General features: G+C 34.0%; 11 protein-coding genes across 14 annotated transcripts; 3 read left to right on the top strand and 8 right to left on the bottom strand.

The window, feature by feature from the left end:
- Nucleotides 1–4028: 4028 nt before the first annotated feature.
- Nucleotides 4029–11324, bottom strand: LOC18035354 (protein argonaute 5). Its single transcript, XM_006424329.2, has 22 exons — nucleotides 10838–11324; nucleotides 10425–10642; nucleotides 10188–10337; nucleotides 9848–9981; nucleotides 9630–9733; nucleotides 8095–8198; nucleotides 7623–7758; nucleotides 7420–7536; nucleotides 7192–7302; nucleotides 7031–7102; nucleotides 6649–6771; nucleotides 6395–6545; nucleotides 6193–6314; nucleotides 5784–5921; nucleotides 5569–5711; nucleotides 5429–5491; nucleotides 5293–5356; nucleotides 5033–5168; nucleotides 4829–4902; nucleotides 4595–4689; nucleotides 4460–4491; nucleotides 4029–4345 (listed from the first exon to the last, which is right to left on the bottom strand). The coding sequence occupies exons 1-22, from the start codon at nucleotides 11294–11296 to the stop codon at nucleotides 4170–4172; spliced, it is 2922 nt and encodes a 973-aa protein (XP_006424392.1). The 5' UTR covers nucleotides 11297–11324; the 3' UTR covers nucleotides 4029–4169.
- Nucleotides 11325–12482: 1158 nt separating this feature from the next.
- On the bottom strand, nucleotides 12483–19280 carry LOC18034644 (protein argonaute 5). Its single transcript, XM_024178827.1, has 22 exons — nucleotides 18692–19280; nucleotides 18267–18484; nucleotides 18029–18175; nucleotides 17688–17821; nucleotides 17470–17573; nucleotides 16817–16920; nucleotides 16295–16430; nucleotides 16087–16203; nucleotides 15851–15961; nucleotides 15692–15763; nucleotides 15184–15306; nucleotides 14929–15079; nucleotides 14727–14848; nucleotides 14306–14443; nucleotides 14092–14234; nucleotides 13957–14019; nucleotides 13821–13884; nucleotides 13561–13696; nucleotides 13357–13430; nucleotides 13128–13222; nucleotides 12993–13024; nucleotides 12483–12875 (listed from the first exon to the last, which is right to left on the bottom strand). Exons 1-22 carry the CDS (start codon nucleotides 19094–19096, stop codon nucleotides 12700–12702), a joined length of 2865 nt encoding a protein of 954 aa, XP_024034595.1. The 5' UTR covers nucleotides 19097–19280; the 3' UTR covers nucleotides 12483–12699.
- A 6377-nt stretch (nucleotides 19281–25657) lies between these two features.
- LOC18034817 (serine/threonine-protein kinase SRPK) lies at nucleotides 25658–29187 on the top strand. The gene is made up of 4 exons (XM_006424326.2): nucleotides 25658–25858; nucleotides 26460–27443; nucleotides 28262–28309; nucleotides 28427–29187. Exons 1-4 carry the CDS (start codon nucleotides 25658–25660, stop codon nucleotides 28844–28846), a joined length of 1653 nt encoding a protein of 550 aa, XP_006424389.1. The 3' UTR covers nucleotides 28847–29187.
- Nucleotides 29188–29703: 516 nt separating this feature from the next.
- On the bottom strand, nucleotides 29704–33710 carry LOC18034466 (SRSF protein kinase 2). 3 transcript variants are annotated; one of them, XR_002904241.1, is made up of 5 exons: nucleotides 33167–33710; nucleotides 31984–32949; nucleotides 31161–31208; nucleotides 30315–31004; nucleotides 29704–29969 (listed from the first exon to the last, which is right to left on the bottom strand). XR_002904241.1 is itself a non-coding variant. In XM_006424324.2 (5 exons), the coding sequence occupies exons 1-4, from the start codon at nucleotides 33365–33367 to the stop codon at nucleotides 30585–30587; spliced, it is 1635 nt and encodes a 544-aa protein (XP_006424387.1). In that variant the 5' UTR covers nucleotides 33368–33710; the 3' UTR covers nucleotides 29996–30515; nucleotides 30549–30584. The 3 variants fall into 3 exon arrangements, 2 of the variants coding, with proteins under 2 accessions (XP_006424387.1, XP_006424386.1); XM_006424324.2 differs by lacking the exon at nucleotides 29704–29969 and having other exon boundaries at nucleotides 29996–30515; nucleotides 30549–31004; XM_006424323.2 differs by lacking the exon at nucleotides 29704–29969 and having other exon boundaries at nucleotides 30194–31004.
- A 420-nt stretch (nucleotides 33711–34130) lies between these two features.
- On the bottom strand, nucleotides 34131–42394 carry LOC18034352 (magnesium transporter MRS2-11, chloroplastic). 2 transcript variants are annotated; one of them, XM_006424321.2, is made up of 14 exons: nucleotides 41889–42394; nucleotides 41002–41074; nucleotides 40713–40783; nucleotides 40254–40339; nucleotides 40047–40137; nucleotides 39618–39686; nucleotides 38438–38518; nucleotides 38186–38351; nucleotides 38029–38074; nucleotides 36274–36354; nucleotides 35691–35773; nucleotides 34955–34998; nucleotides 34724–34842; nucleotides 34131–34634 (listed from the first exon to the last, which is right to left on the bottom strand). In XM_006424321.2, the coding sequence occupies exons 1-13, from the start codon at nucleotides 42222–42224 to the stop codon at nucleotides 34747–34749; spliced, it is 1323 nt and encodes a 440-aa protein (XP_006424384.1). In that variant the 5' UTR covers nucleotides 42225–42394; the 3' UTR covers nucleotides 34131–34634; nucleotides 34724–34746. The 2 variants fall into 2 exon arrangements, with proteins under 2 accessions (XP_006424384.1, XP_024035445.1); XM_024179677.1 differs by lacking the exons at nucleotides 34131–34634; nucleotides 34724–34842 and having other exon boundaries at nucleotides 34955–35025.
- A 17004-nt stretch (nucleotides 42395–59398) lies between these two features.
- On the top strand, nucleotides 59399–66679 carry LOC18035368 (protein saal1). The gene is made up of 11 exons (XM_006424318.2): nucleotides 59399–59574; nucleotides 59962–60339; nucleotides 60883–60948; nucleotides 61093–61232; nucleotides 61884–62010; nucleotides 62768–62919; nucleotides 63735–63870; nucleotides 64346–64430; nucleotides 64544–64806; nucleotides 65041–65177; nucleotides 65949–66679. The coding sequence occupies exons 1-11, from the start codon at nucleotides 59476–59478 to the stop codon at nucleotides 65977–65979; spliced, it is 1614 nt and encodes a 537-aa protein (XP_006424381.1). The 5' UTR covers nucleotides 59399–59475; the 3' UTR covers nucleotides 65980–66679.
- A 1-nt stretch (nucleotide 66680) lies between these two features.
- On the bottom strand, nucleotides 66681–68354 carry LOC18035034. The gene is made up of 4 exons (XM_024179173.1): nucleotides 68018–68354; nucleotides 67846–67906; nucleotides 67058–67167; nucleotides 66681–66805 (listed from the first exon to the last, which is right to left on the bottom strand). The coding sequence occupies exons 1-4, from the start codon at nucleotides 68248–68250 to the stop codon at nucleotides 66694–66696; spliced, it is 516 nt and encodes a 171-aa protein (XP_024034941.1). The 5' UTR covers nucleotides 68251–68354; the 3' UTR covers nucleotides 66681–66693.
- An 822-nt stretch (nucleotides 68355–69176) lies between these two features.
- LOC112096241 (GDSL esterase/lipase At5g22810) lies at nucleotides 69177–70636 on the bottom strand. The gene is made up of 5 exons (XM_024179529.1): nucleotides 70396–70636; nucleotides 70175–70305; nucleotides 69848–70081; nucleotides 69469–69724; nucleotides 69177–69370 (listed from the first exon to the last, which is right to left on the bottom strand). Exons 1-5 carry the CDS (start codon nucleotides 70634–70636, stop codon nucleotides 69177–69179), a joined length of 1056 nt encoding a protein of 351 aa, XP_024035297.1.
- A 1554-nt stretch (nucleotides 70637–72190) lies between these two features.
- LOC18034985 (putative phospholipid:diacylglycerol acyltransferase 2) lies at nucleotides 72191–76514 on the bottom strand. The gene is made up of 6 exons (XM_024179213.1): nucleotides 76017–76514; nucleotides 75427–75649; nucleotides 74644–74927; nucleotides 73995–74325; nucleotides 72973–73238; nucleotides 72191–72882 (listed from the first exon to the last, which is right to left on the bottom strand). Exons 1-6 carry the CDS (start codon nucleotides 76493–76495, stop codon nucleotides 72399–72401), a joined length of 2067 nt encoding a protein of 688 aa, XP_024034981.1. The 5' UTR covers nucleotides 76496–76514; the 3' UTR covers nucleotides 72191–72398.
- An 8310-nt stretch (nucleotides 76515–84824) lies between these two features.
- LOC18034487 lies at nucleotides 84825–94621 on the top strand. Its single transcript, XM_024179907.1, has 13 exons — nucleotides 84825–85605; nucleotides 85704–85868; nucleotides 85979–86157; nucleotides 86479–86689; nucleotides 86776–87013; nucleotides 87336–87423; nucleotides 87582–87888; nucleotides 91655–92698; nucleotides 93099–93262; nucleotides 93384–93594; nucleotides 93698–93935; nucleotides 94057–94207; nucleotides 94307–94621. Exons 1-13 carry the CDS (start codon nucleotides 84825–84827, stop codon nucleotides 94619–94621), a joined length of 4092 nt encoding a protein of 1363 aa, XP_024035675.1.
- Nucleotides 94622–108205: 13584 nt separating this feature from the next.
- On the bottom strand, nucleotides 108206–110401 carry LOC18034195. Its single transcript, XM_024179906.1, has one exon. It carries the CDS (start codon nucleotides 110399–110401, stop codon nucleotides 108206–108208), a length of 2196 nt encoding a protein of 731 aa, XP_024035674.1.
- Between the last annotated feature and the right edge of the window lie 443 nt (nucleotides 110402–110844).

Below are 110844 nucleotides of genomic sequence, written 5' to 3'. Positions count from 1 at the left end.
TAAATATGTTATATATTTAGTCCATTTATTAGTTTGTTATGCGTTATGGACTTGAAAGTGGTGCTCAAGTCATGACTTAATTGATTGACACAATTGTCTATCTCATAACTTTAAATTTTAAAAAATATCATATTTTTTAAGTCACCGGCTTTAACTTTTTAAATAGTTGAGTTTGATTTATTTGATCAACTAGATTTCTTACTATATATGATAAGTTTTTTATATTTGCCTCAAATATTTATATTAATTTAAGTTATTACTTGAAAATAACAAACAACAATCTATAGTTCAAACTTCAAATTTTTAATTAAGTTGACAATGAAGTTATTATAGGATGTAATTTTATAAAACTACAAATGAGTCGAGAAAAGTCGTAATTATGTTGAAAATCAGTAATTCAATGAAATTCAATAATTTGACACCTATCATTTTTTGTTGAAAGTTTTTTTGCAATTGTATCATACTAAGCCTCTCCTAGATAAAATTTTTGGGTTCTTCCCTATCAATGTGTCTGCATATATGTATATAAATCCTAACATTTATATTATTAGTTAACTAAAAAAATTAAACTAAGTAAATATTGAATCAATATGATAAATATAATATAATAATATTTACAGATACTTCATCATGTACTTATTATACAACTATTTTTAAATACGAAAAGAATTATCCCACATTATCTCTAAGGTCCTCATGGGATGAAATTTTCCCTCATAAAAGTATGGGTCCAAGATTAAATAGCGTGGTCTCAAGATACACAATCCTCACTTGTCTTTGTGGCACAAAACGATAGGCCGGACTAATTTTAAAAAGAATAGTCTAATCCTCCAACTTTATACGACTGCTTAACGTGCGCCTATATTCTTTTAAACTATCAAACATGGCAATTGTTTCATTGTTTATGATAATTCTAATAGTAAATTTTAATTTTACAGTACTGTAGAAGGACCAGACAATGGACGTAATTCGTTTGTTTCTCCAATCGTAAAGAAGCCAATAGAGCCATAAGCACTTTGAATGGCATCCTGTTTCATCAAAGGCCACTGTACGTGGCCATTGCTTAAACAAAGCAAGAAAGAAGTTCGTACCTCCAAATGATGTATGCAAAGCAAGGGCCAGGAGTTGCTAGCACCAATTTTCTTGTGTATCCAACTCTTTATCAACGTGCATTACAAGTGTATCAAGCACCAAACTTCAGACATGGTGGCATGATTCCTAATGGGTTTGTTCCATCTCTTCCTCCTCTTCCTCTGGAATGGTAATGTATAATCAAGTGTAGGCTATGTTTGGAATTGTTCACTTTTCGATGAATGATCTAGAGTTTTTTTTTTTAAAAGGGGGGGGGGGGGGGGGGGGGAAGCTCAAATACAATTTTTTACCCCTTTTACCACCTCCAAGAATCGAATCCGGGTTTTGGTAAAAGTTACAGTTGTACTGCAACTAACCCGACCACGCCCTTGGGGGCCGATGAATGATTTAGAGTTACAGTCTCCTAATTCTGTAAGGCAAAATGGAGAGGGAGGATGAATGGGCAAGCTAATTTTCCAATGCCATTTATGCTATCAAATCTACAGAGGCCTTTTTACAATTATCCAAGCTATCAGTAGTTTTTTTAAAAAAATTTCTGCTTGATACTAAATGAATTGTATTCCATTAGCTTTTTGAAACAAAATGCTTCTTAATAACTGTTTAATTCATATGACCAATATTGTAGAGGGCTGGGCAAACTGCTGCCAACAACCTGACAAATGGGAGTCAAAGAGCTACTGCTTCCAATGATAATCTTATTTCTGCGAAAGGTCAACGTCAATTTATTCCAGATAGAATGATAATCGTCAGTTGACCTTTCAATTTATCTCCAGTCGTTCAGAAGATGAGGATAGATAAAAACTGCACTGATGAATTCTTTTTGTCTTTTTAACAGTAAAAGGAAATAAATTGATGTTTCATATTTTCGAGGTAAATAGTAAATTGTCATTCTAGTAAATTGAAATTTAACTTTCTGCAAATGTACTTGTAATTTTCAGCTTTGGTTTAGTACTATTTACATGTAACTTTTGGGCAGTGTGATCTTTCACCAAAGATTACTTAGATGCTTTTGGAAATGGATCACTCCGAGCTGCTTGTGTTGTTGGATATAAAAGATAAAGGAATAATGAAAAGCTTCAACTTTATTGAATGGTTTTTCATCATTATGTCTACACGAGGGAAGAAAATTACAAAAGGAAAGCTTGACTATAGACAAGCTATATTCCAAGAACTATTTACATAATAATGATCAATATACAAATTGAAAATTAATAAGTCAAAACCAATAATTATGGAGACCATAATGAAATATATTGGCGATAATCATAGAGACTATAAAGCGGAAGAATCAAAGAAAGTAATTCAGAAGCCACCGTCCAGAGGAATAAAGAGCAATTGAAGGGAAAAAAAGGAAGCATACAATTGAGGCAAAATTTAAGCATCTTAATTGAAACAACTGCATGTACCCAGCTGCGTACATGCACCATTCACCTAGTCAAACAATTGAGGCAAATTTTAATTTCCTTTCTGACACCCATTTTTTAATTATAATTTATTATCTTAATTCATTAAATCTCAAAAATCACAAACAAAAAAAATCCTTGATTAATTAATTCTTCTTTCCCTACCGTAACAATTGTCAAAGCTTTTTCTTTTTCATTCTCTCTCTCTAGACTTTTATCTTTTTCTTACTTTTCATTATAATATTATCATTTGTTGGGATCAGGCTACGGTACCACAGTGGTACCGTGCCACATCCTTTGTCTTTTGTGACTCCAATGATGTAAATTTTCATATAACCTCCTTTTACTCATTTTTATTTAAATTTTAATTTACAAATATTAAGTTAATATATATTGCATCCACATGGACATTTTAGTTAGCACCTTATACTATTTATTATTTACAAATTCTTATTATATATTACACTTATATCACAATACCCCCTCTGTGAACCGAAATGCCTATGCCGAATCCACAAACCCGACCCGGATACTATTTCCATTTCCGGCCACTTCACCGGCCAAGGTTGGTACCGATCGGAAGATCGTGCGATGCCGGTCATCTCCATGCCAATCTTGTCGCCGAAAAGCGTTCGGAAAGCTGCCGATTGAAGCCGTGAAAAGCCGCGGAACCGCCGCTTCAATTCGCCGCGATTTCTCTGGTTTCCGGTGACGCTATCACTTGAGTTTTGCTCCCCACGATTCCCTCTGTATTTTCCGACCAATCACAGCCACCGGGGGAGCCAATTTGCCGTTGATCGGTCATTGACGGATTCACGGCTTTGGGAGCTCGATCCGGCGCCATCACCATGCGTGAGAGGTCACCACCACCACCGTTGGACTCAGCTCGGCCAAAAGTGTCTAACTCGAGTTTCCCGTCGCCGTCAGTTGAAATCCGGTCACCGTTGGTCGGCATGGGTATTTCGGTAATGTTCACATGGATGCAGTTGAAATTAATTTAATATTTATAAAGTAAAGTTTAAATAAAAAAGAGTGAAAGGGGTTATATGATAATTTGCCACAAAAGACAAAAGGAAGTGGCACAGTACCACTGTGGTACTGCAGGCTGATCCCATTTGTTGCCCATTAGTATCATTCAAAATTTGTTCTGTCCGAGATCAGACAAAGAAAATTCTAACACACTTAGGATGGTGTAAAAACTCTTTTGTTTTTTTTTGGATGATTAACATTGTCTCTTTCAACTTGCTTCAAATTACAATAGAGCTGAATTTATTAATTTTTGAGTAATTATAAAATATAATATTTACTTCATATATCATAATAAATTTTGGTTAAAGGAAAGAGATGGAGAGAGAGAGAAAATAAGACCAAATATATAATTGATCAAATTATATTTTCAGAATAAAAATGTTAATTTAAAAAAAAAAGGTGCAGTGAGAAAATCAGTGGATCCAAATTAAAAAATAACCCGACCTGCAGCAAAGTAAGAGCATAAACAAAAAACCTTTCTTTCGAAATACATATGGAGTTCGTTTTGCATTTAAATTTACAAGGCATTAACTGGGAGAATATGCAGCTTATAGTTTTAAGCCAAGGGTGATTAGTTTCTACCCTTGATGCCTAATTTGAAACTATGGAAACCATGACTAAAACAGGAGAGGCTGGAGACTGCTTTCAGCAGTAAAACATTACATCTTTCACATTATCCTTGATGACGGGAAGAGGCCGGATAGCCAAATTCCTATCTGCCGTGCTCCTACTCCCACCTGTGGATCCACCGGCAGATGTTTCATCCTCAATATAATAGCGAGCCCGAAAAGCTGCTAAATGTGCATAATATGCAGGAGGAACTGCCATATGAAAACAGCCAATACAAAGAAAAAAAGTCAATGCTTGCCAGAACGATAAATAATTCATTGATTGAAAATGCTTTTAGCAAAACAACAGAAGTACAAGGATCAGACCTATGGAAACTGATCGAGTACACCTTGCGTACCTGAAAATGGCAATGAGTCAAAACTTACAAAATAACCATACGAAAGATAAATTCCTCAGAACTGCAATATTAGATCCAGTTATAGAGAAGGTAAACATATTACGTGTAACACAAGTTATTTGTTAACACTTGAAAGTCATCTGCGGAAAAACGGTTCTCATCATACAACACATGGTAGTGAGTTGGGCGACTGGTTCCCTGGAATGAACGCCTTAATCAGTCCAACACTTTTAAAAGCAGGGAAAAAAAAAAAGGAAGAATAAGTGTACATTGTTCAATGAGAGTAAGTCTGGATAGATAATAAAATTTGGATTGAAAAAGCAAACTTATTTTTAACCTGAATTCCTGCATGGCTGTTGAGGTAAAAATCGAATTCCGTAGGGTGACAAATATGAGTATCAAAAACAGTTCCTAACACAGGGACATCCCAAAAATATTCATCAAAGACAAGGTTAAGCAACAACATGGTTCCCAGCCATTATGCATACTCAAAAGAAGCAAATAGAAAATAAAGATTAATAATACAAAGATAACTTGGAACCTGGTAAAATATTTCCACTCCTATCTGTCAGATCGCGTCTGTTGTGATCAGCAGGAAAAAGGCGAGTATGATGCCTTTTCTGTACCACAACAAACGTAACTGGTGGCGCATATCCCTCCTCAAGTGAGGCACAGGCCTGGAAATAAGTCAATTTAGCATGTTGCAACAAAAGTCTTCAACAAGAAATTAACTGAAACTAGGTATTGAAAATCTCTAGAACACAAGAAAATTGTATCAACTTCAGGACTCATCAGCATTACCAGTCGGATAGCATTCATTTCATGGAGCAAAACCTGACTGAACTGCCCTTCACTAACACCATCTCTGGCACATAAATGAAACAACATCAGTAACGTTCTACAAAACACGCAGTTTAACATTGAAAACAGCCATTACCGGTAGAAAATAATACTCTCAGGTTTACGGTTGGTTGATCTATTGAAGGCAATTAACAGTTCCCTGAAAAAGACAAACAGAAGAAGCATAAGTTTCTCTTAATAATAAGGCACCTGATATGTACTTCCATGTCTACTAACCTGATCATCCCTCCATGAACTAAACCCCTCTGAGGATCTTGAATAGATTTATAGAGATCTTGGATAATTTCCTCATGGCGTGCCTGAGCAGAGACAAGTCCCCTGTACTTGGTTACTTCCGGCCAATCCATTGAGGCTACCACCTGTCTCAGTCAATTCAATCTTTTAACAGAGTGAATTACTAGAAAGCAGAAACAAAATATGAGTGTACATACGGCCGCTATTGAAGGACTAGAGTCTTCCCCTCGTTGTGGATGGGTGACATCCGCACCAAATATAATTGTGGGTCTATCAGTCACAAGAGGAATTCTTTTCTGAACAGCATCAACGAGCACAGTGTTTCGTCCCCCAACCTGATAAAATTACAAATAGCAAACTGAGTCTCCGGTACCAAGGAAACAAACCTATCAATTTTAACAAGAAATTTTGGCACTCTGAGACCAAAAAAATTCTTGAACATCAAAATTTAATTGTTTGAAAAAAAAAATTACAGTAATTCCAGCAAACCAAGATGGAAATTAAATTGCAAAAAAGTCTCCTGCATGTTTTCCCACTAACCCTTGTACTTATTCTTACCATATTAACCATAATAATGAAAGGCAAAAAAAAGGGGGTAAACCAAACCTTCACATTGATTTTAAGAGCCACATTTTCGAAATACTGCATACTGAGCTTTGATGCCTGCTTAGGCTGACAGCATTGTGAAACAATCCCAAGTTCCGTTTCACAAACTCGCTTAATTCTCCCTGCAAGCAGAAAGCCGATAATGCTGAACAAAACCAAAGCTGATATAAAAATTGAATCATGGATTAAATTTATCACTCACCATATGATCCCTTGTCATCAGGTAAAATAATTATCAACAGTTGAAGCTGTTTCCCTTGCTGTGTAGTCCGATTATGAACATCTACAAGGGCCTTCTCAATTTGATTTGGGTTGGATGAACTTATGGGAATGACAGGCCGCGGGTTAAATACCTGGCATGATAAACACAGACCCCCCAAAAGAAAAAAGTCGGTTCAGAGAGGCCATTAACCTGAATTGCTAACATGAATCGCAAAATAAATAACGTTACCATACCATTCCCTTGCTATTACACACGTCTACCAACCCCTGACAAAACTGGAATGGCACGTCCGGATCCAAATCCGTGGAGAAGTTCACACAAGTCCAAACTTCCACCCTTCCACCATTGAACATTTTCTGTAAAACCAAAATTACACAAAATAATTCAGTGTGAATAATTGCAGCATGCTAAAATGGGGGAAAAAACTCAAAAATTATGGCTGCAAAAGAAATGCAGAACAACCACATTGCATCAAATGCAGCAAATCAACGTCCAATCCATCCTACCTGTCAGTCAGTACACATCCCTCAACCAATTTAAAGCCGTAACTGCTTCTCTATGCTCTTCCTAAGTACCAATCACCACTACAGAATAAAATAATAATCAGTAATTCACCTTGTTAATCATGTTCCACTGCCCAAAACCAGGATTTACGCTTGCTTCTCTGCCAGATTCATGATATTTAAGCTGCAGCATTACAGGAAGTAAAGTTAGCCATAAGGAGATTGGAAATACCATAATGCTCTTACAGATAAACGAAAATGACATATAATTACCATTGGAGCAGGTAGGATTCGAGCATCAACCAATGTGAGAACATCAGCCACTTGAATTCCAAACTCTCTGTTCACAAGAGTATCATCATTGTAAGCATTTGCCCTAGTCATCTGCAGAAGAATGTCAACCAGAATCAGAAACTCTCTTTGTTCACAAGCAGATGAATCCTAGATTAATCATCCAAATAAGATCCACCACAGACGTAAGAAATTACAACAATCCTATACCATCCTTATATTTTCTTCACGCTCCCGAGGACGCTGACAAGTTGCTCTTAAAAGAGCAGTTACTTGTCTTTCATTGAATCTTTTAGTATATCTCTGTCCCGCGACAATCCTAGAAAGCTGTAAAAGAAAATATTCTATAACTAGGTCTTAAATAAATTATTTCCCAGACACAAAAAATCAAAGTAATCTTTTGATCATAGAACCTCCATTGGCAAATAAATAGGCCTCGCTTCACTTCCAGCTAGAACGGCAGGCAATGACGTGAATTGAAGCGCAATGTTAGATTTTTCAAGAAAATATTGAATCACCGACATCCTTGTCCCATTGTCATCGATAAACCTAGCAAAAAATCAAAGGGAAGATAAGACATGAATGCATACTATAACATATCAGATTTGAGAAATTGATTTGAGTCACATCCGCCAAAAAGTTTTAACACCAGGTAAGTTCATCAATCATACATAAAATACAACATAAAACAAATTTAACCATATCTGGATTTCAGAAATCGTAAAGTATTCATCGTAAGTGGCATGGGGGTATCAGAATCAGTTAACATAAAGAAATCTAGTAATATAAACACAACCAAACCACCAAGTTACATTATCACACTGTGTCATCACAATTGGACAAATTTTTTATACTTGTATATCCGTTAATCAGACACACGCATACATTAGTTGGCTCATCGGTTGACTGGATATTCCAGTGATCTTGTAACTTCTGTTATACTCCACATGCGTGAGCACTACCTTTATTCCCTTCAATGCCTCCTCCACCTAGAAGTCAAGAATTAAACAAATATATGAATAACATTGAGCATGCGTCTCTATCCCATTCCCAACAATAATCTCGAAAATAATTAAAGGGCAGTTGTCAATCAGCAGCCAGAATGGATCGAAACTAAAAATTTTACAGATAGTTCAAAAGATTGCTAAAATATGTAACAGAATTAGGGGTGGGCAAAAAAACCGTGGTCTTAAAAACACCGAACCGAACCGGCGGTTTTTTCTAATTCGGATCGGTTTTTATTTTAAAAAAAACCGAAATATATCATTTGCAAAAAAAACCGAAATGTCAGTTCGGTATTCGGTTCATTCAGCTGAACCAAAAAACCGAATTAATTTTAGATTTTATTCAAATCGACATGTGTTAAATTTTTTTTTATAGATCCAAATATTGAGTTGGAAAATGCCTAAAGTTGATGTTGATATTGATGAAGATGGGAGAATGTTGTTGGCGTTTGTTTCTAAATTTTCTTTTTATTTTGTGTTGTAAGTTGTAATTGTTGTTATTTTTATTTGTCTTTACAACATTATGATTATGTTTATGTAGATGGAGTATTGGAGTTTGGTTATGTATTTTGAAATTTTAATATTTCATATTTTGTGAGTACCTTATTAGTAGTTAGTAAGATATTAGTGATAAAATGTGTTTTGAATACTTTGTATTTATTGTTAATATTTGTAATGAAATTAGGATGAATTAATTGTTGAAAAAAATGATTACATTCATGAGGCCCAATAGGCTAAAAATTTGAAAATTTAAAATAGGCTCAGAACCGAAAAAACCGAACCGATCCGAAAAGATCCGTTTGAGTTCGGTTCTTATTCGGTTCTTTTTATAAAATAACCGATTTAAATCGGTTCTACTTAATTTTGATCCGAATCGAACCGTGCCCACCCCTAAACAGAATGATAATAAGTTGATTAAGATAACTGCACAATTGCAGATGAATGCGTGAAAAAAATTTTAAAACCGCCATTTAAAGATCGCATTTCGTTATCATCAGAATTATAGGCCAAATTATATATCAGTTTCCTAAATTGATCATCAAACCCTGTCATCAACATTCTATTCCCCTTAGACATGGGAGCTCAATCTATTTTTATTTGAATGCCCAAGAACAACAGACACTACTCAATAGCCTCCAGCTCAGCCATAAATTAAGAAAGTACCCTAACCAAATTTACAAGAAATTTCAAATTTTGAACTACTAATTACTTTCAATAAATTATACTCAACATCCAAAACATTACCGAACTGTTTGCCTAACAAATCTGTGATCATTTTTTGAAAATGCTCTTATCACAAATATATTAGGGGGCTGCAGCCCTCAATTAAAACTTATAACCGCCCAATAGATAGCTCATTAAATTGATACTAAATTAATTATAACCAAGACATAACCAAAGAAGACTAGACAATACCTTCAGACGCACTTCATCAGAAAGAGGATGTGATAAGTCTCTGCAATACTTCTGAACAAACTCAGTAACTAGAATTGGCTCATAAAAGGAACAGGCTGAAACATCTGCAACAGCAAGAGCAAATATTCATATAGCAGTGCTGCACCTAAAACAAAATCAAGCTTGCATAATATAGAAGATAAGCAGCATCAAATTATATAAAATATAATGAGAAATACCAATATTAAGAGATAGCCCCATCTGGGTTGGGCGAAGACTCTGAAAATATCCACGCCAATATTCAACGCCATCACCAAGCTGACCCATTGGTCCAAGATCAGTAGAGAAAAATGACCTCCCCACAACAGTATGCCTGATGCAGAAGTTCATCATTTCATTAATTAACTATTCTAAAACCCAAATTGTTCAAGACACAAAATAGACAATAATAAAATTGTTACTCAGAAATCAAATGTTAAATTAGTTGCATGAACAAGCAAATGCTGGCATGGGCAGGGAACATCCTATATCATACACACCAAAAAGTGAAACTTTATTAACACAGTTAAGGTTAAATACTTCTCTGATGGAGCTGCTCTGAGAACAACATCAAGCACTTGTATAACTTCGTACGGTGCTTCAAAATGCCTACGGAGTAAGAACTGCTGTAGAGTGTAAAGATCAGGCTTCGACGCCAATCTGATAACCACCCTAAACTGACGCTCCCTTCTGCACAAGAAATCACTCAACACATTAAATCAAGAAAACTCACAATCAACATATTCAAGAAACACACGTGTTAAAAGCAAGAGATACCTCGGCCTGGTAGATGAGCTGGGACGAGGATCACTATCAGGTAACGTGATAATGAATTCCTTCGATTCAAAAGGCAGCGGCCCTGCCGTGTAAATGCTCTTCATACCATCATAGGCAGGCATTCGTTCACCCAAGTGAGTCAGCCGATATAAATTAATCAGCTGAGAAATAATTTGTCTGTTGATCTTTTTTGACGTCACCTCTGGAGTAATTGAAACCTTAAAAAATAAATAAATAAATAAGCAAAACAATAAACATACTTTTAAAATATCTACAAAACCCCGACACCTTCGATGTCGACGCTCACGAATGGTGAATCTTAAATAAAATCAAAATTGACGAGAAAATAAAAAAAATAAAAATAGTCAAAACGTTTTCAAAAATAACAAAACTAAAATTAAAAGTGGACTTACATCATAGTGATGAATGTCTCTCTCGGCAAGTTGCACCATGAAGTGATTTGCTCTGACAACACATTTTCTGCCAACAGTTCCCAATCCCGGCCTCACCGGAAGTCTCATTGCCTGCGACGACGAAGGCGGAAGAGTAGCCGCCGCTGGTGCCGCCAATGTCAGTTTCTGCTCAGTTTCGTCGACAAGAGTAGAAACTGAAGACGAAGAAGGAGCAGATGCAGAAACAGACGGAGATGAAGGAGCCTGCGCTGTCGAAGTCGAAGCTGCGTGTGATGAGGAAGGGGCTGCACCGGAACCAGAATGCGATCCACCACCAGTACCGCCACGTTGACCTTGATGCCCTCGGCCCGGTGGTCCAGCGGCTTCGCCACCACCGCGCTGGAAAGACGGCGCCGGTGCCTGAGCCGGCTGGTCACTGCAAGAATCCGGCCTACGACCACCGCCGCCACGTCGGGACATTATCGAAAACAAAAATGTAAAATGAGAGAGAAAAAAATTTTGAGGAACCGAAGTGATGGATTACTTGAGGAGAAAGTAAGAGAGGGCGATTGCTTGAGGAGAAAGTAAGTGTCAGAGAGGAGGAGGGAGGAAAAGAGGGCGTGTATATAAATAATAAAAAGGGCAGGGCGGCTAGCTTTACCGCCCCTCTTGAACAGTAAAATGAAAAGTAGCTTACAGCATCTGTATATAAAAAGGGATCAAGATTTGAGAGGGAGAGTGGCCATTATTTTAGAGGGCCACTCTAAAATAAATGAATTGATACCAAATGAATTGTATTCCATTTGCTTTTTGAAACCAAATGAATTGTATTCCATTATTTTAGAGTGTACAAGATTATTTTTTTTTTCCTTTTTTTTCCTTTTCTACTTGATACCAAATGAATTGTATTCCATTTGCTTTTTGAAACAAAATGCTTCTTAATAACTGTTTACTTCATATGACCATTATTTTAGAGGGCCGGGCAAACTGCTGCCAACAACCTGACAAATGGGAGTCAAAGAGCTGCTGCTTCCAATGAATATTTGAGCAGCATGCTTGCTGCTGCTTCCCCTGATCAAAGGAAAAATATCCTTGGCTAAAGACTCTGCCCGCTGATGAAGAAACTCACGGTGATTAATCTTAATTCTGCGAAGGGTCAACTTCGATTTATCCCCCAGATAGAATGATAATTTTTAATTTACTTTCATTGTCGTTCAAAAGATGAGGATAGATGAATACTACATTAATGAATTCCTTTTGTCTTCTTAACCGTAAAAGGGAATAAATTGATGTTTCATATTTTTGAGGTAAATAGTAAATTGTCATTCTAATATACTGAAATTTAACCTTCTGCAAATGTACTTATAATTTTCACCTGCTTTGAGCTTTGGTTTAGTTCTATTTACATTTAACTGTTGGACAGTATGATCTCGCACTAAAGATTACTGAGATGCTTTTGGAAAGGGATCACTCCGAGCTGCTGGCGTTGCTGGATTCACCCGAGTCGTTGGCGGCAAAAGTGGACGAAGCAACGGAATTGCTTTAACTCTCAAAAAGCAAAGAAAGTAATTCAGAAGCCACCGTCCAGGAGGAATAAGGTGTAATTGAAGGAAAAAAAGGAAGCATACACAGTTCAATACCCTTATGGACAAAATATGTATGGAGTTGTTTTGCATTTAAATTGACAAGGCATTAACTGGGAGAACATGCGGCTTATATTTTTAAGCTGAGGATAAGTAGTTTCTACTCTAGATGTCGAATTTGAAACTACTCCCAAAATAACAGTACGGTCCAAAAATGCAAAACGCTGGTTCTCCGTCTACCAAAATACGTCAAGCCTTTATGAAAACCATGACATAAGAGATAAAGGCTGAAGACTACTTTCAGCAATAAAACATTACATCTTTCACATTATCCTTGATGACGGGAAGTGGCCGGATAGCCAAATTCCTCTCTGCCGTGCTCCTGTTCCCATCTGTGGATCCACCAGCAGATGTTTCATCCTCGATATAATAACGAGCCCGAAAAGCTGCTAAATATGCATAATATGCAGGAGGCACTGCCATATGAAATCAACCAATAAAAATTAAAAAAATAATCAATGCTTGCCAGAATAATAAATAATTCACTGATTGAAAATGTTTTTTGTAAAACAACGGAAGTACAAGTATCAGACCTACGGAAACTGATCGAGTACACCTTGCGTACCTGAAAATGGGCCATGAGTCAAAACTTACAGAATAACCATTCCAAAGATAATTCTTCAACAATGCAATATTAAATCCAGTTATAGAGAAGGTAAACATATTACGTGTAACACAAGTTATTTGTTAACACTTGCAGGCCATCTGCAGTAAAACGGTTCTCATCATACAATACATGGTAGCGAGTTGGTCGACTGGTTCCCTGGAATAAACACCTTAGTCAGTCCAACGCATTTAAAAATTATAGGTGGAAAAAAAAAAAGAAGTGTACAATGTTCATCGAGCGTAAGTCTAGATGGATAAAATTTGGATTGAAAGAGCAAACTTATTTTTTACCTGAATTGCTGCATGACTGTTGAGGTAAAAATCGAATTCTGTAGGATGACAAATTTCAGTATCAACAACGGTTCCTAACACAAGGACATCCCAAAAACAATCGTCAAACACAAGGTTAGGCAACGACATGGTTCCCAGCTGTTGTGAATACTCAAAAGAAGCAAATAGGATATAAAGATTAATAATACAAAGCAAACTTGGAACCTGGTAAAATATTTCCACTCCTATCTGTCAGATCGCATCTGTTGTTCTCAGCAGGAAAAAGGCGAGTACGACACCTTTTCTGTACCACAACAAACGTAACTGGTGGTGCATATCCCTCCTCAAGTGAGGCACAGGCCTGGAAATAAATCAATTTAGCATGTTGCAACAAAAGCTATCATAAAGGCATTAACTGAAGCTAGATATTGAAAATCTCTTGAACACAAGAAAATCATTTTAACTTCAGGAATCATCAGCATTACCTGTCGGATAGCATTCATTTCATGGAGCAAAACCTGACTGAACTGCCTTTCACCAACACCATCTCTGGCACATAAATGAAACAACATCAGTAACATTCTACAAAACAAACAGTTTAACATTGAAAACAGCAATTACCGGTAGAAAATAATCCTGTGAGGTTTAAAGTTGGTTGATCTTCTGAAGGCAATTAACAGTTCCCTGTAAAAGACAAACAGAAGCATAAGTTTCTCTTAATTAAGGCACCTGATATGTATTTCCATGTCTACTAACCTGATCATTCCTCCATGAACAAAACCCCTTTGAGGATCTTGAATAGATTTATAGAGATCTTGGATAATTTCCTCATGGTGTGCCTGAGCAGAGACAAGCCCTCTGTACTTGGCTACTTCTGGCCAATCCATTGAGGCCACCACCTGTCTCAGTCAATTCAATCTTTTAACAGAGTGAATTACTAAAAGCAGAAACAAAAGATGAGTGTACATACAGCCGCTATAGAAGGGCTAGAGTCTTCTCCTGGTTGTGGATGGGTGACATCTGCACCAAATATAATTGTAGGTCTATCAGTCACAAGAGGAATTCTTTTCTGAACAGCATCAACGAGCACAGTGTTTCGTCCCCCAACCTATAAAATTACAAATAGCAAACTGAGTCTCTGGTACTAAGGAAATAAACCTATCAATTTTAACAAGAAATTTTGGCACTCCCAAACTCTTAAAAAAAAAATCTTGAACATCAGAATTTGATTATTTGAAAAAAAAAAATTACAATAATTCGAGCAAATCAAGACTGAAATTAAATTGCCAAAAAAAAAAAAAATCATCTCCTACATGTTTTCCCACTAACCCTTGGATTTGTAAATATCAACCATGATAATGAACAGGCAAAAAAATGGGGGCAAACCAAACCTTCACATTGATTTTAAGAGCCACATTTTCAAAATACTGCATATTGAGCCTTGATGCCTGTCTAGGCTGACAGCATTGTGAAACAATCCCAAGTTCCGTTTCGCAAACTCTTTTAATTCTTCCTGTGAGCAGAAAGCTGATAATGTTGAACAAAACCAAAGCTGATATAGAAATTTAATCATGGATTAAATTTATCACTCACCATATGATCCGCTAACATCAGGTAAAATAATTATCAACAGCTGAAGCTGTTTCCCTTGCTGTGTAGTCCGATTGTGAACATCTACAAGTGCCTTCTCAATTTGATTTGGGTTGGACGAACTTATGGGAATGACAGGCCGCAGGTTAAATACCTGGCATGATAAACACAGACCCCCCCAAAAGAAAAAAGTAGGTTCAGAGAGGCCATTAACCTGAATTGCTAACATGAATTGCAAAATAAATAACATTACCATACCATTCCCTTGCTATTACACATGTCTACCAACCCCTGACAAAACTGGAATGCCACGTCCCGATTCAAACGGGTGGAGAAGTTCACACAAGTCCAAACTTCCACCCTCCCACCATTGAACATTTTCTATAATACCAAAATTACACAAAATAATTCAGTGTGGGTAAATAAAAGCTCCTCGTTCAGAAGGCAGAGTGGATTGAGCTGAACACCAAGCACATACAATCCAAATACCTAAATGAATATCAAATACAATGCTTTTCAAAGATGAAAAAGTATATAACTAAATAGAAATTACAGCATGCTAAAATGGAAAAAATAAAATAAAATAAAGGTTGCAAAAGAAACGCAGCACAACCACATTGCATCAAATGCGGCAATTCAACTTCCAACCCATCCTACCCATCAGTCAGTACACATCCCTCAACCAATTTAAACAAGTGGTAACTGCTTCCTTATGCTCTTCCTAAGCAGAAATCACCAACTATGGAAGAAAATAATAATCATTCACCTTGTTAATCATGTTCCATTGCCCAAAACCAGGATTCACGCTTGCTTCTCGGCCAGTTTCATGATATTTAAGCTGCAGCATTTTAGGAGGTAAAGTTAATCATAAGGAGATTGGAAGTACTATAATGCTCTTACAGAAGAAAAAAGGACACATAATTACCATTGGAGCAGGTAGGATTCGAGCATCAACCGATGTAAGATCATCAGCCACTTGAATTCCAAACTCTTTGTTCACAAGAGTATCTTCATTGTAAGCATTTGCCCTAGCCATCTGCAGAAGAATGTCAAACCCAGAAGCAAGAATCAGAAACTCTCTTTGTTCAGAAGAAGATAATTCCTAGATTAATCATCCAAAAAAATCCACCACAGACATAAGAAATTACAACGACACTCTACCATCCTTATATTTTCTTCACGCTCCCGAGGACGCTGACAAGTTGCTCTTAAAAGAGCAATTACTTGTCTTTCATTTAATCTTTTAGCATATCTCTGCCCTGCGACAATCCTAGAAAGCTGTAAACAAAAATATTCTATAAATAGGTCTTAAATAAATTATTTTCCAGACAAAAAAAAAAAAAAGAAAGTAATCTTTTGATCATAGAACCTCCATTGGCAAATAAATAGGCCTCGCTTCACTTCCAGCTACTAGGGCAGGCAATGACGTGAATTGAAGCGCAATATTATATCTTTCACGAAAATATTGAATCACCGACATCCTTGTCGCACTGTCATCAGTAAACCTAGCAAATACAATGAAAGGGAAGATATAACATGAATGCCTATTATAACATGGAGGGAGGGATACATCACTGTTACAGGCAATATCAAGTCACCATCGCAGAACATAGAAGCCAACTACTATCACATATCAGATTTGAGAAATTGTTTTGAGGCACATCTGCCAAAAATTTTGCCACCAAGTAAGTTCATCAATCATACAGAAAATACAACATAAGACATCATAAAGTATTCATCTAGAATGGTCAGGGGGACTCAAGAATCAGCTAACATAAACAAATCAAGTAACATAAACACAATCAAAACCACCATGTTAAATTATCACAGTGTCACCACAAATGGACAAATTTTTTATGCTTGTATGTCAGTTAATTACAAACACACATACATTAGTTGGCTCATTGGTTGACTGGATATGCCGGTGATCTTGTGACTATTGTTATACTCCCTATGCGTGAGCACGACCTTTATTCCCTTCAACGCCTTTTTCACCTAGAAGTCAGGAATTAAACAATCGCATTAATAACATTGAGCATGTGTCTCTACCCCATTACCAACAATAATTTTTTAAAATAATTAATGGGCAGTTGTCAATTAGCAGCCAAAATAGATCGAAACTAAAAATTTTACAGATAGTTCAAAAGATTGCTACAATATGTAACAGAATGATAATAAGTTGATTAATATAACTGCACAATTGCAAATGAATGCATGGAAAATTCTTAAAACCACCATTTCAAGGTCTCATTTCTTTGTCATCAGAATTATAGGCCAAATTATACACCAGTTCCCTACATTGATCATCAAACCACGTTCTATTTGCCTTAGACTTGGGAGCTCACTCAATACCCTCCAGCTCAGCCATAAATCAAGAAATTACCCTATCCAAAATTTGCAAGAAATTTCAAATTTTAAACTACTAATTACTGAACATCCAAAACATTACCGAAATGTTTGCCTAACAAATCTGTGATCATTCTTTGAAAAGGCTCTTATCACAAACACATAACCAAGACATAACCAAAGAAGACTAGACAATACCTTCAGACGCACTTCATCAGAAAGAGGATGTGATAAGTCTCTGCAATAATTCTGAACAAACTCAGTAACTAGAATTGGCTCATAAAAGGAGCTGGCTGAAACATCTGCAACAGCAAGAGCAAATATTTATATAGCAGTGCTGCACCTAAAACAAAATCAAGCTTGCATAATATAGAAGATAAGCAGCATCAAATTATATAAAATATAATGAGAAATACCAATATTAAGAGATAGCCCCATCTGGGTTGGGCGAAGACTCTGAAAATATCCACGCCAATATTCAACGCCATCACCAAGCTGACCCATTGGTCCAAGATCAGTAGAGAAAAATGACCTCCCCACAACTGTATGCCTGATGCAGAAGTTCATCATTTCATTAATTAACCATTCTAAAACCCAAATTGTTCAAGACACAGAATAGAAAATAATAAAATTGTCCCTCAGAAATCAAATATTAAATCAGTTGCATGAACAAGCAAATGCTCGCATGGGCAGGGAAAATCCTATATCATACATACCAAGAAGTGAAACTTTTATTAACACAGTTAAGGTTAAATACTTCTCTGATGGAGCTGCTCTGAGAACAACAGCAAGCACTTGTATAACTTCGTACGGAGCTTCAAAATGCCTACGGCGTAAGAACTGCTGTAGAGTGTAAAGATCAGGCTTCGAAGCCAATCTGATAACCACCCTAAACTGGCGCTCCCTTCTCAATGACAAATCACTCAACACATTAAATCAAGAAAATTCATAATCAACAATATTCAAGAAACACACATGTTAAAAGCACGAGATACCTCAGCCTGGTAGACGAGCTGGGACGAGGATCACTATCAGGTAAATTGATAATGAACTCCTTCGATTCAAAAGGCAGTGGCCCTGCAGTGTAAATGCTCTTCATACCATCATAGGCAGGTATTCGTTCACCCAAGTCAGTCAGCCGATATAAATTAATCAGCTGAGAAATAATTTGTCTGTTGATTTTTCTTGACGTCACCCAGGGAGTAATTGAAACCTTAAAAAATAAATAAATAAATAAATAAATAAGGAAAACCATAAACATATTTTTAAAATATCAACAAAACCCCGACACCTTCGAATTCAACGCTCACGAATGGTGAATCTTAAATAAAATCAAAACTGACAAAAAATGAAAAATAAAAAATAAAAACAGTCAAAACGTTTTCAAAAGTAATAAAATTAAAATTAAAAGTAGACTTACATCATAGTGATGAATGTCTCTCTCGGCAAGTTGCACCATAAAGTGATTTGCTCTGACAACACATTTTCTGCCTACAGTTCCAAATCCCGGCCTCACCGGAAACCCCACCGCCTGCGACGACGAAGGCGGAGGAGTAGCCGCCGCCAGTGCCGCCAATGTCAGTTTCTGCTCCGTTTCTTCGACAAGAGTAGAAACTGAAGAAGAAGAAGGGGCAGAAGCAGAAATAGACGGAGATGAAGGAGCCGGCGCCGTCGAAGTAGAAGCTGCGTGTGATGAGGACGGGGCTGCACCGGAGCCGTAATGCGATCCACGATCAGTACCGCGCTGGAATGGCGGCGCTGGTGCCTGAGTCGGCTGGTCATGGCGAGAATCCGGCCTACGACCACCGCCACCACTTCGAGACATTGTCGAAAACAAAAGGGTAAAATGAGAGAGAAAACTTTGAGGAACCAAAGTGATGGTCACACAAAAAAAGCGAGAGCGATGACTTGAGGAGAAACAGGGGACAAGGAGACAGGAGAGGAGAGGAGAGGAAGTGTAATGGAAATAGAAAAATGCTGAGCGGAGAGAAAGGTGAGAGAAAGATGGGAGAAATAATGAAGAAAAAGGAAGAAAGAAAGGGAACAAATTTCTTTCTTCTTTCTTTTTCTCTTTTTTTTTCTACACCAAACACTACCCGACTCTTTATTCTAATGACGTGTAAATGTAACTGCAAAAATAAATATCAGACGATTGGGGGACAGTGGATGTAATCACAGTGAAAGAACAGAGGGTGATTGGAATTTGGAACGAGTGAAAATTTCCAAGAGCGCAGGTTGAACCAGCAGCCTTTTATTCCCGGCTGACTCTAGCTTTGCGGGAATTCTACAGATGCGGCTTTTAAAAAACTTGATACGCGTCGAAATGTCCCGGCGAGTAACTCATTTCTCTCGCAGCTACTCCTCTAGTCCTCTGGGTCTGGGCGCCCATGACGACAAATCCAATCATTAGCTTTTGGGCGGCGCTTTTCCTAAAAATCGAGGTAATCGAGCTGAAGGCGCCCAAGCCATGTCGTTTTGCGGTCCACCTGTGGACCCCATTTACAGAAGATAAAGCCTTTAATTGATGGCTACCCCATTTGGTAGCTACCTTACAGAATCTGTAACTTAGCCAGCTCCTTAATTTGATAATCGAAAGTGTTTGCCACTTGCTCCCGCTGTACGGAAAAGAGCCAAAAAGAAGAAAGAAAAAATCTGATTCCTCGAACACAGCATGAGTGCATCCGTTTTTGTCTGGTCAGTATCCATTACTTTATATATTTTTAAGAAATTAAAAGACTTCAGTGGGGTCTACGAGGAGTGCGGAAGCAGGCCTTTTGCACGTAAGCGATAGAGAAGCGCTTCCTTTGAAATGGCAAATGACGCGAAAGCCAACACGAACCCTCTTCTTCAAGTGCACGTGTCCAGCGAAAAAGGGCTTCATCGGCATACAACATTAATAATTAATAAAGAAAAAAACTGGGCGGCACCGCAGAAAGCTTAGCGTCTATGGGAGGAGCGGTGGAATAGCACGTTGTAGATGATTCCAAGTATACTCATGATGTCATCATGCAAACAACTTCTGAACGAAGGGGCTTCCGCTTCGTGGTATTGACTATTCACCGTCAATGTTTTTGGTTTTTTATTGTTTCCTTGGTGGGGCCCGCAAGGACACCAAATCCTTTTGACTCAGGATTTTAAGGATAAATGGGTTAAATGTCTGGGACCACTTCCAAGAGTCTAGAAATGCTGCAGCGGATATGAGAACGTACTGTACTTAATGATCGGGGTCGGAGATTTTGAGAAAAACACACGGGATTGAACTAAAATTTAGTTCATGTCTGCGTAAACTTAAAATCCAGCACTCTCAAAATTCACTGTTTATAACACACGGTGTCATTTTTATATATTAATATCTCACCGAGCTAGAATTTTGGTTCCGCCATTATTTATGTTGTATAAACGGCTATATATATATATGAAGTAGAAGTTTAGTTGTGTTTAAGAGAATTATTTAAATTTGAGTAATGATAAGTATCTCAACATTTAAGTCTCAATTAAGTCTCAATTAATATAATATTCATTTATTGAATAATAGTTAAATAATTTTACTAACTATAAAATTTATCATCCAATAGATGAGAGATGCATAGTATTAGGACTCAAGTTGAGACTCAAATATTAGAATCTCTGTTCAAATTTCTATTAAAATTTATGATATATTCACCTCTTATAGTTTATGTTTTTTCACCAATAATAAAAATACTATTATATGAATTCACATATGATAAAAACAAAAAATAATATTTGATCACTAAGGGGACACCACTATGACAAAAACATCAGTATTTTAGTATGAACAGTGTCTTCATTTTGTGTACTACAATGGTACTATCGCATGAATAATAATATCAATTCTATTTTGATGTTATCTTCGTAGGATTTAAATATCAGTACTCAGTAAAAATTGAACAAAAAATTAGCAAAAATACTAAAGTAAACATGACTCTCTTGTTTTGCAAGAATTGGTCGGGTAATTTTCAAACAAATTTATTTAGCCAACAATTCAAATTTAAATCCCAAATAAGATATAAGTCAAAAATTTAATTTTAACTTTATCCACCCATATACCTCAAAGACCATATATCTCAAAGAAAAGAAAGAGCTCTCTCCATAATTTACGTAAAGAGTACATATTGACATTGTTAGTGATCAATCTCTTTTATAGATTAAAATGATATGGAAACACCCGGTCACCGTACATTCTAAATGACACAAAAAGTAAGCTAAGCATCTTCTTCCTTTTATACTTTCTTTTCCCCCATCTTTCCTTAACAATCTTTTCTTTATACTTTACCTTTCATTATTATGTAATATTTAATTATGCCAGGATCTTTAGTTTAAACTGTTAAATGATGAAATGTCAAATTGAGCTTTTTTTTTCTCCCGTCAATCGATAATTTGCATGTGGCATTAGGCTCTTTAAACGTCATGCTGTTATGTATGTCGCAGAGCGCGTTGATAGGACCTGTATCAAGCATTGTGAGGGCAGCGGTTCAAGCCCCCACAAAAGCATTTGTGGGGGCTAACGTGCTTATTTGTTTAATATTTCAAAAATTTCCTCTCCCTCGTGCAATACGAGTGGAGTATGGACATCCCTCTTCTGTAAGGGATTATTTGTCTACGCATGTACTTCACAGAATTCAATGTAATAATATAAGTCTCAATCATGTATTTCTGATTGTAAATATCAGTGTAATATATCTGCTATAATAGCAGTTGTAAATATCTGTGTAATGCAGTAATATGATGATTAATCAGTATTCAAAAAAAAAAAAAAAGGACCTGTATTTACTTAATTGCGTAGTTTAAAAGCAATTAGAGTTGGACTTGATGTGCAATTATCAATAAATCTTTAATTATTATCCCATACAAACTTACAAAGTAAGGTATGTAATTAATGCAACTAGTTCTTTTTCCTTTTTTATTTATTTGTATCAACTTCTTAATTTTTTATTTTATTTTTAAATAAATGCATAAAATTTCAATTAAGCCACGTAATAAGTGATTTAAAATTTGATCAACAAAGGCAAAAGCTAGTTTCGCTTATCTCTATCGCTCTATGTGAGTGCAAGTTTGTGAAGGTGTGAAAAAAGAAAAAGAGAACTACAACATCGAGGAACGCATAAAGAACCTGCTTCGCTTTATTCATTTTCACAATCGAAAGTGCGTCGTCATGCTTTACATTTTCGTAGGAATCTTACCAATGTTCTGGTCAAGACTTTATTTGTTTGTTTAAGGTGGAATGTTCATTCCAAAAAATATATAAATAATAATAAATAAAATAGTGGAAGCAAGGGAAAGAAAAAAAATTAATTTTATTAGTAATATTATGTATACATAATTCAAATATGTAATGTGTCTTAAATGATATGACATATGACTTGTTATTAACTAATAGATAGTGTAAGATATTGTTATATTGTACCATAAGCTTTGATTGATGGTACATCACTTGACTATAAATTATGTGATGTTTGTTAAGCAGCTAAGCGCTCATTTAGATATTATATTTTAGGTTAAGTATATGTTTAGCCGTTGTATTTAGATATTATAATATGTTATATTATTGTCCTTATTTTTGTCTTTGTTTGACAATAATACCTTCCAATAATTTTGGAGATATTAATATAAAAATATTAATTCATTATTTTTGTTTTTAATTATGTTACACCCCTTACTCTTACATTTTATTTGTTGCTCCAATAATACTTTTGTAATAACATATTAATGACGAGAAATATATTAGTTTATTGAATCAACCATAAAAGTAAAGTAATAATAATTTACAAATAAAATAAATGATATTATGTATTAATTGAAATATATTAAATTATCACAATACAATAATATTATTGTAACAATACAATAATAAGGTTTAAATATATATTAATTTATTGAAAAAACCATAGAAGTATAATCATAATAATAATTTACAAATAAAATATATAATGATAATAATAGAGTAATAATATAGCTACAAACTCTTGTACAAATTTTTGGTGTACAAACTGATACGGCATGATTTAATTGGTTACATTATATTTCTCTTGGTTCACATGATTTGTTTATATTATTTTGTATTTTTATTAAACCAATGAGTTAATGCCAAATTAGTTTGTAGGGTAAAAGCTCATTTAGTCCCTATATTTTAAGATTAGCATCCATTTAGTCCATGTATTTTTTAAAATACCTCAAAACATCTCTGCTGTTAAAGTATTGATACCCCTACCGTTACTTTTTATTTCTTTTAGCTTGCTTTTACAATATTATCCTTTTATAATAATTTTTTTGTTTGGAAATTACTAAAAATAAAATAATTAAATTACCAATTTAACCCTAAAAATAAAAATAATAAATTATATTAATTTTTAATTGTCAAAAATTGTATGCAAACTACCAAGTGTGCAAATGGTGCTTACAAAAAAATTAATTTTTTTAATTTTTTAGGGTTAAATTGGTAATTTAATTATTTTTTAATTAATGTCCAAATAAAAAATTATTATAAAAGGGTAATATTGTAAAAGTAAACCAAAAGAAATAAAAAGTAACGGTAGGGGTATCAATATTTTAACGGTAGGGATGTTTCGAGGCATTTTTAAAAATATAGGGACTAAATGGATACTAATTTTAAAATATAGGGACTAAATGAGCTTTTACCCTAAATAAGTATGTATAAGAGTTTGTAGCTGTATCATAACTCATAATAATAATGATAATAATATTATTATTTTACTTTTTAGGGTTAATCTGATAAATTGATATATATTTGTTTTCATTAAAGTATTATTACAAGCTTACTATTGTCAAAACAAATAAAATGATAAATAACAACAAAAATATTTCAAGGTATATTTTTAAATATAAAGATTAAACGAATACTTATCATCAAAATTCGACCGTCGCATCATAATTTTCTTTATTTCTTCGCCCTACTACTATTATTATTATTTTTCTTATTTCCTTTTTGGAAAGAAGAGCGACGACAATTCTTAATATCGAAGCATGTGAAGACTCGTATTCAAAAGACCTCTATTGGCACACATACTAATAGGTTGATAAGTTTGTTTTGAATGTTTGGAGATATTTTTTAAAGAATGAACGATAAATGGATAAAAGAATGTGATAGTATAGAAAAATAATCTCCTTCGAAGATGTTATCAAGAACTTCTCAAACAAAGAACAAAGCTGGCATATATCTTTGTAAAATTGATGATGGGCACCTAATTTACAATGTAATGTTTAGGAATAATGTTACATTTAAGTAGTTAATTTGTCTTGTAAATTACGCGAAAGTTGATGCACATCGCATTGTCAGAGGGTGTAAGATTCTCACATTAATGATAAAATTTAAACTCCACGTCAACTAAGGGTATGTTTGGGATTGAGGTGCTGTAACTTTTAAATTACAGTTATTGCGGGAAAAAAAACTATAATTATGAAACAAAAGGTAGTAATATGTAGTAAATATAAATTTTAAATAATAATTTTGACGAAATTATTAAAGATATAATAGATTTTCGATGATAGCTACAGTAATTAGTGTTTACCAAACACTTTCGTGCTGTAACTTTTAAGCTACAGCTGCCCAACCTCAATCTAAAACGCATCCTAATACTTATACAAATTGTTTTTCTTGTATCCTTAAGACCATAAGTATATTATTGATCTTCTCAGTAAAAGAAAAGAGAAAAAAGAAAGCACAGTTTTCATCAATCTCGTGACATCAATCGAAAATTTGCAATGGGCTGAAAGCCTGAGATCAGAGCATCCGCGATATATACAGTTGAGCCCACGAGCAGGGATATGGTTGTTTGGATTGACACACCTAATTCCGAATGCAATCAGTGAAAACTCTAACTACACACCACAACTTGCATTTGCCGGGGGTGCACTAACTCGGATTGAGTCTGAGTAGTAACTCAGTGAAAACTCAATGAAAGGATGGGCAATGACGACAGAGTGGCTGTCCTGTGGCTGGCTCCATCTCCAAATCATCACGCTGACTCGCATGATAGTTGATCCATTACAAATGGCCCCACTCATCCCGAGCAAAAAAACCATCCCGACCGCGCCTGTAAGCGCGCGAGATACACCCTTCAGCTGCCACTCGCCACGTGTACTCAATTATTTTTTGCTTGATTTACTTTAATTTCCCGGCAAAGACTTGAGATACACTCTCAATCAAAAACCCTAATTCCTCAATTTTCCTCCACTACCACCAACCCATCAACCACCCAAATCAACTTCCATCAAAGCTTGTCTAGTTCAAGATTTAATCCGAGTCGTCTTTAATTCTTTCGCTTTGTTAGAAATCTGAAGAAATAATTTGATCTTTATCTTGTTCTTGAAGAAGCCGCCAAAGAAACCATATTTTGTGTATAAACTAATGGCGGAGGATAAGAACGGGGATCCAAGTGAGTTGAGTGATTATACGTCAGAGGATGAGGGAACCGAGGATTACAGGAGAGGAGGTTACCATGCGGTGCGTATTGGTGATACTTTCAAGAATGGTCGATATGTTGTTCAGAGCAAGCTTGGCTGGGGCCATTTCTCTACTGTTTGGCTCACTTGGGACACTCAAACTTCTGTAAGTTTTTTTTTTTTAATGGGAAAGGTTTATTTTAGTTACTTTTAAGTTGAAGAAATTGGATGTGAGTTGATGGAGCATTTTGAGGTTCCATACATATGTATTATTGCTGTTACCCTTTTTTTTTTTCTTTTTTCTTTTAAACTTCTTGTGATTAGAAGGCAATGGGAGGTTGAGTTAAATTTCAGTTTAGTTGATTAGAAAGTCGAGGAAATGGCAAGAAATGAAAATAATATTAGGGATTTATTGGGTTAAAGATAGAATTTATTTGGTGTTGTATTAATTTGTTAAATTTAATCTCTCAAGAGTTCTTTGTTGTTTGGTTGTTAAGAAAAATTGAGAAAGGCAAGGGAGAAAGGAAGTTTCTTTCTTTGGTTGTTTATCATTCATCATGCTTATTAATTTAGAGGTATATGTCTGTGGGTATATAAATAAGTCTTTGCTACTTTAAGCTTGTTTGATTTGCTTTTTCTTGAAATTAACTTTGAAGGTGCTTTATATATGTGATTTTTTCAGTTTGGATGTTGAAAGTTATATTAGATCCTTCCATCAATTTAAACTGTTCGACTCATTAGCATCATGAGACATTCATTGTTTGCAGCATTATGTAGCTTTGAAAGTCCAGAAGAGTGCTCAGCACTATACTGAGGCAGCCATGGACGAGATAAAGATCCTCAAGCAGATTGCTGATGGAGACCCAGATGATAAAAAGTGTGTGGTGAAGCTTTTAGATCACTTTAAGCATTCAGGGCCCAATGGGCAGCACGTTTGTATGGTTTTTGAGTACTTGGGAGATAATCTTTTGACGCTTATTAAGTATACTGATTATCGAGGGGTTCCTTTACACATGGTCAAAGAAATTTGTTACTATATTTTAGTGGGTTTGGATTATTTGCATCGCGAGCTTTCAATTATTCACACTGATTTGAAGCCAGAGAATGTGTTGCTCTTGTCAAAAATTGATCCATCTAAAGATGCCCGCAAATCAGGTGTTCCCCTCATCCTTCCTACTAAAACGGATAAAGTTGTGACAGAATCTAGTGCTTCAAAAGACAATAAGAGTCTTTATGGGGATCTGACCAAGAACCAAAAAAAGAAGGTAAAAAAAAAGGCCAAGAAGGCTGCTCAGGGTTGTGCAGGGACTGAAGCATTTGATGAAAGTGAAGCAGACTCCAAACCATCTAGTCCTGATAATTTTAGTGTCGATACAATACCAAATGGGGTTTCTGTTGAAGAACGGCGGATTGATTCTGTGGTTAACAATGAATCATCCAGGGGTAATGAAGTAAAAAATACTAGCCAAGGAGTTAAGGGTCATAGAAGGCCAAGCCGTGGCACGAGGAAAAATCTTTTGGCTGCGGTTGATGTGCAGTGTAAATTGGTTGATTTTGGAAATGCTTGTTGGACACACAAACAATTTACAAATGACATTCAGACCAGGCAGTATAGATGTCCCGAGGTTCTTCTTGGATCTAAATACTCCACTTCAGCAGATCTATGGTCCTTTGCTTGCATATGCTTTGAGCTGGCGACAGGTGACGTTCTTTTTGATCCTCACAGTGGTGACAATTATGATAAGGATGAGGTTTGTCTAATACTGTCTGTGTCACATATTTTGATTTTTTTTTTAAATCAATTCATCTGAGGTGAATTTGTTATCTTCAATCAGTTAATTTTAACTCCTAATAGTGATTAAACATTTGTGACTTTTCATTTGTGCGAAATTTGGTGTATTTAACAAGAAATTGTTGAGATTTGTGATATTATTTTTACCTTAGTGATTGTTGGGATGGTCTCAGAGTGGCAGTTGGTTTCATCTGTAGTTCAGCTAAGGTATATCAAGCGTCCTATGGTCCAAAAAATGCATAACATGATTGTCAAGGGAATATCTATTTAAAACTTTTCTCCTCTCTTACCAAATATGTTTTTTCTGTTGCATATTTACTAGAGTAACTGGAACCGTGTGATGGGAAAAATCTATATCATGAGATGCCTGATTTTGTAATTTTCAAGAAATTTTCAGGAAGAATTTCAATTCCTATGAGTATGGGTTACTCTCAAAGCTTACTTCAAGTTGCTTACATCTTTGCCCTTGTCGAGCTTTATGATTTTTTTTTTTTTTTGGGCATTAGATATACCTTTGGATTTGTTAGTGGTCAATCTATTTCTATCAGTTTAATCAGTAGAGACAAGTGCATCTATTATTTCATGCATAACATTCTTTTTTGGTCAAATATTGAACAGCAATGATTAATCCTCATCTCATCTATAATTTCTGATGATGTTACATATTGTCAATGATTGATCGTGCATGGTTAGTAGTCAGCTAGCGCAATTAACTGCTTTGCAATTTGTTTTACTTTCTTCTTCCTTTACTGTCTTTGACTTTCTGGTTTTGTGCAGGATCACTTGGCACTGATGATGGAGCTTCTCGGGATGATGCCACGCAAGGTGAGATTTGTCCATGTGCTTGTCATGAGTAACAATTTGGAAAATATGTGCTTTTATACTATTTGGCATCTATATATTCATTTCTCCACAAGAATCTTAACAAAATGCTGTCTTCAGATTGCATTGGGTGGTCGCTATTCCCGTGATTTCTTCAACAGACATGGGGATTTGAGGCACATCCGTCGTCTACGTTTTTGGCCTATGAATAAGGTCCTTGTAGAGAAGTACGACTTTAACGAGCGAGATGCAAAGGACATGGCTGACTTCCTTGTTCCAATACTTGATTTCGTTCCTGAAAAGAGACCAACTGCAGCCCAATGTCTCAGTCATCCATGGATGAGTGCAGGACCTCAACTGCGTGAGCCTTCTATGGCTGCTGGTGAGCCACGGGAGACAGAAGGTAGTATACCTGAAAGAAAGAGGAGGGAGCAGGAGGAGAGGGAGGCTATGGAAGTGGGAGTGGGGAATATGGCCATTAATGGGGCTTCAAAGTTATCAAGCGACCAGGAAGCTGCTGCATTAAAGCTTCCCAAGTAGACATTCAGGTTGTGTTTCTCACAAGTTCCTCCAGTTGTCTTTATATTCTTCTCACATGATCTTTTGCCAAAATGTTGCTTGCAATATTTTTGCAAAATGCGAAGACTCATGTAATGCCATGGGATTGTGGTATTTTGAAATTGGCGAGTGGCAAAAGTTGAAGTTTGTTTCAAGTAACATGTACATGTCTCAAGCATAGTCTCAAACTATGTTGAACAGATTATTTTATTGTATTGTGTACAATCTAAAGAGTTTCTTTTGGGGGTTCCATGTATGAAACTTATTAATTAGGATTTATTTGGAACACAGTTTCACATTTGATTGGATTTATTTCTTGTTTATTTTTCTTTGGTTATAACAGAGCTGGTTTTTGCGGCATCATTCATCTTGCAAGTTAGGCAATTTAGCAAATATTTCTTAGTCGTTAGTCTTCAAAGCATTATCCTTTAGGAAGCATGTATACCTTAACGCTTCACTTATTAGGAATATTGATGGTTCGTTCTCAAACCCAAGAATCACAGGTGAATGTGACAATTCAAGTTAACTACACATGGTAGCTGAAAATATTACCACAGTTCACTACTACACTGCAATTAGTCTTTGTCTGCTAGGGCTAAATTTAGAGCATGGTCTGAAAAACCTAAATCATGAAGTAATTATTTACATCTTAACAGTGCTTACGAGTAAATTACCTGTCATTTCTTGAGCTTCAATAGCATTAATTTTTTATGCGAATTCGTCCATCAGGTCTGTGGCCATGCCTTCAAATGTGGTTTGCCTCATAAAAGGGGAGGCACCTCTCAATCTAGTGGGATAGCATGATTTTTTTCCCCCCCTCTTTTTTCGGAAAAAAAAACCATTGCATGTCTTAATATTTAAAGAACACTTTCTAAAACCATTGGTTCAAATCTAATAAAGTCTTGATGTGAAAAGAAATAAAATTAATTCAGCCCGACCAAAAAATTATTTCTGACTACAGCCCTGCAACCTTATATACTATTCCCAATGCGCATACCAAGATATTCATCATTTTGAAAAGTAGTAGTATGCTTCCAAAAATACATCAAGCTTTCAGAAAAAGGAACCTCCAGGATTTGAGCGCAAAACCAGCAGAGATGAACATCTGATTGAAGGGGAAAAAAAAAAAAAAAGAAAGAAAGAAAGAAAGAGCATCAAAGGCAACAGCGATAATGAGATTAACTACCTAGGTTGAAGGGACAAGAATACTGCGAACATTCAGTTACGGTAAGGAATGTCAAGAAAAAAATCCAATAGTATGTAAAAATGTATCTCATAATAAATCCTAATCTAAGTTTAATATATGAAAATCCCTCCAGAGGCAGCTTCTAACTTGTACAAAAAAATTATATTAAACTTGGTCTGCCGAACAATGCTAGAGGCTACAATTAAGAAATGTACAGTTACTTTGAGCAACCTTGAGTGGTATATTACCAGAAAAGGAGCTTACTTTGAGCAACTTTAGGTGGTACCTTATCAGAAAAGGTACTAACAGATTGCCACACCTCTACACCAACAACAAATGTTCTTAGATTGCAAGCCCACAGCATGTTGTATGAATCTTCATTGAATGTGAAAACCAACTTCCCTCCAAAAATTGCAAGCAAGAATTGGCAAAGAGTAAATGACAGGAGTTAAAGAACTGAAAAGCCTGTGATAAACAGGAGTTAAGGAACTGAAAAGCTTGTGATAAACACTCCACCTGAACAAGTGACTCTTCTTATTTTGGAGGTCTTAGAGTAGCAGCTGCATTGTCTCTAGAAGGCTTTGAAACCCCGTCAATTGCTATATTTCCCACTCGCACCTCCATCGCCTCCCTCTCATCCTTTTCTCTCCTATTTTTATCAGAAATACTCCCTCCTGTGTCCTGCGGCTGAGTAGCAGCCATAGAAGGCTCAAGCAGCCGAGGACCTACATTGATCCATGGATGAGTAAGACATTGGGCTGCTGTTGGTCTTTTTTCAGGGACAAAGTCAAGAATTGGAACAAGGAAGTCGGCCATGTCATTTGCATCTTTCTCACTGAAGTCGTACTTCTCTATAAGCACCTTATTGAGAGGCCAAAAACGCAGACGACGGATATGCCTTAAATCTCCATGTCTATTGAAGAAATCTCGGGAATAGCGACCACCGAAAGCAATCTGAGGAAAGTATTTGTTAAGAGACTTGATGGAGGGATGAATGTATGGGTTTTGTTGAAAGCAGTCAAAATGTTAAATATTGTTGCTATGAAAATAACAGTATAGGATCAAGTGTTGCCAAGTTATTACTCTCGACAAGCAGACGTACAATCTTACCTTGCGAGGCATCATCCCTAGAAGCTCCATCATCAGTGCCAAGTGATCCTGCAAGCAAAGACCAGGAAGTTAAAAAAGAGAAAAGGAAGAAGAAAGAAAACCAATAGCTAACATAGTTTATACCAATAGCTGTCTAAACTTTGTTTTTGCTGCTTGAACTGAAACAAATTAGATTAAACGATCAAAGTTGACTCAGAAATCCAAAGAAAAATCTATCCAAATAAAGAGCAAACAGTAGCAAAATCATAGTACTCTAATAAATAAAAGGTACTAAATTTACATCACAAAAGCAACCTGAATTAAACTCTGACAGTCTCTTGAACATTTCCCATGCAAGAATTTGATAATTTCTAGTCGACTGGGCTTGAAAGATTCATAGAAATTGGAAAATATCTTCCCACAATCCCTTTCCCAAAATTTCTTGTCAACTCCAGAAATAGCAATCTCATGGCATAGATTCTCTCCACTAAAATCGTTTCAGTCATTCTAATTAATTTTACATATGTGACACTAAATGGAATCACTGGGAGAGAGATGTAAGTTTTAAATTCCCTCAAATAATTCTGTTTCAGAATGAATCCTATCAACCATAGGACATATGATTAAACTTGGCCAAAATATAAATCAAAGCCCATATTTTAAGACAGCCAGGTCCAACAAATCAAGTAGAGCTATTTTGCAAAATCCAACAATATTAGATTAAATACCTTAAATTCTCACAAGAGAGAAAGTCACAAATGTTTAACTATTATCAGGTGTTATAATTAATTGACAAAAACAACAAAGCACCAGATACATGTGGCAAGAAATAATGAAGACAGACCTCATCCCTATCATAATTGTCACCACTGTGAGGATCAAAAAGAACATCGCCTGTGGCCAGCTCAAAGCATATGCAAGCAAAAGACCATAGATCAGCTGGAGTGGAGTATTTAGATCCGAGAAGAACCTCGGGACACCTATACTGCCGTGTCTGAATGTCGTTTGTAAATTGTTTGTATGTCCAACAAGCATTTCCGAAATCAACCAATTTGCACTTCAGATCAACTGCTGCCAAAAGCTCTTTTCTTCTGGAGTGGCTTGGCCTTTTACGATCTTTATTAATTCCTTCATTAGAAGTAGCTTCATTTTTTATCAAGGAACCATTCTGTTGGTCTTCAACAGAGTCCCCATTCGGTTCTGCATCAACACTGGTGTGATCGGGACTAGATGGTTTGGAGTCTGACTCATTTTCCTCACACGCTTCATTAGATGAACAACCCTGAGCTGCTTTCTTAGCTTTCTTTTTAATCTTCTTCTTTTGATTCTTGGTTAGATCCCCATGAAAACTCTTACTCTCTTTTGAAACACTGGGATCAAGCACAAGTTTATCTTTTTTGGTAGGAAGCATAGGAGGAGGCCCTGATTTGTGGGGATCTTTAGATGGATCAATCATTGACATGAGCAATACATTCTCTGGTTTCAAATCAGTGTGAATAATCGAAAGCTCACGATGCAAATAATCTAAACCCACCAAAATATGAAAACAAATTTCTTTGACCATGTGTAAAGGAACCCCACGATAATCTGCATACTTAATGAGCGTCAGAAGATTCTCTCCCAAGTACTCGAAAACCATACAAACATGCTGCCCATTCGGCCCTGAATGCTTAAAGTGATCTAAAAGCTTCACAACACGCTTTTTATCATCTGGGTCTCCCTCAGCTATCTGTTTGAGGATCTTTATCTCATCCAAAGCTGCCTCAGTGTAGTGCTGAGCACTCTTCTGGACTTTCAAAGCTACATAATGCTACAAACAATGAATTTCTCATAAATGTTAACGCATTGAACAGCATCAATTAATAGGAAGGGCCTAATTCAATTTTTGACATTGAAACTAAAAAATGACAAGCACCTTCAATAACAACAATAATATTAATTAGAATAAAAAAGCAAAATTTCTCATCAACAACCCCCCCCCCCCCCCCCCCCCCCCACCAAAAAGAAAAACGGAAGAAGAAACTTACAGAAGTTTGAGTATCCCAAGCGAGCCAAACGGTGGAGAAATGGCCCCAGCCAAGCTTGCTTTGAACTACATAGCGACCATTCTTGAAAGTATCACCCATACGCACTGCATGGTACCCTCCTCTCCTGTAATCCTCCGTTCCCTCATCCTCTGACGTGTAATCACTTACATCACTTCGATCTCCATTACTATCTTCCGCCATTACTCATATACCTAAATGAGAGTGTTTTTGCTTTCTTTTTTTTTGGTTGAATTATCAGATAAAGATTGAATTTTTATCGATTGCTTCAGCTGTTTTTGATTGAGTTTGAATTTTATTTTCTTCTAAATTCTCACGATATAGAAAAATTAAAGACTTTCGAGATTAATCTTTTTGGGCGGTTGATTGATTGGTGTACTAGTGGCGGAGGAATTAGGGTCCTTGAGAGAGGGGTGCTCGCCGGAAAAATTAATCAGCAGCGCAATTTATAAACATGTGGCGGCGAGTGGGAGCCAGCGGTGTATCTCACGTTCTCAGAAGCGCGTGAGACATTTTCGTTTTCAAAAGGCGGGCCGTGTTATCAAGTGACCACGGGAGTCAGTGAAATCAATTTTGGAGCCACTATTTGTGCTTGGTTGTACTCTCCTGTACTCGGTTCTTTTTAACTTAACATAAATCGAGTTGCCTCGTCGCACGTGGCCATCAGGAAAGTGGCTACTGGCTACAATGCAATTTATGAACTTATAATTTTTTTAATTACCAAATTTAAATCCTCTTTAGATTATGAGTTAATTTCGGATTTTTTTCGTAAAATAATTATCTTTAAACCAATTTCATTATTTTTAAAAATCTCAACTTATCTCTTATTATTGTTAAGAGGCAAAAAGATAAAATTTATCAATCCACTCCTATTTTTATTTCTCTTTTAAACAAAAATAAAAAATAACGTGAAAAAAAAAAAGTAATTCTAAGATAGCGAGAGAAGTGATCTGAAATTTACCCTTAAAATATGAACGAAATGATACTAAAGAAACAAACTCCTTATAAGTTATACACGAAGCAGATTGCTATGGCTTCAACATCGCATGCGGATTTGCATGTTTGGTTTCCAGTTTCTAACAACTGCTTAAAAAGTGAAAAAAAAAATGGGGGCTTAACAAGTGAAAAAAAAATGGGGGCAAAAATTATCCCTTAGCAACAATTTTGAAAGATGGCTAATACGCCCAAATCATCCGAACTTGTTGTGCATACACAATCATACAGAGGCGTCCAAAGTTGATGAATTTGTTGATGCAAAATTCAATAGCTGCCACTGCCGCAAGCCCGCAAGCTTATTCGAGCAATTGAAGAGCTACTTAATACATACACACAGCTCGCCAAAAACAATCGAATTGAATTCATGGCTTGAAACACTTTGTTACGGAACCTTGTAAATGTCACCCGGTTAGTTAGACGATAACATTTCTTCTATCACTAGTATGAGTATCACCTGAAAAATGAATGGGAGAATAGATACTGATGGATGATCATAATAGTTTTATGGGAAATTATTGTCCCAAAAGTTAAAAATGTCATTACCTAAACTTGAATAATGACCTCCATTACAGAATTTTCCTAGCCCTCAGATACCAATACGTGAGGAAAAATGCCATCACAGCCCCAACAATTATGCCGGCTGTTGTCAACCAAAAAGCAAACTGCAATCAAGTCAAACGAGAAGATGACGTGGTCAGATAATAATCATCTCAAAATAGCATATGAACAATATACTACAGAAGTATTAAGTAATTAACTCGTAAAAAAAAGTACCACGTGTTCTTCAAGATACGACTTCAAGTTCATGCCAAATATACCTGCGACCAGGGAGTTAAGTCATGACACTGGTTCAAGAATGATAGTAATCAGAACACAAGCATCAACTGATCAATAAGAACAATTTATTCCCAATTTTCGAACTACAGGTCTTGCATTATTCATAAAATTAAAACTCCAGGTCACTGTTTCCTTGGCCTTCAACTGAAGCTAAATTATAACATTATTAAACAGGAATATCTATTTTATTGTCATCATTCTGTTTGACTACCGGTCAATGAATGATTGATTGATTAGCAATGAGAGAAAGATAGCAAAATATTGTTTATAAAACATTCTGCTTGGTAGGATTTCAACGTAAAGTCCCTGATACCTGTTTATCATACAAGTGAGTTTCAGGCCCTTGTCATATCCAACTAATCCAAGAATACAGTATTCAGTTATTGAATTAAGCAACTTGCTTCAAAGTTACCAAGGTGGCTTACATCATCTTAACAGATGTCTATATACTATTAGTTCTATATGCTTGTTGCAGCTCCAACTCTGAAGTGCTATATTATGTAACACAACAATTTATGGGCTTTCACATTGATCAAAACGTATGGTGAGTTAAGACAGCCATATGAGGAGCAATATGTACAATATGGTGGCACACATAATAAATCATTATGCACCAATTAATTCACAGATTATAACACAGTTTGTAGCATACTTTCTTTAAAAAAGGACACACCTGCTATTAGGGCACCAACTGCAACACAAAAGGCCCCAACCTGGAGAAGTAATTCTACTCTGCTAACCTCAAGCCTCCGAGAGCTGATAATTAAAAGCAACCCAACCCCTCTTTATCAGTAAGAAGAAATGAGTACCACAAGAAGCGAGGGAAGATTTAATACTAGAAATAAACATGTTGAGCTATTGCCACAGAGCCCTGACTAGTGATGGGAACGCAAAGGCTTCTGTATAATATAGGCTTTTGTTTTTTATCATTCTATTTTGGTGGGTGATATGTTGCTAATCTCCAAAAGGCTCTAATGAAATGCAACACATGATTTTATAGAGCCTTCTATGTAATATATTTTCAAATTCCAGGAACTTTCTACCAGATTCCATTTTCAGTTAAAAAATTCAAAGCTAACAAGTAATCAGAGCATGCCCTTGGGTAGGAAAAGGGTGATGCTTTGTATTTCACAAATGCTGATGTCTGAGACAAACTTTCATACTAGTTGCATAAGGTTATTTTGACACCACATCCAAAACAGAAATCATAAAGCTAATAAAGCAAACAATTAAAGAAACTCAAACATCATCCAGACCTTAGATTTACAGCAATAGAATCTTCCATTTCTTTAGCAGAATCAAGAAGCCTTTCTGACTGTCCATGACAAGATTCACATCTGCAAATGACATAAAGTAGTGTAGTTAGTTTCTATATGAAAGGAAATATGATTCTCACCAGCATGTAATACAGTGTCACTGTTGTCATAAAAGTTATAAACATGACAAGCAAACTCAAAACACCAAGCAAGGTTCACCTATTCTGTTAAGCTGAATCAAATTATGAGTAAGAAATACTTTCTTGTTGAACTTGTAAATACCTAATTGGTAAACTGTTTATGTCTTAGAATGAACAACTTTAGAAAACAACAGCTAGTGACACTAGCAAAGTTTCATTGGGTATTAATAATTATTGGGTACTAACGTAGGCATACTTCTATCAAAAGTTGGAAACTATTTAGCTGTTGCAGTTATAAATATTCCCAAACTCCCATATTCTTTTCCGGGGCCGGGTTCCATCTCTGCAGAAAAGTTAGTATGAATGATTAGGACAAAATGACCAACATTTAAATGCTCCAACATGGATTCTTATTGTTCCAGCTTTTTATTCTGGCAGAAAAATTAAGTTGATTACTGGAGCTAAGAAGAGAGGACACAAAATAGAGTAAAACTTGCCATGATATAATTGTCTTTTGACAATTATTCATTCACTTTCTAAAATATAAAATTCTCCAGGATTCTTTTTGGACAAGATATTATTTGGTATCTTGCCTTCAGATGAGCCTTCTTTCTATACTTTCATAATATGATGAAAAGCTTCTCAAAATCCATGTGCCCATTGCTTTGAACATAACTATTTGGACATTCTGATTTCTGACTATTCAATTAAACACTTGACATGGTGCTACATAGGACATTGCTTACTTATACTTATTTCTAGGAAATGTAAATTCTAGCACTCAAAACTCTGAATTGGGAGACAGAGGCTTTTCAGTCACAAATGTCATCAACGCTCTTTCTTAACTTGTACAAGCCAATTTTCAGACGCACATGTAAAGTGTCCAATTTTCACTTATCACGAGTATTACATCGAACTAAAACTTTCTGTCATTCTTTGCAAAGCAGTTGGACATGGTTCATATGTCAACTCAACAAACAATGATTTGTGTATCCCACCGTCAACATTGTGTAGAATTTGGTATGGATACCTAAACTCTAGTAGGCACAGTGCCCAACATGTTAAGCTATTAAGAGGGATTTCTCCATGACCATGACAGCAGATAGTTGTCCTGCACATTTAGGATTTCTCTTTTGAGGATTACATAAAGTATTGAAAGAGATCTTTCATAAAGCATCACTGTTCTCCATAACTAGAAGAGATTTGTGAAGCACTAATCACCACAATTCTACATCTTGAATTCCTACTCAATAAATGTTATCATAAATGAAATATCACCATTTCATAAAATCCACAACAGTTGTTAACAATATCCACATAAATAAAACAAGGAAGCAATATATTTAGTAACTTTATCCCAGATGGTTAAATTTTAACAAGACAGTTGTTAAGCTTTACTAGTGGTCATAAAATAATCATCTTGCTGCAAATTGGTGCTATAGAACCCAAAAATGATCCAAATTACTTATCTCCTGATTTGATATCTATATAACAAACTGAGAAACAAGGTTGCAAAGTTATAGAAAAAAAAGGACAAATGTGCACACAAGAGAAGAAAATATAGAAAAACGAGGACAAATATGCTTTGCATGCAGAAGAAAACTAAGAAAACAACCTTTGAAGATAGTTTTCCAAAAGCATCTCGATTTCTTCCTCCTCTTCTGCAAATGTAATAGTTGGACGTATTAGAATCATATATCAATGAATTGTATATGCATTTACACAAGACCAGCTACAAATATCATGAACAAAGAAACCTTTGCAGAACATACCCTCAGCAATCTGCTTTTCCAAGGGAACAGAGCATTCCACATCATCGTTCCCTCTTCTCAGAGTGCAGTTCTTACCCATAATACAAATACGGCGTATTTCATGTGGATCCTCCAAAAGATCAAGAAGCATTTGCCGGAGAGCCCCTGCCCTTGAACTCAGTTCAACCTAAAATGAAAGCAATAGATAAAGACTGTATTTTTCAAAATGCAACTCAAGTCATTATTCAAGCTTCGGTACAAACAGTATCATACCAAGGTTTGCTTGCTTATACGAAGTTGCTCCAATATATCAGCGGTCAAACGGTTGGGCAACACCTCAAGTAGACCTTGAACCTGAAGCAAAAAGATACGAAAAATACAACAAATGGAAAAATAAGTTCGTAATTTCAGAAATTAGCATACACACTAAAGTAATAAACTGATGAACAATAGATATAAACCAGAAGAAATTATCAATTGGTTAGCATTTATCAAAATAGAAGTGAGAAATTTATTTGTACAACTACCAAATAATAGCAGAAAGAAGTGACAACAGAGCTAACATATCAGGACGGAAGCATATCAAGCTTATCTGAAATCAAATTTGAGGTGCAACAAGATAATCAAAATAATGTATAAATCTTCAGAGGGATAGAATTACCATTGTCAAATCAATCATCAAGTACCCTTTTAATATACAGTCTAATCTATTGTTTTGGAGATTAACAAGTTTCAATGAATTAGATTCACAATAACCATGAAATTCAAGCTTTTACAAATAGAGAAACATTTTTTTAACTCATCTAATTTGGTAGTCAACTTTGATTTTTCTTTCCTCCTCTTGGTGTCTTTCCAGATCTATGACATTTCTCCGGGGGGGAAAAAAAGGAAGGAGACTTTTCACCAAGATCAGTAACCAAAGGATGTGTTTCAACTGTTATCCACATAAACAAATTCATACATGAAGTGCCCTTAGTTTATTTATTTATTTTTGAGTTGTAGCCTAATGGCAATCCAGTAACCCATCCCTCCCCCCCCATCCATGTGAGTGAGGTTCAAACCCCAGACCTCTTGTTTCCACTCAAGAGATTTTAGCAACTGAACTAGGTGGCACCCACTGAAATGCCCTTAGTTAATTTACACTAAACATGCAAGATCTTTTGATGATTAGACGCCTTCTCCTTCAGAAGAAAAAATATTAATGCATAACTGGATCCATATATTTCCTATCACTGGTACATTAAAAATTCTTAAATGTAATTTCCACAAGTCAAAGAGATCTTCTAGGATACTAACTTGAGGCAGATATAGTGCAGTTAAAATGTCCAAGACATTGGAAATGACAGCTTCAGTTAAAGTTTTGCTTGTTTTGTAACAAGTCCTGATAAACCCAAAAGCAAAGCCACAAACAGGAGAAAAACAAAATAAATACTCACTATGCTCTCATACTCACACGAGGTTCTATATGCATTAGTCTCTGCTCCAGACGCTGGACTCGTGAAAGTAATGCTGCTTCAACAGCCTGAATCATCATGCCACAAGTTCAAAGTAAACAAAGGGAATGAAAATAAATGGCATAATACAAGTGCATAGCTTATGCTAGTGACATTGTTTAATTGCAAGTTCCACTTTTAATTGACATGTAAAAGCATTTCCCTTTCCTAAATCTTTTCAATCTATTCAACTCCTATGCTTTGGCTCCCATGATTGCTCTCTATTACAGGAAAAGTAGGTTTTAAGCATCAATTTTTATAGGACAATATCTATTCTAGTAGTCTCCATTAAGAGCTTGATGCTGTTGAAATAAGCCAACATTTGAAGAAAATATTAAGTTAGGCATGGAAACATTAAGTATAAACAGAGATCAAAGTGACAAACTAACCTCAATCATAAATGGCATACATGGACTACCATTCAAGTTTCTGGGATTCAATCGAGGCAACAGAGTGTCTATAAAAGCTTGTCCTCCTTTACTAAAAATGATCAATCAGGCACTAAGTTCAGTAATTTTCACACCAGAAATATATAAGAACTGAAATAGCACTACTAAACAATGAGATGTTTGTGCTGCGCAAGAAGATAAACTTACCGATTGTAGTCAAATATAAAGACACGCTCCTGCATTGTTATTGCTCTCAGTGAACCCAAATTTAGCAGAATGGCATGCTCACGGACCTATGATACAAGTCACGTAATAAATTGTAAACATACCACATACCACAAACAACTGAAGAATATTTTTTTAATATTAATGTTAATCGTGTCATTACAGTACAAAAATTCATGGGAAAAAAAATGAAGTAAGCAAGTTTAAAACCGAAAGGTACAACTAATGAAAAATGCTAAAGCCTTGTTACAGCATCCAATGTCCAATCTTTAGCTAACATTTAAAGTTAGTTGAAGCATTCAAAAAGGACGACACTTATTTTTGGTATTCTTCTCAAAAGGCATATCATGTCTAAATCCTAGTAATAAAACAAATAAAAGAAGGAAAAAAGTAACATAATATGAACTTCCCACAAATAACAAAGATAAGTTGATATAATACCAGCAAGGATGGCATGGAATTTGTCAAAAACAACGATGGATCAATGCTTCTGATATCTCTTGGACGAAGACCTGGCAATGGGAAAGATTCATAAGAAAAGGTCAGTTTAAAATAATATGTACCTGCATGCACAAACCAAACCCAAATACATCATTCTTGCAGGTAATGTGATTTTCATATAGATATATCCTCATTTAGTTTACATACATTAACATTTGCTTTAATGATTCCTTTAACAAACCAAGCGAAAAGGAACATTAACAAAGTTTTCGAGGAGCATTTTATTTACCACTTGACTTCAACAACTGACGTCTGTTTATCTTCCTAGTAGAAACCACCCCATTTGACTTCACTTCCACCACCTTTAAATAAGATAAAGAAAAATATGAAAAAAATGACGAAGAATCATGCATATAAATCAAAAAACCATTAATTGCTCAAGTGCAGATCAAAATCAAAGCAAATATAATAAATAGCTAGAGCAAAACAAAGACTCTCAACTAACTTTGTTAACAGTACGAGGATCATTCATACTTAGTACGTTACCTCTAATCTTATTTTTATTTTTCTATCTTTGTGATTGTGAGACAGTAGTTAATTGCCAAAAAGCCAAATTAACAACCTTATCTTAATTTCTCTTACACCTTTAGAATCAAAACAATTTCTGGAAAATGGAATTAAATTAATTATGACACATTGTCTCAGCAGAGAAAATAAGACTTCAAGTGCTTTCATACCTCTAATAGTACTTTCTGAACAATCACATGTCAAGCGCTTCCCCGATAAGCACTCCAACTGTTTTAAATCCTTTAAATAAGTCCTCTATGTTTAAGCCGAACACTACGATAGTGCATCTAAAAGTGCTTTTGGCGCGGACAAAAGCTTGCTCAAACAGGTGAAGGCACTAACTAATTAATTTTAACGGGTTTGGCCCATGTATATGTTTTTTTAACTAACTAGAAGTGCCGTTCGGACAAGCGTTTGATATGTACTAATAGTGCTTATAATGTAGGGGAACCAAAAAAAAAAAAAAAAGAGTGCTTTTCCAAGAAGCACTTGAAAAGTGCTTTCCAGAAAGTTTTTGCAAAGTGCTTTGCATGAAGCATAATTTACTAAACACACTATTAAAAGCGTCCTGAAAATTTTTCAGAATTAAAAAAAAAAAAAAAAAAAAACCTCATAAACCGGCTCTCGAATTCCAAGAGATAAAGAATCACTGGACGAGGAAGCAGTCCTCTGCGGCCGCTTCACATGCACCTTCGTATCCTCCCTCACTCCATCAACATCATCATCAACCGCCTCCGATTCGCTCAACCGATCCTCATCCGTTGATTCTGTCAAACACTTCACTTTGGACGAAACCTTTACTATAATCGGAAACAGAGAAGCATTTCTCAACTTCTGTGAACAAGGCCACGGTTGTGACGGCGAGCTGAAGAGAAGATAATTAGCTGACATTGACCGAGATTGAACGGCAAATTGAAGGATTTTAGGCGATGGAACTGAGGCCATGTTTGCTCGCCAGCTCTGTTCATGGAATTGTACCAGCTCAGATTTATAGCGATAAAACTATTAGTACTTTTTCAGCTTTCGGATATCGTTAAATACTTGAACTTGAGGTCTTTTATTAATTTTTCAATTGTAGAGCAAGTAGTTGACAGTTAATTTTTGTGGCCTATAACTGGTTTGGTAATCTTGTCCTTTCGTGTAATTTTCACACTCGTGATATTCCTTTCTTTATTGGTAGTGCCGGGGGTAGCTTTTCAAACGTACCACCTGGTGCTCCCAGCGTTTTGACACATGGCAAATGCTTTGTGGTTAACTAAATTCTAATTTATTTTTTTTATATCTTTATTTATTGGCTAACTCTACACTTTTACTGCAGCACACATTCTCCAAGTGAGGTAGATAAAAATAAGTGAAAATTTTCAGATGAGAAGGGAGTCACCCTCCCCGGTCGTCGTCCTTTATTTTTCCTTTTCTATTATTTTGTTACTCATCAATGCCTTTCTTAGGCCTCTCGATGGTGGTGCGTGAAAGTTTTGGAGGCCGGAGTATTACGCGGATGATTTTATTTTCTTTTTGTGCATCTTATTGTTGTTTTTGTTGACAATTTATCATTAACATTTGGTTGTTATAGTTTGTATCTTCTTAGTAGAGCACTGTAGAGATTTTTTCTTTTTTTTTTTTTAACAATTTGAATGAGGATATCTCTATTTAATCGCCATTAACCTAAAATAATCTTTGTACATTTCTTCAACAGTCAACTAATTATAAAGAATTCAAATCTCACGCACACACATGTATATATAGATATATATATGTATGCATGGATACACATTCTCTTTCATCATTAAATCCTTTGTTGCTTCTTTTATCAAATCTAACACGGTCTCTTAGTTAGCTGAATTTGTGGCTACAAAACCAAGTAATTTCATAAAAGAAAATGGGGCTGCTTTTGATGCAGAGAATTTGTTAATGGTCGAATACAACCATAGCCCTTTCAAAACTTCCCCTTGTACTCAACACTAATGGTAATGGGGTAACCAAAAGAAAAGGATAATTTAACAATGGAGGAAGTCTCTTTCTTAGAGTCGAGGTTGTAGATAAGAAAGTTGAGTACAAATTTATTCACGTGAGAAATTTGAAGACGATGCTGATTAATGAATAATTTGATCTTTTCGAGGGGTAAATTGAAGAATCACACGCCCAAACTAATAGAAAATTACAAATGTTTGGTCATACTTTGACTTAAGGTGGTGTTTGGATGGGAGGAGAGAATAGAGGAGATGAAAGTAATTTAAATTCTCTTTTTATTTCCATTGTTTGGTTTGACAAAATATATAAGAATTTAATTTCCATTAGAATTTAATATCCATCATAATGTAGAATTTGAATTCCACACCAAGTAATGAAGAATTTAAATTCCTCTTATGTTAGAAACTAAAGTTTCCAAAATTACCCTTCAACTTTTCAACTTGTTTTATGTCATTAATAATTATTATTTATAATTTTATTTTATTGATTTAATATTATAAATGGATCACCACCGGAAAATCGCCAGACTACAGCCGGAAAGTTGCCGAACTACCGTTGGAAAGTTGCCGGGCCACCCTCAGACGTTGCCGGAAAGTCGTCGGACCACGTTGGACGTTGCCGGAATGTCACCGGACCATCGCCAAACGTTGCCGGACTTCGCCGGACCACCGCGCGGACTTCACCGGAAAGTCGCCGGACCTTCACCGCTGGCCACCGGACCGTCATTATATATATATTAATTACTAATATAAATAGTTAAATATTTAAGGTAAAGGGTAAATTAGTCTAAAGAAAAAAATTATAATTCCTTTCCTTGTTAAATTTTATATCAAACCAAACAACAAAATCTAATTTCATTACTTTTCTCCATTCCTTTCTTCTCTCTTCCTTTCCATTCCACTCTTTTCCTCTCCTCCCTTTTCTACAAACCAAACATGACCTAAGTGACTCGTGTGACTTCAGCTTAAACCACAATCGCCAAGACTCAATGCAAATGTCTTTTGCCGTAATAATATATGCATCTAGTTATGATGAACATTGTATGTATCACTTCACATATTCTCAGCTAAAATGGTTGCTAATACACATAATAACAAATGCTTGACTAGAGTTTGAAAAAAGTGACTCGAGCTAAAACATATACTGGCCAAAACGTAAGTGTCTTTTGTTGTATTATATGCATCCAGTTTTATCCACACTACGTCCACTATAAGAATATTGGTCTTTACCGATGAAACTTTTAGCAATGAAAATATTTTCGTCCCTGTAAGCACTTTTTAGTAACGAAAAAAATTTTGTCGCTAAATTCATAGTAGAAAAATAATATTTAATTATCACATATTGGGACCAAAAATTAGATTCGATGCCAAAAAATTAAGAGGCAAAAAAAATGTTGGCACCCAAAACCTTTAGTGACCAAAATTTGATATATTGCAACAAAATTTATTCGTTGCTAAAAATAGTTTTAGCGACGAATAAATTTTCTCACTAAAACTCTTTGATAAGCTAAAAGACTCTTTGATATCCCAAAAGAATATGTTTTGGCGACGAAAATAAATTTCGTAATTAAAAATAGTTTTAGCAATGAAATATATTCGTCGTTAAAACTTTTTGATATGTCAAAAAAATATATTTTAGCGACAAAAATAAATTTCATTGCTAAAAATAGTTTTAGCAATGAAATTTTGTTCGTCGCTAAAAATTTTTAATATGCCCAAAAAGCATGTTTTGGTGATAAAAATAAATTTCATTGCTAAAAATAATTTTAGCGACGAAATCTATTCATCGCTAAAGATGTGAAAATTTAAAAAAAAAAATTGGCGGAAGATTTTCCACCAAAATTTTAGATCCTTAGCGACAAAATTGAATTTTGTCGCTACATGTGTAATTCTAGCGACTAAAATTAGATTTCCTCACTAGATGTGCACTTTTAATGATGAAATATTTTATCGCTCAAAAATGTCAAAATAAAAAAAAAATTGTTGGGTTATTTTCCGCTAAAATTAAGGTTTAGTGACGAGCTTTAAATTTCGTTGCTAAAAGCTTATGTTTCCTATTACTTCATTTCTTTCATTCTTTCATCCCCTTACTAACATTCTTTAATTCTCTCATCTGTAAATATATAATTCTCATTTTGTAATTTAATCTCTACTTCTTTTTTCTTTTATTTTTAACATGGTATAATTTTTTTTACTTATCTTATTTATTCTAACTTATATTATTATTATATTTTTGTTTATTATGTTAACTAATTATTGTGTGTTTATTTGTAGGGAATATTGAAGATCAATTACATCAAGATGAAGAAAATCAAGAAATTTATATTAACTTGTAACAATTTTCTTTCAAAAAATAGTTATTAAATTTTGTAATTATTTTTGTATTGTTCATCAATAATAATAATTCTTTTTAAATTAATTAATTCGGTTTTATCATAATGGTATTAATTGTCATTGTAATTTAGTATTAAAAATGATAATATTTTAAAAATAGTAAGAATAATTAAATGAATGAAAAATGATACTTTTTTGCGGTGAAAATTATTTCGTTGCTAAAAGTAATGTACTTTTACCAAGGAAATATGATTTATCGCTAAAAGTCTTTTTGGCAACAAAACAAGATTTGTCGCTAAAAGTTCTTTTGGTGACGAAGCGGGATTTGTCACTAAAAATACTTTTAGCGGTATTTTTAATGATGAAACAAGATTCGTCACTACAAGCATTTTGGAGATAAATAAATTTTTGTCACTAAAAAATACTTTTAGCAACGAAATTGTTTTGGCGACAAAAATTTAAAAATTCAACGCTAAAGACCTAATGCGACGCTCTTATGGTGATGAAATTGCGATAAAATTTTTTTTGTCACTATAACCTTTAGCAATGAAAATTACAAATTTTTAGTGATGAAACTATTCGTCGCTAAAGCCCTTTTTCGTTGTAGTGATCGCTTCACTCATGATCATCAACGATGGTTGCTAGCACACAGTATCACTTTTCTTGCAGCAAATTTAGTTGGAATCTAATAATTAACTCACCCCATAACCGATTACAAACTAACAAAATGCGCGCCAAAATAAAAAATAACAGAATTAATTTTTGTATAATTGATTATGTAAGTTTAGCAACAATCGTCATTAGTACTCTAATCAAGAAAAAAGAAAAAAAAAAGCAAAAAGTTGAAATAAAGACAGAGAAAGCAAGTTGTAACAATGGCCACTTACATGTGGTACTTTACAAATTGATTTAAGGGGTTCCTGGGTGGCTGCCTAGTTGGACGGCGGGCTTTGGCTTCACACTCATCATTGCTATACTGAATCCTGGGTGGCTGCCTAATTGGACGGCGGGCTTTGGCTTCACACTCATCATTGTTGTACTGAATAAAGCAATCACAAGGATTTTCAAAGAAAAGGGTCGTGAATGGAAGTTGTCTTTGGGGTTGTGTGCATGCTTAGCAATCTTCCATATGAAAGCTCAAAGTTTCGATTACATGACGTACATTTCCAATATTCAGGTCATTGTCCCACAAATGATTCGATCTTTTGTGTCCAGCATTTTTGAAGGAGATATATGAGGCATCTTAAGTTTCAATGCGCCCATCATCTTTGGAATCTTGGCCGTTTCATCATATTACACTAACCTAGTGAGGAACTTTCTTGAGAATAAGTTACATGCATGTACCTTACATCCCTCTCACATGAATAGTATCCATACACTATTCATGTGAGAGGGATGTAAGGTACATGCATGTAACTTAGCATTACCCTTCTTTAGATCAATTGTTCTTCAAGTTTGTGTGGCGTCATCGACACGTCATCAACCTCAGTGCGAGCGAGTACGTCCCCATATTCAGGGTCTATGAAGGTATCTTTGCTTTTTTTTTTTCTTTCTTTTCGGTTTAATTATTATTTTCTTTCTTTATTAATTTTTTTTTTCTATTTCAGGCCTATTGTTTAAGATCTGAAGTGCACAGTATACCTATAGTCCAAATTGAAAATGTTCTACTCCTACTATAATCTGATTCTTTGTTTGCGTCAGTTTAATTTTGTGATAAAACACTTAGGGCCAGTTTGGGAATGCTGTAGCTTTTAAAATAATTGCTGTTAGCTGTGCTGTAGAAATAATCAACTGTGAAGAGAATCAGTTAAGTGTTTGGTGAATTTTGTTTCAAGAAGTACTGTGAGTTTTGAAAGCAGTTATGGACGTTTGGTAAATTTTACTGTTAAACTGCTGAGAGAAAATAAATGACTAAAATATCCATAATATAAGATAAAATTTACTTATATATATAAAAACATGTACATATAATATTTTTAATTGTGTATTATAATAATTTTTACTAAAAATAAAATTTATAATATATTTATTTTATTTTTTTATCTTAAAGCAATTGATAATTAAATTAATAATATAGTGAAATAAATTTAATAATAATTTGACCAATAAATTGATATTAATAAATTTATATTTATGAATTATAATACAAATTTTTTATAAATTATTTTGTTTCTAATTTAAATAAGGATAATTTTGGATTTAAATAATAATTTTAAGGATATTTATGGAATTGTATTAAATGATAAAATTGATTTTCAAAATCAGAATCTAAAAGCTACTACTTCCCTGCTTTTCAAAATCAACTGTAGGAGAAACTAATTTTAACAAAAGTGATTTTGATTTTTTTTTACCAAACACTAAAACTAGCTTTTAGATTTTCAAAATCACTTTTAGGTCTCCTAAAAGCAATCCCAAACGGGCCCTTAGTCTTTTGTTGCTAGTTGGAATTATCATGTAGCCATTAGAATAGCTATTAAAGTCTTGAGCTGTTACAAATGTAGAAGCATGAGAAATGAATTAGAGTGGTTTGGATGCATTTTAGTGTGGAGCCTTCAGCTCTATAAATAGATAAACATCAAAATATTAATTGATAAATCTCCAACGATATTATTTTGATGGATGGCTTTGATTTAATGGCATTCCCATGAAATTATTGTTAATTTTTCATCTAAAAAACTTAATTTACATTTATGTGTAAATTTCCTTCATTACCAGCTTTAGTGAAATTCAGTGGCATTATGGTATTTTTAATAAGTTAATGGCAATCCGCGATTAAATTTCACAGAATTTGGAAGGATTTTTATTTGATCAATGAGATACATGATTTGTATCGCAAATGATGTGAATACATGAAGGAAAATTTATGAATGTGTACCTACATGTACGTTATCACACTACTAAAAAAAGGTCTTTACTGACATTAGAATAGTGTCAGTAATTAATTTTAGTAACACTTACTAATTGTGTCAGTAATCTGGTAGTTAGAAAAATAGTGACACTTGTTTATGGTGTCACGAGTATAGTGTCAATGATTACTATTACTATAGTATCACCAAAATCATGATACCATAATATCATAATATTACAATACTATATTGGTGTTCGTGATTACTGTTACTATGGTATCAATATTTTATTTATTATTTAAAAAATAATAATATAAAATGACATATTAACCATATCTGCAAACAAATAAAAGAAAAAGGAAAAGAAATTGGTTGCCAAATTCCAACAGTTGCAAAATAAATTAACAAGCAATACAGAGACAAAAGGTAATAGAAATAAACATATTTTGCTCGAAAGTAAAAATATTCATAAGTTATGAACAAATAAACTCAATTATCTTAAAGGAAAATTAGAGAACAAGAATGTTGTAGCTCATTTGATTAGAAATAAGGTAAAATATATTTAACTATAGATATAAGTTAAAAAAAAAGGTGATGATGAAATAATTCTAAATCGAAACCTCTATAGTGTTAGTGATTATTCATTCATGTAGGGCCCCTTTCTCTTTTTAGCCTCTTTCTTTAGCCATCCTAACTGACCCCCTAAACGAGGAGTAAGCGTTGAAGGGGTCTATTGACTTCAAAATCTTTTAAAAGCAAAAAAAATCTATCAGAAGACTACTCACACTGCTCGAGTCTAGTAGACTCTGATCGGGGCTACCTTACTATAGGAATTCCGTAGATATAGACTAAAATAAAATCAAGACAACTTCCTATCTCGAATCCAAAGAACAAAGGTCTACTAGAGTGAATTCCATATTGGCTATGCGCATTTCCTGCCTTAAGTTGATAGAAAGGTGTTTACGCCGTTAAGGTTGCCTCCCCAGGCCCCAAGGGGCGAGGGTTTAGTGGGCCCACGGCAACCAATCCGTCAACTCTTGGTAGGCAATGACAGACCTGAGAACCCGAGAATAAAGACAGACTAGTGTCAATTCGAATCTGAGTTAGGCAAAGCAATCAGTCGCGCCACTTTAACTTCACACCCTGAGACGAAAGCGCAGCGCCAGCGGATGGGAGTATTCGTTTCAGACAGAGCGATCGCAGCAGCAAGTATTGAATTCATTCTCTTATATATATGAATAAGAGAGAGTGAGAGAGCAAATTATAGCATTCAAGTTTTCAGTATAACATCTAGTTTCAAGAAAGTGTGTTTATTTCTCATTATATAAAAAAATAATGATTTTCCAGCTAAAAAATTCATAATAAAATTTAATATATGATAACAACATAGTATATTGTTTCAAAAAAATGCTTGCAATTATGTCTTTTAGCCACCAAACCTAAGTATGAGAGTAAAGCATTTAACTCTTGATAATTACACATTTTCTGCATAATGCAATTAGTGTCAACTCATTCCAAATTACTCTACTAGAATAATAAAACATTTCAGCCATTATATGGATGGAGTTACTAATTCAGAATATTCACAATTGAAATCACAAGTATTATTGGAAGGTGTATCACCTAAACCAAAGTAATTAGTGGCTAGAAGAAACAGATAATATAGAATAAATATAGAGTTCAAGGCAACTAAGAGATGTACCTCTTAAAGCTTTGCATATTATCTATCTTTCTAAGGTAATCTTTAATTCATATAGTTCCACCCCCTTTGAATTCACAAACCTAGACTTTATAAACAAAGGTCTTATATAATTAATCTTAATACCTTTTTACCAAAAATATCATTATATTCATAAATAAAAATCACAAGTTAACGTTTTAACCTCGTGTTGGGCTGTCTTAGTCTGCACATGGAAAAGGAATCTAAGATAATGTGTATATTTTTCTGAGAAGAAAAAGGAACAAAAAATAGAGAAAGGAAGTCAAGAGTAAGAAGTAATTATTCAATAAGCTGAAAAATTATCATATATCATGCATGTTTTAGTGAAATTGATGATCATATATACACTCACTCACACACACACACACACACTACTACACACGTGTCCATAAGAGACAACCAATAAAGTTAGGAAAGAGCATACAATGCAAGCCAAGACCACTGCAATGGTAAAAGATGAACTTCCTAGCCCCTCTTGAAGACCAATAGCTCCTGTTAGAGCCAACACGGTAGCAAAATGCGACCAAGGCATTCCATCCGAATCAAGCATCCTTTTAGAATTCCATCTCTTTTTTTTTTATACCTGAGTATCTAACAGAAACCTACAGAATAAACATACAAAATAACTGAGATATTATTATTTCAAAAGAACAACTCCTTAATTCTTTGAATTAGAGGTTAATCACAATGAAAAAAGAGGGCATTTTGCAGCACCAACCCCTAATGAAAAGGTCAATCTAATTTTTTTATGCACACAAAATATCAAATCAACAAAATTTGTAATATGCAACCAATCAAATAAAGAGAAATGGTGGAAAACATTACAATGAAAATGGAGATAACTAAATGGATGGGATGAAGATCTAGAGGAACTAAGCAAGAGCAAAGGCGAGAAAAGTGGAGATCAGAGGGAAGTTTTAAGGGAAGAACAGCCACGGCAATAATTGAGGAGTCCAAGAATGACGTTGCTTGACCACTCCTCAACAACATTGCATCTCTTACTGTAGTCACCTCATCCATTATTTTAAATTTTTTAAATTTTTCGTCTTTCTCTTATTAGATGAGACGATCCCTAACAGTTCGCAATTTACAGTTCCCAAAGCCACATCCACAACCACAATCGCAACCCCTCCCTCTCCTCTTTCTCTCTCCAACGAGGAGTGAACGATGCAACAAATTTCCAATAGGGAAGAGATTAAAGAGAGAGAAGAAGGAGTTGCCATGGTGAATTTAAATAATCTAACCATAATCCTTTTAATTTGGTAGATTTATGGCAGTCGAAGATTGAATTAATGAAATAAGGTGAAACTTTACCTGCCAAGAAATTCAAAGACCGAAGTGCGATGAGCAGTGCATACTCGAGCACAGTGGTTATCAAAGCAAAAAGTACAGATCTAAAGAGAGTTTTCGGAGCTTTTGGCGGAGCAACATGGTGGATATTTTGTAACACGATGTAGCTCATTAGGGTTTCGTATGGTATGGTTCTTAGAATTTGAGCGATGGTGTTAGGGTTTCATATGACATCTTGAATTTGAGAGTCGAAGGAGAGATTTTCTAGAGGTATGAAGAAGAAAGAGATGGTTAAGAGATGAGATGGTTGAGCCTAGAATTACAAGTTAGGGATTTTAGGTTTATGTTGATTTTAGGGTTTCTTTTTGCTTTTACATTGTTGTTTTTTTTTTATATTTGTTTAATATAATGGTTTAATCAAATAATAAACAATTTGTTTGGCTTGATGGTTTATTGCTTGAACATAAAAAACCACAGTTTTGATGTCTTGGGTTCAAGTAGCAATGACAACAAAAATTGATTTTTTTTTCAGTTACTAATATTTTAGTGTCAACAATCTCTGATGTTTAATCTACTAACACCATAAAATCAGTAATTTGTGATATTTATCTATTAAACACGGAAAATAATCCAAATATATATTTTTTAATAAAGTGTTACAAAACAAGTGTCAGTAAAGACTATTTTTCTTGTAGTGTCGATCTCAATATTTGATTTATAGTTATCATTAAACAGATAAATTACACATAATATTATAATTCAAGTTGATGTCAAATGTTGGGATCCTGTTGGATAACAAATTTAACCTATATTATAGGTTATTTTCATAGATAATTCAACACGAATTCTAAAGAGAAGAAATACAACATAAAACTCCTAATAGATGAATGTCACATAATATTAACATTTAAGTTGACACTTAAATATTACGATAGTATTGGATAACAAAGTTAACCAACTTAATAGGTTATTTGAGATAATAGAATTCAACAAGAATTCCAAAGAGAATGAAATATGACAAAAAATAAAAATTATTTTCTCAAAAAATGGAACAATAAAAAGTTATCTAGCAATCAAGATCCTCCGGAATATGAGTCAAATAAATTGGAAATTGCAGAAAATAAAAGTCCGTAGAGGATCCCAATACCAAGAATGAAAGTTCTCATCTTTCATTCTTGTCTTAACACCTGTATATTCTTTATAGATGAGGGCAGTGCCAATGTAGGAAACCAGAAAGCTAATCAAGAAAGCTTTACATTGCCATACAATGTGAGAAGCTCTATACGACATCTGCACAAAAGGATAAAAGAAATGATTGGACTAGACTAAAATAAGATACATAACCAGAAGATCAACTCTCTATTTTTACCGTGTTTGTAATTAAATGTTTAACCCGAACCCATTTTATTATTATTTTTATTAGCATTTTGTCTCTTTTTTGGTCATTTACGGTGTGATACATGCCTTGGAACCATGGTCAATTTGAGGGTCAGGAGTTACTTATTTCTATTTTTTTCATTGTATATAGTGTATTTATAAATTAAAAAAAAAAAAAACCATGGTCAATTACCTCTTGCAAGTAGCTAAAATACTTCTCCCATTGCGACTTCAAGAGTAGAAACAAGAGTAATGTAGCACAAATCATCATGATCAGAAACAATACTGAAATAATAACCTTCTTTCGAAGAGTATCCTTGGTTGTGTCGAGTAGAGCTCCCAAAACGGCTAAAGCCAAAATCAGCATAGCCATAGCAGCAGTTACAAACTGTGATTTAAGTATTTTTTAAACAAAATAATCAAAGAAATTCACGTAAACAGATTTAGGGTAAAGAAATGAAGATTTTACTTTTAGAAAGATTAATTACCGTTTTAATCATCTCGGTTCGATCCAAAGATAGCTTTGTAGGACGAGGAAGCGAATGCTTTGATTCATCTCTGAAATCCATTAAGAGATCTTTGCACGAAATTAACAATCACGCGTTATGTATATATTGGAAAGAAGTCGCAATCTAACTCTTGAGACTCGACCAATTTATATTATGAAAATATACTTTATCTAAAAAATTAAATACAATTTGGATTTCTTTATGATATTGTATATGTGTTTTTACAATGTTAATAATGGGATTATTGTGGACTTTTAGATTTGAATGTTTTAATCCTAACCATGCATTTAATATAATTTAATATAATGAATAAATATTTAACTAAATATTGTGGTAACACGATAATTTGGCATGGTTAGTAAATAAATATTATTGTCTTTTATCTCTATCTTTTATATTGTTTTTGGTGCAAATAAGACATCAGAAAATTTAAGTATTTATAGATTATTTTGATCTTTAATCAAAATTTTTTAATTTTATTTTATCGTTGTTCTTGTTGCATGATTTTAATTATTTACTTCGTTGTTGGGATATTGTTGCTGAATATGAACACGGATGTAGTAACAAGATCGAAATTTGGTGTATGAATTGACATGAGTATTAGAGTAGCCAATAACATGGCATTGTGATGTTCCTTGTGAAGTTATATTAGTTTTTTTTTTTTAATTAAGTATGCATTACCATATTGTGTAATAAATATCTAATAAATTCGAGGATTGTGAACTAATCTACTTTCTAATATCCTGTAATATACCAAAAGTTTCATTTAGATTAATGGAAAGGCTTGCACTTTAGTGTTGTATATGATTCTAAGTTTTAAAATTGAATTCTTTACAAGTATTGCAACAATGGTCTTGTGAATAAGAGTTCATAGTGGAAGAGAACAAAAGCTTGTGGATAAGTATTACTTGTTCAAAATTTAATTTCAAATAAAAGAACTTGAAATTTATATTTTCTCATATCTCTTTTATTTTTATTTTTAATTTAAATAACCCTTTAATCGGTTTACTAATACATTACATTATATTAAAAATAATTAAATTTTTTTACTAGAAATAATATATACCATTAATTAGATCTAACAACATATATTTCTTAAATTATTGATGTCATAGAAGAATCACATCATAGAGGGACCCATACAATTTTTATTCCTTCAATCTTCCTCAAGAACTATCTATATCTATATATATATAAAGTTGGGACTTGAGGAGGTGATGTGGTATCACCATTTTTCATCTTTGTATATTCTCTATTATCTAATAAATAGAGAAATTTTCTTTTAGATTTGGTTTTTCATCTTCTCATAATTAATTTGATTGTTATTACACAATAACAATTATGTAAAGATTTTAATGAGGCATATTTTTTGTAATGAACATCCAAGGAGAGTGTTATGAATTTATTAAAATAAATATAGATGTTCATAACATATATCTCTTAGTCTCCCCATTATCTCTCATTAGCAATCTTTAACTTCCTTATAACTCCCACTATCTCACAAGATATTATGATCCATAATTTTTCATTAATTTCATGGAGTGATTATGTAACTATAAAAGGAGAGCTCATCTTTTTGTTTTGTACACGCACAATTGGAATGAATAAAATCACTCTATAATATATTCTCTCATTTTATTCTTTATCTTGCATTGTTTCTTTATTTGTATTGCTGGCTAAAGCTTTTTTTGTTTTTTATAAGGCTGCTTCATCTTAAAAAAAAAATCAATTCATATTTTTTATCAGTTTCATCAAGTGTAAAGTAAGAAAAAAAGATAATACTAAATTCTTTTTTTAAAGCCGCGTGAAGTGCGATTCTATTTTCTAGTATATATATAAAGTTGGGACTTGAGGAGGTGATGTGGCATCACCATTTCTCATCTTTGTATATTCTCTATTATCTAATAAATAGAGAAATTTTCTTCTAAATTTGGCTTTTCATCTTCTCATAATTAATTTGATTGTTATTACACAATAACAATTATGTAAAGGTTTTAATGATGCATATTCTTTGTAATGAACATTTAAGGGGGAGTGTTATGAATTTATTAAAATAAATGTGGATGTTCATAACATATATCTCTTAGTCTCTCCACTATCTCTCATTAGCAACATTTAGTTTCCCTATAACTCCCACTATCTCACAAGGAATTATGATCCATAATTTTTCATTAATTTCATGGAGTGATTATGTAACTATAAAATGAGAGCTCATCTTTTTGTTTTGTACACACACAATTGGAATGAATAAAATCACTCTATAATATATTCTCTGATTTTATTCTTTATCTTACGTTGCTTCTTTATTTGTGTTGCTGGCTAATAGTTTTTTTTTTTTTGTTTAAACCATCCGGTTTCCGACGACCGCATTGGATACTTCTACTGCATTCAACATTTCTAACTTTTATTAGTTGATATACGTGTGAATGATAACACAATCCTCTGAGGTATTTTTTTTAATTATTAATGTTTGTTAATCTTTAAGTTTATATTAGAAATTATTAATCCTTATGTTTTAACATGTTTATGTTATTTTTTTCATAATATTACAGATGTTGAATATAATTTGGAACTTATCAATAATTATAAAAGGTATAAGTTTTGTACACTTAACTATACACATTAATATATATATTTAAAGTTAACAAACAAATAATTAACTTTCATAAATAACATTAATTTTTTAAGGCTGCCTCATCTTAAAAAAAAATCAATTCATATTTTTTATCAGTTTCATCAAGTGTAAAGTAAGAAAAAATGATAATACAAAAATTATTTTTTCAAAGCCGCGTGAAGCGCGGTTCTATTTCCTAGTTACTGTATAATGCTAAGTATTTTAATATTTGACTCCCAATATATGTGACAATTGTTTATTGGATACTAAAATATAACAGTAAATAATTTTACATTCATAATGAGTTACACTTGATATTAAAATTTAAGTTATAATCCCTGCGTTATCAATAAAAGTGTAAAATCTACAGGGTCACACATGCAAGTTCAAACTCTTCATATGCATAAAAAGAAAGTAGCAGATATATATAAAATGCAAAGCAATTCCTTTATTTTAGACAAAAATGAAATTATTTTATTATTGAAAGAAGTTTTAGCTCCATGAAAATTAAGGATGGGCAAATCGGTATCGGTTTGAACTTCTTGGGTTTTGATTTGGGTTACAAGCTATTCAATTTGAAGAATTCAATTCTTTTCTCAAAATTGAACTAAATTTGTTACCTATTTTCTTGGAAATTTTTTGAGTTTTTTTAGTTAACCCAATCAAGTTGAATATTCGATTCAGAACCATATCGATTTTGTGTTTTAAACCCAAATAATTTCAAAGGATTAATCTAAATTGAACTAAATCTAAATAAATTTCTATTTTGGTTTAGTATGGGTTAATCCGATCTTAATGTCCACTCCTAATGAATATTGTACTTTTTTTAAAAATTAGATTTTTACTTAATTTTTTTTTTGAAATTAGATTACTTCTATATAAATTATGTTCATTTTTAAAAGTCTACCTTTATTATTATATGTATAAGTTTATAACAAGTTATAAGAGATCAATCAACTTTGCAGCTTAATAAGAGAATCTGCATTCAAAAAGTTGAGGGCCATTGGTAACCTGCATCCTAAAAGTTGAGGGCTGAAGGTTTGAGTCCTACCACTAAGAAAAAGTTAATATTAAGACTTAGTTTCTCTTCTACTAATAGGTATGAATAATTAGAACTTTGATTTTCCTGGTATTAATAGGTAGGGTAAGACGGGAGAATTCAAGAATAAAATGGAAAAAAGTTACAAGAGAGTAGGGATGGCAAATATCTAATTATGGATGGATAATATCCATCCAAACACAAATCCATAATTATCCATAATTGATATATCCATATCTATATCCAGTATTTAATATTGGACATGGATATGGATTTTATCCATATAGCTATGGAGATCCATGGATATTTTATTTTTATTATATAAAAATAATAATATAAAAATAATAATATAAAATAGTTAAAATTCCAATATCAAATTTGGCTAATAAAATATTTATATTAGTAATAATATATATATATATAATAAAATGGCGGTCTGGTAGCCGGTGGCGGCGATCCTGCGAAGTCCGGCGGAGGTCCGGCAACTTTCTGGCGAAGCCAACGGTGGTCCGGCGACCTTCCGGTGAGGTCCGACGGTAATTCCGGTGACCTTCCGGCGATGTCCGACGGTGGTCCGGTGAGGTCCGGTGATGGTCCGGCAACTTTCCGGTGGAGGTCCATTTATAATATTAAATCAATAAAATAAAATAAAAATTATTAATAGTATTAAATAAGTTAAAAAATTAAAGGATAATTTTGGAAACTTTAGTTTTTAATATAAGAGGAATTTAAAATTTTCACTAGTTAATATAAGAGAAAATTAGATTTTGTTGTTTTTTTTTAATTTTAGTTTAACAATATAAATTTTTTTAACTTTAAATGGATAAATTAATTAGATTTTGGATATCCATTAAATATCCATACCCATCCAATATCTAATTGGATATTTTTAAAAATATCCATATCCATATTCAAGAAGATTTTGGATGGATATTATCCAATCCAATTGGATTGGATATATGGATATTCAATTTGGATAGACCAATTTGCCATCCCTACAAGAGAGGAACCTAAGCAAATTCAAGAAAAACGAGGGATATCCTGGTAATTTTGGAGACTACATCAACTTACTAAGTACTTAGAAAAGGCCGAGCATTTTGTAAGAGAGAAAATGGATTTTTTTATTTAAATATACTCCATTTGCCCTAACTATCAAATGTATATCATATTACATACATATGCCTTCTTAAGACGGAGAAAGTAAAAATTATCCTTAAAAAAATTATTTATCTACATTTTCTTCCTCTCACCATTTATTTCTCACGATTTCCTCTTTTCATCATTTTCTTCCTCTCTTATGATTTCATCTCTTGCCTCCAATACAAAGTTTTTTTATAAATATAAACTCTTCAAAAGGTACATTATAAAGTGGTGGATAGTGTATATTTGAAAGGTAAACATTTTGTATGCTTAGGGTTTGATTTGATTTCATTACAAGTATATTTGCTGATGATTTATGAGTTTAATCATACATTATTCATTTTTGTGCTTGCACATCCACACACACTATTGCACAAAATATAGGGATTTAAAGCATTAATTTAAGTTATGAGCGATTGAAAAATCATTTCAAGAAAAAGTGGAGTATTTAATCGAGCAAGAAGTGAAGTAATGGAGTTCAATAAGTCAAGTATCTAGTCGAACGGGAAGTCAAGTAAGGAAGTGAAATAAGTTTAGTCAGTTATGATGTAAGTCGAGAAATATATCGAGTAAGAGTAAGTTTAGTAGTAAACTATCCTTGACTCTTTATCTGGCTTAATTAAAGGAAATTTTTTATTCAATTTAAGTCGAGTGTTCTCAAATAATTATCAGACTTTCAAGAAAAGTTAAGAATTTTTTATGATTGAATACTTATATAAGATTAAATAAAGGTTGAGTATCCCCAACTTTTTACTCGACTTAATTAAAAGGGATCTCCTCATTTCAATTTAAGTTGAATATTCTCCACCAATTACCAGACTTTCATGAAAAGTCAAGAAATTTCACTAAATGAATACTTGGCAAGTTTAATTTAAGGTCGAGTATTCTCGACTCTTTACTCGACTTGCATAAAAAAGTTTAGAATTCTCCAAATAATTTTTTATTTCAATTGAAGTCAAGTATTTTCGATTATTTACTTTACTAATATGAAATAGTCGAGAATTTATATTGAATTATTAATTGTGCATGGTTCAGTTGAAGTCGAGTATTCTCAACTCTTTACCCGACTTCGAGGATATGGGTTCAATTTTATGAGGATTTAATTAAAGTTATTTTTGTACTTTCTTTGATTTTTTAAATATGTATGTGTAAAATAAAAAAGTGTTATAATTTAAGGCATATATTGAGTATTTTGGAGGAAATGAGGTATATCCACGTAATTCTCCCGAGAGAAAATTTGGTTTGTGTGGGGGGGGGGGGGGGGGGGGGAATTCATTAACAGAGGAATATTTTTCGAAGTTAAGAGGGAAACCAATCCAATACTTCGATTGACGCTCCATATTTCTCTTTAAAAAGCATGGCGACTATGACGTTCGAAGATAAAGAAGAAGAAGAAGAAGAAGCAGGAGAAGACCATCATGGACCTTCACATCATCCCCCTGCACCGCCTGATGAGGTTTCAATTAACTGCTCTGATTTCACCCGATTGTTTTCCTTTTTCTTTACTGTCTGCGAACTGCTATACACAATCACTTTTTTCCATTTTAGTGTCTTGAAATCTATGGTTTTAGTGTGCTTGTTGTTTTCCTATTAGCTATGATTGATAGATTATGGTTATTGATGCTTTTACGGAAGAATTTGTTAGTCCAATTCGACGTTTATGTGGCAGAAATGAACTGGCTATATTGAGCCCCTTTTTTTTTGGGGGGGGGGGGTGTGGGGGGAATTGGAAATATATAGTTGAAATGTATGTATTTAGGCTTCAGAGGAATTTTTGGCAGTGTTGTTGAATGATTCAGATGCTAATGCAATAGCTTTCAATTTTTTCTTTTTTATTTTTCAGTTATTTGACATTGCGACATCTGTTGATCCGAGTTACATCATCTCGTTGATTCGGAAACTTCTTCCAAATGTGAAGAATGACCACAACTTTTGTGGTGCTGATGGTGACAGTGCCCCAAATGAGGGGTCGAAAATTGATCTAATGGGAGAAAGTGCAAGCTCTTCACCGAAAGATAGAGTTCGAGGTTCCCCAGATCATAATTCTGAGGCCATGGATGTTGTCAATGGCTTTGAAAAATCTTCCTATCAAGATGGAGATGATGAAAATTTGTGCCGTAAAGTTGAACAGCCTGGTGTATCAGCTGGAGAAGAAGTTTGGGAAGAGTATGGTTGTGTTTTGTGGGATCTTGCTGCAAGCAGAAATCATGCAGAACTCATGGTATTTGAGTTAACGTTATGTATACTTTTTATTAATGTTTCATATGGTTCATTTTGATCTTAATTGCACATCAAGTAACAATGACTATATTTCTATGATATAGGAGATTTTAAAATAAGTTGGATGTAGAAAATAAAATTCAGACTTCATAGAACTAATTAGTTGCAGTACAATACAACTATAGTTTCTCCAGAACCTTCGGAATCTTTGATTCCTGCTTTGAACTATCCAAAAATGAGTGGTTGTCATTTTTTCTTTTCGAAAAGAAATTGATAATCTATATTAAATTTTTTTGCTGCATGTTACTTCATCATTTTGGTGTATGCCCAACTTCCTGTCTACTATTGACTTGTGCATGCACCTGAAAGTCATTAATATTTCAGATATGAGCCACTAGAAAGAATAACATTTGCTTGGGGGAAAAATGATGTTGGATGAAGCTGACTTCGAAGCTGTAGTTGTTGTTAATTCTGGCTATAAGATGCCCCTTGCATCTATTGTTACCACAACCTGCATATATAATTTATTTGCTGGACTATGTAGGTGGAAAACTTAGTCCTCGAAGTGCTTTTGGCAAACCTTATGATTCCCCAAACTGTTCGTGTAGCGGTATGACACACTTTCCTTTTATCTCTTGAAATACTTCTGCACAATAAGTAAAATAATTCTTTATGTACTCATTTATTTTTACTATTTAAATGCTTTAAGTAATTGATTGTTGCGTGATATGCTTTTCGTTCTTTTTTGATCCAGGAGATTATCCTTGGAATTATTGGAAACCTAGCGTGCCACGAAGTTCTCATGCAACGTATTGTCTCTACACAAGGACTGAATGAGATAATTGTGGACCAGCTGTTTTTAGATGATACCCAATGCCTGATTGAAGCCTGCCGGTAATGTATGAGTTTTAAACTGTTGATTCCTTCCAACCTTTGGAAATGTGAATTTTTAGTGTCACATTTTTGTATCCTACTTATTGATAATGCTTGCAGATAAACACATATTATTTTTTGTTATTCATATTGGAGTTATACCTATTTTCCATTTCTGCCCTGTTGAATGTGTACCTTACAGCCAGCTTGCCTTTCTTGCATGCTGTTTTTTCCTGCCATTGCTTCCTAGGATCTTATTTTTGTTGCTTTTGAGGATGAGATTTCCTAGTCAGTCTTTTCTTTGTTTCCTCTTTCTACTGGATGCAAGATGGACCAGTCAAATCCGGATGTTGATATATCTAGTCACATATGCTTCTCTTGGGCCATAAATGTACATGCCACAATCAAAAGGATATGGCATTTTTTTCTTCTTCTTTTGCATTGCATTTTCTTTTTCATTTTCATCCTGTTCCCTAGGAAGAGGCAGTGTGGCTCACCTATCTAATGTTCCATTCTTATTTGTTTAGTTTCATGGTGATTGTGCCTTGATCATGAACTTGATGGTGACATTTTCTATCAGATGCATGTCACCTTCACAGTGGTTGCGCTCTTGTATTTTACTCTACATGTCCAATGTTGCATAGTTCTCTGACAAATGCTTTTCCGATACAGGCTGCTAACTTTGTGTCTTCAAGGCAGTGAATGTATTATTTGGGCAGAGAAATTGCAATCTGAACATATCTTACAACGTGTTTTATGGATTGCAGAGAATACTTTAAATCCGCAGCTTATAGAAAAGGTGACAAAAGAGCTTTTGTGCTGTATTTTCTTATGTGTGATATTCTGGTAAAGTGTCAAAATTTATATATGCATACAAATACAACAGAAACACGAAAAGCTTTTAAATGTGCATGTATGTGTGTATGTGCGCGCGCGCAACTTTTCTTTAGTTATCCTTGTCTTGTTACTAAAACCTTAAAGTTTCACATATTCTGATATGTAGTAGCATTTATGTTGATTTTGTGTTGATGTTTGCTTCACATGATTTTCCTTTCTTTTTTTTTTTTGCTTTTGACGTGAAATTATGTCCCTAATATTGCATCCTTTTGATTGGAAATCCCCAATTTTAAGAAAAGATTTCCCAATAGAAATTTTGACTCCAGAAATAGGTAATAAGGAAGACTTCTAAATGGAACTTCTGACTTTTGTATGGATAAGATTAGAGAAATTATTCACAACATAGAAAATTAAGTTCTATCTAAATGCCAAATGCAGCAAATTACAAAGATTTTATTTTTTTTGTTGTGTGGGGGGGGGGGGGGGGATTGCTTCAAAATTAAGCTTGACTGAATCAAATGTTGTGGTTAGTAGCTCATTGGCATTAATAACTCATATTTTGTTCTTTTATAATCAATACCAAAGATGGTTAAACAAACTCATTACATGTTAGAAAATATCGTTGCTTCAGACTCTATACTGTATTTATTTTTCCAGGTGGAATTGTTGTTTCACTTTTATTCTTGTCCCAAATTAAAGTACTTTTGTATGTTGAACAGAATGTTGGGCTGTTATTGGCCATTTTAGAGAGTCGGCCAGAAGTTGCACGTGCTCTTCACCCACCTTTGATGAAGCTGGGTTTACCGAGTGTTTTGATTGATCTATTAGCCTTTGAAATGAACAAACTACTGCACGAAAGAATACCTGAAAGGTATAAGCTTACTTCAATTCTAGTAAAATTGTTTGTAGATAATTTCAATGTTACAACATAATTGAAGATATTTGCTTTTTTTTTGGGGTATATCTGATTTTTGTTTGTAAAATTATTCCACTCTACCATATTTTTCTTTTTGTGTTTACAATGTTGACATGAGCTTGCATTTTGCCTTCCATCGTCATTTGAGTAGAAATGATTTAATTGATGCTTATGTTTGGATTGACATTAAAATGTCACTAGTTGAGGTCAAAACTGATGTTAGAAAACCTTTATGTTATGTTGACTTCATACGTCTGGTTTGCATATAAAGTTTTAGCATAAAGATCCTACAGTTTACTGCCAAAAGAACAAAGTCATTATGGATGTGAAATTTCAGCTAGAACAATTCATTATGTACTGAAAAGGGTCAGTGCTTGTCAAAAAGGTTTTAGTGAAATAACCTGACCATCAGTTGATTTGATGACCCTAAACTCTCTTACATAGCATACTCTCAAATCCTTATACACAGATGTTTGGTGGTTTTGGACTTCGAATTTTGAGATAGATTGATAATCAAATGCCTTAGGTTCATGGATTGATCCGCTGGTATGTGAATATTTTTTAGAGTTGTGTCTTGCTTCTGCCACTTATGTTATATGACGCAGAAAATTAACATCATAGGAATTGATCATATGAGTTTTATGAGTTCATGCTTCCATATGCAATTGATAACCATATGTCAAGTTCTAATAATTTATTTTTCATTCTAGAAACTATTAATTACTTGTAAGATCTTTTTCATAAGATGCTTTATTTATCTGTATTTTTAGGTACCCTGCTCTTGAGGTCATTCTTCGTTCTATTGAAGCCCTTTCCGTTTTAGACAGTTATTCTCAAGAAATCACTTTAAATAAGAAACTTCTTCAATTAGTTTGTGACCTGATCAAATTCCCTGATAAAGTTGAGGTACGTAGTAGCTTGCTGAGAAATGGAAATGCTGTGGTACAAAGTGCATATGTTGTGCTGTTTCATTTTTTGTTTCTAATTTCTAATAGTGCATTATTTGTCGAGTTACTCAAAATCTTAATTGGTAGATAACTGGTCGACAAGTCCAGTGGTTTGGCCTTCTTGGGTGAAATGGGTTGAGGTGCATGTTTTTTTCTTTTCCCTTTTTTGTTGTTGTTTTGGGGGGGGATTATTTAAAAAAAAAAAAACTGATAACTGAGTACCATAACAATGTAGATGCTAGAAAGTTCTGAAGAAGCAATATTTTTAATATGATAAGTAAACTGAATAAAAATAGCAAACTGCTAGTCTGATAGACAGAATTATGCTACGCCTATGGTTAATGGTCCTGCTGCTTCTTTTGTTTTTGGCATTGACAAATAAGCTAGGATGGTAATCAACCAACCACAAACATTGATGGTAACATTTTCTGCAGGTTGCCAATTCTTGTGTTACTGCTGTAGTTGTACTGGCTAATATTTTGTCTGACATAGATGATTTAGCTTCAGAAATATCACAGGGTAAGTTGTTTCTGCACTTAATAGTAAAATTACTAATCAGTGATCTTTTGCATACGTGTATCATAGTTTTCAAATTTCTACTACAAGTAGAGTGAGCCTTTGTACCTGTCCAGATCTGCCTTTCATACAGGGTCTGCTCGAGATGATTCCTTTTGCTTCAGATGATCTGGAAGCACGGAGTGCACTCTGGAGCATTGTTGCGAGGATATTGGTAAAAGTTCAGGAAGATGAGATGAGACAGTCAAGCTTGCATCAGTATGTATCAGTTTTAGTGAGTTCTTCGGATATGATTGAAGATGATCTTCTTGATCACCAATTAGATGAGACTAGTCACCGTATCCCTTGCGGCTTTAAAAGAAGTGCTAGAGTGACAGCTGTATCCTCTCTTACGTGCTAGTTTATCCAGTAACAATGCTCTAAACATGGTTATAAAAGTTGAAACCTTGGCATATCTCTCATTTTATTTTATTTTCGAAACTTGAATCTTATTACTTCAAAAGATGGTAGGAAACAAGAAGTTGACTTACCTCGAATTGGTTAGGTTAATATAGTTTTTCTTTCTAAGGACCATCTATTGCCATGTTTTTGTATCCCTTTACCTTTGCAACAGATTATAAGAATAATCAATATCATAAATAAGTGGACTACTTCAAAGGATTGTGTTGAAGCAAATAATTCAATGGAAGATCATCTTGCAGATGATACAAATGTTGGCAGATTGTTGGATTGCTGTCATAAGTATATTGAGTAAGATCCTTTTCTGAATAGATGTGCTTCAAAAGTCTTTAAATGATGTGCGTCATTCAACAGCATTTTATTTTTCCTCTTCATGAATATTTTTCTCTTAATTAATGTCCTTGTATTTTTGGAATATGGATATCGCTATTTTTTACTATTTTTGAGTCAGGTATTTACCAAGATCTGGCTTGGATTTGCTTATTCCTGTTGTAACACAGTCTGGATGTCTGGGCTTTTCTTGACTCAGCAAATCATGGGTTTAGCCATTTAGTTAGCCCCTCATGGGCAATAGAAGATTTATTCATGGAAACTAGGAGAGTTTTTGCATAGTTGAATAACTATTTAACCTAAGTTATTTTACTAGCAATGCCCGCACTAGTGATGTCTTCTTTTTCTTACTTTCAATGTTGAAGTCTTTTCAGTGTAATTTGTATAACCGAGATGCCTTTCGCAGAGGTTTTAGAAAAAATGCTCATCTATTTTTATTTGTTTTAAAGATTTGATTATTTGGAAACTTGAAGTTTTAGGGTTGGTTTACTTGGTAAAAGTATACGACTTATTTTAGAGTGGATTTGGCTTTCTTTTTCAATCAGGACTAGGCTATATACTAGGTAGGCATTATGTTTTGCCTACGAAGAGCACAGAATAATTGTGAAAATAACAGGATTCTGAATTGTTCTCTCTGTACTCTCTAGATTATATTTTCTGTTCCAATTCTTTCTCCTTTCGAACTCTCCTCTTTTCATGTCTTAATTCTGTTTTTTTCTTTCTTTGTAACAGATCAGTTGGTAGATCATATTCCGGAGATTGATTCGGCATCAGTTGTTATATACTGATGTTGAGTATACTCGTCGTAAAATAAAAATGTCTCACGCATTTCACAATCTGAAATCACAGCTGAGAGTAGAAGAGAGCATTGCTGTCAGAAATGTATAATCTGTGGATATTAAGGGTGACCTTATATATGTCTCTTGCACCATTGATGGGTTTTGGAGTCCATGCACAATATTTGAATGACTGTAGCCAAGTGCAAATTGAAGACAGTTTGATGATCTTTGTGGAAGCTGGAAGAGCATATTTTGTGCAACATGTTTTGATGCTTGATGTGTACTGGTTTTTGTGCGTTTTTGCAGAAAAGAAAAAAGGGTGGGATAGAGGTGGTGGCAAGATATGTTCAGCTTATGAATTCTTCTCCTGGTTATTTTTACTTGGAAGTCTAGCAGGAAGTTACATATAGTCAGAACAGGCGAGTGAGGTGATGGCAGTAATTTTAGCATTTGCAAATTTTGTAATGTATGGAAAAAAGATAGCTGTATGTGAACAATTAGATATTTCAATTTGATAGACTTAGGGATATTGAATACATTTAATCTCGTTCAGATTAATTTAAAATCATCGTCTCACTTGTAATATGAATTAGCTTCAGCAGCGCACATCTAGTTTTGATAGAATAATGTAGAAGGTGAAAAACGAGGACTGGAATCATGATCTTTTTGATAAAAACTCTGCTCATCTGCTTGGCTCTTCAGTTGCTGGTTGACCAGGTTATTCTATCCGAAGCCAAAATTGGTAACTTTTGAGAAGAATTTTTGGACTTCTCTCTATCAGAGATGTAGGGTTCATCCATCAGGTAGATCCTGTTAATACATGGTGTATATTTTCAAGTTATGCTCTTTCTTGTAAACCTATGATTAATGTCAATACAGAAGAATATAATTGCAAACAGAACTTTGATCAAAATTTGAAATGAACATGTTGAAAAGATTTACAAAAGAAATACAAAGAATAGTGAGAGGAACTATTTAGTAGGCATTTTCATTTACTAAAATTTGTGGAGTTGGGTACAAACAGATGATGCAGAAGTGAATGAACTCTAAAGTTGAAGTTACACAAAGTCTTCAATGAGAGGTTGATAGAACAGCTTGTAAGCCTCCATAACTTCAAGGTACCACATTGCTTCTCTATCAGGGAATGCTGAAAGATCAACAATCTTGTGTACCTGAAGTTACAAAACAATCAGTACTGGTTAATCTCACTTCAATCAATTCACGCATGCAAGATAAATGTACATCAACGAGTATGTTTCAAAGAGTTGATCTGTTATTCAAATAGTAAAATGGCCAGGGTGGACCGATAGTGAGTCGGTGCAGGAGTTTTGAGTTATTAAAAAAAAAATTAGAAAAATGAATCGAACCAAAGCTCATCGATATGATTAAATTAGACATTTTTTATTTCCAATCAATTTAGGGCTAGTTTGTTTTTGTAAGTTATATTTGATTTTTAAAAATTCATATTTGAATAGAAAATGTATATTTTTGTGATTTTTATTTAAATGAAAAAAATTGAATAAGAAGTAGGTATTATATAATAAAATATCTCTATTACATATATTTATTTTTTAAACTATAAGAGGTAATTTCTTTATTTGTTTCGACTTTTAAAAATATAAATATCGAATAATTATGTTTAAAGAATTTTTTATTGACACAAAAAAGTCACTTATATTTAAATATTAAAAAATAAAATTACATCCTATTCAAATTCAGAAAACAAAGGCTACTTTTTTTTTTTTTTCCCTTCTAATCCACCCTAGTTCAAATTAAACCGAACCAAAACTAATATCGAATTTCAAACCAAAATTAATCGAAAAAATGTGAAGTGAGATGTGGGAATTTACCTTAATAACAGGGATGTCATCTGTACGGATAACAAACCCGCCAACTACCATCACATACATCCTGCAATACGGAAACCAAAATTTGCTAAAATGCGCCGCCACTCTCTTTCACAAAATTCAAGAATGCGCATGTCATTATTATTTTGTTTTACAAAAATCAAAAAAGAAAAAACCTGTGTTCCATCGACGGATTCGGAAGTCGCCGGAGAGATATATCTGAACGACGCCGGTGCCATCGTCGAGAAGCAGCCTGCCGTCATCGTCCGGTGGCGAGACCAAAACGCCCTGCAGCCAGACTCTTTGAAAGAGAATGCCGCCGAGAGTGACGGCGTTTTGTGAAGGAGACTCGCGAGCGTCCTTCAATTGGACGCATAGCAGCTTCAGTGCTGCTAGACTGTAATCCATTTTTCAAAATTATTTTCCCTCTTTCTGTCCCAATCAGTAAGATTATAAATTTTAAAGACAATTAGACAAGTTTTTAAAAGTTAGGGCGGGCGGGTGGCTCTGTATGTTCGAACTTGTTTTTCAAAATGAAAATGTCACAGGGGAAATGTTTTTAAGCAATAATCTAAAAATGAAAATAACCATTACAAATTTGTAAGATATAATTTATTTTTTATATTTAAATATGAATAATAATATAAATATAAACTCTTAGATTAATTTTTTTGTACAAAAATTATGTGGCATGATTAAATTACTTGAATGAAATATTTATTATTCTACATAATTTGTTTTGATTATTTTGTGTTTTTATTCAACTAATAAATTAATATTAAATTAAATTATATAAAATAAATTTGTACAAAAATTTATAACTGTATTATCACACCTAAATTATTTATTTTTTTTTCAATTACATTATACTTTATAAAGTCTTCTAAATTCTCAATGATTGAGACGAGAAGCCGAGAAAGTGCTCACCACTTAATATAAATTTTAATTTTAAAAATAATTATATAACAAGATTAAGGAAATTTATGCAGTAATTATTTACAATTCTTTGAAAAATAATTGGTTGTTTTTCATTTTTCATTGAAAGATTTTAAGAAAATCATGTTAAACAAGTTTTATTTATTTATTTATTGGAATGGAACAAGGTGTAATATAATAGAAACATATGCTGACATGTAAATTGTAAACTGACTAATCCAATCTTATTGATAGACAAAATTACATCACCATAAACAAATAAATAAAGAGGTAGCATCGGCATTCTTATATAGCAGCATACTCGTATACTTCAGAAATTAAAACAGCAGATATAGTAGATTACGAATTACAAATCACAAATATAAAATTTGAATCTCGCATATAATAATTTTATGCATTCAAGAAATAAGAGATATGCCGCTGCTGAGCAAATCATCCGCCAAAATCTTGTTAGCAGCCTCAGTTGGATGAAAGCCATCCCAGAACACGTATTCCGAAGCATTAGCACACGTTCCAATCGATTTCTTGTTGCACAAGATTGAAGTTTCCAGCAGCCCGGTACCGCAACAAGCCCTTCGCGCCTCAACAAATCCTGCAACACTCAAATTGGACATCAAATGAGATCACATCCCTCGAAAAAGTTTTAATGGAAACTTATGATTGTAATGAAATGTGAGAATTTATTGTTACCATTTTCAGAAGGCTTCGTGACAAGGTCATAAAGTGGTTGATAAATGTCTAGGACTACCAAGTTGAGGCCAGAAAGCTTGTTCACCAAGCTTTGAGATGTGGCATTCAGCTTGTTGTTGAATGAAACTGCATCGCCATTTATCTTATCCACGCATTCATTGCTATCGGAGCCAAAAACTGTGATGGTTGCCGGCAGACAGCCTAGTGGTGGCAACGTTGACACTCCAATCTTCCTCACTCCTAGCCCGTACAATTTCTGTGACAAAATGTAATTTTAGCTATGCTCTATTAGTCATTCTCTAATGCAGACATTGGCGTGTTTTAAAATATAGATTTGAGATAAAACAGTAATGTAATGGAAATTTTGAGAAGGAGAGACCTGAACAAAAGCTGAAAAGGATTCTATGAGAATGTCTGAAAATTGATCAGGCGTGTAGACTTTGTAAAGGAGGGGATTAATGTAATAATTCTGAATAAAGTCACTGCTTCCAGAGCTAACAAGACAAAGTCCGCCAGATATGATTGATGAAGCATTGGTTTTTCCTGCAATGCCCTCCAATTTTCTTTGATAATCTTTGAAGTGCTCAAGCTGCTGACTCAATGGGATTGCATGCTACAAGCACCAAAATCAGAAGAACATAATAAAAAAACTATATATAGAGAGAAAAAGAGAGAGATTTCGGATATGATTGTCACTTGTTCTTACATATAGCTTTGCTGTGGTTTCATAGTAACCAGAGGCACCAGAAGCAAAGTTGGCACCAATCAATAGGTTTTTTCCTTTGGCTTCTTCACTAAGATAAGCCGGTGGATATGAAGTGAAGCCTATGTTTTCAGCTGTTTTTGACAAAATAAGAAGTGCAAGCACCATTAGAGAATCAAAAAATGAGATGGGTTGTAAAGAAAAGATTGTCAAGAATAATGTACCGGTAAAGTCCGCGGCTAGCTTTCCGTTGCAGAACCTCCCAGTTGGTTTGTGATGAACAAAGTCTCTGCCATAAGGACGAAAGTTTGCTTTAACAATTGTGTAAATGTAGTTGTTGTTGCCTGCATCAACAACAGAGTCCCCAAATATGAACATTGCAGGAACTAGAGGCTGCCCATTGATCACACAAAGCTCTAAGCAAAGAAAAAAGAATGTGGCCAGCACAGAATTTGAATAGCCCATAATTTTAATTCAGTAAGTTCTCAGCTTGGAAGCGAGTTGAAATTTGAAGTGCACTACAATTTCAAAAGACCTACTGATCTTGTGCTTATATAGATTTGTGAGTAGGCCTTGAATGACTCTAATGTGTACACATATTTATAATGTCAACATCACTTGGAAAATGAAAGAGGACTAACTTATAATGATAGCGACTGGTAATATGAGTTATTATGATACCAAAGTGTGACATATCAAAGTAAATTTCGGACTTGATTAGAAGAAAATGCTTTCAAGATGTCATTGTCTGTGTAACTTCACCTCTCATTCAAGTTATGATTCATGTTGATTTGTGCCAAAATATTTGCAAATAATTCACCTGAAGAGCCAAGATAATACAAGGTGAGTTATACCTAAAGGCTATAGAAAACCAGATGTGAGCTGGAGTACAGATTATTTTGCACAACAATGTAATTAAGAAAATCTATACACACAAAAATTGGCAGTGGTTTCAACTAAATTAAAGTGGCGTGTCTTATTGAGGTACATTTTTAGCTGTTCAAGGTTGCAAGACACCTTCCTCAAGACTCTTTTAAAATACCTGTGGCACTTGAATTTAGACATTTATCGCAGCTGACCCTTTCATTTTTGACCTGTGTGCCCCTATTTACTAATGCTGCAGTTCTTCAATCACTATCAAATTCTTTTGCTGGTTTATAAATACTCTAGCTGTAATTTCTATGTGGAAATCCAAAATTGCCCTGCATTGCTTGTATGTGGAAAAGCATTTCCACATGGGCAAAGAAGTCTATTCATTCTTTGATTGGAAGATTTTGTATGTGCCCTTAATTACTTCTATTGGGGGCAAGAAATTAGTGTAATTTCTTGTTTTTTTGGGCTTGAATCTTGTGAGATTTGGTGGATCTCAGATTCTTCTTTGGCTACTTTAAGCTAATTGCTGTCCCCTTAATCCTAATTTAATCTTACAACTATTTCTAAGCATGAATGATGATGGTATTAGGTTTGCCCAATTCAATAAGGTATCGGGGGTCGCTATTAAATAATCATTTAAACTTATATATATTTAGCGTTTGATCTTAATTAAGATATTGGACATGATGATCCCTCCACACTCTTCGCCACATAACAAAGATGATGTTGAAAAAAAAAATTATGTATATCGACTTTCATATACTTAGTTGTGCAATGGGGAAAACTGTCCACATGAGAAAAATGCTTGGGTGGGCTCTATAAGGAAGCCCAATGACCCACTGGGCCTTCCGAGCCTTGCTTCATACCTGTTGAGTCTGGCATAAGATTCAGGTTGATGTGAACTTGTGATGTTGCCCTCACAAGAGGGAAGCTCATTGACAACGACAATTATCCCTATGCAACTTAGAAAGGCAACTGCATGGAATATTAATCAAAAACATTGTTGGCAAAATGAAGGGATTATAGATTAATATTATTTGATTACGAAACTGAGAACATTGCAAACTTTAGATGAGAAATAGGATATGGGTAGCTCAAATTATGCCAGCCTCTTTATTCTGGTATCCCATATCATATTCTACTGGAGTTACTATTTTCACTTGCTCATGCCATTCTTCTTTACACCCTCCCATTTATTTTTTTCACATATCCAAGCCTTTTTCAGTGGCATGGTGGTTAGTTGTAGTTACTTGTCAAGGGAGTCCAATTCTTGCACCTGTACTCTATTGTTAGTTCTCCTCTCTCACTCTCTTCCGCTGTTTTCTCCTCCGGTTATCGAACATCTCCAACGTAGTCACAGTCTAAGATTTATTCTCTCAGACATTCTTAAGATATCTGAGTAAATCCGGTCACCTCCAATCTCAGAACCGGATGCTCCAGCAGCAACTCGCAGAACATCTTCAATTAAAGCAACATTACCCATAATGTCAACATGTGCTCCGCTTTCGAGACCTCTTCCCTCAAGGAGGCTTGCCGGTGGCTTGTGCTGATACTCTCGGATGTATGTAGCAGTGCCAGATGGGTTGAACCTGGTTCTTCCTCTCCATCCTTTAGCACACATGAAGCCAGCACTTAGAACTGGCACGCTCTCGTCTCCATCGACAAAGTAGACTCCACCTTTCAAGCAGCTATTCTGATCTCCATCTGCAGAGGTATCTATCCGAAATGGAATGCTCTTGCACTTATCATTAGGTGAGAGCTTGTAAACATATGATCTTTCAGTTGGAATACCAACACCGTATAAGCAATATATTTCCATGTCCGCAGCATCAGGCAACCTGATACAGGGGGTCAATTTTGCTTCATTAGCTATCTCTCTCATAACTAATGAAAATTGGTCAAATGAATTAAAAGGTTTTCACACTTACTTTGTTTCAAGGGGATTGGACCAGTACTTGTAATGCTCATATTTGGGATCATCAAGATTGTCTGCTATACCATGAGAGAAATGAGTCTCGGCTCGTTGCATTGTTTTTGGAGCCACAAATCGGAGTAGATCAAGAATAGTTTTTGATGTGTAAACTTTATTTTCTGCAATTTTCCTGAAGCTTTCCCTATCCATCTCGTCATATTCAGTCCAAACCCCTCTACATGATGAGTTCACAGTTTCGGTGGCACTTCCATGCAAAAGCTCCTGCTGATGAATGATATGCAGTTTCAGAGTAAAAAGCCACAAAGGAAGAACAAGGCACTGAAATGTTGATAATTGATCAAAAATTTCCTTAAGTAGGGCTAATAAGCTTACAACAGAACATATGGCTATAACTGCCACACCATCATTTTCTATTATGTTATGCTCTAACCATAAAACTTCCTAGGTCAGAGGTGTCTCCAAGAACAATTTATCATTGCTCCCCGATTACATAGTAGAAGCCAATACCATGAAAAGGCCATACAGGGGATATTAGATGAGGATAAAAGCTACTAGGTTGCTCGAGCTAAGTTGTGTTTCACAAGTACTTGAACAACTAAGTTGCTCTACTGAGTCACTCAATGCAATGATGGTCTCCCAAACTACAAGTAAATGACAAAAAAAGAAAAAAAAGAAGGATTTATTATTGTTACTGAAACCAAAGATCTGCTGCACATATCTAAATTCCTAAGTAATTCAATATTTAGATATTAATAATTGTCTGTGTGACTCCTGCACAGGGAAAATCAAACCAAGCTTTGCTACTAATAGAAAATGATAGAAACACTCGGTGAACTATCAGTTAAGTCTAACAATTTCTATTGCTTACACAATTCATGACTAAGCATTGCAACCTTTTACAGCGTAAGTTGGTTCACTAGATAAATAAAAGTTTGGTTCGACTAAATCCCAAGTCCTAAATCCAAACAGCTGGGGCTGACTATGTGGAAAAATAGAAAAAAAGAGAAAATATGGTACCTTTGAATTAAGGATAGGGATCTGTGATGACGGTAATTGCGATTCCTCCTTTCCAAAAGAGATTATCCTTCCATACTTCTCTGTCTCTTTTATTTGGAAGCCTCTCATTGCATCAGTATAGTTGTCATTTGGAGAGCACTGAAAGTTTCCTTTCTTTACCAGTTGGCAGGCATGCCCTTCCTCTGGAGACCAATCCAAGTCACCCCAGATGGTCTCTCCACCTTTAGGCAACAATGACACGACGGAATCCCATGTTCGAGACACACGCAGGACATGTTCTAGTGTTTGAAGCCCAAGAATCTCAGAATCCAAAAGACCAGGTGCCATAGCTCTATAGGGCCATACGAAAGAGTCAACTTCATAATGCATTCTAAGTTCACCTGCTTTCTAATTCACATAGAACAATTTTTATCCGATCTTATGACAGAATATTCATTGTGACCTCTAGTATGAGCCCTGTTCCCTATAAATAATATAAAGTCCTCGTATTTCAATATAATGTAATTTCCTTTTTTTTTTTTTTGGCCTTAACGCCTATAACTATTTAATGATTTAATTGATGTTCACATCATAATCTAACAGGGAAATGACAATATCTCAGAATCAATTTTCAAAGATAAAATGCTGAGGGTAAGTTGCAAGGACTAACCTGAGATAAGCAACATCTTTGCCCTCGGCTGAGAAAATGCTACTAACTGCCTTTGGAACACCCAGAAATGCAGGACCAATGTTCACGACTGATTTTATGTGCTTGGCACACCAACCTGGACCACCACCGCCTCCCATGGGAGGAGGTGTTTCAACCCATTTAAGGAAGTGTAGAAAATAGATAACCCCCATGGAATGGGGCACCACCACCACTTTCTTATAGCCGTTTGTTACACACAAAAGCTCAATTTTACTCTTCAATCTACTAAGAGCTTGGTCCCGAATCTGCTTGTTGATTAGAACATATTAGTGGAAAATCATTTGAAAATCATTACATCAATGTATCTATGCTTTGTACTTCATAAAAATGGCTATGGCATCTCAGTAACAAATATGCATTGTGAAAACTATATGGTATACTAGAGGAGGACATGAAGATCTATCTTTTTTTCCTTGGCAGTTAAAAGCCAGAAAGAGTCATAAAACCAGCAGTCATTAAGAAAAAAGAAGTATTCTTTGGAGAAAAAAGACAAAAAAAAGAAAAAAGGGAAGGCTTTAGAATTCTAGAAAATATGATTCGTTGAAATCTTTGAAATGGGAGAATTTAGATGAAGTATTGATACTCGGTCCCATCCAAAAGTTTATCCCTTCTCCATAATGGCTTTTTCTCTCAATATCATTTGAGAATTGAGACTATTACTAAATGAACATGATCAATCATGCTGCAATAATTCTACATTAAGAGACAGAGGAGCATTAAAGCAGAGTGTTCACTCTTTTATACCTCTGTATTCTGGAATGATAGCCGCCAATCATATGAAGCCATATACAAATTCTTCCCCTCGTATCCAATCTTTGCCAAATTTTCAATCAGAACGGCCCATACAAAATACCCAGGAGCAAAATAGTCAGCTGCAACCAGCCCTGGAACTGCACGAACTCGAATCCCTGGTGGATCAAGACCGGTCTCATGGTGCAATGATAAGTGCTCCAACCAACACAAAGGCCTGCAAATACCCACACAACTCCCACATCAATTTACAAAACCAAACACATTTTTTGAAGTATTAAGTCAACAAAAATCTCAATCCAAATACCCCAAAATGACAGCACAGAACCCACATGATTTCACAAATTCAACACAAATCTAAAACCATGTCATTGACAAAAGTGGACATCACCCATTCAATGCAAAGGCCAAATACAACTTGCAAAATCACCAAACGAGTCATATTACGTATCCAACACGATAAAAAATCTTTAAAAATTGACATAAATGCAATTACGCTGTACAACAGAAAGTCCTAAACGCCTGCACAACTCTCATATATTGACAGACAGATATATGTGATTCAATTATGAAATTTCAATAACCTTTTGAATATTTCAGTGAAGCTACCACCCCAAAGCCGCTTGCGAAACAAGCCTTCAGAACAAGGCCTGCCTTCCCAAAGCTCTAGCCCACCAGTCACAATGCCAGGCACCAAAACCACAGGATGCAGAGCAGTCAAGCCGTCACGCTTAAGCCTCACTCCGGGCGATTCAGGGACCTGAAAGCCAGGCATTGTGGCCGGAAAACAGTGATACAGAAAGAATAAAAGCCACCAAGTTGTGCATAAATACCCAATTGCCCAACAACAAGAATCTATGCACCTCCACTTTCTTTGCTGTTGCTTAGGGTACTTTTTCTTCTGATCATCAACTTCTAATAAGTCCTGAGCAGGTAAAAAAACATTAGCATCCTCTTCTTTCTTGTCAACTTTTTGTTTTTGATCAACTTTTGAGAATTCAAAAGATTGAAGCTTCAGAGGCACTGCATAACATAACTTCCTAAACCTTAAAATTGAAGCCATTGGTTTATCAAAATGAATTTCAAATTCAACTCAAAATTCAAGAACAATAAAAACAACCCATTAAGGGAAATTTAAAGAAAAAAGAAAAGAAATAAACTTAAAAAGTTGCCTTAAAAAGAGCAAGAACAAAGTTTGAAGGGAAAATGAGAGCGAGCTATCAAGAGAGTTGCTGCAAATTATTATACATAGAAGAGAAGAGAAGAGAGTTATGGGTGGAGTTGGTGATGGTGATGATAGCCGTTACAAAAAGTGAAACCACGTGGTGAAGAAGACGAAGATAAGGGGCGCATTTGTGTGCATGCAGAGCAAGAAACAAACACACACATACACAGAGACACAGAGAGAGACCCTTGATTGCGAAAGAGTACAGAGAAAAATATTTATAGCTTTCTTTTTTTCATTTTCCTTTTTAATTGTGGTTCAGTAACTCATGATCAAAGAGACGAAACCGAGTGTAATGTGTAAACACATAACATAGGTTAGCAACCAACTTGTGCTGTTGCTGTTGGGAGAGACAGTTGTCCTGTTCTTTACATGCATGACCTCCCCCATCAGCACACAACTTTGCCAAATCCAGACGTTTCTGGTAAAAGTCTTGAATTTATTTTCCGATATTCACGGAAATAGCCCAAAAATTGGGTAACTTTACAAAATGGTCCATCCTTCTTTTTTTTTTTTTTTTTTAATTTTACTTTTGCAAAAAGGAATTAGAAGAAATGTAGTAGGACAATTATGCCCTCAGGAATGATGGGAGGCTAATCGTGTCGGTAGACCTCGTGCTATTAGGGATGGTAAAATTCAAACCCAAATCTAGATCCAGCATTGATGTTTTGGGATCCGCATCTATTTCTGAATGTGGGTAATATCCATATAGATTTTGAGTATCCGAATCTTCACATTTAAAATATTTATTTGTAAATTATAATATTTTTAATATTTTTAAAATAAAAATAAAATCATCCAATACTAAACAAATCTAAAATAATCTAAAATAATGTTTATGCATATCTAGGTGTATTATAATATTATGTTTAATGTGTTTTTAGCTTAGGGTTTGTGTTTTCTTATATAAATTCTATTTTTAAAAAAAATATATATATATATGCAGATTCATATATTTAATTTTTCATATACAAGTGGATCCGGATACACATCCGCATTTAGATCCTCTAGATCTTTGGGGATGCTGGTTAGATTTAGATTTGTTTGTCATCTCTACATGCCATCATACTTTAAGGGTATTATCGCTTAAAATATTTTCTTTTGCAACAAAAATAAAAACAAATTTTTTAAGCTGTGTATTCTTTGAATTTCCGATTTAGGGTTTTATTTTAATTTTTTTTTATTGCTCTGGCTTTCACACGTCTCTTTTATTATTTTTATGCACTTTAAGCCTTTCACGTTTCTCTTAGACTCTCTTAGAACTTGAAAGAATGGAAATTCTATCAATTATATCATGGTACACATTCTTTTATATCATATTTTATTTTCTTGTTAAAAAAAAAATTTGTATGTCAATATTAGGTCAACCTTGGCCCTTGAGGCTCCGTAAATTGGAAAATACCCACGTAACCATTGTATGTTATTAATTGTAAATTTGTTGTTATCAATCACAATTTTTCTTACAATCCTCAAAAAATTCATGATGTTTACGAACTTGTTGCTTGTGACTCTAAATTATAAACTTAAACGAAATAAAAACTTTCTAAACTTTATTGGCTCCATCCAATAAGCTTTTATTTTTATTCTTATTTGTCACAAATTTTGTTGTTACATTTTTCAAGCTTCCCCAAATTATTTATTACACTTTTCAATTTAGATATCGTTTTAGAGAATTCTACGTATCATGGCATTTTACTTTAATCTTTGTTTTCTTGTTATAATAGAAACTTTTTTTTCCTTATTTTTCATTTTTTTTCTCTCATCATTTTGTCAATTAGTAAAAGGAAATAAGAAAACAAATTATTTTCTTGCTATTTACAGAGCCTAAAACGCTGTCAGGACTGTGATGCACAATGCAGAATAATGGAAATTTTTTCTTTACTTCCAAGGAGAATGTCATGTGTGTAAGCAAGTACATCAATTTTTCATTAAAAAAAAGGGTGATCAATTATTTTACGAGAGATTATTATCTTACATAATTATATAAGATATATGATTCTTCCATAATCGTTTGATGAAAATTCAACAATTGTGAAAATATAAAATAATAAAATTATATTATTTCTATAATCTTTAAATTTTTATTTAACAACTGTAGAAGAATCATGTAACTTACATAATCATGTAGAATAACTAAAGCCTATTTCATGTATTAAGGGCAAAAAGAGTCGTATATGTGGCTACCATTAAGAGAGAAAGAGCACAAAATAGAGAGATACAGAATCCAAAGGTGAAGGAGATGATTGTGCAAATTATACAACGCAATCCCAAATCAAAATCATCGGAAAAGCTAGCAATTGCGCACATTACAAAAAAACACACTTACCCAAGTTGTCTCTTTGCGGCTGGACCTCAAAATCTACTTAACTTTTTGTCGTAAGAAGGAAAAAAGAAAAAAAGTACATTCTATTATTATTAAACCGACACATGCCTGCAAGGTACAAACAAATGTTCATTTATTTCGTCAAAATTTAGGCACTCATGCTATAAAATCTCTATCAATTGATATTCGGTAAATTAATAATATCTATTATATAACAAATTCACACAATTTTATGACAATACAGTAAAATTAATAATTTTAATAAAATAATGAGATAATATTTTTAAAAAAAAAATTATATAACTTTATCGTCTTATTCAAATCACAAATTAATAATTTACTGAAATTATAAATGTAGTTGACTATAATATTTTAATTGAATAAAATATGACTCTATTATCACTTATTTACATAAAATATGATTATATTGTTACTTGTTCATTTCTTAAAATTTAAATCTAATTGGATCTCAATTTCTTTTTTTTCTTAACACGTAGAAGCTCCCCCGTTGACTTCTCGAATTGTAATAGGAAATTATGAAATGATATTGATGTATGTTAATTGAATTATAAATAACTCTGTAAATTAATAAATTATTGATTATTTAATTTCTCTTTTAATTAATAAATTTTATATGGTCTTACCTTGTTAATTTGTAGAGGCCTACTTGTATATATAATTTACTAACGGACAACACTTTTTTTTACGAATTATTGTTCATTAATTTACTGTATTTATTAAAAAGAACGATGTCGCGCACTTTATGTAACGCATTTGTATATAGAAGTTAATTTCGTAACCTTTCATATTTGAACTGTATAATGTGGCATTATGATTAATCACAATGTGGTTTATGTTGAAAGCTAAAACATTACTTACTACAATATGATAATAATATGTACATGCATATAGAGCTGGCAAAATTTGACACGACCTGAATATCCGACACGAACACGACATAAATAAATGGGTATGTGTCGTCAAATTTAACACGATTATTAAATGGGTCGGGTCCGGGTCAACACGATTTTTTTCCGTGTCGGGTTTGGGTTAAAATTCTTGACCCATTTACCCGATCAATGACCCGATTATATTTTATATTTTAAAATAATTTATATATTCTATAATTAAAACTCAAATATTAGAGATGATTTTCTTTTTTTTATTCTTTAAAAGGGTGAATACAAACACAGTGTTTTATTTATAAAATTTTACGTACATTTAGAGCTTAAATAGTGTAAATGTGTAAAAATTGATAGACATGTATATTTTATAATATTGATATATATATATATATATATATATATATATATAATTAAAACCCCAATAGTGTAAATGTGTAATATATTGGTAGATATGTATATTTTATAATATCGATAAATTATGTATGTATGTATGTATGTATGTATGTATTTATGTATATACGTATGTATGATAATGTGTAAATATTTGATGTAATTTTTGTTCAATATATAGATATTAAACGGGCTATTGGGTAACCCGATTATTTTTCCGTGTCGGGTTTGGGTCTCAATATTTTGACACGATTATTAAATGGATCGGGTTTGAGTCGACCTAAATTTGACACGACACAAAGCTGACACGACCCGATGACCCGTTTTGCCAGCTCTACATGCATATGTGCATACAGAGGGCACAACGTTTAAGAAGATGTGGGAGTATAAATATAATGATATTCTTTCTTTCTTTCTTTTCTGCACTGTGATGCTGTCATCATCTGCTTCCTTGGCTAAAAGGGAGGGGGAATCAGAATCTGCAGAAGCATCAGCATCAGCATCAGCTAGGTTTTTGATGGGGATGTGTTGTATTATTATTATGGGAGCCCCTATGTTACATTAAATGATGGACCCACACAATTTATGTGGTTGTTGTAGAGTGTCTATGTTACATTTCATGTAACATAGCATTTGCCTATTATTATTGTTATTATTTACACTGAAATACGCATCCCGCATTTTTATTTTTATTAATAATTGAGAGATGAATCCCTTCATTTTTTTGTATATTAAATCATATGTTATTCAAAAATTATATTGAGCTCCAATTAATTCAGATTCACATCGGATATGATTGCTAGAATGATAAAATTCTCCCAACAAATATTTTAATATAACAATATTTTCAAACCTTAAACCAAAAATTTTAATTATAATAAAACAACTCTATACCAACTGATCTACGAACTCGTTGATTTAAAAAGATGAGTGTAATTCAAAGATTTTCTAAGCGATCACTCATCTTAACACCGCTCCCGTCGTCGAAGCACCCTTCAATGAATCCCTTCGTTGAACCAATGTAAGAGAGCAACGGCCCCTCTTTGGCCGAGTGGCACACTGTGGCAGGGCAGTGGGCATGTGTTTAATAATTGTTACGCTTTTTAGTTTTTCCATTTATGTAAAAGACAAAATGAATGAAGTGTACCTATCAATTGGAATTGAGTGACGGTTTCTTGCTACCCGCTCGTACTTTTCATTCCTAAATTTATTATGACTTTGCACATTGAATTCGCAGAACCAATTGACAATTAATATCGAGGATTTATGTAGATCGTACATGTCATTGTCGTGTTTGGGTTATAATTAAAACATGATTAAGGACTGAACGAGCAAAAGATGTGCGCATGACAATTCCATTTTCTAATTGATTCAAAATCTTTTATTGATAAATTTATATGAATCATTTTGAACGAGGGTTTTTGTCAAAAGAAGAAAACAAAATTTGGAATTTTTTTTTTATGATGATACGATTTGATTAAGATTCTTTCGGCATAATTAAATTCTAGAGATTTCTCTCACAACTCACAAGTCCATCATACGAAGTGGGTCTCCTTAACTATAAAGCTCATATTGGAACCAAGAATCTTGGGTTTATGTATTTAAATATTTTAAGATTAATACACGTGTAAACATGTTACTAGTAGATTCACATTCACTTTACATTGCCATTGCCTTTTGATGCCTTTAAAGAGATTATGATTTTCTAGATGACTACTCATTTGTTTTAATTTTATAATAAACAAAATTGTTAGAAATCGAATCGTCAATATTATAGTAATCAAATCCTGACCAACGCGGGATTAATAATGATAATAATAAACATCTCTAGAAAATCTTCTACTAAGGATTGTATTAAAGCAAAATGCTCCCTTATTATCAATCATTGCAACTTCCTAGCGAGAAGAAAATAATTACCATGTTAAAAAAAAAAATAATATCGAAGTTAGTGCATTAAGTCTAAATCTAACTTGCCATCATTCAGGAGTTTACTACAAGAGTAGTTATTTAAACATCTTTCACTAATAGGTGGCATATGGCATAACATATTTGTTATGTAATAAATAAATAAACCATCATTTACCAGATGATAAGTTATTAAAAGGGCTTATTTTGTAGCATGCAAGTATATCATCATCAACATTTGGGTCCGCAAGATGGAGACCATGTGTGCAAAAATTGTTATGCTTCCAAAAGTGGTCTATAATAATATAAGCAATAAGGACGCATCAGGATGCAGGAATATGGTGGATGAAAATGACTATTCTTGAGAAAAATAAAATTAAAATTGAAGCAGCAGCCGTCACAATTGAGTTGGACCTTCTCTTTGAAAAATTGACGGGGGCAAATTAAGCTTTAAATTCTTTTATTTTTTAATGGAGCTTCCCATGCTGCATGGCTCAAAGCTCTCTTTAGTCTTTATTGCAATAAGCCAAAAAATAATAACAAACAAAGAGGCTTTGCTAATTGCAACGGCAAGCCAACTGTATTGTGTCATTTCATTTATTGATATATATATATATATATATATATAACTTTTAGTTTGGTGCAATACATCGAATGGACTTTCATAATTGCCCATTGGCCCAGTTTTAGGTTGTTGAAGAGAATATATAGATATAATTTTTTTTTTTGCAAGAATAAAAAAAAATTTGGACTTTTAGTTTGGTCCAATGCATCCAATGGACTTTCATAATTGCCGACTAGCCCAAGTTTTGGCTGTTGAAGAGAATGACTTTTCGTCAAAGAAATTCTAAAAAGCCCAACCAAACACAACCTAGCAGAAAATCGAAGATAGACTATTTGGTTTAATCCCCAATAAATGAGAACATTCCCCTCTCTTGTAAAATGTGATTAAATTTCACGGTTATTAGTGGAGGTGCATGAGTTATGCTTCATGAGTGTTTGGATTATAATATTATTGTATAGCTATATAGTGACATTGGATGTTTATGTAAGATGAGCAGGATTTTTTTTAAGGTCATAACTTAATTTATAAGAGTTTGTTTAAGACATATAATATATTGTTTTGAAACTTGCGGCGAGATGAATCTAGTACAATAGGGCTATACGTATCGGCCCCTTGGTTCAGCAAAAAAAATAGATTTCTTTCGTGGTCATTTTGCAAGTTTTAGTTATTTTATTTTATTTTTTTCTATTGCTTTCATGATTTTTATCTTTATTTTTTAGATATCGAATTTGAGTGTTATTTATTTTTTTTTCTTATTTCCGTTAGTAAAATTTTATTGTGTAATAATAATAATTCGAGTTTGCTTAATTTGGTAAATTCATGTTATTTATGGTTGGTCTAGAAGGACCTTAAAATCTTAGTTTTCAAACTTTTAGAGATTTTTATTTTTGAAAATGATTAGAATTTTCTTTATTTCGTAAACAAAATAGGGTTTTTCATATTCTAAACTTTTGCTATTTGTTGCAAATTTATATAGATTTAGTCTAATAACTAGAATTTAAATTTTTTTTAATTGTTACCTTTTTACTAATTTTTCCAAGCAGTCAAATAAGTCAAGAACTTGAATGAAACAAAATGTAATAATTAGGAAGGATTTATGTGATGCTTCTTTAAATATCTTCATTTTTTTCTTTCTTTCTTTAATAAAACAACAAGGACTAAAGTAGTGACAATAACCCTTTTTGAATATTTCTTAAATGGATTAGAATCTTAATTAGTCCGATAACTACTTCTGTGTTAAGAGGAAAATTATCTGGTTTGGTCAAGTCTTTCTTAACTACTTCTGAGGTGCATTTACACGCATTAAACATTTTATCCTTTTAAGATGACTACAGCTAGCAGACTCACAGAGAAAAAAGGGGATGGATAATGAATGAACGCACGTAATAAATGAATGAAATTCAACACAGGCTCAAAAGACTGCAATATTACCTTCAACATACACGTATAATTATTATTATTTTTATTTAATAAAACAATACTAATATTTGTAGCCCGAAATATGTCATCAGTTTAACCAAATGTCAATCAAAACATCATGTTTCTTCATGAAAAGTCACACAGGCGATAGAAGAAAATCTTAGTTCTTAGGCAATGGTCGCATCGCCCATCATCATCTTAACATGCAATGTATGTGTAGTACACATGAGAACTTAATGAACTGTGAAACTTGTGTTTATTTAATTTCTCTTAGTGTGCATTCATTTCCATTCCCATCGAAGTGGTAATTAAGAAGCTTAAGCCTCTCAAATGGCATCCATAATTATCAGCATCATCTTCCACATGTTGTTCTATTCAGAACTTCATCCCGCGAAAGCAAAACCGTGGATCAGGGTCGGTTACTTGTATTCAGGCGAAGTGTCCGCCATTTCGCGCATAAATTATGATCTCTTCACTCACCTTATTTGCTCTTACGCTGATATCAATTCCACCACTTACCAGCTATCTTTATCATCACCATTTGATGGAAATCAAATATTCCCCAAATTTACAGACGCTGTGAAACAAAAGAACCCATCAATCACTACACTTCTCTCCATTGGACGAGGAATATATACAAACAATTCCATATATTCTTCAATGGTGAGAAATTCTTCTCACAGAAAATCTTTCATCGACTCTTCAATAAGAATAGCTAGGCTTTATGGCTTTCAGGGCCTAGATTTTGCTTGGACAGCTCCTAACACAAGCACCGATATGCTCAATATGGGCATACTCTTTGACGAGTGGCGAGCTGCTGCCACACAATTAGAGGCAAAAAGCTCTAGCCGCCAGCAATCCCAGCTGATCTTGACCGCAGGGTTTCATTATTCACCACCAGACAATTCGTACCTTGTGAATTCGATGCAACGAAACTTGAATTGGGTTCATGTTGTTACTTCTAACTACTACGAGCCTATGTCAACAAACTTCACTGCGGCACATGCAGCTCTGTATGGCTCAAGTAGCGGCGGCTATGCTAGAAGTACCGATCAGGTTTTAAAGGCATGGATTGAGAGAGGGTTATCGGCTGATAAGTTGGTTTTGTGTTTGCCTTTCTACGGCTATGCATGGACGCTTGTGAAACCTGAAGACAATGGTATTGGAGCAGCAGCAACAGGACCAGCTTTGAGTAATGGTGGCTTTGTGACCTATAGGGATATCAAGAATCACATCAAGACCTATGGTCCTAATGTTCAAGTTATGTACAATTCAACTTATGTGGTGAATTACTTCTCCACTGGGACGGTTTGGTTTGGTTTTGATGATGTGGAGGCTGTTAGAGCTAAGATCGCCTATGCCAAAGAGAAGAGATTGCTTGGTTACTATGTGTTACGAGTTCCTTTTGATGATCATAATTGGGAGCTTTCTCAAGCTGCAGGTACTTATATATGCAATAATTGTTCTCTCTGATTAATAATGATTGTTACGGCATCTCTTGCTAGTTATTATTAATTTGTGAACTATGCATATTTCCAGCACAAAAAGACAGGACTACTTCTGCTTCAGCTGACAAAGATGAACATAGTAATAACCGGCGTCTGTCCTTGGTACTCATTTCGACTGCAGCGGCAGCTTTGACTCTCCTTCTAGGCTTTTGTGCATATAAATACACTAGGATGAAAAGGCTCAAGTTAATTGAAGGTAACAATTTTCAGCTATCAATTATAATTAAGTATGTATTTCATTCATATATATGTAACTGAGACTGACATTTAATTAATTATCTAATATTTACTCTTGGTTGATGTTAGGAACAGAGGGCTCTGCTAAAGCATCAAACAAGAGAGCAAATAATGAAGCAGAAGCTGGAGACTTTAACAGAAATGTTCCTAACCTCAGAGTATATAATTTTGCTGATATTGAGGTGGCCACCGAGGGATTTTCAGTTAGAAATAAGCTTGGGGAAGGTGGATATGGTCCTGTTTACAAGGTAACACGCGCGCGCGCACACAAAATCCACAGTAAAATTCAGAGGCCCAAAACATATAATAGTTTAAAATCTATACATATTAGAGATGAGACTTCTAACCTCACACTAGAGAGATATAACTACTTCTACTAATATTTAGGAATATATCTCTACCCATATCCATATTTTGTGAGAGGAGATTTATGCGTCCATGGGGACTTAAAGGACTTAAAAAATGGTGCCCTCAACTTTGGAGGGTAACATATTGTTTGGCTAACATTTCTCAGCTTATTTAATTAGTGAAAGCTTTATATGAACATGGTTTCTTTTTTTGGATTGCAGGGTGTATTACCCTGCGGAAAGGTGATAGCAGTGAAGAAACTTTCAAAAACATCCACACAGGGATTTGAGGAGTTCAAGAATGAGGTTATGCTTACTGCCAAACTCCAACATGTAAATCTTATCAGAGTTTTAGGTTTTTGCATTGACAGTGAGGAACGGATGCTAGTTTACGAGTACATGCCAAACAAAAGCTTGGATTGCTACCTTTTTGGTTTGTTCTGAAATCAAGTTAATATTAATCGTGTATAAAATTCATTTGCATATCACTTATTGTCCAAAACTATATATTTGTTGTAGATCCCATCCGAAGACTTATTTTGGATTGGAAAAAACGTGTTCATATCATTGAAGGGATAACTCAAGGGCTTTTATACCTCCAGGAATATTCAAGACTGACTATTATTCATCGAGACTTAAAAGCCAGTAATATTTTGTTAGGCGAAGATATGAAACCTAAAATTTCAGATTTTGGTTTGGCTAGGATTTTTGCAAAAGAGAGTCTCGAAGCGAATACAGAACAAGTTGTGGGAACAATGTAAGTATATTACATCTAAATGATATCCTTTACTCAAGCTTCTGTTTGTTATATACGTTTGTATGTATATGAGGACCAAGCTAACACAGAATTTTAATACATATATGATGTGTTTACTTGATATGCCTATGTGTATATACATGTGTGTGCATATATATATATATATATATATATAAATATAGGTTTCGAATAAAGAATTCAGCTCTTTAATAAAATGCATAATGGACTTTTACCACAATTTAAAATGGGTTTTACAAATTTATTAAATTGTGAAATCCCTTATTTATATATACTTACTTATTGTTGGTTATTTTGAATGCAGCGGCTATATTCCTCCTGAGTACGCCAGACAAGGTGTATACTCTACCAAATCAGACGTTTTTAGTTTCGGAGTTTTACTTCTACAAATTATAAGTGGAAAGAGGCTTTCAATGTTATGTGGCATCAATGAAAATTTAAGCATTCTAGAGCACGTAAGTTTCTTCGGCTATAGTAACCCTGAGTACACATATGCGCACTTAATTAAGAAGTATAAATTATGTAACAAAATGGTACTTGATAATTTCAGGCATATGAGTTGTGGAAAGGTGGCAAAGGCGTGGAGTTTGTGGATTCATCACTAGATGATACAAATTCCCCTTGTAAATTAATGAGATGTCTGGAAATAGCTTTGTTGTGTGTCCAGGAGAATCCAAACGATAGACCTTCAATGTTACAAGTTTCCTCAATGCTCAAGAATGAAACCACAAATACAAATACTCCCAAGAAGCCTGCTTTCTCAAAACAAGTTGATGAAATTGGGATTGAACTATTATCTACAACACAATTGGAAAAATGTTCGGCTTGTGATTTATCATTTTCGGAAGTGGTAGCTAGATGAATGTTAATGTACACTAATTATGGAGCCACTTTTAGAACCATGTACACAGTTTTTATTAAGTGCACACTTTGTTTTTAAACCCTTGTGCATGCGATCCTAAAATTCTTGTAGCACTCGAAATCAATCTCTCTTAATCCTGTTTATTATGTGCTATCAATATTAATATTAAACTGTTAAAAACGTAGGTCCGACAAAAAATTATAAAAAAATTTAGTACAATTCAATTCAACACTGAATTTTAAAATTTTACGTACGTAGAATGTATACATAATAAATTCACTTTAATTAATTAAGTAAAATGAAAAACGATTGTAAATTAATAGAATTAAACAAATTCTAGCTAGGAAATGATAGCACATTCTATAATTCAATAACCAGTGAAACTTTGACTTTGTGAAATGATAGTTTTTAAATATTTGGCCGAATGATTTTCAAGTAACATTATTTAACTGACCATTAATTTGAGTTTGGATTTTGGAGGAGTCAAAGGGCTAAAAAATGAATTTGCACTTTACCAACTCCATACATTTTAAGAAAGTATATAGAAAAGAAAATTTATTTGTTCAATCATTATTTGATTTTCTCATTAAAGTAAAATATATGCTACAAATTTGGTGAAACCGAATCCCACCAAGTATACGAGAGTGGTACTAGATCGGCAATCGTACGCGCGCCATTTGTTTCTAAGTAAACATTGAGTAAAACGTATGTTCGTATAGACTTTTATAATAAAACGGGAGGGTGGACTTGACTGGAAATTAAATTACACAAGGAAAAGGTATATGAGTCTTAATTTTTTTTTATAAAAATTACAATATTATTGAATCTTACCATCAGGAAGTAACTAAGGCTGTGTTTACTTTCTGGAGTAGGAGTGAGGAGTGTGGATTCCTCCCACTCCAGTATTTACTTCAATAATTTGAGAAAGGATTGAGAATTTCACTTGGTGGACCTCACCCATTTTTGGAGTGGGGAGTGGGAGTGGGAATCCACTCCCACCTCTCCCTTTTCTACCCTTTTTCTTATTTAATTTAATATTTAATATTTAATAAAATAAATAATATTATATTTATTTGAATAATATTATTATATTTAACTAAATAATAATTTGCATTAATTCTAAGTTAAAATTACTTAAAAATAATATTATTATATTAATAGAGAATTAATAAATATTATTATATGCTATCTTCATTTATATTCTAATAAAATATTAATTTTGTACTAAATAATATTATATTATTGTTTTATATAATAATAAATTTAATATAATAATATTTAAATTTACTATAATAAAATAAAATAAAATAATGTTTCATTTTATATTTACCCTTCTTTTTTACCCTCCTTTTATTAAATTTACTCTAATTATATTTAAATAATAATATTATATTTAACTAAATAATAATTTGGTTTGATTTTAAGTTTAAATTACTTAAAAATAATATTATTATATAGATAGAGAATTAATAATATTACTATATACCATCTTTATTTGAAAATATAATATGATTATATTTATTTAAACATAATAGTATTATATTTATTTAATATTAATAATTAATACTAATAAATAGTTTATTCTAAGAAAATATTAATTGCGTACTATGTTAATAGTAAAAATGTTTAATTTATATTGCCCTTATCAATAATTTTTAATTTATATAATTAAAATTATAAAAAAATGTGATGTACATAATTAAGAATATTAATAATTATTATAAATTTACAAATATAATAAAATAAATGTTTATTCATTAAATATATTTTTTATTAACTTTGTAATTAAAAACTATAATTCTTTAAATAAGGATAAAATTGTAATTTGAAACTATTTACTCCCAATCCAAGACAAAGTAAACACATAAATTGGATTCTAATCTTCATTCCATACTTTCATTCCAGTGTAAGTAAACAACTTACTCCCACTCCCACTCCACACTCCTAATCCTAGGATTCACATTTATCAGAATTCCCACTCCAATCCAAAAAGTAAACGATACCTAAGTGTATTTCTTAATGACAATCACTTTATTAAGTTGATAGCTTAATTAAGGCAACACTCAATTCAATAACAAGCTGTAATTTAATAAAGTGAGTTCAACTCGATATTTTATATAGTATGTCATGAGTAAGGAGGAGTTTAAGCTAGAAATCGAGCTCATAAGTGAGGACGGGTTTGATTTTCGCAAGATTTTGCGTTTTGTGCACATTGATCATGGACTGAATCAACTTAGAAAATATTTTCACAAGATTTTGCCTTCCAACTGCATGGATGGAGTCATAGAGGAATAATGACTTTGCTTCAGAAACACGTGGAAGACTCCGAGTTCATTTAAATACCAACAAACTCAATACAAAAGAACGAGTCTCCAACTTCAGAAGTCAAGCTAAGCGGAGGTAAAAAGTCATAGCTTAATTTAAGAACTTCAATCTTATCACTTATTATCATGAAAAAAAGACAAAGCTAAAAGATCAACTTGGACGTGATAAAGTGATAGAAAAAGTATGTCACATTGGCTAAGATTAATTATTAAGTTAGGTTGGAAGGTATTATAGGGTCCCTCATCCGTAACTTGATTTTGATATCGTATAAAAACTTATGGACTAAGCTCATAAGTTGAAAGTTGACTCAAGTTTGTATTATTAGTGCAATAACTAATCTCAATCGGTATAAGATAATTTCTTCATTATATTTTGTGTGTGTACATATTTATTGTCATGACTCAACTCAGACTGGACAAGATATTGTCCGTTTTGAGCCTTAATAAGACCCGCACGGTTTTGTTCCTGAGGCGCTCATACACCTCAAAACATGTCTTGCCAATTAAGGTGTGGATCACTCCTTATAAACCTAACATCTCTCCCGTGCTTTGTCGATGTGGGATTTGCCTAATGTGTTACATACACCCCCTGTGGGATTTGCCTAGGGTGTTACATACACCCCCTTAGGGACTCAGCTTCCTCGCTGAGGTTTGCCTCACCATCGCTCAAGAGGACATGCAGAGCCGCTTTGATACCATAATGTAATAATGTCATGACCTAACCTAAACCTAGTAAGATATTGTCCGCTTTGCACCTTAAGAAGGCATGTACAAGTTTGTTTTTGGGGGGCCCATACACCCTAAAATGTGTCTTCCGCTTTGGGCCTTCTTAAGGCCCGCACAGGTTTGTTTCTGGGGCGCCCATACATTCCAAAACGTGTCTTCCGCTTTGGGCCTTTAGAAGGTCCGCACAGGTTTGTTTCTGGGGCATCCATACACCCCAAAACGTGTCTTGCCAATTAAAGTGTAGTCACTCTTTATAAACCCAGCATCTCTCCCGTGTTTTGCCGATGTGGGATTTGTCTAGGGTGTTACATTCACCCCCCTTGGGGACTCAACGAGCGAGGACGTTTGTCCCACCATCGCTCAAGAGGACACGTGGAGCCGCTCTGATTCGCTGAGGTTTGCCCCACCATCGCTCAAGAGGACATGCGGAGCCGCTCTGATACCATAGTGTCATGATCCAACCCAAACATGACAGGATATTATCCGCTTTACGGTTTTGTTTCTGGGTGCCCATACCCCCCAAAACGCGTCTTGCCAATTAAAGTGTGAATCACCCCTTATAAACCCATCATCTCACCCATATTTTGCCGATGTGGGATTTGCCTAGGATATTACATATATAATGACATACTAGGTATGCCTCCAGCAGCCAGGTTCCCACAATGGCATCCAAAATTATCATTCTTGTCCTCCACATTTTTATATTTTCAGAATCGCTTCCTACAAGAGCACAAACTTTAATCAGAGCTGGTTACTGGGATTCAGGCGATGAGTTCTTCATTTCAGATGTAAATTCTGCTCTCTTCACTCACCTTATGTGTGGTTTTGCTGATGTCAACTCAACTTCCTACGAGCTCTCTTTCTCACCTTCTGATGAAAAACAATTCTCCAACTTCACAGACGCTGTAAAAAAAAAGAACCCATCAATCACTACACTTCTTTCCATCGGAGGAGGAAAGAATCCAAACTATTCAACTTATTCTTCCATGGCCAGCAATCCTTCTTCCAGGAAATCCTTCATTGACTCCTCAATAAAAATAGCAAGACTTTATGGCTTTCAAGGTTTAGATTTATCATGGTCTTGGGCAAACACAAGTTGGGATAATTACAATATTGGTATTCTCTTTAAAGAGTGGCGAGCTGCCGTAGCTTTAGAAGCAAGAAATAACTCGAGCCAATCACAGTTGATTTTGACGGCAAGGGTCGCTTATTCACCATACTCAACAATAGGAGCTTATTCAATCGACTCGATAAGACAATACTTGAATTGGGTTCATGTTATCACTGCTGAATACTCACGCCCTATGTGGACAAATCATACTAGTGCTCCTGCGGCTCTGTATGATCCAAATAGTGTCTTTAATACTGAATACGGAATCACGGCATGGACCGATGAAGGATTATCGGCTGACAAGTTGGTTTTGGGTTTGCCTTGCTATGGCTATGCATGGACGCTTGTGAAACCTGAGGACAATGGTATTGGTGCAGCAGCAACAGGACCAGCTTTGAGTGATATCGGCTTTGTGACTTATAAGGAAATCAAGAATTACATCAAGAGCTATGGTCCTAATGTTCCAGTTATGTACAATTCAACTTATGTGATGAATTACTGCTCGATTGGGAAGATTTGGTTTGGTTTTGATGATGTCGAGGCCGTTAGAATGAAGGTTGCATATGCTAAGGAGAAGAAGTTACGTGGTTACTTTGTGTGGAAAGTTGCCTATGATCATGATTGGATGCTTTCTCAAGCTGCAGGTAAGCAAATAGAATTCCGCACTCACTGCAATCCGTTTGACCACTTTTCTGGATAATGACTTGAATTAAGATCTTTATTCAGCATCAATGGTTAACCAACGCAAAGTGATTTGACTTTTCAGCTGAAGAGGATGACAAGAATGGTCAAAATAAGCGACTATTATGGGTAGTTGTTTTGCCTACAACTGCAGCTTGTATTCTTCTACTAGGTTTTTGGCTATATTACTACTGCTGGATGAAAAACCTCAAATTAAAAGGTAACTTTTTCTACACGGGTTTAGGATTATTTTTACTTCTATTCTATTTAGCGCAGTTGAAGAAGTGGGCAATTTACTTAAATTAGCTTTTTTCTTTTTTTTTTTTCCTTGGTTGATATTAATTGGGATAGTAATTGACTCAGCCAAGTCATCAAAGGACGGAGCAAACAGTCAAGCACATGCTGGAGATTTTAACAGCAATGATCCTGATCTTAGAGAATATAGCTTGGCTGATATTGAGGTGGCCACGGATAGATTTTCAATTGAAAATAAGCTCGGGGAGGGTGGATATGGCCCTGTTTACAAGGTTATATATCGATAGCTTGGCTATCTCTCATCTTATTAACTAATTAGCGAAATACACACACACATATGTATATGAACATTGCATTTTTTTTTCCTCTTTAATGTTTTGGGGGTGTTTGCAGGGTGTATTGCCTGATGGACAGGTAATAGCAGTAAAGAAACTCTCAAAGACATCCAAACAAGGATTTGAGGAGTTCAAAAATGAGGTTATGCTTACTGCAAAACTCCAACATGTAAATCTTATTAGGGTTTTAGGTTTTTGCATTGACAGAGAAGAACAAATGCTGATCTACGAGTACATGCCAAAACGAAGCTTGGACTATTTCCTTTTTGGTATGTGCTTCTGCTTAATTCTTAATTTATGTGCCTCCATTTGATTTCTCATCTCCAAATGCTAGTGCTACTGACCGTCCAACTATACTTATATTTGATGTAGATCCCATCCGAAGGTTTATTTTGGATTGGAAAAAACGCATTCATATCATTCAAGGAATAACTCAAGGGCTTCTTTATCTTCAAGAATATTCTAGATTAACAATTATTCATCGAGACTTGAAAGCTAGTAATGTTTTATTGGATGAAAATATGAAGCCTAAAATATCAGATTTTGGCTTAGCTAGAATTTTTGTGAAAGACGACCTTGAAGCAAACACTAGTCGAATTGTTGGAACACAGTAAGTGTACATACGTCTATTTTTCGGCTTGTCTTTAATACTATTATTGAGCCTTTACCAATCAGCTTAACCTTTTAGGTCAAACAATTTCACTGATATTTGTAATTACTTGGTACAACAGTGGCTATATCCCTCCTGAGTATGTGACGAGAGGCATCTACTCCACCAAATCTGATGTCTACAGTTTTGGGGTTTTACTTTTGCAAATTATAAGTGGAAGAAGATTGTTCGTTCAATCTGGTCAGAATGAAAATTTAAGCCTTGTACAGTATGTAAGTTTCTTCATAACCCCCTTTATAATGCACACTGGATCAAAACTTTATAGTGCTAATTAATTGAATGTAACTCAATAAAATATTCGATATTTACAGGCTTATGAGCTGTGGAAAGATGGGAAAGGCATGGGGTTAATGGATACATCACTAGATGATACGCATTCCTCGTGGAAATTGCTAACATGTCTGCAAATAGCTCTGTTGTGTGTTCAGGAGAACCCAGACGATAGACCTTCTATGCTGGAAGTTTCTTCGATGCTCGAAAATGAGAGCACGGCTGATATAGTGACTCCAAAGAAGCCTGCAACTTTCTCAAAGCAAGCTTACGAAGATGAACAAAGGAAAGCCACGATTGGATTGGAAATTTGTTCAAGTAATGATGTAACAATTTCACAATTGGTTGGTAGATGAACAATTGGTCTATACTAGCTCGCTAGTGACTGCTGCAGTTGTTTAATTTGCCTACTGAAAAAATAAATGGCTCTCTTGAAGCTGTACTAGTAAGCAGTTTGTATTGGATTTGGATCAATTAATGTTCTATAAACTCTTGAAGAGTTTGTAATTTCATTGATATCATTTTCGTAATTCTTAGGGATCATTTATTAATTTTGAGTGTGGCTATGAAATCTTTCGATCACATTGAAAGCTGGGATATATCATTTATGTGCTTTGAAAAACGATACCAGTTTTCCTGTTTCAAGGGGATTAGCTTTTAAGGTCATCAACACAAGAATATTGTATATTGCCATCCTTTTTAATTTCCCAAAAAGTTAGCGAATTACTATATTTCTTAATTAAGATGATAAATAAGAGGGGAAAAAAATTGTTATCAGTAACTAAAAATATGAATAAGGTTTGCTTTTGGTCTAATGCTTCGGTTTTACTTCCATACAATGCGAATTGGACCATGTGTTGCTCATATTCTTCGTCCGAGTAGTGCCGAAGAGCTTTCTTCCTGTGCCAATAAAAAAATTCCACCACCCCCACCCCCCCCCCCCCCCGGGGCAAAAAAAAAAAAAAACTAATGTACATGGTGAATTCGATTTCTTCATTTGGACTAGAGACTATAGACCGCGTAGAGAAATCCAAGATGCCCTCTGTGAAACTAGAAAACTCGAAAATAGGCCACAAAATTGAAATATAAATAAACGATGGAGTTTGCATAAGGGAGAAATATGATCTAGTTCGACACTTCACATTTAGTGGCACTATCACGAATTGAATATCATAAGGGTTCCTTTCAATTTGGAAAGAAAAAAAATTCAACAAATAATATGTACCAAAATCTAAATTTATTAAAATATTTCCTTCAATGAATTTATAGGTACCTCGATATCTTTTCATGTGTTAAAAATTCAAGGATAACCTCATTATCAACACTATAATATGAGAATTAATATTTTCCTAGGACATAACCTTAAATCTTTCATCTAAGAGAAATCACCAAATAAATTAAAGAAGTGATAATTAATTAAGAAAACATATCTAAATATTTAGAGCTAAATAATTAGATCAGTAAATTAAATAGTAAGCTTCTACGGACAATTTAATTTTTTAGAGATAAAAGAGCAGTGGAGTGTGAAGAATCAAAGAAAAAAGAAGTGAAGATTTACAGAAGAAAAATGTCAAGAGTACAATACGCGTGCTAACTGTTAAGCTAAAGACATAAAACATTCTTTTAATATGTATTTTTTTTTTATATTTTTAAAATTTAAGAGAGGTAGTTTTGGTGTTTCAAAAGCGTAATGGGGTAATGTTTAAAATTCACATAAAAAGTTTCGAAGAGCCCTTGTTGGACATGACATAGCACTAGTTATATCTATGAGAAGAGAGGAAACTTATATGAGGCAGGCATACCGTGGTTCGCCTAACCACAAAAGGCCTGCCAGTTAGCAGATCACATGGAGTCCCAACAGTGGGATCTATAAAATAAAGGCCGAACAATTAATTATTTTACAATTATTTATAACTAAATTTCTTCTTTAAAATTCTCATTTATACTTTTATTTTACTTAAAGCATAAATTTGAACAAATGTGATCTCAGGGTTCTTACTCATGGAATATGTGGATTTAGTTTGAAGGTTTTATTAAATCATCATGGTTGTAGTATGAATTTGAAATTTCAATGATTCTTATAGTTTTAACAAGAAAATTCCTATCAACAATAAAGAAAACCAAAGTAAAGTAAAGAAAACAGGAGTAAAGCTACATTTCATACAACTCAAAATAACAAATCAAAGAAAATATAGGTAAATAAAATATTTAAGAGGCCTGTAATGGTCAACATAAAGATAAATCAGTCGACTTAATTGTTTAATATTCTAAGTATAACCACAAAGAATAAAATCAACGTAAAGATAAATGAGTCGACTTGAATTTTAATGTTCTAATTATAATCATATATAATAACCATCTATTAAATTTTTGACAGTCATTTATAATTAAATTTATACCATTGTAAAACAATGATAAATGCAATTTACAACATTGTAGACTCTTTTCAAATTTAAATTCCAGACCTGAAGCTGATTATATATATATAGAGAGATACTGAAAGAGTGTTGGTTATTTTCAAATGTGGAGGTTATATTGATATATTCCTCCTAAATACACTCATAGAGGTGTTTACTCTACCGAATCAGACATTTTTAGCTTTTACGAATGTTACTGGGAAAAGTCTTTTGATGTTATGTGGCATCAATGAAAATTTAAGTTTTCTAGAGCATGTAAGTTTCTTTGGCTATAGTAGCCCTATAGATATATATATATGCACCTAACTAAGTACTATAAAATTTAAGTTTTCTACAGCATTTATGCGGTTTTTTTATATCCAAAAAATTGAATGAGTAATATAATAAAAGTAGTAAAATCAGTCGGTTCGGTTTTTGGTTAAAAAAAACTGAAAACCCGAACCGAATATAAAAAAAACCGAATGTCAAATAACAATCCCTCAAGTCTAAACTAAACACATTCTTCATTTCTTCTGATCTTCAGCCGAAAACCGAAGCCGCAGCACCTTCAGCCGCTGGAATCTCGTCCCCGCTGCTGCTGCTGCTTGTCCTTCACGACTCTCCGCCGCCGCTACCACCTGCTGTAGCCGCTGTCATCTGCTGCTGCTGCCACTGTCACTTGCCGCTGTCACCTACTATCAATTGTTGCTGCTGTCACGGTGCTCCCCTGCTGCCATCTGACTACTGTTGTGAGGTTTTTTTTTTTTTTAACACTACGATCACGTATTGATTTCTCTCTCTTCCTCTTTAGCATTTCTGGGTTCTTTTGTTTTTGTCCACAAAATCTCTCAGCAGAACAAAAAATCGAACGAAAAAGGTTCCATTTTTCGTTTCGGTTTTATGAATTTGGTTTAAAGTTCATTTCTTTTTCCTCGTTCCCATGTTTTTGTTAATGTGCTTGAGTTATGTAAATATCGCTGCTGTTTTTGTCTCTCATTTCTCTGGTTTGTTCTGTTTTTGCAGAGAATAAAAACCAATAACTTGAGCTACTGCTGATTGTTTCGTGTTTCGTTTCATTATTTGTTGAGGTTCGTTCACTTGAGATGCTGCATTTAGTTATAACCATGACTACTAATTTGTATACCAAAATTGATTTGTGATTTATGATTCATTCTTTTGTTTTTTCTTTTCCCCCATTTGGGTGAGATATGGTTTGTTTCTTTGGCTGAAAGATGATTGAATGATTGGTTTTTTCAGTTTCTTTTCCCAAATCGCAAACTGGATACTGTTGAGATTGATCATGATTTTTATATCTTAAAGCCGTGTTTGAAAATGTTTGATGTGATATGGTGTTTGTTTTCATCTTTGATTTCTTTAGTCTTAATGTTTTGTGTGGCTCTGTACGCTACAAGACAATTAATGCTACTAATGACGGTCAAAATGTCAATTTTGCCAATATGGTGGAATCCTGACCTTGTATTTGGTAATTCTCCTTCAGTGGGTTTGATTTTTTGGTGCTGCTATGTTTGATACCAACCCAAGCATGGTGAAACATGAGATCTTGATTTCTTTTTCATTTGTAAAATGACTGATATTTTCCAGAGCACGTAAAGCAAGTTCATAACTAAATGCTGGTGCTGTGAATTACTGGTGCTATTTTTACTACTGATGAAAACTAAAGCAAGTTCAAACACGTCTCATTCATGACTTTTTAAGTTTGTATATTCATAACTAAATTAATTAATAAAAAACGCTAGCAACTATTAATTTTCTGCAACAGGTTCAGACAAAAACATTTTCCAGCTGGTTCTGCTAACTAACTCTGTATGGATCCTTAATTAAACTATAATCTTAATTGATTTTTTGGTTAATTTTTATTTTGTAGAAGCTTCCACCTATGATTTGACACATGTACCAACAATCACGAAAAAGGGGATAATAATAAAAGCAGTAAAAGATTAAAAACTTTTAACTAAGAAACAAATCGTTTGTTAATTTTTTTATGTTTGTGGTAGATTTATTTATTTAAGGTTTTAAATTTAAAAAAACTCAAAATAGATCCAATAAGCTCATAATTAAAATAATCGAACCGAATCGAATCGAATTATTTTGATTAATCGAGTATTTAATCATTTCGGTAATTTGATTAATCGCGATTATGATTTTAAAATAATTGTAATCGAACGATTATGAAAAATTTAATTAAAAATCGAACCGAACCGAACCACACCCACCCCTACATGCAATCCTAAAAATCTTGTAAGCCCTTGTGCATGCAATCCTAAAAATCTTGTGGCACCCGAAATCAGTGTCTCTTAATCCTATATATTATGTGCTATCAATATTAATACTAGACTGTTAAACATGCAGGTGTGATAAAAAATTATAAAAGGTTTAGTACAATTAAGTTCAACACTGAATTTTAAAATTTTACATATATAGAACTTATACAAAACAAATTCACTTTAATTAATTGAATAAAATAAAGAATGATTGTAAATTAATAGAATTAAACAAATTCTAACTAGGAAATGATAGCATGTTCTATAATTCAATAATCAGTGAAACTTTCACTTCGTAAAATTATAGTTTTTACGATATTTGGTTGAATGATTTTCAAGTAGCATTATTTTAATTGACATTAAATTGAGTTCAAATTTTGGAGGAGTCAAAGGGCTAAAAAATCAATTTGTACTTTACCCACTCCATACATTTTAAGAAAGTATATAGAAAAAAGAAAATTATATGTTCAAACATTACTTGATTTTCTCATTAAAGTAAAATATAGGCTACAAATTTGGTGAAGCCGAATCTCACCAAGTATACGAGAGTGGTCCTAGATCGACAAATCGACTGCGCGCCATTTGTTTCTATGTAAACATTTGTTTCTCGCTTTTTTTTTTTTCTCTACCCGAAGACTTTTATTTGCTATCTTTGTTTGAGTCTTAACCATTACCCATCTAATTCTCTCCGTCTACTTAACAATTTTTCTTCTTTTTGAGCCTCAATTTAAGGAGATTTTTGGACTCATTGTACGGATATATTTTGTATATATTTTGTTGCTTTTTCTACCTTGTATTAAAGTTTCTCAATTAGATCAACAAACATTATGCTTGAATTAAATTGTGCAAGGTTCGTTTCTTTTCTTTTGATTAAAAAAAAAAAGAAAAAGAAAAAAAAGAAAAAAATCGAAAAAAGAAAAAAAAAAGTTTACATTCTTGGTGACTTAAGTAGAAATAAGCATTTTGATATTATAAGTTCATTCAATGAGTTCATTCTTCTCATTTTGATATCTTTTTCTTTCGTAGACCTTTCTTTTTTCAGTTAACCTATTTAACCACATTACAACCTTTTTAAAACCCTTAGATTTTTGCATTTTATTCATGTTTTGTGGATTGAGATGTGATATATGAGCAAACTTATGGTAATAGCATTCTTTGATTTGATTTGAGTGCATAAATGATACCCTAAACACTTTGAGTGAATGGAGTGAAGTCAATGAGAGGGCTATTAAATCTTATTGCACTTGAATTTTGAATGGATCTTCTTGGTGGTTGAATGTTCTTATTCTATCTTATGAGATTCTATGCTTTAAAATCCTTGTCTCTCGAATGATGATCGACTTAATTTCTTGAGGTATGCTTGCTTAAAATTGTTTTTGGATGAGTTGAGATGAGAATTGAGCGGAGATTTGGGATTAGTCTTGAGTTATATGCTTGAGGACAAGCATCATCTTGGTGTGGGGGAATTTGTTAGAGTGCAATTTATGCACTAGTTTTGCATTGTTTGCTTCCTTTAATATCGATGTTTTGCACTTAATAATAGTGATTTACTTGTGTTTTACTTTTGTAGGTGCAATTCTATTGATTGGTGCTAAAATTGAGCTACAATATGATGTTTAAGGATGATTGTTCTCTTGGAGAAATAATGAGTGTCAGAAGAACTTTATTGATAAGGCGTGGGCGCGTGCTGTCAACTACGGACCTGCAGTTTTTAGTTTAACGTGTTTTGTATTTTTGGTTATTTTTGTAATTACGAATTTAATATTTAAGATATTAGTATTTTATTTTAAATAGAACTCTAGAGGAGAAGAGAGAGAGAGTATTTAAGGGAGGAATCTATTGTGAAAAAAAAAAGGATTGGAGAAAAGAAAGAAACCTTATATCTAAATTTTTCTATGCTCTCTATAAAGAACTAAATCTATTATTCTGGTTGAAGGTTAATGAAGTTTGGATTCATCACTACTGTGAGATCTTTCTTATGCTTTAATTGTTTTATTACTTTTTGGGTATTTGTTTATTCTCTGAATTATTTTCATGATTATGTTTGTTAATTAGATAACTGGCCACTATTTAATTATCAACTTAATCTATTGTCAATTAAAAGATTCATCGTATGAAGATTTTAATGTTTGTGACAAATAACATAGCAGTGAGTTGTGTTATGAGAATAAACAATCTAATTTAAATGAACCATCGTATGCGTTTGTTAATTAGGATTTGGGTCTGTCTGGTTTTTCAGGCTGTCAATTGATAAAATCCTATGATTGTATCTAGGGTTGTCTATTGATTATGGAAATAACCAACGGTCGTACCTTGGTTATCAACTAGTTAAAGAGAGATTGGCTATTAGAGGGTCTCAGTAGCTATAACCGATCTATTCATAAGTAGTAATAATTTATATTTGAATCAATGATCAGTAGTCGAATCAAGCTGAGTTAATTCTTTCAACCAGAGCTTTCTCTAATTTGAATTATAACTTTAATTTGCATTCTTGTTATTTTAATTTGATTTTTATTATTGTCAACAAAACCCTCATTTTATGTTTTACGTTTTAAAAAGATTTAAATAATTACCTATCTATGTGGACACGATCCTGCTCAATCACTATACACAATTTATTTAGAGTAGGTATTTATTTTTGTTGGCTTCGACAACCATCACTATTCTTTAAAAGTTTCCGATTTAGAGGTTTTATTTTATTTTTTTTATTGCTCTCGCTTTCACATGTCTCTTTTATTAGAGAAATTTTAAAATATATCTGATGTACCATGTCAGCCATACAACAAACAAATAATGACATGATATATGTGGTTGTAATATTGGTTGTAATATAGTGGTTGTATTAAAGTGGTGGTTGTAATATATCTGAAGTATTCTAAAATTTCTCCTTTTATTATTATTATTATGCACTTTAAGCCTTTCACGTTTCTCTTAGACTCTCTTAGAACTTGAAAGAATGAAAATTTTATCAATTATATCATGGTACACATTCTTTTAGATCATATATTTTATTTTCTTTTAAAAAAATATTTTTATATGGCAATATTAGGTCAACCTTGGCCCTTGAGGCTCCGTAAATTGGAAAATACCCACGTAACCATTGTCTGTTATCAATTATTAATTGTAAATTTGTTGTTATCAATCACAATTTTTATTGCAATCCTAAAAAAATTCATGATGTTTACGAACTTGTTGCTTGTGACTCTAAATTATAAACTTAAGCGAAATAAAAACTTTCTAAACTTTATTGGCTCCATCCAATAAGCTTTTATTTTTATTCTTATTTGTCACAAATTTTGTTGTTACATTTTTCAAGCTTCCCCGAATTATTTATTACACTTTTCAATTTAGATATCGTTTTAGAGAATTCTACGTATCATGGTATTTTACTTTAATCTTTATTTTCTTGTTATAATAGAAACTTTTTTTTCCTTATTTTTCATTTTTTTTTCTCATCATTTTGTCAATTAGTAAAAGGAAATAAGAAAACAAGTTATTTTCTTGCTATTTACAGAGCCTAAAACGCTGTCAGGACTGTGACGCACAATGCAGAATAATGGAAATTTTTTCTTTACTTCCAAGGAGAATATGTCATGTGTGTAAGCAAGGATATCAATTTTTCATAAAAAAAAAGGGTGATCAATTATTTTACGAGAGATTGTTATCATAAAAAAAGGGTAATCATATAAAATATATGATTTTTTCATAATCGTTTGATGAAAATTCAACAGTTGTGAAAATATAAAATAATAAAATAATATTATTTTTATATTTTTTAAATTTTTATTTAATAACTATAAAAGAATTATGTAACTTACATGATCATGTAAAATAACTAATGCCTATTTCATGTATTCAGGGAAAAGAGAGTCGTATATGTGGCTACCATTCAGAGAGAAAGAGCACAAAATAGAGAGATACAGAATCCAAAGGTGAAGGAGATGATTGTGCAAATTATACAACGCAATCCCAAATCAAAATCATCGGAAAAGCCAGCAATTGCACACATTACAAAAAACACACGTACCCAAGTTGTCTCTTTACGACTGGACCTCAAAATCTACTTAACCTTTTGTCGTAAGAAGGAAAAAAGAAAAAAAGTACATTCTACTATTATTAAACGGACACATACCTGCAAGGTACAAACAAATGTTCATTTATTTCGTCAAAATTTAGGTAATCATGCTATAAAATCGCCATCAATTGAATAAAATATGACTCTATTATCACTTATTTACATAAAGTATGATTATATTGTTACCTGTTCTTTTCTTAAAATTTAAATCTAATTGGACCTCAATCTCTTATTTTTCTTAACACCTAGAAGTCCTGCGGTTGACTTTTCAAATTGTAATAAGAAATTATGAAGTATTGTTGATGTATGTTAATTGAATTATAAATAATTCTGTAAACTAATAAATTAATAAATTATTGATTATTTAATTTCTCTTTTAATTAATAAATTTTATATAGTCCCACCCTGTTAATTTGTAGAGGCTCTGCTTGTATATATAATTCACTAACGGACAATACTTTTTTTTTTTTTACGAATGATTATTCATTAATTTACAATATATATTAAAAGGAACGACGTCGCGCACTTTATGTAACGCATTTGTATATAGAAGTTAATTTCATAACCTTTCATATTTGAACTGTATAATGTGGCATTATGATTAATCACAATGTTGTTTATGTTGAAAGCTAAAACATTACTTACTACAATATGATAATAATATGTACATGCATATGTGCATGTAGAGGGCACAACGTTCAAGAAGATGTGGGAGTATAATGATATTCTTTCTTTCTTTCTTTTCTGCACTGTGATGCTGTCATCATCTGCTTCCTTGGCTAAAAGGGAGGGGGAATCAGAATCTGCAGAAGCATCAGCATCAGCATCAGCATCAGCTAGGTTTTTGATGGGGATGTGGGGTCCGCCTATGTTACCACTGTGGTAAGGTACCACACTTTTTGTCTCCATCCTAAATTGCCGTTGGATGTAAACTGAATGAATCTAACGGTCGAAAAAGAAAAATGGGTAAAGGCCTATTGCCGGTTGTTGAAAGATAATTTAATAATTAAACTGTGGTAAAAAAATGTTAAATAAGCGTCCACCAGAGGCCTTCATCAAAAGATTTTTCACACCCCAATAAGGAATTAAGATCATCAAAATCGTTTCCTCCCCCAGAAAATCCGATAATTGAATTCTTTTTCACCCCCAGAAATGACGATCAATTTCCCCTAGAAATTGCTATTGTGAAGTTTAAAGTTTTGGTATCTCCCGATAAAGGCAGAAACGATGCAGGTAAAATTCACGGCGGATACATGACAACGGGAACCAACTGGAAAAGATATTGGGTGGTTGTGGAAGTTTAGCAATTAGACACATCAATTTGCCTTAGAACAGAGTCAATTTCTCACGTGCACTTGATCTATTGTTGTGCCGCTGGAACGGAGGCAGCAGGTAATTAAAAAGAAAAAAAATGTTTATTTTTGTTTGCAACAGTATGGCAATGGTAATTTGCTTAGGAGTGTCGGTCGTGTTTATTTGTTAGAATAAGTGAAGGCGAGATTAGTAACAAGTACTGCTTGTTTAATTTGATTGCAATAAGCACTACGTTGAAGGAGCGAGCGAGAGGGAAATAATTCCTTGGAGAAGATATTGTAGAATGATTGGGCTATTATCTTGCAATCAACTGTGAAGGTACATATTTCTTTCTTTTTGTAATGGTTAAATGTAACCATATCGGTGATTCAATTAACCTTGCTTGGTTATTATTTTTATTTTGTTTTGTTTTTTGTGTTATCTGCTGCTGGTGGCCAATTATATATGGATGACATTGGGGTTATGAATTGTTAATTTAGTTTTGTGAATGGGGTGCACGTAGCTGAGGAAAAAAATGAGTTGCTTGGCTATAAAAGCAAGCATGTTCATGCGCTTTGGGAATGTACCCCCTTGAAATGCTTTGTATACTTGGTATAATAGGCTATATATCTGTTGCAGAAAATGAATAAATTTTCATGTTGACCATGTTCTTTATGGGCCATGAGTTGATGTTCATGATTGTTTTATATTGTAGGACTGCTCAGTGGGGTTCTGTTAAGAGAAGGTCAGGCTCTACCAGGTAGTCACCTTATGGCTCAACATTTTTTTCATAATGTTCCCATCACATGAGTCTGTTTGGACAAGTTCTGCCTGTTCAACATGTAGTGTCTCCGAAGTCTATCTTACTGTTTGTGTGTGAGGTGTTGCCCTCTCCATTAGTAGCAAGGAGCCAAGGACAGGGCTGTTTGCAGGTGTTCTTAAATTAAGCATGCATTTAGAACATGTAAAATAGAGTGCCTCTCTCATGGCATGCAGAGGAAAACACCCATGAGAAGAATTTAGCAGTAAACATATTATAAAGGGCATCTGATTTTGTTCTTGGATGATGATATGGTTCTCAGCTGTTTTTATGATTATATTCATAATAGTCTTAATTCATTTACAGTGTTTCTCTTTTATGGATTGTTAAAATCTGGCAACAAGACATGTAGTAGTTGGAAGAAGAAATGGCAACAATTTCAATAATTTATTTAATCCTATTGTTAGCTTTATTGTGAAATGGTTAATGGTATTCAGGGACCTCTCGATTAATGTATAGATAGATTCGGATGGTTTCATAGCAAAGTAAAAAGTTTGATAAATTCTCGAAATACAATCTGGATTCCCAAGATTATTAAGAAATCTTCACCGAAATTAATGGCAAGCTACCTTAGAATCAACGGAGAGCTATCTAAAATCTATGTAGAAATCAAGTTTGTAATCATATTAGTTAAGCTTAATGTAAACAAATTTCAGTTGGAAGGAGCCTCCGATTTAATTGAAAATTCTTCATCATTGGTTATTGGCGCTATTAATCACCGATGAATGCAAATTTTTCTTTATTCTAATAAATGGCGTTGCCTCTGCTGATTAGATGAATGCTGTCTCATTTCAAAATTTTTTGTTTCTGAATGGTTGGCAGGCTGTCAAGGAGATTTATGAGATTGTTCCAGCTCGAAAATGGAGAGCAGAGGAGAAACAGATGAATAAGATAGTTTTTATAGTTAATCATGTAATGGTGTTGCTGCATTATTTTTCAGTAAAATCCTTCCCACGAAAAAAAAAGAAAAAAAGAATTTTGTTTGAGCTCTTTCCCTCCTAGCTGCCCTCATTTAAACTTTCGTTGTAATTTCCCTGGCAGGTCATCATCTGAATGGAGACGTTCTTGAAGATTCCTTCAGAAGTTGCACGTTAGCAACTATTTAACTAACTGTGAGAAGCATTCCCATGATGTTTGGTATCGTGAAGATTGAATTTAGTGAAGATTGTTATTTAGTCCAATTATAAATAATGGAGCTCAAGGAGTTGGGCCATAGAGTACATACCAATTTTACTTGTTGAATAGACTTTTTCACGTAATTGGTATTTTATTAGTTATAGCAGCAGCATGTATTTTATAAATTATCAGTGGTCACCTCTTCCACTTTAATTCAATTTTTTTTTTTCACTTATACATGGAGAACCAGTAGATGCTTAAATCTTGATATTACTAAAAGTAGGGAATAGAAATGGTATTGCACTCGGGAGTTGCCGGCATCAAACTGCTGACAATCTCCATAATCAAATGTTGCCCAAAGGAGACACAAGCAGAATTTATTATTTCCTACTTCCATTAGCAAACATAAAAGATAAGCTTCATTTCTGTTTAAAAGATAGCATAAGAGCTCAACGGATTCCATGGAATCTCTTTCTTATTTTATACAACTGACAACTGGGAACTTTTGAATCACAGTTCAAGTGATATTTTTGTAGGCTGTTGGATTATTGAATATTATGTAGTTGTGCCCTTGTCGGCCTTTGTTATGGTCATGATGAATGCTATTTCAAGAAGCTCCTGCCTGTATTATACATTGAAAGATGGTAAAATGCTTATAGCGACTTCAAACATGATTCCATCTCATTATACTTCAAGACAACAAGTGCGACTTGTTACTGGGTTCTTGTTATTTAATTTCATTTCGCATACATTATAATGTTGGGAACTTGTATAATGCAAAATACTACGTCAATGTTAAATAAATACATGGTTTAAACGGAAATGGTAATTGAAGTAAAAGGCCATAGGAGGATGTTAATAACATTGCCGTATAAAAAGGTAATAAATTACCTCTTGTCAGCAATGGATTGCATTATTTAGTAATAACACCAAAAAATATCGAAGATGAAGCATGCAGTTCACAGACAAAGTTAGTTTATAGGTTGTTAATGCACACTGCAGTAAGAGCAAACTGGATGACCATGGTGGTAGATATCAAAAGTTAATTTAAGAGATAGTCATTCTACGAAATAATCACAATCTTCCTCCATCCGAAGACAAACAAAAGGCCATTTGAGGAAAGAATCAAAAGCTTCCTCTATCCGAAGACAAACGGAAGGCCATTTAAAGATGCTACATATATAACAAACCAAAGAGACAGTCATTTGAGGAAAGAATCAAAAGCTTCCTCCATCCGAAGATCAACAAAAGGGAATTTATAGATCTTACATATATAACAAAACATTATAATGAAACATAAAGAGTTGAACTGCAAAAGGCCGATGTAGATTTCATCCAGCCGATCCAAATTGTTATCACAGGCCTGCATAATAACACACACAAAAACAAGGCTTTCAGTCTCTTTTTCTTGAAGATAAATAAGATAGCTATGAAAGGGAAAATAAATAACTTACAAATATGTTCGCTCATCCCCGCAACAAAGTGGGCTTTGTCATTAATTGATGAACCAACAATACTTTTTAACAAATTACGCTATTCTTACAAAGTAATTCCATCCAATTGTATTACTTATGGAGAGAACTTAGATATTCCTCAGAAGTCCCAATTGTTACAGTGCACAATCATAGTGGAAAAAATCGACATAATAGCCAACAACATTACGTTCAAGCATGCATGCAACATCGTTACTTGTAAAACAAAATAAACTGGGGAAAGACCAACAAGCCAGCACAAGGATATAAATGAATCCCTGTATAATAATAATGCATATTCAGCAATTAGAAAATTAAAACTTACTTATACTACCATCGCTGGACGTGGATATCATCTGCATGCTATCCCTTTGTTCAACAGACCGAGTAACAGTTTCTTGTTGCGTATACTGCAACAAGTAAGAACGTAGTTCAACTTTTGTGCCTAAATTAAACTTGGGAACATGTATTGCAATACAAGCACACTTATACTTCAAGGACAATATGCACCTGCTGGTTATTTGTGGCAGAATGTGAGTAATTTGCTATGCTTTGCAGACTTGTATTCGGCACAATCTCGTTGCTGCCCTTCGCTGAAACAGCCTTCGGACTATGGATCATCGGAGGAAGTATTATGTTACCTGCGTCCGACTTCCAATCATGTTCTTTAGGCAATTGCGCCATGCCGGGGGCATACGTTGAACAATAGTTCTGGACAGACATCATATTATCCACGTACTCCTCAACATTTCCCATGTTCAGTTGTATTGCCCTACATGCATGCGCACATGGAATTCCGGATATCTGCCACAACCCACAACTGCACGACATTGCTTCCATGTCGAGGTCATAAAACATGGATATAGTATCAGTTAGTTTGAGGGTTGTGCCATTTTGCTCAACCATTGCAAAGCGCTGACCATCAATTGTACGGTCATGAATGACTTCCCGAACTGTCGGCGTTACTTTCTCTCTATACCAATTCCACACTGCCATTCTTCTTCGTTCAAACAAATCAGCTGTCAAGCGTGCAATTCCTGTAAATCTTCTGGCAATACTCATCTCCAAATATTGACGTAAGCGAGTGTGAAGTTTGTCAGTAATCGATAGTGTTACACTGGTGCACTTAACCCATTTAGGAATTGAAAATAGAGCCCAACTTGACCAATTTGTTTGTAACAACCATTCATGGCATTCTTTGCTTTGTTGCTGTATCAAATCCATATATTTATGGAAGGATGCTTCACTTGTACTGCGGCAAGCTGACCAAAATAAGTGTTGCACTGGCGCTGCAGGGAATCTCTTAACCATTTCAGTGAAAACCTTGTGGCAGCACTGTCTGTATGCAGCTTCAGGAAGGAACTCTTCAACAGCGTAATCAATCCCATTATCTCCGTCACCCAAAATGCATATACCTTTACCATTCTCCAAACGCAAGGCATTGTTTATATTTTTTAAAAAATACACCCATGATTCCAAGTCTTCGACGTCAACTTCGCAAAATGCAACAGGTAATATCCCATTGTTCCCATCAAGTCCAGCTGCCACTAGCATCACACTTTTATACGGGTTATTCATTTTCCAACCATCAACAGCCAGTATACCTCGGCAATGATACTTGAATGCATAAGAAGTCCGTTCCCAGCATACAAACATCTTGTTCAATCTTTTTCCCTCTCCATTTTCATCCCCATCAGTCTCCAACAGTACAATGTTATGGCTATCTATCCTCTCCATTTCTTTTTTTAACTGATTCAACTTTGCATAACCATCATAATGGTCCATGCCCAAAATATGCTTTGCTCTGTTTGCTGCAGACAACAGTTTCCCTTCAGGGCAAACTACCCCATAGGTTGCTTCAATCTCATCCCTTATCTCTACTGTACTAACCTTTGGTTGCAATTTCCATCTATGAAGATAAATTGCTGAAATCCACTTGGATTGAGGCTGGAATTTTAGGGGAGGTCGAATGCATGTATGTTGTGGCATGAAATCTGTTACAATAAATGTCGTTCCGTCACTAACTCGCCCTGCTTGTATTACCCAGTCGCAGCGAAGATCGGAACACTCATAGCATACGACGTGACTCCTATTTTCCATTACGCACAACTTAAACCCCTCACGAACTGCAAAAACTTGAACTGCCTTTCTAAATTCACCGACATCTCTGAATCTCTGCCCTTGATACAAGACCATCTTATGCCTCGGAGTGTCATCAAATTTGACCCAGTCACCCACATCTTCAGATGTTTCGGCATCTCTCAGTTTATACAAACTACCCTTGTCAATTTCTGATGAGTATCCTTCTAATTGGTCTTCGTCGTTGTTTTTGTCTTGCAGTTGTTCTTCTTCATCATCCGTCAACCACCCTTTTGACCAATGCACGGCATCACGCACCATTCTTGTTGGTCCTTCACCCATGCATTCTTCGTAACTTTCTTTCCTGTCAGGAAATAGCTCTCTCGCAATCTTTCCCTTCATCCTTCCACGTTTGTTCTTGAAGGAAAGCTCTGCTTGGCCACTATCACTATTTAAATTGCGTGCCCGTCTATTTCCAGTTCTGCGGCTACGAATATATTCTGGAGAACAATTGGTTTTGTTAGCTTGGTTGGTAGGACCACTATAGTTCTGTCTCATTTGCCTTGACCTCTGTACGACACCAGATTCTTTATCCTCTTCCATCCTTGTCTGTATATCACACCCTGTTCGTTTCATTTGTATAAAACATATTTTGCATACAATCAATACCAAATAGAGAATATATCAAATTACATCCTGTCAATGAACATGAACGAGGAAAAATAAATAAATTCATCTGTGTTCATGTTCATTGTGGAATAATGGCCAACAGATGTTAACTTATAATGGTTGTGCCACAATGTTACATGAGTGATACGATTAAAGCTCGTAAAATTTATTGCTAACGTCGGAACAGCAAACAACGTTGCGTCAGTGTAATCGCGGCACTTGATAACACATTTTACAACTACTGAACATTTTCATTATGTTAGTAAATTAAAAAATTTTGGCATTATAAAGTTCCTATATGATTCACTGCTTTCATTATATCCCAAAAGGCACAGATATTAAAACAAAAGTTTGAGCCTATTACCTCGTTCAATAAC

Source organism: Citrus clementina, unplaced genomic scaffold (genome assembly GCF_000493195.1).
Source record: "Citrus clementina cultivar Clemenules unplaced genomic scaffold, Citrus_clementina_v1.0 scaffold_8, whole genome shotgun sequence".
In the NCBI taxonomy this organism is placed as follows: domain Eukaryota; kingdom Viridiplantae; phylum Streptophyta; class Magnoliopsida; order Sapindales; family Rutaceae; genus Citrus; species Citrus x clementina.
The sequence above is the reverse complement of the archived record's forward strand: the minus strand, read 5'-3'. Positions and strand labels throughout refer to the sequence as shown.

What these genes read in the sequence shown, in the direction of transcription:
- LOC18034487 (XM_024179907.1), top strand. Translation starts at nt 84,825, where the DNA reads ATGGTGAGAAATTCTTCTCACAGAAAATCTTTCATCGACTCTTCAATA. An exon ending in GGAGCTTTCTCAAGCTGCAG is followed by an intron (nt 85,606 to 85,703) that starts GTACTTATATAT and finishes GCATATTTCCAG; the next exon opens with CACAAAAAGACAGGACTACT. An exon ending in GATGCTTTCTCAAGCTGCAG is followed by an intron (nt 92,699 to 93,098) that starts GTAAGCAAATAG and finishes TAATTGACTCAG; the next exon opens with CCAAGTCATCAAAGGACGGA.
- LOC18035034 (XM_024179173.1), bottom strand. Translation starts at nt 68,250, where the DNA reads ATGGATTACAGTCTAGCAGCACTGAAGCTGCTATGCGTCCAATTGAAG. An exon ending in ATCCGTCGATGGAACACAGG is followed by an intron (nt 67,907 to 68,017) that starts TTTTTTCTTTTT and finishes TCCGTATTGCAG; the next exon opens with GATGTATGTGATGGTAGTTG. An exon ending in CCTCTCATTGAAGACTTTGT is followed by an intron (nt 66,806 to 67,057) that starts GTAACTTCAACT and finishes ATGTATTAACAG; the next exon opens with GATCTACCTGATGGATGAAC.
- LOC18034644 (XM_024178827.1), bottom strand. Translation starts at nt 19,096, where the DNA reads ATGTCTCGAAGTGGTGGCGGTGGTCGTAGGCCGGATTCTCGCCATGAC. An exon ending in CAACCAATGAGCCAACTAAT is followed by an intron (nt 16,431 to 16,816) that starts GTATGTGTGTTT and finishes TGTATTTGCTAG; the next exon opens with GTTTACTGATGACAGTGCGA. An exon ending in CTATTTATTTGCCAATGGAG is followed by an intron (nt 16,204 to 16,294) that starts GTTCTATGATCA and finishes TTTTGTTTACAG; the next exon opens with CTTTCTAGGATTGTCGCAGG.
- LOC18034985 (XM_024179213.1), bottom strand. Translation starts at nt 76,495, where the DNA reads ATGGCTTCAATTTTAAGGTTTAGGAAGTTATGTTATGCAGTGCCTCTG. An exon ending in TTCACTGAAATATTCAAAAG is followed by an intron (nt 75,650 to 76,016) that starts GTTATTGAAATT and finishes GGGTATTTGCAG; the next exon opens with GCCTTTGTGTTGGTTGGAGC. An exon ending in TATCATTCCAGAATACAGAG is followed by an intron (nt 74,928 to 75,426) that starts GTATAAAAGAGT and finishes ATCAACAAGCAG; the next exon opens with ATTCGGGACCAAGCTCTTAG.
- LOC112096241 (XM_024179529.1), bottom strand. Translation starts at nt 70,636, where the DNA reads ATGGGCTATTCAAATTCTGTGCTGGCCACATTCTTTTTTCTTTGCTTA. An exon ending in GCTAGCCGCGGACTTTACCG is followed by an intron (nt 70,306 to 70,395) that starts GTACATTATTCT and finishes TGTCAAAAACAG; the next exon opens with CTGAAAACATAGGCTTCACT. An exon ending in AAACCACAGCAAAGCTATAT is followed by an intron (nt 70,082 to 70,174) that starts GTAAGAACAAGT and finishes TGGTGCTTGTAG; the next exon opens with CATGCAATCCCATTGAGTCA.
- LOC18034195 (XM_024179906.1), bottom strand. Translation starts at nt 110,401, where the DNA reads ATGGAAGAGGATAAAGAATCTGGTGTCGTACAGAGGTCAAGGCAAATG.
- LOC18035368 (XM_006424318.2), top strand. Translation starts at nt 59,476, where the DNA reads ATGGCGACTATGACGTTCGAAGATAAAGAAGAAGAAGAAGAAGAAGCA. An exon ending in GAAATCATGCAGAACTCATG is followed by an intron (nt 60,340 to 60,882) that starts GTATTTGAGTTA and finishes TGGACTATGTAG; the next exon opens with GTGGAAAACTTAGTCCTCGA. An exon ending in GAAGTGCTAGAGTGACAGCT is followed by an intron (nt 64,807 to 65,040) that starts GTATCCTCTCTT and finishes CCTTTGCAACAG; the next exon opens with ATTATAAGAATAATCAATAT.
- LOC18035354 (XM_006424329.2), bottom strand. Translation starts at nt 11,296, where the DNA reads ATGTCCCGACGTGGCGGCGGTGGTCGTAGGCCGGATTCTTGCAGTGAC. An exon ending in AGAGCAGCTCCATCAGAGAA is followed by an intron (nt 9,982 to 10,187) that starts GTATTTAACCTT and finishes CTTCTGCATCAG; the next exon opens with GCATACTGTTGTGGGGAGGT. An exon ending in CTATTTATTTGCCAATGGAG is followed by an intron (nt 7,537 to 7,622) that starts GTTCTATGATCA and finishes TTTCTTTTACAG; the next exon opens with CTTTCTAGGATTGTCGCGGG.
- LOC18034352 (XM_006424321.2), bottom strand. Translation starts at nt 42,224, where the DNA reads ATGGCCTCAGTTCCATCGCCTAAAATCCTTCAATTTGCCGTTCAATCT. An exon ending in TTCGAGAGCCGGTTTATGAG is followed by an intron (nt 41,075 to 41,888) that starts GTTTTTTTTTTT and finishes TCTTATTTAAAG; the next exon opens with GTGGTGGAAGTGAAGTCAAA. An exon ending in TTTATATTTGACTACAATCG is followed by an intron (nt 40,138 to 40,253) that starts GTAAGTTTATCT and finishes GATCATTTTTAG; the next exon opens with TAAAGGAGGACAAGCTTTTA.
- LOC18034817 (XM_006424326.2), top strand. Translation starts at nt 25,658, where the DNA reads ATGGCGGAGGATAAGAACGGGGATCCAAGTGAGTTGAGTGATTATACG. An exon ending in CTTGGGACACTCAAACTTCT is followed by an intron (nt 25,859 to 26,459) that starts GTAAGTTTTTTT and finishes CATTGTTTGCAG; the next exon opens with CATTATGTAGCTTTGAAAGT. An exon ending in TCGGGATGATGCCACGCAAG is followed by an intron (nt 28,310 to 28,426) that starts GTGAGATTTGTC and finishes TGCTGTCTTCAG; the next exon opens with ATTGCATTGGGTGGTCGCTA.
- LOC18034466 (XM_006424324.2), bottom strand. Translation starts at nt 33,367, where the DNA reads ATGGCGGAAGATAGTAATGGAGATCGAAGTGATGTAAGTGATTACACG. An exon ending in CTTGGGATACTCAAACTTCT is followed by an intron (nt 32,950 to 33,166) that starts GTAAGTTTCTTC and finishes CATTGTTTGTAG; the next exon opens with CATTATGTAGCTTTGAAAGT. An exon ending in ACAATTATGATAGGGATGAG is followed by an intron (nt 31,209 to 31,983) that starts GTCTGTCTTCAT and finishes CTTTGCTTGCAG; the next exon opens with GATCACTTGGCACTGATGAT.